The sequence below is a fragment of the Cnephaeus nilssonii genome (genome assembly GCF_951640355.1).
Source record: "Cnephaeus nilssonii genome assembly, chromosome: 11".
NCBI lineage: Eukaryota > Metazoa > Chordata > Mammalia > Chiroptera > Vespertilionidae > Cnephaeus > Cnephaeus nilssonii.
In genome coordinates this window covers 13,269,621-13,413,799 of record NC_137082.1, presented here as the reverse complement: position 1 = coordinate 13,413,799, position 144,179 = coordinate 13,269,621, and positions in this window count along the sequence as shown.

Genomic DNA, 144,179 nt, shown 5'->3' with positions numbered 1-144,179 from the left:
GCTTCTCTGGCATATTGGCATCTCTGGAATGAAGTCAGCTTAGAAAAATTTATTTTGCTTCTCAGGGATGACTAATGGAGATGCCTCACCAGATATTGTGTGACTCAGTATTCCTCCTGCCAAGAGCATAGAAATTCCAATTCCCTCTGAAGCTTAATGCATCTAGATCAGTAAAAAGGAAAATCATTAGGAGTCATGCTCATAAAACTGAAACTACTTAATCAGCAGCCTGATACATTGTGCACACTTAATTACAATGATTACCGAGATTGAGGTTCATTATAATGCATTTTAATGATTCACCTTGATAGCTAATGATGCCTCTGGATGGTTTCAATGTAATGTGGAGTTCCAGCCACTCTTGCTGCTCAGCAAGAAGGCTCCAGATGCTAATGAGACCCCTTCCCAAGAGGTCAGGCATTTCACAAAGATACTCACACAACCCTACTGAGAACAAGGATGGCATCCCCATTTTCAGAGGGAGAAATGAACACTGCAGGTCATAAGGGCTGTCAGATGAAAGACAGATTTCCTGTTTGAGGGTCTGCTACCCTTCTCTGCAGGACGAATTAGCAAGTCTTTTCTTGTATTTGGGGGATATTTTTTTTTCTACCAGGCTTGACCTAAGGCCATCAAAAGCCAGAAGTGTGAATTCGAAGCAAAGATAGTAATCATATGCTGACAACTTTACTCACAGTGAAGGGCAAGACAGGCCCAGGCTTCACAAAGCAAGATTTCCAAAGTCAGGGCAGGAGGCTTCCATCGAGATTCATCCTCCGATTTTGATTAGTGAAAAATCACAAAGACTTGTTCAAGCCTTGTGTTCATCATCAAATCTTCCCTACGCACAATGTGATGTCATTTTCTCCTGGCTTGGAATAGATAGGGTCCAGATGTTTGTTTTATTGCATGAAACCTGCAAGATTTCAAAGAGGGAAGGATCTGTCTCAGATATTAGAAAATCTGTATTTTTTACACAAACTCAGGGACAAATGTATTTATGGATTTTATGTTTTACATTTCAATACATCTCCAGGTGATTTGTAGGCTGGTGTTGGAGGACTGTGCTTCAGTCAGTTGTGTTGCAATGCACCAGACTGCTACACTGGGAGAGAATATTCCCAGAAGCAGACCTGCTCCTATAAACACCTGGCCGCTTCCCCTTGAGGACAGAGGGCAGCACAAGGGCAGCTGCTGCACCAGCCCTCACCAGGCACCTGGGAGCTGTCCTTTGACCTCTTTTCCTCTGTCGAGTGTCAGAAAGGTTCTTGCCCATTTGAGCTCTGCTGGCAGACAGGCTCCTCCAAATTTCCCATTGTCAGTTGCTTCTCTTCCTCCCTGGTGTGGCTTGGTAAGTCTCACCCTTCTTTTCTCTCTACCTTTCCCCACAGTCTGCGGTTTCCAGAAATCACCGTAGGCTGAGCTCAGAAGAAGGTCATAACATGCGTGCTCAGCACACTTTAGAAGAAATTCATTTTTGTTATTCTGTTTTTAGATTTTTGCTGTGTCGATACAGCAGGGACCTTTTGTCTTTGCTCTCCAGATCCTGGAATTGATATATATCGCCACCACATGTGTCCAAAAAATAAATGTCAGATCAACTCAGAGTCCAAACCTTAATGACTGGGCTAAATGGAATTTTGGATCCAAATCAGGGGGAGATGAACAAGATGTTTCTGCTGAACCCACAAGGCTCTGGTTACTTTCTCATTTGAAAATTGGATATGCAGTCCCTAGGTGAGTGCCGCTTCTGGCACCTAAGCCTGCTGGTGCTAAAACCACCTTGATCTGAGTTGAAATACAGATGTTTGCTGTCTTTAAGAGGAATTTGATCTAGCACCAAGTACCCAGCACAGTTATGCGTGGACAATTGCTTCAACAAGACAAAGGGGATCCTTTAGAACAGGCACCTCCAGCATGCCACACTGGTGCCCAGAGGGGAGAGTACTTGGTAGCTCTATGGAGTTCCTTTGAGGCCACACTTTGTCCTGCCTAGGAGACACCTTGATGGCAGGAAGCGGATTACAGATGATTTCTTAGGCAGGGGCCAAACATTCCAAATACACCAATTCATAGACTTTCAAGTCCCAGATGGCACAATAACTACTCTATTGACAACCAAAGATGCCAATGACCTGGTACATCTCTTCCTACTTGACTTATGATGGTTAACTTTATGTCTCAACTTGAGTGGCCACAGGGTGCCCAGATTAAACATTATTCCTGGGCATGTCTGTGGGGGGAGGGGGGGGGGTGTTCCCTGCTGAGATGACCATTTGATTCAGTTGACACAGTAAATCATTGCCTTCCCCTTTGTGGATGGGCATTTGCCAATCTATTGACTCCTGAATAGAACAAAAGGTGGAGAAAGAAGGAATGGGCCCCTTCCCGCACCCCCCGACTCCACCTCTCTGTTGAGCTGGGACATCTTATCTTCCCCATCTCTCAGACTGGGACTTACACCATCAGCTCCCCTGACACTCAGGCCCACAGACTCGAGCTGAATCATACCACTAGCTCTCTGGGTCTCCAGATTGCAGCAGGCAGATTGTAAGGCTGCTCAGCTTCCATAATTGCATGAGCCAACTCCTCATAATAAATCTCCTTCTATCTGCCTCTTACAGAAGATATATACATCTATTTACAGCTACAGCCACAACTATACCTATAACTATATCCATTCTACTGGTTCTGTTACTCTGGAGAACCCTGCCTAATTCAGAATTTTCAGACTGTGAATAGGAAACTATCAAATGTACTGATTCCCACATCACACTATTGAGGAGGGAGCTTGGGAAGCCCACTAAATGCTGCTCAGAGCACCTGCTGCCCACCCAGAAGACGGAGCCTCACATCCTGCTTCTGCTAATACTGACCCTTGTCGTCAACAAGTCTCTTATTTTTTCGTACCCCTATTTCCCTTATCAGTACCACAAAGATAATCCCCTCCTGGTGGCTCGCATAGTCTAATTAAAAGATCCTTAGGTAGGCCTTGCCCTGTTGCAGGCACAATTCTGAGAATTTTACAAATGTTAACTCATTTCAACTTCCTAACAGGAAGTTCTTGTTATCCTCAATGAGCAAATGAGGAAACAGGCACAGAGTTACTATCTGACTTCTGTAAGGGGGAAATGTAATAATTACTGCCAGACACGTGGCAAGCCTGAAGCAATGTGAAGGTAATTACAGCAGTAGCTAGCAAGGATTGAACACTTGAGCATTTCCTTTAGGCTAACCCAGAAATTTTCAAACTTGGTTTTTAAGTGCAAGACACATAGTAAAGAATACTTTTTACTTTGTAACCCAGCATGCATACTGAAATTACATGCTACCCCATAGTGCAGATTTAAAACAGCTACCATTGTGTTATAATCATGAATTCAAGCAGGGTTTAGCTAGGCAGTTATTTTGTTCCTTGTGGCACCAACTGAGGCCACTGAATAGTAATCAGCAGCTCGATAGGTTTATCTAAGGTTGTTTCACTCGTATCTGGGACCTGAACTGGGGTTACTCAGTGCCTAAAACTGGAGTACCTACCTGTGGCCTCTCCACATGGCTTGGGCATCCTCATAGCATTGCAGCCTCAGCATAGTCTGACTTGTAACATGGCAGTGTTGTGCCCCGCGATTGAAGGTTCTAGCCACCAGGACAGATGTGGCATTATTTTTAAAACCCAGCCTTTGAAGTCACAGCATTACTTCCACCACATTTTTCTGCTCAAAGTAATCAGGAGCTTACCCAGATTCAAAAGGTGGAAAATAGACCTCATCTCAAGATGCTGGAGCAGGAAGGTTCCACTCTACAGGAGCACATGGGATGCAAGACATTATTGAGGCTGTTTTTAACAATAGGACATGCTGCAAATACTTAGCTTTACTTATTCAATGTACCCTGATGTCTCCTATTTTATTCTGTCACTTTTTAGAAATATTGGCCCCAATGCACTACAGTAATTTCATGACCCACTCATGGATATGTCCATCGGTTTTGTGTGTTATTTTAAAGGAAGAATGACACAATGTTCTAAGCTCTTTTCATGTAACATCTTTTTAAATTCTTATAACAAGTTTAGGAAGCAAATACTTAGACGTCCCCATTATATGGCAATGCCAGTGTGACTTCAAAAGCTCACATAATGTGATAGATCCAATATTGACTCCACTTCTCCAAGGCAGATGCTCTTAACAACTGTCACTCATATTCTTGACGCAATGCATTATCCTTGTTAATTTCCAGCTGGCACCACAGGCTATACCATGTGGCACTCATCATAGATTGTAGAAGGGGAATGGTAAAATTGCTTGGTGATTTATGCATGGTGTGTGTGTGTGTGTGTGTGTGTGAACAAGAGAGAGAGAGAGAGACAGAGAGACAGAGAGACAGAGAGAGAGAGAGAATGTGCCTGTGCACTTTTGTGGCTCAGTTCCTAGAACACATGAATGCAATCCACCCCACGTGGTCCCTGAGCTTGGACAATATGTGGCTAATCAGATGTCAGGCTTTCTTGGGACAAGGAGGTACCAGCAGCCCTACCCACCATTAGTGTTCATGAAAATGCCAGTGACAGGCTGAGAAAAGCCCTGGATTAAGACCACCATCATAGGCAGAGGTTCAAGTAGCAAATGCATGACTGATTGTTTATCCATCTGGGATGTCTACGAACATTTTAAATGAATAATGATGGAACTCTCTACCCACATAAATTATATCAGAGGCAAATTGACATTTCCTAATTGCCGGGTATAGGCAACTGCCAGCTTTGGGGACACAGATGTGCTTGGAAAAGCAACGGTGATGACCACCAATGACTGGAAAGGAAGTGCCCACTAGTCAGTGACCATCAGGCCCCAGCTGACTCCTCATGTCCATTCCTCTGTCTTCTTGGCAAGGTCACTTACTATGTGTCACCTGGAAAGATTTTAAAACAATGCTAATGGTTAAAGAAATGTTACCATCAGCCTGACAGGTATTCTTTCTTTCTTTCTTTCTTTCTTTCTTTCTTTCTTTCTTTCTTTCTTTCTTTCTTTCTTTCTTTCTTTCTTCCTTCCTTCCTCCCTCCCTCCCTCCCTCCCTCCCTTCCTTCCTTCCTTCCTTCCTCCCTCTCTCCCTTCCTTCCTTCCTTCCTTCCTTCCTTCCTTCCTTTCTTTCTTTCTTTCTTTCTTTCTTTCTTTCTTTCTTTCTTTCTTTCTTTCTTTCTTTCTTTCTTTCTTTCAATAGAATAAGGATTGAGAATGCCCCCTAGTTTCCTCAATCATCTTCCAATCACGTGTGCAGTGCAATGGGTCAAGGACTGCTCTTTAGGCCTGGACGTGCCAGCTTTTGACCAATTTTACCTTTTCTCGGGATGTTGTCACTCTGCAGGTAAACAGGTACCTGATAATCTTCTCTCTTCTTTTCATGCCTCACTCCGTCCTTCCCTTCTCCCTGTTAGACCATGTTTATTGGAGAAAAGAAGCAGTTCCCTTGGCCTGGGACACTAGCACTTGGAGGTAATGTGTTGCTGTGAGAAATGACTTCCTGAAATCTGAACCCTGGCCCAGACAGGCACTGCAGCCCCTGCTTTCTCTCTGCCCCTCTAAATGACCCTTCAGATGCCCAGCCAGCAGCCAGCACCCTGCTGGCAGCCTTTGCTGCCTGTGATACTGGCCACCCCCTCCCACTGCACCAGGAAAACAAATCCTGGGCTGCTGATGTCAGGTGCTGCCCTCCACAGCCAGATGCCAAGGCGCCTGTGCCCCTCCAACTCTAACAAATGAAGCCCAACCCCAGCAGGGATGATAGGAGTCCACCGGCTGCCCAGCACCTGGCCCTTTGTGTCCTTTGACTGCCCTTTTCACAAGAGCCCTCCTGTGGCTCCAACTCAGGGTGAAGTGGTAGGCTGGGTTCTGATCCCAGCTCCATCTGCTGGGCTGTGAAACCCTGCACTGAACTCCAGCCCACCAGGCAAAGCTGCAACTTGTCTGGCCCCTGCTGGGAGCTCAGCCTGCTGCCCACCCCCAGCTCTGCATGGAGAATCACACCTACAAGAAAGCGCACCTGGGAGACCTGTCATCTCCCACCCTGGCCCAGGCAGCCACCCCACCTGACACATTGAAAGCCAAATTCTAGCAAAACACTACTTTTCTTAGGATTCCACAGAAACGGGCCCTGAGACAGGGCTGGAGCACATGACTTATGCATGGGTGCTGCAGGAGATGGGACATGGGGACGGGGAAGTGAGACAGTGAGGGGTTTTCTCCTGAGAGAGGAGCCTGACTTTTGCTCCCTTATTCCCATCAATCCTGGCTGAGGGATGCTCTTGAGAATACTGGCTTCCTGGCCCTTCCAGCCCCTCTCCCGGTAGACCCTTGGGCAAAAAGAAGCAGGGACAGGCATTTGGGGACCAGATTCCAGTGGAAGGGGTGAAAGTAGGGCACTGCCAGTGTTTGCTGGGGCAGGTCCTAGGAGCCGCCAATGCGAGATCAGCCTGGAGTCCCCAGATGCACTCTCTGTCAAGCTGGGGCCTTCCCCTTTCACCCCCTTGTACCTGGGAGCATGCCTGTCCATTCCACCCCTCTTTGGCTCCTGTTTCCCTGGCAGGCTTCCCAGTTACCTCACAGTTCAGTCCTTTGAAAAACTAATGGAAATAATACCTGTGTGGATGACAATTCTAAAGGCTAGGCTTTCTCTGTTTAACTATGATGAATCATCCAGGCCCGTGGTCGGCAAACTGCGGCTCGCGAGCCAGATGCGGCTCTTTGGCCCCTTGAGTGTGGCTCTTCCACAAAATACCATGGCCTGGGCGAGTCTATTTTGAAGAAGTGGCGTTAGAAGAAGTTTAAGTTTAAAAAATTTGGCTCTCAAAAGAAATTTCAATCGTTGTACTGTTGATATTTGGCTCTGTTGACTAATGAGTTTGCCGACCACTGATCCAGGCAAATATTAACCTGAGGATTTACACAGACCCTGAATAGACTTTAAGGAAGTTTTGGAAACCCTTAAATTATACTGGCTAACATTTTTTTAAGTATATGCATTTTTCTGGTGAAAACTTTTCCAACATCCTAAAAAGAAAAGCCTGAGTTAGAAAAAAAAAATTAAAATCAATCTAAGACCCACTGTTCAACTAAACTATATATCAAAACACATTATACAGGTGCCCTAACTGCACGTTGAAGGAACACGTAAAAAATCAACTGTGAACTCCTGAGGGCAAAGAGTGGGTTGATAACAAGCAGCACAGTGACCACAACAAGCAGGCTCCCATGCTGGTTAAATGGATGATCTGAGCCAAATCTCGTATCATGAAGACTTTTATAGTTTCCATTACTTATCTGCATACTTCTCATGTTAGAGAGGCAATACGAAGTAACATGTGCTGCGTCAGAGCAGTTGACAGTACTTCAACTGCCATTGTGTTATACTCATGAATTGAAGCAGGGTTTCTACCTCCAAAGAGTTAACAGCTGAAAGTATTTGCCTGTAGCAATCAGCTTTTGCGGCAAACAAACCACCCAAAATGTAGTGGCTCAAATCTAAAGCCATCTATTTAGCTCATTATTCTGCAAGTTGGCAATTTTGACAGATGGGTTGGATCTCTGCTAGGCTTGTGTCTGCATCTGTGGTCAGCTGGTCAGGTGTCAGGGGATCATGATTTAGGATGACATGGACTGGGATGGCAGAAGCCTTTTTCCAGGAGGCCTCTCATTCTTCGTCAGGCTAGCTTGGCAGGTTATGTGCTGGTAACGTACTAAGAGCACAACGCAGAAGCTGCAAGGCCCTTTAGGCCTACACTTAATAAAATTGGTTCAATGTTCTTTTTCACATTCTGTTGTCAAAGACAAGTCACAAGATGAGCCCAGATTCAAGGGGTAGGTAAACAGATTCCACTTGTTCATGGAAAGAACTGCAAACTGTCTTGGCCATTTTTGTAATTTATAATAACCTACCGGACCAGAAAAACCTGCCAGCTGAGCCCAGCACAAATCACCAAGCTGCAGAATCATGAGTTCAATAAAGGGTAATTGTTCTGAGCTTCTAAGTTTTGGGATAGTTTGATATGCAGCAAAAAAATAACTTATTCTTTGCCTTAGATTGAATTTTCCTGATGTGGATGTTGAGATAAGGTTTCATGTGAAAGTGATTGATTAGAATGTGTTCCCAGAAAAAGCCCAAGGTGGGTAGAGAGAATGGAGACGAGGAAGGGAAGAAGTTCTAGCATGAGTGAGATATCAGTCAAAGCCATAAAGGACAGTAAGTGTGACTTAACCTTGCAGGAAACCTCTGAGGACAGTGTAGGTCACACCCCAGAGCTGTGTCAATCAGGGCAAGGAAACTGCAAGGTTGATGTCTCCACACCTGGCAGTCATTGGTTAAGATCAGCAGTGTGTGTTCTCAGGTACTCTGGCTTTCTGTGGGCACAGCAGAGTGGGTCTCACCCATAGGGTGGTGCTGCCTACTGGTCAAGAGGCAGATGTTAGCTGTTGGGAGGGGTGACAGTGCACCAGAATCTTGCTGCACTAAGTGGCAAATGTTTAAGAGATGATGTGGCTGGAGCATTAATGTTGTCTGCCTCCATGTCCAAGATGGGTTATTTTTCCTCCACAGTTTGGAGCCTATCATTTGGAGCCTATTGAATGATTAAAATGCTTTCATTGTCAAATTCTTTCTTGTCTTTCTAAGTAAATGTTTTTGTTGATGTTGTTAGGATGCCAGTTCATGTCTTCCTGTTTGTAACTCGGGGAGAAAGAAAATCATTGGGAGTATACTCATGATAACTTTCTTGTGCTCAAAGGCCTTTGCTAATCACCTCCTGAATATTTTCAGCTGGAGAAATGGCCTCAACTCCATTAAACTTTTCTGTATTTGCCAGACTTTCTCCTTGTAATCTCTTGATCTGTTCCTCTCTTAATCCTTTCTCCTATACCCACTTCTTTCTTGTACCAATTTCTTTTTTATGGGTAAAAATTCAAATTAGAAACTGACCTCTCATAATTGTTTAGTCAACAATAAGAAATTAGAGCAAATCTGTAATTTGCTCTAAAAAGTAATTACTTACTTTTAGTTTTCATTAAAAATTAAGGCTTCTAATAGTTAAGAATGCTAATTTGGCTGAAAAGAAATTGTGTGGTGTTTGTAATAAAAGGTATAAGGTATGGATACATATCTTACCTTATAATAGATAAATATGCAAATTGACCACACCTTCGCTACGCCAAGCCACGCCCACCAACCAAGCCACGCCCACAAACCACGCCCACCAGGAAACCGTTGCAGGGACATTGGGGTGTGGCGGAGCCCAAGGCCAGGAAAGCCTCGGGGCGGAGGCTTTCCCGGCCTTGGGCACCAGCAGGGAGCCTGCACGGATCGCAGGAAACCACTGGGGGTCGGCTCCTGCGATCAGTAGCAGAGACGCAGGGACGCTGGGTGCGGCCGAGCCCAAGGCTGGGAAAGCCGCCTGAGGCTTTCCCGGCCTTGGGCACCAGCGGGGAGCCTGCACGGATCGCAGGAAACCACTGGGGGTCGGCTCCTGCGACCGGTAGCAGGGACGCTGGGTGCTGCTGAGCCCAAGGCCACTGCCCGGGGCCAAGCCCCGACCCTGAAAAAGGCAGAAGGCGGTGGCCACAGCCAAGGCCTGGGTCCCCAGTGCCGGCAGAAAACTGGTGCAGGCAGCCAGGTGAATGAAGGTCTATTGCACGAATCTTCGTGCAAACGGGCTACTAGTTCTATATAATAAAAGGCCAAGGACCATAAGCGGAACAACCAGAATGACAGCTTCACCAGTCACCATGAGGTGCATTGACCACCTCTTGGTCCCTCTCCCCAAGCCTGTGAGCAGCAGCTCACAGCGGTGGGCAGGATGTCTTGTGGCGAGCGGTGGTGGATGGGCAGGGCAGCAAGGCGAGCGGTGGCAGGCAGGGGGTGAGGCAGCAAGCGGCGGCAAGCAGCAGCAAGCTACATGCACATGATTTTGTGCGCTGGGCCTCTAGTGTGTGTGTGTGTGTGTGTGTGTGTGTGTGTGTGTGTGTGTAATTCAGAGATGAAGGGAGAGGGAGAGAGAGATAGAAACATCAATGATGAGAGAGAATCATTAATCGGCTGCCTCCTCATGCCCCCCACTGGGGATCGAACCTGAAACCTGGGCATGTGCCCTGACTGGAAATTGAACCATGCATGACCTCTTGGTTCATAGGTCAATGCTTAACCACACTGAGTCACTACAGCTGGGCTGGAGATATATTTTTAAGGAAATAGAAAGAAAGTGGGTTATTTTAAATTTGGTCATTTCGAAATGGGTTAAGAAGAGGCAAACTAAAAGGAAATAGGAAAGTTGCAGAATTTCATGAAGAAAAATCTTAAAAGGAAAGTGTATATGGTTAAGCTGAATAATATTGAAATAAATATAAGTAAATAAATTTAAATATTGAAAGTCAGCTAATACAGAATTAGAGTTTGGTTCTTTTTCACTATTATTATGACAATTGTTTTCTATATTTATTGTTCTAATTCAAATGAAATGTAAAATTTTTTACCTAGAAAGTAAAGATTCTGTTTTATTAAAATAGTTATATATCATATTATGTTAATTAGGTACTTGGTTACTTTAAAAAAATCTTCTTAATTCTAAGAACTAAAGTTTTGCTAGGTTGTATTTATGTTTGACACCTTTTATTGTGACTTTGGGTAAATAAGTAATTTAATATTGTTTCATAATGATATATTATATTTTGGTCCAATATGTTTAACAGCCTTCCCATAGTTTACATTTTATGAGACTTTTTCATTTTCCTTAAATCCTCACCTGAGGATATGTTTAGAGAGAGAGAGAGAGTGAACTCATTTTGAGAGCTCATTTGCATCACTGCCTCCTGAAATGAGACTCAACAATTTAACTGAACTGGTTTATTTTTAGGACTGAATAATTGAGAAAATGAAATATGGATCTATCTATCCTCTTTGCTTCTGGAATGTAAAACTTTATTATTTAAAAGATGGGACTGAAGAGACCAAAGTTCTGCCACCTTGAAACTGCTTTTACGGGATATTGATTTTAAACTGTTTATCTAACCTAATAAAAGAGAAACATGCAAATTAACCATCACTCCGCTAAGCCCACAGCCAATCAGAGTGAGTATGCAAATTAACCCAACAAAGATGGAGGTTAATTTTCATATGCAGGCGCAGAGCAGAGTGAAGCCTGCTATGAGGGGAAGGGGGGCGGCGGAGGGAGCTACTGGAGTGGTGCACCAGACAGAAGCGAGGACATGCCAGTTCCGGACAGCCCGGGAGCGGGGACGTGCCGGCTGCTGGCCCCAAACGGCCGGGGAGCGGGGACTTACCGGCTCCCTGGCAGCTGGGAGTGAAGCCAGGGGCCTATTCTTGCACGAATATTGTGCAATGGGCCTCTAGTTAGAAAATAAAAGACTCAAAATGAACCTCTGACCCTTCCTTCCCCTTTCCTACTCAAGAGATTCAGACAGAAAAACCTGCTTCAAGAAAGAGATCTTAGGATGCTCCCTTAGCCTAATTTATACTAAGTATGGTAAACAAGAGGGTTTCAGGCAGGTGCCTGCCAGTGATATACCTGCTGTGTTCCATTGTTTCTGAGTCACCTATCATGAAACTATGCTAAGGGAACTAATAACACAAGTCTCTCAGGGACACCTAAGACTCCCTGGGGGCGATACACACTTCCCTGGCAAATGCAGTGCTTGGCAATAGGCTAGCATTCAATTATGTGCTAGCTAAACAAAGGGGAATCTCTACTGTCATTAATAAAACCTGTCATAGCTATGTTACCACCACTGGACAGATTAAAAAGGACATAAAAAGAAAGATTTATGACCAGACAAGTGGTCATACTTTTTCTCAGGGGACTCCCCACCAACATAATCTGGGACACTATAAATGGGCCCCTCCCTCTATCACCTGGTTCTTTTATCTCCTAGGAGACCTTTGGTTGCTATAAATCTCCTTCTCATTTTGAGGGTATGCTTTTTTTACCTTCTTTTCAAATGTGTCACCTCTAGGATACAATAATTCCATGTCAAAATGATGATTCTTCAATATTTTTGACCCATCCCTGGCTTAGAGGACCTGCAGTATACCATCAACACTCTAGCCCTGACTACCATCCCCTGCCCCTCTCAGAACAGGAGACTCCCATGCCCTCCCCAGGCATGGGCCATCACCCTTGTTAGAAGGAAGCAGTTACTAAAGCCACTACATCATCACCCCTAAAACAACTCAGGGGTAGAAGTCTCTAAGGTGATAAAATGAGACAGGTTAGTAAGAAATTGGGAAAATTCCTTGGCAAGTGAAGTGAGGAAACTGAGACAAATATTGAACAAACGACCAAATGGCTGAGTAATAAACATCCAGGTAATCACAAGACCTTATCCTTCCTAACTAAAAATGCCTGAGAGAAGATGGTTTAAATCACCATAGTCAGGGAGATAAGTAACCAAAAAACAGTTAGATACAGACTAATCCAAGATGGAGAAAATATTGACCAGAGAACAACCTCAAAGCTTATTATACCACCATTATAATGAAAATAGACATAAATAGAAAGTGTCATAGCTCTTCCTGAACGAATCATATTAAGAATAAGAACCCTTTCCAACTGGAAGGCGGAGTCAGAATTTGGCACCACGAAGCTTGGAAACAACCTCCCCTTGGAAACACATAAAATCCCCAAAACTGACCATGTGCACAACTCACTCGTGAATCAGCCTGAGTCCAACTGGGTGTGTACATTTTGCTTATTTCACATCCTGGCTCTTTCTTTTTCTTTACCTGAATAAAACTTGCTCATCCTTGACATTTTTCCTAGGCGAGCCGAGAATCTGGAGGTCACCTGGCATGGGAAAGGTCTGGAACTGTGCCTCGGCAGGACCAGCCCTGGTTCAAAAGTAGTCCAGTAACACTGGCAGGGGAAGGGCTGGAGATGGAATTATTCGCCAGTGGCCAATGATTTAACTAATGGTGCCTTTGTAATGAAACCTCCATATAAACTCAAAAGGGTGGGTGTCAGAGTTCTTCCACAGTGGGGAACCAGGACACACTCGGGTGTCAGACACCAAACTCCCTGTGGACAGGAGCTCACCCCATATATCTGTTCATCATTGATTCATACCCTTTCATCTCTTTTCAGTAAACAAGTAAACTGGTAATCTAGTGAATAAACGGGTTTCCTGAGTTCTGTGAGCCTCTCTAGCAAATTTATAAAACCTAGGAAGGGGGCCATTAGAACACGGTAGGGAGATCTCAGAAACTGTCTCTAAATGTGTGACCATCTTCCATATGTGCCATATGAAAGAGAGATTAGACATGTTCCTTTTGGTCTATGGTTTGACCCAAGTTCAGTTGGTGAGCATTTTTTAAAGAGACAGAGGCAGCTGAATATGTGATCTTGCCTTTAGAGGTGTTCAATGATAGAAAAGGGTCAGTGAATTCAGTCAGAAGGACCTTGATTTCCTGTGGTATTTATTGCAAATACAGGTTCCTGGAAAAATCTCTGACATGCTGTGCATATATCTTTTAGATTAATGGCTTTCAAACTAACCTGCATCTGAATCCAGGAAGGCTTATTAAAACACATTACTGACCCCACCCGCAGAGTATATAAATCTATGGGCCTAGGATAAAGCTTCAGAACTTGCACGTCTAATGTTTTCCCAGATGATGCTGATGCTGCTGGTCCAGGAACAACAGACTGAGAATAATTGTTGGAGATCATGCAGTGAATTTCCTAATGCCCCAGATGTGTTTTATTATTCCCCACATTTCTTAGGATAATACAGTTATATTGGTTAGGACACTCTAAGTTATGCTGCAGGAACAAGCAAATCTTAAACCTCAGTATCTTAGCACAGCCAGAGTGTTTTGCTGCTGTTGTTCACTCAAGGTATGAGGCAAGCAAATGAGTCATTCTCCATTCTATAACCAGGGACCCAAGCTCCCATCAACTTGCATCACAACCACATAGACATATGGCTGGTTTCTCCATTTCCCAAACAGAAGAGATCTGAATAAAGAAAAGGCTCTTGTGTCATTGTTACCCGAGAGGTGAAAGGCAGTCATAGGTTTCTTCCAAAGGCTTCACTTCTCTGGACAATTTTCATGCACAATTCGGCACAGCTGCCCTATCAAGTGAATCACACTTAATTTGCACAGGACATTTATGAGTTATAAGCTGAACAACAAAATATCCAACAGAAAGAAGTCTGTAACTGGGCAGGAGAGAGCTGAAGAGTGCACAGCAGCTCTGAAATGTTTTGGTGCAGAAGTCTCAGGTATCACTTCTGTTCACTGTCCACTAAGCTAGTCAAAAGACACCAACCTAATTGCAAGGGATTCGGGGAAATGCTGGAACAAATGGAGTATTTTAAAACACTCTGTGCTGGAGTCACACACTCAATAAATAACTGTGAGGTGTGGAAGGGAATTCCAGCATCTCTCCTCACAGCCCCTCAATGGGTGTAGCTACTTCCTGTCCAGGCAGCAGTGAGTACAGCAGTGTGGATGTGCAGTCCTCGGTCCTGGACTTGAATCTCTTCATCATTAATTTAACAACCTCAGACTACTCACCACATGTCCAGCCTACAGACTCCTCATCGGTCAAATGGTGGGAGTAGATGCACATTAATTCTTCCATCTCTATGTTCTGCAAGTCAAGGAAGCTATGCAGCTGGTTTCTCCATTTCCCAAATAGAAGAGATCTGAATAAAGAAAAGGCTCTTCTGTCATTGTTACCCGAGAGATGAAAGGCAGTCACAGGTTTTTTCCAAAGGCTTCACTTCTCTGGACAATTTTCATGCACAATTTGGCACAGCTGCCCTATCAAGTGAATCATACTTAATTTACACAGGACATTTATGAGTTATAAGTTGAACAGCAAAATATCCAACAGGAAGAAGTCTGTTCATTCCAATAACTATTATTTTAACTCATATTATTTAACTAAGGGCCCAGTGCATGAATTCGTGCACCTTGAAAGGAACTGTGGTGGGCAAAGGGGCGGGTCTTGGCCCATCCTTCGTATCCCCCGCTCAGCCCCTCCCACTGCAGCCCCTGGTCCTCTCTCTGCCAACAACCCTATTCCTGCCACCTCTGCTTCCATGCGCTGATGGCGCTGGCCCCGGTTACACCCACTTATGGCATGGAGCGATTGGGGCCGGTGCCAGCAGTGGGTGTGAGCAGGGCCAGTGCCCTCAGTGGGTGCAAACAGCAGCTGCTGCCCCGATTGCCCCACAGGAGCAAGGGGAGGTAGAGAAGCCCTCAGGGGCTATTGGGCCTGGCAGCCACCGCTCACACCCACTGACAGCACTGAGCGATCAGGACTGGTGCTAGGCACTGGCAGCAGGTGTGAGCAGCAGCTCCAGCACCAGCTGCGGGTACAAGTGGCGGCTCTAGCACTGGCTGCGGGTGCGAGCGGGGCCGCCATTGGCAACGGGTGCAAGTGGAGGCTGCCAGTCTCAATCGCCCCTCAGGAGCAGGGAGAGGTGGAGAAGCCATGAGGGGTGATCTGGGCCGGCGCTGGGTGCTGGCAGCAGGTGCAAGCACCATGTGGGATGGCGGTGCATGAGAACAGAGAATTTTTAGTAACCACCAGTGGCTCGCCCTGATGACAGCAACCAGCACCCCGCCTTGGTCTGGCACCCCCACTCACCTGCTCCAGCATCCCGCCATGGCCAACACCCACCATGTTCCGTGTGCGCCCCCTGGTGGTCAATGTATGTCATAGCGACCGGTTGTTCAGTTGTTCAGCCATTTGGTCTATTTGCATATTACGGTTTTATATAGAGAGATAATAATACTGATACTCTTGTTTAATAAATAAAGATGTGCTAAGCTACAAACAGCATTTGGTCAGGCTGCGCTGCTTACAAAACAGCACAATTACTTTTGTTAAGGCTGAGAGCCTGTTGTGAGGGCAGTTCTTGTACAGCCTCATCAGAATCATCTCCTTTTCATGGACCAGGAACCAGCTGACTGGTTATTGGAAAAAAACTAGCAAAACCAGAGATTTGTGAAGCAAGTCTGGAGGTCAGTGTGGCATGGAGGAGAGAACAGTGGGCCGAAACCAGGGAACCTGGTGGCAGATCTTTATTAACAACCTGTGTGGCTTCAGGGGAAATCATTTTACACCCTGTGCTTCACTTTTATCCCAATATGGCAACAGCAATAACCTATCTGACGATCTGGGGAGATGGATGGATGCAATTTATTTCTTTCACCTCATCCTCGGGGCCTCGCTGTCCTCAGGAAGATCAAGTTCTTTGTGTCTTTATTTTACAGCACTCCATCTTTCACTGATCTTCATCAAAACGGGGAAACATCATTTTTTTTTTGAAAGTGTTGTGGAGAGTCTCTAATTATGAGTCCATGAATGAGCAGACTTAACTATAGTCTTTGCAATCAAAGCTGATTTGAATTGAAAGCTGTGGGAAAAGGTTTGGAGAAAGTATTGGTCTTGCAGATGTCAGCCCAAGTTTTTCTCCCTTTCCCCATATCAACATTGAATTATGTCTTTGAGAAACAACCTTATGTTGACCCATATTTTTTGGAGAGAAGAAGGTATAAAATGAGTATAACAAAAATCTTCAGTGTTTTCTTATAGACACAATATGGATGCCACCATGCAGCCATTCCTACCTTAATACCATCCCAAAAGATGGAATGTAGACTGTGGATTTAGTTATCAGGGCATGACCCTTTCCTAATGGTCTAAGTACAAGAGTGAGAAAGGTATGGTTTAAGTAGCAGAGTGTGGTGAACACATGAATGAGGAAGTCCCCTTATTCCTCTAAACCAGGGGTAGGGAGCCCTTTTTCTGCCAAGGGCCATTGGATATTTATAACAATATTCCAAGGCCATACACAATTATCAACTTAAAATTAGCCTGCTATATTTGGCCAAACATTTAATTAAATCACCCCTAATGCCTAGGCAGCACCAGAACAACTAATTTCCCAGGCCTTATACAGCCGATGGGCCTGATATACCCCACCCCAGCTAAACCCTCTTCCTACTGGGCATTTGCACCTGAGTCCAGCTCAAGGGAGAATTATAGCTAATCTTTAAGAAATAGGGACCAGCTCTCAGAATACACATATGAGATGAATCTTCTTCAGTCTTGCCCATCACTGAACTTATTAAAAATCAATTGCATGTTGCTGTATTCCTTCTCTTTCCATAAGCTACCTGAGAGGACATCTATACCTACCTCATGGTGGCAGCAGGAATCCAAGCATAGGTCAGATGGGAAACACCAGGATCCTTTGCTTCTGCTGAGGTCACACACAGTAAGAAATACCCCAAGAAGCCCTCTGGGAGGGGAGCAGCATCTTCTCAGCAAACAGCAGTGCATTTATGGTGTCAGACCTCAGAAAAGTCAGTCAGTAGGTCCTGAGCTGTATTCCCTCTCTTATAAGTTCAGGATAGTTTTCTCTCTTCCAGAAACTTAAGTGACAAAGGCCATCTCAGCAGAACATCAAGCCCAACACCAGATTTAATGTTATTTTACTTTGTGTTCCACTCTCTTTACTACAGGACCTCACATCCCTTCCCTCAACAGTTTTCTACTCCATAAAGCAGCTCTCACTAATCACCAAGAAGTTTTTATTGGGGAAATTAGAATATTTTGAAAGTACATATTTGTGTATTTATTGTAGAAAATGCAGAAAAGACCAAATAGGAAAATAAAAGTCCCCCCCAAATCCCATGACCCAGGGAGTCCTGACAGTTTGAGATATGTCATCCTGCACTTTCTTCTTATCAATTCATACCTTTAACACATCATTATTAGCGTTTTTTTGTAACATGTTGTTTTTTTCCCTTAGCATGTGATGTTTGCTTTCCTTTGCCATTAAATGTGCTTACATTATATCATTGTGATATTTGCTTAGTATTGCATGGCTGAATTTAGCATAGTTTATTTATCCAATCACCAAATACATAGCACTTGGGTTGTGACCAATTTTTTTCTGTTATATATTACTAGAGGCCCAGTGCATGAATTCATGCACCAGTGGGGTCCCTTGGCCTGGCCTGCAGGATCGGGCCAAAACCACCTCTCTGACATCCCCTGAGGGGCCCCATATTGCGAGAGGGTGCAGGCCAGTGCGAGGGACCCCACTGGTACACGATCGGGCCAGGGAGGGATGCAGGAAGTTGGCCAGCCAGGAGGGATCCCTGGAGGGCTCCAGGGCCTATCCGGCCCATCTCGCCCAGTCCCAAATGGCTGGACATCAGCAGCAAGCTAACCTACCAGTCAGAGCATCTTTTCCCTGGTGGTCAGTGCACGTCATAGCGAGCAGTTGAGCAGCCTTAGCATATCATTAGCATATTATGCTTTGATTGGTTGAGTGGATGACCAGACACTTGTCATATTAGGCTTTTATTATATAGGATGTTGTAATTAATATTTTTAGCTGGTGCTTTCTGCACATAATAACTATAATCAATAATGGCTTTCATGTCAGGAGTGAACTGCACATATCAATGCATCTGCATCATCTCACTTGTCACTTGGCTGTGAAATGGGCTTTATTTGGTCCACCCCATAGTCTGTCTGGCACTGAGGCTGAGTTCTCTGTGTTATCTCAAACTGGCATATCATTTCACAAAGGAGGAAGGAAATTTAGACAATATTTAAGCCTCTTACATCTATACAGCCTTATGGCTAAGAATTTTGGTTACTGCAAAGACAGTATAAAAACAATGACCTCATTGTCATGTAGATTAAGTGTAGCAATACCTGGAAGGTAGTAATTTCAAGTGTGTGCCATTGTGATTACTATTAGGAGTGTAATTACAATCTATCAGGAGAATGCAGGGCCTGCGTGCCCCACATCCCTGCTCAGTGGCTTTGACTCCCTCTGCCAGTTTCTGATGGACACAAGAATGCCGCACCCCATTACTTCTCTCTCTATAGGCTGTCTGTCTTCACACAGGTTACCCTGGAAGCAAACCTGGGACAAGAACTCAAGTGCTAACAGTTATTCAGGAATCAAAGGAAACATCAATAATAGAAACATAAAGTGCTAAACAGAGACAGGGAGGAGATGAGTGAAAATAAAGTGTGTTGTTACACCAGTGACTACTGTGAATGATAGGACTTCAAATCAGTGTAGAACATGCTCCTGAATAATTCCACCAATAGCTGGGGGCTGGGGTATCCATCACCGGCTGTCATTGCATTGTTGTGGGTTGTTACAGGAGAGGGTTACCAGCACTCCTGAGAATGCTGTCAGGCTGAGGGGTCAGGCACCAGAAATCAGAGGCTAGTCCAGATTCTAGGAAAAGTTACAACCTTGAGGATGTGGTTGGCCCCAATAGTATGGGCTATGTGAGAGTGCCTGCCTCTAGAGCTCTTACAGTTCCCTGGTCAGTGCATCTATGCTATCAGGCCAGAAAGAACATCCAGTGACTATGTGTGGGTGGGAGAGGGGCACGTAGGCACTGAAGGAGCACTCAGCAACATCTCAGAGCCTGTGGATAGTCAGCCACCTTGGAGCTCAGACCATCAGGTGGGCTCAGCTGGTAAGAATCACAGCAGTGCAGGCGTCAGGTCAGTGATGACTTGACAGAGCACTATCCCTGTGCAGATGAGGGGAATTGTGGGGACATATTCCTGCTCCTTGTCTCTGGGTTAGCCAGAGAGATGCTGTAAGGAAATCTTAACTGAGCTCCCTCCCTGTGTCAGGTAGAGAAACAATATATATATAATATCTTCACCACTGTCCTCAGGGATGTCCGGGCTGAGGAGCTGCACCTAACTACTTTCAGGTAGTACCTACATATTAAGCAGAACCATCTGTAAACCAGGCCCGAGTCTTTGCTTCCTCTATCAACCATGAGGTAATAGGTACAGGCTGGGAGAGAGAAGGCAGTGTACCAGGAGTGGAGACCATGATATTCGAGCCACTTATTCACGTAATGAACTTGTACCTTCTGGACCTGCCTGGGCCAAATCTTGTATACTCCACTTCCATCTGAGGATGGAAGGCTGCTCTGCACATCCAACTTTATGACTTGGTGATTCAGGTTACACCCAGTTCACGATGGACTGTTCGGGTCACATAGTAAATCGTGGCCCATGGGTAAGGTAGATCAGCAAGTCATGAGCAGATTCTTAAAAGGAGAGCATGTCAGGGCTTTACTCCCAATTCCTAAAAGTCTTATTTGTGATTCACCCATCGTGGTCTTGCCAAAAGCTCCAAACAGCACCTCTATCTGCTGCTGACACTTCTATCACTACTGGAGCTGCTCGATCATATGGCCCCAGGGCAGAGCAGCTTGCACGGCAGCCTTGATATGATTCCTAGTCTTCTATTGTTCAAAACTGCAGCTTTTTAGGTCACTTAATAAATGGGACAGAGTAACACACCGAATTGAGGAATATGTTGTCTCCTAAATCCAAAGAGGCTCAATAAATGGTTGAATGAGGGGCCAGATGCACTAAGGTATCCTTCACCTTAGAAAGAATATCCTGACATGCCACACACCACTGACCTTAGAAATTTCACAGAGGCAAAAGGACCCTGAATTTTAGTAAATTTATTTTTACCCCCTGGCACTTGAATGTCTTACCCATAAGTGCTGCTTCTTGCTCATTAGGCTCAATGTCATCAATGTTATAGGCCAGTGTGATAGCTTATGGAATCAATTTATGATAAAGGCCTGGGAAATTGACAGGTCCTAGCAGTAGGAAAGCCTTGCCAGATGAAAGTGAACTGCTTTGGGTGGGCCTTTTTGACAGGAATGGAAAATATACCATTTGCCAAATCAGTAGCTGCATACCAGGTACCGGGAGATGTGTTAAACTATTCAAATAATAAAAGCAAATCTGACCAAGCAGCTGCAATTGGAGTCAGCACCTAGTAACGCTTAAAATAATCCACTGTCATTCTCCAATACCCATCTGCCTTCTGCACAGGCCAAAGAGACAAGTTGAATGGGAATGTGAAGAGAACCACCATCCCACATCCCTACATCTTTCATGTCCATGATGGTGGCACTAATCTCTGAAATCCCTCCAAGACTGTGGTCTTTTATTTAGTTTATTATTTTTTTAGAGATAGAGGCAGTTCTAGTGGCTTCTGCTTGGCCCTTCCCTCAATAAAAGCCCTCACTCCATAGGTCAGGGTACACATGTGGGGATTCTTCCAGCCACTGATTGTAGCTATTCTAATTATGCATTCCAGAACTGGGGGAATAACCACAAGATGAATTCAGAGACCCAATGGGCCCATTGTGAAGTGGTACTGAGATAAAACTCATTGGTCACCTGACCTCCATAAATCTCTACTCTGACTGGTGAACCACAGTAACATTTTGAGATTCCTGGAATTAGTGTCAGTTCAGAACCAGTGTCCAGAGGTACCAAAGGACTCTCAGTATTTCATTTTTCCCAATAAGGTACCCTGATAAGAGGCATAGTTCCGCTTGGGGAAGGCTGGGAGAATGATTAACAGTATACATTTCTGACAGTGTAATGGGATCCTTCTTCAATGGGACCTCCCCTCCCCTTCATTCATGGAGTTCTGGGTCTGTAATTGGGTCAGGTCCAGGAACTGATTGAGGAGCCCTGACTCCCTGTTTTTATAATTCAGGCTCAGCTTTTGTTCCCTTGATCTAGAAGTTTTCTGTTTATACAGATCAAGTTAGAATTTAGTAGGCTTTCTATGTATTTTACTTACAGAACACTATCATTAACCAGGAAACACCATAGTCTGGATAAGTCAGAATGCTCTGATTGCTGCCGGTTTGGTAGCCACACCCACCTTGCCTTTGGTGGTTGAATACTGCCCCTTGGCCCCTGGCATCCTGGGGTCCAATTACTCCCACTGTATTTACGGTTCCTAATTCAGTGACTGCAATTCCCACTGTGAAGTCTGGCCTACACAGAAGTGTGATCACAGAGCTTTTCAAGGATGCTGGGACTTCTCACACAAATTTATTTGCCACAGTAGTAGTGGCAGATATTTCTTCTAGATTCTCCCTGTATGAGTGAGTGTTACATGCAAATCCACTCTAACACTCCCTTCGCAAGTCTGCAGTTTAGTGCACTGCTGATTCAAATACTCTCTCATTAGTCAAAAAATGGGTCTTTGGTATGCTCTAATTCCTCAGTTTAAACAACGCTGTCGACTACTATCAATGCATTATATTAAGTTGATCCAATTTTATAAAACTCAAAGTCACAATAGTATACACTTCAAACTTGTGGTTAGGATAACATTCTAAGAATGAAAATGAGCGGAGTAAGTCATTCCTTTTTGTTCACCCATGGGTGAAGGAAGGCGGGAGGAGCATGGTGTGGTAACTGGGTAGTAGTGGTTAATGTTCCCAAGGACAATCACTGCCTATGAGGACTAGAAGGCAGGGGGATTAATGCTCAGTCTCCCATGATTACAGGGATGGGTCCTGGGTGAACTCTCTGAACATCCTTAGTGGGTCTCTAGTGATACATAATCCTCATTGCCCACAATCACAACCAGCTCAATAACGTACCCTTTATTGACTTCCTGTCTGTCCTATCTCCTCTCTCTCACTTACACATCATGGAATCACTTCCCAAATAAAGTACCGGCACCATGAATGGTGTAGCAGGCTTCTGGAAGAGCCAGAGGGAGACACTGGAATGCCTATTCCCTCTGAAAACATGCAAATCTATGTTCTTGGTTTTCTATGTGGTGGAGTGGTAAATGGCAGTAAGATGCTCTCATGTTAGGTGAGGCCAGAAGGTGGGTATTCTAAGGATAAGAGAGGGCACTCTTTACCTGGATAATGAATTGATTTCACTAGGTAACTTTTAATTCTCAATCTTCCTGAATTTACTGCTCACTTACTACATATAAGATGTCATGGAAAGTACAGTGAGAAGCAGAGAGAAGAAGCATAAATGGATCCTCCCTCTGATAATTACTGTCTTTTTTTAGGAGATATGATAAGCACATGGATATGTGACCAGCATGATAACATGGTATTTAAAAAATCCAAGTGTCCAGCACAAACAGCCAACCCCTGAGGTAAGAATTCAGAGGTGGGAAATAATGAAAATGAGGATAGTGAAGAAACACATCACATAGCCCGTGCAACTTGAACTTTGCTCTGAAAAATGAATAGCTTTCCAGCCAACAGTAATAGATACCACTTACATAATTCTGCGTATTGGAAGAGAATAGTGTTTCCCCACCTGACCCAAAATAAATGGCGGTAAACTGACCATTCTATCTGGAAGTCACCTCTCCCAGAATGCACTTTGGGACAGACCAGCCACATAATAGGTAGGGACCAGCACTAACTCTACAAATGGTGGAGTATGAAGCCAAGAGGGAGGACTTGGTGGACCTACAGATAAAGCAACAGGCCCTCTTTATTTCACTAGTTCTATTTCAGCTTACTCTTCTTGAACACTAGTTTTTTCTAAGACCTGCAAACCTGCCTACACTAAGAAGAAAGAGCATGTCCCCTGGTGTGCTCGAGATAACAGGAACCTAAGCATCTGAACAATTTTGTTAAGATCTACAAGACAGACACACTTGAAGCACTAAGGAAACGTGGGATTTGTTTGTGAACAGCAGTGGGCATACCGACATCTGTCTATCATAGATCTAAAAATAGAGCGATCTCACTGCTGGAACACCATGACTCTGTCTAGCCTGGAAAGGAGAAGAAGGCTAAGACATTCAGGAAAAGAAATACTTTCATAATTGGCTAAAAGATGGTTAGGAGTGAACCGGGCAGTCAAGATAATGTTGGGCATTCTTAGCAGGGCTATTTTCTGGTCAGTTGGAGTATGTTTACTAATAATCTGTCACAACCCCATGAAACCTTATACTCTAGCTCCTTTTCCTATTCTTCCATTTAAGACTTTTCTATTCAAAGAGGCTAGGAATCTCACAATGAAATTTAGACTATGACCAAACAAACAAGTTAAAAAAAACCCCACTACATTTAAAATATATGAAATTACCCCATTAAAAAGGGTGAGGGTAAAAAGTGCTGACCTAAGTAATTTCAGAAATGAGTCCAATCTGTGAGACTAAACGCAAAAAGGAAATGCACATAAGCATTATACTCTAGTTGATAAAGTTGTTTCCCATGGGATTACAGGTAAACCATTATCCACGTATATTGTAATTGAACAATTAAACAATAGCAAATCGTGGGAGCCAAGTTTTTTGCTGTTGGAGTGGAAAGTTATAGACAATCAAAGGCTAGAATGATCCATGTCATACTAGATTAGAGGATTAGAGTTGGAAACATCAGGATGAATTTATGTTTAGGTATATAGATACAGATATATACCAGTATACTCACATGTAGGTGTGAATATATTCAATATACACATATATTTTCTTACTCTTTCTTCTGAGAGGGCCTAGAAACAGTGATGCTCCAGTAGTAATGAGCCCACACAGAGCTCAGGTTTTGTTTTTTTGTGGTAGGCAGATTAATGGTCCCCCAAAGACATCCACATCCTAATCCCAAGAACCTTTGTGTATGCTAGATCACATGGCTAGATTGTGGATAGATATAAATTTGCTAATCAGATGATCTTCAGATGAGGAAGTCATCCTGCATGTTCCAGGTGGGCCCAAAGTAATGACAGAGTCCTTCTGAGTAGACGAGGGAGGCAGAAGGAGGAGTCAGTGTCAGAGTGATGCATTGGGAGCTTTGAAGATGGAAAGGGACCACCACAAACAGTCATATAATAAGACAATTCCTCAGTTTATGAAATTAGGAAGGAAGTGTTTTCAGAAAAGAGGGCACCCTATGGGAATTACCATCATTATCCTTGTCACCCCAGTTCGCATTTATTAAGCACTTGTTATGTGGCTGACTTTATTCTGAACATTTTATGCATTTTGTTGGCTCCTCAAACAGTGCTATAAGCTAAGTATTAATAACTGATTAAGGTGGCAGCTTTGTCTATTGAACAGGACCTCCCAGAACCTGCCCCCACTTCTAGCCACCAACATACATATGCTGCAGCTACTGCTCCAAGTGACCTACACTCTCTGGCACTTATCCAGGCCTCTCGCAGGCTTTCTTCAGAGGGAAAAGAATGCATGAAAGAGACTTTATTCATAAGGAAAATCTATTCAGGACAGGTCATTGTTTGGTGTAAATGGAATGTTCTTGAAAATGTTGCCATTCTTAGGAATTATATATGCATTCTGCAAGAATAGAGATAAAACAGACTTGACCTCCAACTTCCTCATAAATGAAAAGTAAAAACCAAATTAAAAAAAAAAAAGTACAAAGCAACAACCACAATAGCATAATACTCTGCCCTGTAGAAATGTTCTGCATTTGTGATTACTCATCTACTTAATGCATTTCTTTTTACATCTGGAACAATCGGTGGTTTCGAAGTTGAACTGGCTAGGTCTGCTGCATTTGGAGGTAAGAGGTTGATTGATATGGGGAGACCACAGAGATGGGAGAGCTTACTGCATACCCCTCAAGTGAGCACACACTCCAATGTAGAAGCCTGTCATTGTACTTCTTAAATCGCTGTCTCATGAACAGGAAACAGAAGGTTTGCGTTTTTGTTTTTGCTTTTTGCCTTTATGAGATTATACCAGTGGTTTCCACACCTACCCCCAGTGCTGTGAATGATTTGTCTTGGGGTTGACCAGGTTTTCAGAATTTTTTTAAATCTCCAGATCACGTTAGTATGTAAAATTTGGGAACGACTGACTTAAATATTTACTCAACAAACCTGAGTTGTACATTTCATACCACGAGATGCTGGGCACTAAACAAAGGAAGTAAATTAAAAACAAAAACAAAGAAACAATCCAGGACCTTGAAGTTGACACATAACTCCAGAATATAAAGAGTTTCAATGCAAATGGTGAGCCCAGGGTGGTAGAGCCAGGTCTCAGGGAAGATGCTCTGATGTGGCCTCACTTGTTCTGGCAGAGACTATCCTACTCCCCCAGAGGGGGCCCCTGTGCCCGGATCCTCTCCAGCACTAGGTGTGGCTCCCCTTTCCAATCTTTGCCTATTTGCTGGGCATCTCAGTTGTCTCAGTGTAGCTCTCTGATTACTGAAAAACTGTATCTTCTCTTCAGATTCATTAAGCCTTTCAGTTAACGTCTGTGAAAATTTTCACTTCATAGCTTTTGCCTATTTTTCTATTGTTATCCCTGTCATCAACTTATTATTTCTATGTTATATTATACATTTTCAATTGGTAATAACTCATGAAGATCAAATTTCAACAGCTAAGGAGGATCTTCTGTAAAATTTCACCTCCACTCCTGACTCTCAACCATCTCATTTCTTATTTATCATTCTTGAGATATGTTGTGCATGTGAAAGCAAATAATTCATATAAGCATTCACACAAATGCACACAAATGATGGATTGTTTAAGCATGCTCCTTACCTTGCTCAAGTTGTTTAACTGTATATCCTGGGAATTGTCACATATCAAGACATAAAGCATTTGCTCATGCCTTTTTGAGATTGTGGTGCACTCCTTTGTGGTGCGCTCCTTTGATAAAATATTTAACCAATTTACTTTTAAGAGACATCTAGTTTGTTTCCAATCATTTTTCTCTGTTCTAGAAGTAGAACAGCTGAATCAAAGGGCCCATGAATTTTTAATTTTGAAATTTATCTTAGAGTCTTTCATAGAGGCTCTACCAGTGAAAACTCCCGTCGGGGATATGTGAGAACAGCTGTGTTCATGTACCACTAACAAGCAGGGTGGGATCACCGTGAAGGGAAACACTGCTCAGAGAAACATGGGCACACAGTACATTCATCTGTGAGGAAGGGCAGGTCCTTGCCTAACACAGCACCCACATGCCCTGCTGTCCTCTGAACTGCTGTGCTGTTTTTCCACCATGTTGTTGACCTTTTGTTTGTGGACGAGTGTTTATTATACTAGAGAAATGAGATGTTTCTGTGATATTGGTGGCATATCCCAATTTCCCTCAACTCATTATTTGGCTTTTGACTTCACTGCATGGTGTACACAATGCCCAAACTTTTTATATATGTAGCTAACTTTATTAATCACCATTTTTCTTTTTCTGGGTTCTTTTTCTTCTGGGCTTAGTCTGAAAACTATATATATCTATATATGGCATATACTAGCTATCAACAGTGTCTATTCTCCTTTGTGCTCTTTCATTTCGCCTTCATTTCAGTGATGGCTTAATATTGGCTTTGCTGCTTCCTTGCTATGCGCCACAGCTCACTTTTCATCTCCCCATGGTCTGCTGTCTTTCCTCACTTCCTGCATTTGTGCTTTGTGCTCTTGCTCCGTAAAGATGAAGGCTTCACTAAGGTTTTTGTTTTGTTTGCTTGCTTTACATATATATATGTAATATATAAATAGAGCGTGGGGCAAAACTAGGTTTTAAGTTGTTCATATGGAAAATAATACAATAATTATTCAATGAGAATATAAAATTAAAGTATGTGTTTCATGTACTTACTACTATAAACCTACTTTTGCCCCACCCTATATACATACTGTCATAGATACAAAACAGCATTTATAAAAAGGACTACAAGAACAAATAATGATTAAAGAAGTTGGAAAAAGCAAGCAGAAAATTTACAGAAAAGGGTTTCTATGGGACAAAAAGTTGTAGCCCATTATATATAACTATATATACAGAGCATCCCACAAAAATATAGACACACTTTAACAGCTGATAGCTCAATTTTGAAAATTAAATCTATTTTAATAAACACTGCCTTTATAATTATTCAAAGAGTATGTATACATTTTGGGTAAAATATATATATATATATGGGGTGAATATCCTACCTAATAATGGAAAAATATGCAAATTGACCATACCTCCGCTACACCCAAGCCACGCCCACCAGCCCAAGCCACTCCCACCAGCCAATCAGGGCGAGTATGCAAATAAACTGAACCAAGATGGCTACAGCCACCGAGAGCAAGGTTTCCCAGGCAACAGAGGGAAACAAGCTTTCCGCCTGCCCTTGACAGGCCTAAGCCTCCACTCAAGCTACAAAGTTTCAATTATAGAAGGTAAACAAATTCAAACAAATGGCGGCAGAATGGAGCTTGAGAGAGCAGGCCAGGGTTGCCGCCGGCAACAGGGGAAGCAAAGCTTTCCGCACACCCTGGCCGGGCTCAGGCCTCTGCTTAAAGCTACAAAGTTTCAATTATAGAAGATGAATTAACTCAAACAGAAATGGCTGCCAGTGGAGCATGCAGGAGGCTTGGCTCCGCTCCAGGCTACAAAGTTTCAATTGTAGAAGGTAAATAAATTTCAGATACCAGTGCCTCCGCTTGGGTTGCCAGGGGGCGTGGCTGGCCTGCAAACCACCACAGGCCCCTTGCTCAGGCTGCCCATGCCCCAAGGGAACCCCACCCTTATCCGGGACACCCTTCAGGGCAAACCAGCTGGCCCCCACTCCTGCACCAGGCCTCTATCCTATCCAATAAAAGAGTAATATGCAGATTGACCACCACTCCAACACACAATATGTCTGCCCCCATGTGGTCAAAGATCCTGCCCCCATGTGGACACAAGATGGCCACCATAAGATGGCCAGCAGGGGAGGGCAGTTGGGAGGCACCCAGCCTGCAAGGGAGGGAAGTTGGAGGTGATCAACCCTGCAGGGTAGGGCAGTTAGGGGTGACCGGGCCGGCAGAGGAGGGAAGTTGGGGGCAAACAGGCTGGCAGGGGAGCAATTAGGCATCAATCAGGCTGGCAGCGGAGTGGTTAGGGGGTGATCAGGCTGGCAGGCAGAAGCGGTTAGGGGCAATCAGGAAGGCAGGCAGGCAGGCAGTTGGGAGCCAGCAGTCCTGGATTGTGAGAGGGATAACCAACTGCCCATTTAGGCCCGATCCCACCGGGAACGGGTCTAAACGGGCAGTCGGACATCCCTCAAGGGGTCCCAGATTGGAGAGGGTACAGACTGGGCTGAGGGACACCACCCCCCTCCGTGCACGAATTTCGTGCACCAGGCCTCTAGTATATATATATATATATATATATATATATATATATATATATATATATATATACACACACACACACACACACACACACATACACATACCATCTATTGGCAAGATATTTTTTAAATATGGAAAGAAGTAGAACTACCTATCATGCTAATTGTAGTTTTTATTCATTTGTTTTTAATTTTTTAAAATTTTTCAATTACATTTGACATACAATATTATATTAGTTTCAAGGGTACACCCCAGTAATTAGATATTATAAAACTTACTAAGTGATCATCTTGATATATCTCATACCCACCTGACACCATACATGGTTATTAGAGTATTATTGACTAAATTCCCAAGGCTGTACATTTTTATTATAACCAAATATTTTGTGTGAGTTTCTTTAATTGGCTTTCCACAAGAGATCATGGTAGGCAGCTGGGTCCCGATATGAAGTCTCTATTCTCTATTCCAGCTGCAGAGAGCTGCCTACAAGTCTGGATTTCCTCACTTAGGCCACATCCACTGCCTCTTGGACTCCAGTCGAGTCCAGAGGAGCTCCTACAATTAGCCATACACTCTGTGCTGGCTGCAACACCAAAGGAATTTGAGTTTATACTTCAAGGTGTGCCTTTCAGCTTTAAGAATTGACTTTTATTGCTGATTTTGAGATCTGCTCCTAAGCTTTCTCCCTCAATGTGCCCTGCGTTATAACCACTGCTCTCAGTGGTCCTTCTAACCACCTGAAATCAAGGAGTAGTAAGGGTCTCCTCATTTTAGTGAAGATGGAGTGTGTGTTTTCACTTGTCATTCTCCTTGCTGCTTTTCAGAAATTTTCCATGAATAAAACAAGGAAATGCAAAATAGATACCCCTATACTAAATACAAGAGCCCCTAATTCCTTAGTGTTTTGGTTTTACAAATGTCTTCTGTTATCCTGTCACCATATGGTAACTATATTTCTGGCATTTTATTTTTAAGCCCTAATCATTAAGTTTAATATTGTCAAATCTCTCAAGTTTTCAACTCAGTTTGTTTGTGGTGTTTTATTTAAAAGCTCTTTCTTTTACTTGTTAGTCACAAAAATAGTCTGCTCAGGTGCCTACTACCCATTTCTTTCAGAACTCTACACATTGATCCCGTCACTGACTTCTGAACATGGTCTAGGAAGACAGGCATTAAATGTTATTGTATATTTGACATAACAGTTTATTATGAATCTTGCACATACATGTATATTCTATTGGTCCTGTTTCTCTGGACAACTTGAATTAAGACAGACATTATTAAAAGGAGGTATATACAGTTAACAAATGTAGGAATTTAAGTCTCATTTCTCTGCAAAAATGAGTGTGGCACTTAGATGTGTGTGTGTGTGTGTGTGTGTGTGTGTGTGTGTGTGTGTGTACTTTAGAGTCACTTCACACTGACTGTTGTGCCAACCAGACCTACCCAACACCACAAGCCTTGATGGTGGCTATTTCTCATTCATGTAAAACAGGACAGAGCTTTAAAAAGAAACAGGAAGCATCAGAGCCAGTCCAGGAAGACAGGAAGAAGGACGAGGAGAGAACTTCATGGTCAATGTCAAGGGCACACTAAAATGGCCTTGAGACTCAGAGCTGGCAATGAAGAAGGAAGGACCTAAATTATATAATAAAGTAACAGTCATCCATCCAACTTGCATATTTTCTTTAAACAGAATAATTTCAGAGGTCAATCTTACCAGTGTCTACAGCGTAAGAGGTCTTCGGGAATCCTGCCTGAAATGAGGCCAGTCTCTGACACCACGTCCTCCCGAGGTGAGAGTCCTGCCCAGCAGCTCTGTGGGTCAGTCTTGTCTGATGCCATTTGAATCTTGATTGTGTGTTCCTCTCCAAGAAACTGATTCTGACAGCCACCTTTCCTGGGCCTCAGATGTCCGCCGTCACAGAGCATCTGTGAGCCATGGAGGAAAGTTCACATTAAGATGCAACAGCTAATCAAAAGGTCTCAGACTTTTGTTAGAACCATAACCACTTGGAGAGGAGAGATAAGAGGATTAGCTTTCTTAGATGCAGGGTTTCTGGATGAAGTCCTCCTCCCCACAGCATCTCAGAGCAGACTGTGCCCTGGGAGAGATCACCAGCATCCTTGCGGTTGTCTTCCCATGAGATGTTCTGGCTTCATGGGTCACTTCTCAACTAAAAGCTAAGTCATGTTGTCCCAATCTGGGGAGTGATCCTTTAAGTCAGAGGTAAACAAATGGCCCACCACACACAGGATCACTCTGAAGACATGCTTGGTTTATCCCTCAGAGAATATAACATGCACAATTGGAAAGTTATGTCAAGTGTCTCTTAAAAACCTACCAGAAATTATTTCATTGGCCAACATTCTCCATAATAACAAATTTAGTGGTGACTAAATTTGTTTAAGTCAGTGCTGTCCACATGTGTCCCATTGATAACCACAATGGTGAGCCGAGGTTCTCCCCCACCCTCACCCCCACCCAGGGGTCGTGTCTCAGGATGCCAAACAATGAACTCCTCAGACCAGAAGATTTATGCAAAAGTGTGGATAATTTATTACAAGCAGATTCAGACTCCCACACAGGGAGGGGGCCCAAATAATGGGTTGCCAGTGAAGCTAGTTGGTCTAGGAGTATATATGTGCTACAAGCCTGCTCTATATCTACCTGTGTTGCCACCTGATTGATTCTCTCATTGTTCTTGCCCAGCAATGGACTTGAACTTTCTCTGTTTCTATGCATCAGAACGCCTTGTTATTGCAGGCTCTCCCTTGATTTCCCATGCCTCCCACTCTGTGTCCAAAAACATTTTATTATTTCAGCCTGGTTGGTTTCTGTGATTAGGCTGCTCAAACTGCCGTGTCTGTCCCTGCCTATGTTGCAACTGCCTTTGATTTCCACTGGACCCCTGCCCTGTCTGCCTGCGTGTCAAGCTGCCTTCTCTCACCATGGTCCTGCACTTGGCCATGTCACTTGTCTTCATACAGGTCTTTGCTTTCTTTGAGGCAGTGGTGTACTCCCTCTTCTGGATCTCCATGCCACCCCACTCTGAGGTGGAGGAACATCCCTGACATTCACAAATAGCTTCCTGGTGACTTTACCTTCCTCCAGGCTACCATATGCTGCAGGTGTTCTCCAGCCATACCTAAAACACATAACCCATTCAATCTTGGAGCCCACGTTAGATACCTGGTCCCCTGAGCCCACTGTGAATGCCTGATACTCCTGCCTTTGGCCATTTATTCTTTCTACACTCTACATGCAGTACTTTGACATGTTGAACTAAATACAAGATATATTTTTAAAAGATTTTTTAATATATTTTTATTGATTTCAGAGAGGAAGGGAGAGAGAGATAGAAACATCAATAATGTGAGAATCATTGATCAGCTGCCTCCTGTGTGCCCCCCACTAAGAATCCAGTACGCAACCCAGACATGTGCTCTTGACTGGAATTGAACCTGGGACCCTTCAGTCCACAGACCAATGCTCTATGCACTGTGTCAAACCAGCTAGGACTTTAAATATATTTTTATTGATTTCAGAGAGAAAGGGAGAGGGAGAGATAGAAATATCAATGATGAGAGAAAATCATTGATCAGCAACCAGGGCTTGTGGACTGGAGAATTGAACCATGACCTTCTGGTTCATAGGTCAGCATTCAACCACTGGGCTACACCGGCCAGGTACAACATATATTTTTTCATACATGGTTTGGGTATTAAAGACAAAGTAAAATATTTCTTAATGAATAAAAACCACTGTCAAATATCACAGTCCCTACAATCCAGGTGGCCACATTGTCCCTGAGGTCCCATCTGCAGCTGTGCTGCCGGGACCCTCCTTGCTCCCCTGTTCTTTCTTGATTGGCTTCACTTCCTTTTACTCTAAGTTCTCCTTCCCTACCAGGGGGAGCAAACCATGAATTAAATTACAATATTGCCCCATGGCCTGATTAGTAGGATGCCCTGCTCTGCTGACCAATGCTCTATCCACTGAGGTCAGACTGCCACATCAGGCCAAGCTCTGGACCTGCCACACAACCCAAGGTTCTTAACATTCTTTCCAGGAAGAAAATAAATTCAGATGTCATTTTTCACCTCAAATTTAATTTTCCATCTTGCCTTTTAATGTAATAAGTTTTTCAGGAAGCTTTGATTGGGGGGCCAGGGTAGGCTGCTCTAAAATATGCCACTTGGGCATATTGATTATTTTGAATTAAAGTTACTTAAAGAACAGCTGGTGCAAGAATGACCTTTGTCTCTCAGAATGCAGTAAATGCATTTCCTCCGTGAAAGGCACCATCCGGGCACCTGGAGATAGAGTCATGCCTATCACCAGGTTAGAGAATACAGGATCCAGAAGCCTGTGTAAACAAAGTTGTTACTGTCTTTGCTCATTTGCTACCCAAGCCAAATCTTTGCTTAGATTCCTCATAATAAACTCCCAAACCTAAGTTTTTCTTTTGTCTTGTTGAATCCTCACAAATTTATTGTTTCTCCATGTAAAAAGACAATAAAAGCTGCCTGATTTTTGGCCACTCTCTGAGCATTAATTTTATGATCTGTGTACAACAGCTTAAGTTGGTTTTCTCCTGTGAATCTCCCTTGTGCCAATTTTATTATCACTCTGGCCACAAGAACTCAAGAGGGAAATTTCCCTCTCCTTGACACTTTTTGAAAGCATGACTTCCTATATTCTGTTGCAGAAAGGAGAGAGGAGAGAGGATGGGAGAGGTAAGGGAGGGAGGATGTTCTTGGCAGCTGGTACAGTTCATATGCCCTCATTTCTCAGGTTCACTATCAATGTGATGACCACTTACAGCTTTTTAGGGGAAAAGCAAAGAAAATGACCCTCCAAAATGGTTAAATCAACTGTAAGACATGTGAGAAAGCTTAAAAATATATGTGTGCTTTTGAATTCTAGCATCATGCTACTTTTTCTGTCTCTAAAAGTGATTTTTTTTATTGCTCTTTCAACAGACGGTGTCAGCTTAATGATTACTTTTGCTGCCATCCATGTTTCTCAGGGAATAACCTATTTCCTTAGGCCAGGAAGTTGACTTTTACTTTATACTTTTGGGTATCGTTCTTTAGGATGTGTTGTTAAAAGAAAGGATGTGGCATTCTGCATACCTGAGAGACAGAACATGTGATAACCCCCTGCTGTCGGCAGCCCTGTTTGGTGGGGCTTCTGAAACTGAAGGATAAGCAAATAGTTTCCATCTCTAGAAATTACTATAAAACTTATTTGTGACAGTTTGGCTAACTCAGTGGTCAGAAAACCACGGCTCGTGAGCCACATGCGGCTCTTTGGCCCCTTGAGTGTGGCTCTTCCACAAAATACCACGGCCTGGGCGAGTCTACTTTGAAGAAGTGGCATTAGAAGAAGTTTAAGTTTAAAAAATGTGGCTCTCAAAAGAAATTTCAATCGTTGTACTGTTGATATTTGGCTCTGTTGACTAATGAGTTTGCCGACCACTGGGCTAACTCAAACAGTAATAATATTTAGGGGGAGCTTGTTTCAGCTTAATTTTGTTTTGTTTTGGCTTCTGGGGTGCCAGAGGCAAGGCATTCCTCCATTTCAGCCTGGCAGCACCGCTCTGCCCCAGGCCACCATGTTCTCCACAGTATGTAGATAATTCAACATTTCTGGGTTAAAAACTCAGGGATCAGAGAAATATTTCCAATGATAAAATAGAGGTTCTACATCATCTTTGGAGTAAGACAAGCCAAGGTTAGAATCTCAGATCCATCCCTTCTGTGAATGACGTTAGATGTTAGGTCAGTTCTCCCTGCCTCCATTTCTTCTTCTGTTCAATAGGACAGAGACGCCTCACCAGTGAATATTATGAAGCAACTGCAATCACTAGTGAGAGGTGAGATGTACTGAGTGTCACACCTGTGCTGAGAGCTCCAGCACCTCTCAGGTGAAGCACAGCCAGGAAGCCAGGAGCAGTGAGCTAAGGGGGGCAGTGCACATGCCTGCTCAGGACCCCTTTTATCTCTTATTTTTAAATCCTCACCCGAGGAGTAAGGATATTTTTTCCATGATTTTTATGAGAGAGTGGGAGGGGGAAGGAGGAGAGAGAAAGAGAGAAACATCATTGTGAGAGACACATCGACTGGCTGCCTCTCGCTCACACCCTGACCAGAGCTGGGGATTGAACCTGCAACCAAGGTATGTGCCCTTGACCCAGAATCAAACCCGCAACTGGCTTTTATTCCTTAGTGTCATTCTCTGGAGATTGACTCAAAATGTCATATGTATCATTATTCATTCCTTTTTTTACGGCTGAGTTGTATTTTGTGATATGGATGCACCAGTTTATTTAACCATCATCTATTAGGAATATTTGGGTTATTTTCAGTTTTTGGCTATTACATGTAAAGCTGCTGTGATTGATTGTGTACAGATTTTTATGCTGACATAAGTTTTCATATCTCTGGAATAAATGCCTCAGAGTGCGATTGATGGGTTACAAAATAAGTTTATTTTAGTTTCTTCTTAAACTGCCAAATATTTCTCAGAGAGTCTGTACTGCTTTACATCACCGCCAGCAATATATAAATGATTCATTTTTAAGACACAGGCAATAGCATTTATTATTGTCAGCTGTTTTTTGGTAAATTTTATTTGTTCTATTAGGTGTGTAGTGATACCTCATAATGATGTTAATTTTCCTCTTTCTATTAGCTAGTGAAGTTGACCATCTTTTCACGTGTTTATTTGACACTGCAGGCCATCTTCTTCACTGAAATGTCTCTTCGCGTCTTTTTCCCACTTTCCAGATGGATTGTTTACATGTGTTTTTAACTGTCAAGTTTTGAAATGGCTTCATATATTCTAAATATGAGACCTTTTTCAGATATATAGGGTTCAAATATTATCTCCAAGTCTTCAGCTTGTCTCTTAATGCTTTAAACCAGTACTTTGGAAGAGCAGCAGGTTTTAATTTTGATGAACACTGTTTTATCTGAATAGTTTTGATGAACACTGTTTTATCTGTATAGTCTATAATTTGGACCTAAGACATATGTCAAGTGTGTGAGTGTGTGTGTGTGTGTGTTTGTGTGTGTGTGTGTGTGTGTGTGTGTGTTTCATTTGGCAAGTTTCTGGCCCAGCATCAGGGCAATCGATCTTTCTGGTAATCTGAAGACATCTCCTTACCCATAGCCCCGTGTTTACCAATTTCCATTTAGTTGAGAAACTCCTGGGGCAAGTGCCCTGCTCTCAGAGCCACATGTGCCGCCACCTGCTTCACAGGCAGACAGATAAATAGATGAGACTGAAGTCACGTCCCAATTGTGGCGCCATCTGATCCCACATTATTATTCTAATTCTCAGTCAATTTTAGTGCATGACCTTTTTAAATTTTTATTATTGTCCTAATTATTTCCTGGAGAGACCAACTCTTTACTGCTTGAGTAAAGAAATTATATTCATCCACAAGCGGTAACGATTGTAAATGAATGCATTTTAACTTCCCATATGTGAGTTACACTAGATACACTCCTCCAAGGAACTTATGTCATATATCTGTTCCGTAGAAACATTATCATGGATAGTTTTCCTAATTTCTGTGTCTTTTTCTTAACCATTTCCTACCCCATGTTCTAACATGCTTTCTACCATCTTCCTCCCCTTCTTTCTATCACTTTCAGGTTTGTAACCTTTTTATCTCTCATAAATCTCTTTGAATTTGGTATCCACTCTCTTATCTCTGCCATTTTCCTCTCAGTCACATTGTCCAGGAACATTCTCCTAAATTTGCGTGTTTCCCTTCTCACTCTCTCCTATCTTTCTTTAAGTGGTATATTCTTAGTATATCTTCTGTCACCTAATCACACATTCTCTCTTGTCATCTTGACCTGAGTTTAACTTCACAATTTACTAGCACTGTGTCCTTGGGGAAGATACTATACTTTTCATTTATTTTGTCCATAAACCTCAGTTTTCTTATGCATAAAATTAAGAGAAAATACCTACCATACATTTTAATTACATAGACTAGAAATAATTCATGTGAATAATAATATAGTAGTCCTTTCTTATTCATGGGGGACACATTCCAAGAACTCTCCAGTGGATACCTGAAACTAAAGATGGAATCAAACCCTGCATATACTGAGTTTTTTCCTGTACATGCGCATACCTGTTCATTTAAAGCAAGCATTTTACAGCTTCTCTTTGGCATATCCAAGTTGCCAGTATCACTACTCTTGTGCTTTTTGCTTGGGGGGGGGTGGGGGTGGGGGGCGGTATTATTAAGTAAAATCAAGGTATTTGAACACAATCATGGTGATTTCACAACAGTTGATCTGATAGCCCAGATGGCTGGCTACTAAGTGACTAATAGGCAGGGAGCATATATGGTGTGGAGATGCTGGACAAAGAGATGACTCATATTTAGGCAGGATGGAGCAAGATGGCACAAGCTTTCATCATGCTCCTCAGAACAGCATGCACTTTAAAAGTGATGAATTACTTATTTCTGGAATTTTCCACTTAATATTTTGGGTAACTTGAACAGTGGAAAGTGAAACTGTGAATAGAGATGGACTACTGCAGCAATTAACATCTATTAAGCAGCCGTGGTATTCTAGAACAATAATTAATCCCCTACGATATTCCAACAAAGCCAGCACTATTATTGTATACACTTTATATATGAGAAAACTGAGGCACAGAGTAGTTAAGACATGAATACCGTGGAGCCAGGGTTGAATCTAGCAGCTGTAATAGAACTCACAACCATAACTGGTCCACTTTGTGGCAGTGAACTGCTTAATGTTTAAGTAATCTGGCCAGTAAGTTCCTGTGCCAGATCCCCTCTGTTCACACAGGGTCTGACACATGAACCCACTTGCAAGATACCTTAAATATTAAGCAGTCAAACAGTCATGAAGCCCTGTCAGTAACTCTTTGAAGGATGTAGTATTATTACTCCATGTTTACTGATGATGAAACACTTTTATGGGAATTGTTTAACTTTCCCCAGGTCTCCAAGGTAAGTGGAAGATCCAGGGGTTGAACTGAGGCATGTCAGGTTCTAAACTCCATAATCCAAAACTCCAGGATGGTACATCAAGCTATCCCCTGCCAGGACATGCATGCTATTCCCCTTTTGAAAGAAAAAAATATATTCTCCCTTCCCTTTAAATCTGGGTTGACCCTCGAGGCTTACTTGACCAATAGAATGAGGTGGGACTTCTTTGTCTAATAAGAATCATTGCAGATCCCACCTGAGCCCCTTGGAACAATAAGTTTTGGAATAAGGCCAACTGCCCTGCTGAAAAGATGGGGGAACCCTGGGACTACACATGGTTGAAGGGGGGCTAGTCAGGTCTGAACTTCCAGCCATTTTCAATAAAGACACTAGATATGTGAATGGTACCATCTTAGAACATTCAGCCCAGCCATCAGCTGAATATCACCAAGTGAGCCCAGAAGACTATGTGGACCAGAATAACACCTGCCCAAGTCCTGCTTGAATTCCTGACCCATAACATCATGAGCTTTAACAAAGTTATTGGTGTTTTAAGCCATTAAATTTGAATGTGCTACAATGCAACAAATAACCAGAACGATGGGTTATGTTGTGATATCTGAAATACCGATTTCCTCTAGAATGGTGACTACCTTTAGGAGTAAAACAGGTAAAATAAAACTATCAGGCAATGGCAATAAAGTCCCTGAGAGATCAAGAGAGGAGACCCGGCAAGGCAGTGTGGTCATGGGATCTTCAGAACCATTAATCCTGAAGAGTATCCCAGTTCCTTCCCTCAGAGCCTGTGGCCCAATTGGCCCTATACCAAGCCAGCACCTGACCACCCCAAAGGGGAGGACCTGGCTGCTCTTCCCTGACGAGACTCCAGGCCTCAAGTCCCTATCTTTTCAGGGACTTGGGCTCCATCACACAAGGCTGTAGGTTCTAACCAACCCAAATCCATTCCAGTTCCTTGGTTCTCTAGGGCATTGGATTCATTGATGCAGTAGCCAAGTTCCTTTATGGTTATCCTTGAAAGTGAGCCAGGGTCAGGGAAGAGTCAAAGGGGTGTGAGAATCATGTAAATGGCAATCCCTGAGCCCCTTCTAAGGGTGACTGGAGGGAACTGTTTTCATTGACAGTGTCTGAACATCTGGGAGAGAGACACTGAGCCATATTGTCCTCTCCTCCAGCTCTGCAGTTACTTCAGTCACCAGCCAACTCCCATGCTGACTGCCCCACCCCCCCCACCACCACCACCACCAAAGTTTTGACCCAAGCATATACCTGATCAAGTGCTTTCAGTCTTCTGGCAACTCTAGATCCAACCACAGTTTGGGGTGCTTGTGCAAGAAACTGTCTTGTATGTTCTCATGTTTCAACCTGATGTGAAATGTACAGAGTATAAAGAGCAACCCAGGCTGCTACATCTCTGAAGCCAGAGAAGCATCAGCAAGACTCAGGTAATTATGGTCCGTCCGTCCCTTCCGTTGCTGTAATAAATTATCACTAGAAGCCCAATGCATAAAGATTCATGCAAGAATGGGCCTTCCTTCCCCTGGCTGACGGCACTGCCTTCGCTCTGGCCAGAGCCTCCTTTCCACCTTCCCACTCTGCCTAGAGGCCCCGCCCCTGGCCGCTCGGGGCCTGTGCATGCAAATTAATCAGCCATCTTTGTTGGGTGAATTTGCATACTCACTTCTGATTGGCTGGTGGGCGTCTCAAAGGTACGGTCAATTTGCATCTTACTCTTTTATTAGTGTAGATTCCTATTTTGCAGCTATGGACCTTGGATTCTCAGAAATGCTGAATGATGAAGCCAGAAATCAAGGTCCAGGTTCTATCATATGCTCCCTGCCCACTCCTGGCCACTCTCATTGCATCTTTGAATGTTTCCTCTGCTTCCCTGAGAGGAATATGGGTATGCTGCCAAGCTGGTGAAGGAAGACAGACTGGATCGGTTCTTTCTAGGCTGCTCAGAATCATAAGTTCCTTTTGGACTACATTTGGGTCTAAGCCTCCTCTTCTGAGGCAAGACAGGAGCCGTGGGATTAGAACTGAGAGCAGATGAAACTGAGTTTTACACTGAGCAAATCTGAAGGGGGAGCTACTGTGAGAGAGGTATGCATACAACTTCTCACATACCCAGATGCAGTGGGAAGCGGATTTCTCTGTAATATCTTGAGGATATTTCAGCAGTTTGCTCACAAATTGTTGAAATTTCCCTCCTTCAGACACTAACTCACTGCCAACAGACTCCCTAGAATCCAAAAAGGAACTCTTATCTCAGACCCAACACAGCTTTCCTGCTTGCTCCTTTCAAATTTCAACGCTCTGTTAAAGAAACCCTGGTTTTGTTTTCCACTCCCATGCTGTCTTCTTAGTCTAACACCCTGTTTTTTCCTGGAAAGAGCCAGTCACTGAACAAACTCTTCACTTTGCCAAGATGCTCATAGACCCATTCTCCAAGGATCCTGCCCTCAGCACTGCTCTGCCCCCTTATCTTAAGTAAGTGGATGAACTAGAAGAGCAGTGGCAGGAGAGAAATGTTTGGCCTGAAAAAAATTTAGAGCTTAATTTCACATGGTTTTTCTTCTCCACTGGATTTCTGACATCGTGTTTCCAAATTCCCATGTCACCTGTTTATCTTTTTCAGATCCACAGCTAATATTGGTGGGCCCTTTTGACACTCTTAGCTACCCGCACAGCCCACGGGAACAAGTTCAGGTCAATTGGGGAGAGCATTTCTGTCCAGGAACTTGGCACGTATTTTTTTGGTAGGAGGAGGCCTCCTGAGGGTGTGTCTCCTTGGCCCTCAGTTTCTGGCCACGTGGTGGAGGGGCAGAGCAGGGTCCTTCTTTAATGCAGGGGACTGCATTCTAGGATTGTCCTGCTCTCATTCTACTCTTCTCTCCTGTGCTAATCTCTCATTCTAGTTATTGTTTCAATACAATTTGATGTTGCACGGGTAATAAAAGTCAGAATTAAACTTTTTTACTTTTGGCTGAAGTGCTTTAGAGGATATTATTATTATTATTATTATTATTATTTTACTAATTTATTTTTTTGGCTAGAACAATTTTGGGTCTATAAATTATTTGCATTATAAAGACTTTCTGGAAATGAATTTCATCATTTCCACTTACCAGAAAGCTGAGAGCTAAGAGAGTCGACCTTAGTAGTTCTCATTACAAGAAAAAAACAAAAAAACTTGTAATTATGTATGATGATGGATGTTAACTAGACTTGTTATGGTGATCATTTCACAGGATATACAAATATGCAATCATTATGTTATATATCTGAAACTCATACTGTTACATGTCAAGAGACATAAAAGCATGGAACAGACTGTTGAATCTCAGAGGGAAGGCGGGGGAGCTTTGGAAGAGATCAACCAAATAGGAATTTGTATGCATATATGCAAAACCCATGGACACTGAAATAGGGTGGTAAAGGCCTGAGATGGGGGGCAGGCATGGGCTAGAAGGGGTCAATGGGAGAAAAAAAGGGGACATATGTAATACTTCCAACAATAAAGATTTTTTTAATGGATAAAAAAAATTGTGCTTTTGCCCTGAAAAAAGAAATTTAGAAAAATACATTTTTTTATAAAAAGCTGAGCTGTGGAGTACAGGAGACGAACCCCAGCTCAGCTGAGCACAAAGACAAGGATTGGAGGTCTTTGTCTCTGTGTGACATGAGTGGTTGTTCAGCATATTTAAGTACAACTACTGTGAATGCAACACATAAAAGACTCCAAATGTCCAACTTTCCTGGAAATACACTGATACCCCGTGAGCAGAATGACATCCCACAAGCCCAATCTAGGATTAGAAACCCTGGAAGATGTCCAGATTCCCCTTGGATTCATCTGCTCTCCTGCTCTATGGAGCACCATTTTGGTTCCATGAATTGGCTTCTTTTCCTGAACTAACCACAGGCACCAAAGATTTTGGCTTAGACTGTGCACCTTGCCTTAGACCTTAGCACCTGCTTCATCACTTTTTTGTTTTCTACCCCGATTCATTCCACAGCTGTCTCGGCTCTGCTTTATATCCCAGGAGGCTGGTACCTGTGGACCAGGAGGCTGTCTGTCACCAGTGGGTTTTTAAATTGAGTTTCCAGTTGAGTCTGACATCAGCAGAAAATGAGAGGTAGGAATAGTGAGAGATGGGGTGTTTCTTCCCTAATACCCCCCTTTTCAGCAACATGTCCTGGTAGTAACTGAGTCATCTGCAACATTTCCCACCAGATAACTCTTCTCTACAGCTTATATGTTACCCAGGCTCAAAGTGCCTTCACCACATGTGGTTTAGTTCCATAGCCCTGCTCCTCACCTCTCAATTATTATTTCATTAAAGTGTCTTCATTTGAACCATCTGGGGCAAACTCTGATATAGTACTGTTTCCCAAACCTTTATAGGTCCCTGACTAAATACCTCATCTCTTTCATAGGAGAAACATCACCCCTGCATCTAGCTGTAGCCCCTGGGATCCACTCAAGTCAGGCCACCTTGGTATCAATCCTGAACCCCTTCCTACCTGTTGGGGGGGGCAGTGGGGAGACACACAGAAAAATATGTTTTCTTCCTAAATTAAAGAATGTGAATTCTTTTTTTTTTTAAAGTGAATTCTTGCAAGCTTTAGATAAGGGGGGCTATCAATCTGCTCTCTCTAACTTAATTTGGATTTTGGATCCCATCCCACTTGTTTGGCAGGAAAGGCACCTAAATTTAATCTCGAAGTTCCACCAAGAAGAATGTGCCATGCTTCTAGGATCTTGCATTACAAAATGGCTGGAAGGAGTCCATGTGTGAGGTGTCCATGTGTGAGTCCATTGCCTACCTGCTCAGTTTTTACTTAAGGTTTCATGCCCTGTCTTTGCCCATTGCCACGGGAGTTAGAGGGACCTTCTGCGCAGTCCTCAGGGTTGTATTCTCCTAGACACATCTCTCTGAGGTCACACATCTCCTCCCAGGATGCCAGGAGGACCCTGCTCTGCTTCCCCCCACCCTCCTGCTCAGAATGAGAAGTCTCCTGCCTATTACACAGCTTTCCCTTCCCTATCAGCCTAGGAAGATTTCTCCTTCATTGGGAAAAGCTTCTCTTTCCTCCCTATTGTTTCCAAGGTATGTTGCTTCCACCACAAAATTTCTCTCCCCTTACCTCCTTCACCAGCACTGATAAATCCCCCACAGGTGCAGAAAATCTCTCAGACTGAAATTTCTCTGCCCCTGCCCCTTCCTCCCCTGAGGCATGCTTGATAGGAGGCGGGGGTGGGGGGGAAGGGGGGAAAGATGACTTTATGCAGGACTAGAAAATCCTTAAAGTAAAGCACCTCAAAAGATTACCAAGCCCCATAGAACATAAACAAAAGAGCCAGTTCCGCCTGGTTCTTGGTACAAAAAGTGGGTCTCCACACACACAAACTAGGAGTCTTGGTTTTGGCTGTCCCAGCATCTGGCTTCCACCAGGGCTGATTGTCTGCTTTAGGGAAACCTAAACCTAGATTTTCTGAGAGTAATCTTGCCAAGACAAGCATCTGGAAGAAGAAAAAATCAACAATACTCTTAGGTTCCTTCTCTTGAAAACATTTTCAGTCACCTACGTACGTATTTTTTAAATACTTGGGCCCACCTTTACTGCTGATCTCACTGTGCTCCACATCAGCCACCCACTCTACCACCACCATGGATAGAATCTGCCAACTTTTTCCTGATGAATAAACCATCCCCAGCTCTGGGTTTCTGCAGCTCCATGGGCTGGGGCTGGGAAGGCAGCCCCCCATCCACTCTGAAAAGCAGTTCCCTGGGTGCTGCCTTGAGCTCCTCAATGATGTAGTGGCTCTGTGGTACTGAGGAAAATTTATATCTGAAAGATTACAACATTGGTATGCCACCTCCAAAAGAGCAATTTATGCTTTTACTTTTAGTTTGGGTACGCTCTGCCCTGCCAGACTTCCTTGTGATTTATAGATTGAAATCTTTTTATTTATTCTTCTTAAGCAAGATTACTTAGCTGCTTTTTTACAGATGTTGTGGCATTGGGGTGGGACTGAGTATTTATGACAGTCTAGTTAGTATACTGGAATGAAGAATCTGCACCCTAAAGGACATAACAAAGTGAGAATTTTTGATTGTAGATTTTTCATAATCGTTCCAGGCTATGGTTTGAGCATCTGTGAGGGGTCTCTTTATTGATCTGTAATTTGAATAAAAGTGGGACTAATTTGCCTTTCCTATCCCATATGCTGCCAAAATGTCTGTCTAATGGCATTTCACTGTGCTTTGTAGCATCAGAAATATGATCCTATCAGCTCTTACAGTGTAAACCTGCCCATAAGGACAGATCCACACTTGCCAAGCTCACAAGATATTCTATATAATAAAAGCCTAATATGCTAAGTGTCTGGTCAGCCATTCAACCAATCAAAACATAATATGCTAATGATATGCTAAGGCCACTCAATCGCTCGCTATGACGTGCACTGACCACCAGGGCCAGATGCTCCAACCTGTAGGTTAGTTTGCTGCTGGGGTCCTGCTAATCAGGGCTGAGCAAGACGGGCTAGACATGCCCTGGAGCCCTCCCATGGTCCCTCCTTGGCTGGCCAACCTCCCCCATCCCTCCCTGGCCCCGATTGTGCACTGGTGGGGTCCCTCGGCCTGGCCTGTGCCCTCTTGCAATCCAGGCTGAGGAACAACCCCCCCCCCCCCCAAAGTGTACGAATTTCATGCACCAGGCCTCTAGTAGATTTATAAACAAGAATTCTACTCAGAAAACTATAATGAAAAATGCACTTCTCAGATTGATCAGATAGCTCTCCCTGGCATCCCTAGTTCATTCTATTCTCATAGGTGAGAAAGAAACAGAATCATCATGTGAAGGCTACTCAATATATAGGAACTCAGAAAAAAGGGTTATTTGGATCATTCAAGAAGAATGAATATCCAGAGTCCTCTTATGCAGACCTGCTACAGTTAATAAATGGACACTTCAACATTTGTTTCTGTAATTACTCATTTTGTTTCATAATGTTTACATATTTTCTGCTGACCAATCCATCCCTTACTTTACTGGTTAACATATTTTATTTAAATCTGTATTGATATTCTGAGTCAAATGTTGCACTGACATGGGGCCAATATCTTGCTACCTTTTTATAAAGAGCGCACAAGTGCTGGAAGCCAATTACAGCATGTCATGATTGCAAGAGTTTCATCGAAAGCTTGATGGAACTTGGGGACTCAACAAGGGCTGAGTCACATATGTTATCACCTGTTGGAGATGGCTGAGGGCATTTCCCCCAACCTGGATGCTTGTTGAAAGCAGCTCTGGGGTGCAGAGGCCACCCCAAGCACTTCCTTTCTTATAAGACCCAGGGGAAAACTTGGGTCCCCTCCCCCTTCTTTCTATTTCCCAAGCTCATTGCATTTTATGGCAATGAACATGAGACTGCACTTGCTCTTGATTGGGTTGTTGAAATTGTTTTCGGTTCAATTGTGAGCAAACATGATTCTTTGAACAGCTCAGAGGATGCATTCATTTTGGTTTAACTCAAAATGAATCTCATTGTGAGATCTAATCAATTTTGGTAAGCTTCAGTGAAGATTTAGCTTGCAAATATTCTCTAAGCCAGTAGTTTTAAAAATGGAACGTTCAAGGGGAAAAAAAGGAGGTGACTGCTTATGGGAAATATAGATTCCTGAGCCCAGAGTACTGAATATGAAGCCAGGGTAATCTGCTTGCTTACAAAATAGCCATAGCAGGTGGCTTTGCTGTATGCCCAAGAGCCACAGTGAGAAATTAAAAAAAAAAACAAAACTGCTCTGGGTCCTTAGGTCATTTATACTGCCTTATGTTAAGCACTGGTGTGTAGTAGAGGTCTGGAAGCCAGAGAAGCCTGAGTAACCTGGGTGTAAATGTGGCCTCAGGAACTTATTATACTGATCTTATGAGCCTCAGTTTTTTGTGTTGTTTTGTCCTGTTGCAATTAAATGGAGATAACTCTACCTAACTCACAGCAGAAGTGAAATTAAGACCTAGATGCTGCTTAGCAAAGAGCAGGTCATCAGAAATGTTGGTCTCTCTCTTCAGATTGTTCACATGAAAACATTCAATCCTGTAAAGAATTTTTGTGAGTTTATTTGAACCTAACTGTCACAATTGCCAAGAAGCAGAATCTCAACGGATTGGGATAATGCTCCTGAGAATGGCAGTTCTTCACCTTGTTTTATACATTACAATCAAAGAAGGAGATGAAGTGGGTTACAGGAAATCCATTGGTGATAGATTACAGAGGCGGGAGAAAGCAAAAGGGAGGGGGGGGATCCTCTGGAATTGGATAAAAGTAAAATGATGACACATACTTCTTTTACTTAGGTGGGTGCAGGATAGTTAACAGTCAACAATTGACATGATAACTATGACAATAAAGGAATTTATGGTCTCTGTCCTGGCACCCAGGTGCACTTGGTTGTGCCCTGAGTGGTCCACAAAATGGGAAGTTACAAGCTACCCTGAATTTCCCAAGGATGTTATCTTAGATGCAAAAAGACAATAGGCTCTGTTAAGGTAAAGATTGACCTATATCAGGGAAGATGCTGTCTAGGACATGACTACCCACTATAAACTGCTTTTAGTTAAAGTCTTAATTATAGACCATCCTTTGTGGTTACTTTAGGTCTTTGAATTTGCAAAACTGCCGTGCAGGCCTTCCCTGAGCTTGTCAAGTTATCATGTGGCCTTTTTTTTCCATCCACAAGATCCTCTGAGAAGTGTCCCTGGGGAAAAGCTATATAGATTCTGACCAGGGTGCCTGAAACTTCCCTATCTCTAACCTGGATTTTAAACAGATCTAAAGGGCTCAGCAACTGTGAAGAAGGAAAATATTGCCACACTATAACTGAGGGAAGAGCAGTTAGTTAATACAATAAGTAGAACAGAAGAAGACAAATGATTATTACTCAGAGTCAAAGCTGCTCAATTATAAACATCTTGGGCAACCCCCCCATTTCTGTCATGTCAGCTTCCCAGGAAAATGGATAGCACCCCCTCCTTTCTGCTCCAACTCTTACCCCTTCAAACTGACCAGGCTTCACTGAGCAGGGTTTGCACACAATAGGTAGTGACAGCTGACCAAACAGTGACTTACCTGGAGATGCTATCGGCTGGATGCTTTAGTGTGCACCAAGGGTCGAAGTGTGGGCTTGAGCATCAAGTGCAGAGAAGTCAGTGTGACTAACCTTCATCTCAGCCAGAAGAGAGGCAGGACTTTCCCACATTCCTGGAGCCTTATCAGGTGACATTTACTCCCAAGTCTTCGGCACAGTAGACCCCATAGGCTGGAGTCAGGTGTGAGATGTAGGGAAATCCATAGGGCAGGAAGGAGGTCTCCACAGAGAGCTCCTGAGCTGGTGTCCCTTACTCCTGGGACCTCCTGAGTCAGTGAGGGTGATGGCTGGACTCAGATAACCACTACTTCACTCATTCAGCAAATGCAGCTCATTTTTAAATAAATTTTGCATACAATGCGACCCACTTTTAAATAAATTTTGCATACAATGTGACTCATTTTTAAATAAATTTTTAGTGTCATTTTTAATTCATTACTGAAACCCTTGGGGGCAAATGATTCAGGCATTTATAATCTGACAGAGAAGATGATGAAATGGAATTTTTGGATTGGAACCCGGATTCTTTGTCCGCCAGAGTCGAAGAATGAATCCATGGATGCACAGAGTGTAGTATAGCAGAGGTGGAGATTTATTGAAGAACAATACAGACTCTCGCGTGGGGAGAGGGAAAGAGTCCCAGAGAATGGACTCCAAAGTGGAAAGTGGGGGGGGGGAGGGGAGGAAAGGTTCCCACCGACTTCCTGTTTCCATGGTTTATAAAGGCTGTAGTTCCTGTGTCCTGATATCCCCTCTGATTGGCCACTATCCCCCTTTTTTATTTGGTCACTATAGCAACTCCTGAACTCAAAGGTCAACCACATGGGACTTGTGATGCCCTCCTCCCTCATTATTCTTTTCTTTCTGGGCTTTATTCCTTCTTCATTTTGTAAATATGGACCTTTTTGGCTACTTCCAGCTCCCTTGTCTTATGTAAATGCCACTGTTGCTGTTCCCTGCACCTGGCTTTCTTGTGTTATGGAGATGTACCTGTTGCTGCTTCCTTGTCTTATGGAAATGTAACTGCACCTGGCTTCCTTGTGTTATAGAGATGTACTAGTACCTTCTCCCAATCTGTAGCCCTATGATTTTTTCCATGGACCCCAATTCTAAAAATTCCCTAAACCTGCCTATACCCCGCTAAAATTCCCGTTTCAATGAGACCCGTGCATAACCAACTACAAAAGAAAGAAAACATGAGCAACAGAGGTGACAGGCATTTACTGTGGCATTGGCTCTCGCTTAACCCTGACCACAGCATCACCTGGGAAGTGGTGGAAATATTCAAACTCAGGCCCTGGCCGGTTTGGCTCAGTGGATAGAGCACTGTCCTGCGGACTGACGGGTCCAGGGTTCGATTCCAGTCAATAGTACATGCCAAGGATGCAGGCTCGATCCCCAGTAGGAGGCATGCAGGAGTCAGCCAATCAATGATTCTCTCTCATCATTGATGTTTCTATCTCTCCCTCTCCCTTCCTCTCTGAAATCAATTTAAAAAAAAAAAAAAAGAAGAAGAAAAGAAAGAAATAAATATTCAAACTCGGAACTCTGAGGCCAGTAAATCATAATCTCTGGGAGTGTGGAGTGGGATTGGAATGTCTTAAACTCCCAGAGATGTTAACATGCAGCAGCTGAGACTCATATGGCAGAGATTCTCACCATAGCTACACGCTGGAACCACCTGGGAGCTTTGTAAAACCTCGCTGCCAGGCCACACCCCATGGGAATTAAATCACGAGGGGTGTGTGCCAAGCAGTGGTGTGTGGAAGTCTGGTGAGAGTCAACTGTTCATTTTTCAGGAATTCTGTGAAACCACTGTTACACTGTTGGCAACTTGAAATTGGCCAGGGTGAGAGAAATTGCCAAACAGCAATTCCACTCCCCAGCTGGAGAGCTAGTTGTCAGACATTTGGCAACTTGACACCACTGGTTCCAGACAATAGTCCTTCTGGTGAATGAAAAATAAAGAATTTCAGCTGGGAAATTTCAGGAGGCTGTGTCAACAGGATGTAAACTTGGGAATGGGAGGAGAAGCATTCCAGAGGGAAGTAGCTGATGGACAAGGCTTGGAGGTGAGTGAATGTACAAAGTACAGGGAAAGCAGTGTGTTGTGGACTAAGAGGCGTGATGGACACTCATGCTGGGAAGGCAGGCTGGTAGCCAACCTGGAGGGGCTTAAAGCCAGTTCATCTCACTTTAGTCTCTGAGTAATTGGGGCAAATGGGGGTCTTTAACCAAGACAGACACAGAGACTAAAATAAACTCTAAGAAGTCCTGGCCCCCTCCAATGAGAGTTCTGATGTCTATCCAGACCAGGCGTCCTCAAACTACGGCCCACGGGCCACATGCAGGTCTTTTTGCCGTTTTGTTTTTTTTACTTCAAAATAAGATATGTGCAGTGTGCATAGGAATTTGCTCATAGTTTTTTTTAAACAATAGTCCGGCCCTCCAACGGTCTGAGAGACAGTAACTGGCCCCCTGTTTAAAAAGTTTGAGGACCCCTGATCCAGACTCTCAGAAGGGTTTCCTTGGAATCTGGTTGTGGCAAGGTAGTTTATGCAAAGTAACTTAAAACACACACACACACACACACACACACACACACACACACACTAGGGGCCCAGTGCACAAAATTCGTGCACTGGGGGTGGGGAGTCCCTCAGCCCAACCTTCCCCCTCTCACATACTGGGAGCCCTCAGGGGATGTCCTACTGACAGCTTAGGCCCGCTCCCCATGGGGAGTGGGCCTAAGCTGCAGTCTGGCCTCCCTTTGTGGGAGGCAACTGGGCTGATCAGGGGAAGGCACCAGCCCCATCACCCCGCTGCTGCAGCCACTGCCAGTCACCACAGCCACCAAGGTGTTTTCATCAACATGGACTCCAGTCCCTTCACCATGAAAAAAATGACAACTTTCTTTAGGCATTTTCAAGATGTGTTTTTCATAGGCTATGACCTTTCTTTCTTTTTTTTTTAATCCTCACCTGAGGATATGTTTCCATTGACTTTTAGAGAATGTGGAAGAGAAAGGGAAAGACAGAGAGCAACATCAAAGTGAGAGGAACACTTTGATTGGTTGCCTCCTGCATGAGCCCTGACCTGGGCCCCGGCCAGGGAGGAGCCTGCAACCTAGGTACATGCCCTTGATCAGAATTGAACCCAGACCCTGCAGTAGGCAGGCCGAGGCATTATCCACTGAGCCAAACCGGCTAGGGCAGGATATGACATTTCTTAGCCCTCCAGCAGCGGACCTTCGTTTTTTTCTCCAGAAGTGTGGTGGAAAAACCCTAGATCACCTTTTTGGATTCTTATTACCCAAGTTACTAAGAATATTACCAGTGGCATACAGGAAACTTAGCCAATGAGCAGTCAGAAAAGGTGTTTCCTCTGTAGTTCCTAAAGAGTTGGCCAGAGGCTTTAGGCCTGAGCAGGGGACCCCCAGCTCCCTCCGCTCGCTGGCTCCGCCCCTGCCCAGGCCTAAAGCCTCTGGCCAACTCTTTAGGCTTGGGCAGGGGCCCCCCAGCTCCCTCTGATCGCCGGCTCTGCCCCTGCCCCCTCGGCTCTGATCGTAGGCTTGGCCCTGCCCAGGAACCCCCTGGCTCAGGCCCTTCCCAGGATGCTCAGAGCTCACGCAGGGCTTACCTCAGAGTGACCTGGGTGCCAGGATATGTTCCTGGGACCCAGGTGCTAGGGCCTGTGTATGCAAATTAACTGCCATCTTTGTTGGGTTAATTTGCATACTCACTCTGATTGGCTATGGGTGTAGTGGAGGTACAGTCAATTTACATGTTTGTCTATTATTAGGTAAGAATATATATATATATATATATATATATATATATATATATATATATATATGTCTTTATTGTTGGAAGTATTACAGATGTCTTCCTTTTTTCTTCCCATTCACCCCCTCCACCCAGCTCACACCCACCCCCCACCCCCAGGCCTTCACAGAACTATTGTTTGCATCTTCTCCATCTATTCATCCTGGGATGCCAACCTGTACATTTTTTGTCCCCTGGCTGCCCTCTGGGTTTGGCCAATGGGATTCTTTTCTACTGGGATCTTGACCAAAACATTTCCCACCTTCTCTCTGACCCAACTTTTATCTTCTTCCAATAAATCTTTATGTTGTAACTAGAGGGGTCTTGTACAACTGAAATCTGTTATGCTTAAGTTATAATGTCCAGCATACATCAGCTAGAGATCCCAGTTATTGGGAAGGATTGAGACTGACTCTCTCACTTCCCAGCCTCTTTATATTGTTTTTAAAAATTAAAGTTTTATTTTTTTAAGTTGTAAATTTATTTTAAGTTTCTCAACACATATCATTGAATGTTTATCCAGCTTAAGTGAGCACAAATGATAGGCAAAATTTTAAAATAAGCAAACTTTGAAGTTTTATTATAATTTTAAAGTATAGGATAAAGTATATCAGCTTATCATCAAAAGAAACAATTATTGCACCTGAAAAGGATGATAGTACTTGCATTATTTAACAAAGGAACAAATGTCTAGTTTAATGATAGATAATTTGACTCAAAGGTCAAATCCCAAATCTAATCATGACTCTTTAATGTTATTAAATTAGAAGTCATTTCTGGGTAATTAAAAATGCCTGGTTATGGATCTTTCGGTAAAAATATGGGCCAGAAATTTGGAACGATTCTGTACTAAATCTACTTGAACTCAGCTGGACTCAGATAAAAAGCATTTCACATTTAAAGCTAGACATGAGTGTTTTACTTTGGAAGAGAAAAGCAAATGGGTTCTAATCTGTTCTTTGATCATATTTAGTTTGGAGAGTTCTTTCTTTATGTTATCTTTTAATGTTTTTATGCATCAACTTATTTCTCCATTAAATGAATAAATTTTCTGATGTTGGGAAATAATTAAAACTTTTGGTGATACAGTTATGCATTCTTCTTTAAAAATCATTATCTTTAATCCTAAAACTACATACGTCTTAAAGCATGGTCTCCAACTACTCAATTGTGCTCAGCCATGTAGTGCCTGAATGCCCGGATGGAGGGCATGACAGCCATTGGATGTGCTCGGTATCTACACCCAGGAACAAAAAGGCCCTCACCCCAGGGGACCTTTCACTTGTGGAAGCACCGAACTGTTCCACAGGCAGACTGAATTCCGGCTGGCTGGCAGGCTCCTCCCAGGTCCAGGAAATCCCACCAGTGGCGAGGGCTGGACTGCTTCCTGCCTGTGACCCTGGCCCTCATTAGAGAACTGTTATACAGATTCTCTCCCAGTAAAATAATGACCTTGTCTCTGCCTCTTCCTGGCAGGTGTGAGGCTGGTGGGGAAATCACGGGCCCAGTATGCATTCTCCTCCCATTTCCTCCTCCAGGACCCTGTTTCAGGGTATCCCACTCTGATTGGAGAAATACTGGACCGACTAGTATCATTGAGGCCACTGTTCCATACCGGTTATTTTTGTTTTTACATTGTTGTCCCTCAGAGCCTGTCTTGGAACCGTCATAAGGAGTGTCCTGTTTTCTCCCAGAGAACGCTTATGGAATTGGAGAATCTTTCATTCACAAGAGGCATTTTTTGTTCTACCCATGGATTCCTGATCAGAGGTGAAGTAGCTAAAGCCCCACAGTAGGAGGCAGCATATTAGGACAAACCTGTGCCACCAGGGAACTCTGGCCCAGGCAGGTCCCCCTCTGCCTCTTACATGTTGGGTGACTCCAATGACCTGTAACTTCTCTGAGCTATCTTGGGCTCATTGTAAACTAGACTTAACTACCCACCTGGATAAAATGCCTCTCATGATGCTTATCACCACCAGGAGCAAACATCTCCCATCCAGATGCTCTCCATCGGTACCACAGCCATGCCAGGCCTCTCCTAGTTCAAAAGGAGCCCATTTTTATTCTCAAAGCCAAGTGGGAGAGCTCTGTTAAGAACCAAGGATGAGCATGGGGCCTCCCCACCCAAGAGGGGATGAACCACTGGCTGTGACAACATTCTGCCTGGGTGTGCGGTGCCAGGTCAGGTCCAGAGAGAGGACGGTGAGAAGTCCTATCTGCTGCTGACACCAGGCACCGGGTCTGTATAGTTAGTACCTCCTCCTTTTGAAACTTTGAATGAATCGACAAGGATAACAGCTGAGCCATACAAGCACAATTCTGCTTGATGAGTTGTTTTTCTTTGTGTTTTATTTCTTAAAAATTTATCTTTATTGTTGAAAGTATTATAGATGCCCCTCCCTTTATTCCCCATGGACCCCCTCCACCCCTCACCTAACCCGCCCAGGCCTTCACCATATTATTGTCTGTGTCCATGAGCTCACATCTGTCAAAATGGCTATCATCAACAAATCAACAAACAACCAGTGCTGGCGTGGTTGTGGAGAAAAGGGAACCCTAGTGCACTGCTGGTGGAACTGCAGACTGGTGCAGCCACTGTGGAAACCATTATGGAGTTTCCTCAAAAAATTGAAAATGGAACTGCCATTTGACTCAGTGATCCTACTTCTAGGAATATATTCTAAGAAACCCGAAACACCAATGAGAAAGAATGTATGCACCCCTATGTTCATAGCAACACAATTTACAATAGCTAAGATCTGGAAACAGCCCAAGTGCCCATCAGCATATGAGTGGATAAAAAAGCTGTGGTGCATTTGCACCATGGAATACTATGCAACTATAAGAAAGGATCTCTTACCCTTTGAGACAGCTTGGAGGGACCTGGAAAGTATTATGCTAAGAGAAATAAGCCAGTCAGAGAAAGACAAGAATCACATGATCTCACTCATATGTGAAATCTAATGTACAAAATAAACTGATGAACAAAATAGATCCAGAGACATGGGACAGACTGACAAATCTCCTAGGGCAGCTGGGGGTGGGGACGGGGGGATAGGTGGGGAAAGAGCAGAGCTTGAGACAGGACTTGGGTGCAGATAATCCATCGGGAAGATGATTGCCGAAAGCAGGAGTGAGGTGGAGAATGGTGCCAAAGATGCCCACGTGGTTTCAGGGTCACTGAGAGGTTGCAGAGGGGACATGAGCAGTTCCTGGTGGCCCTGCCATAGCACGTCTCATCCCCAGGTGCAGGTCTGGACTCGATATCTGGCTGCCTGGCAACTTTGGGGGCTGTATAGCACAGGGAAAGTACCCCGATTACTTTCTCCTCTTCCTTAGATCCCAGTGCTTCCTCCCAATCACCCAAAAGGAGGGAGCAAACGACAGTTTCAGTGCAAAGGAAGGGGCCCTGGGGTAATAATGAAACCACAGACGCTGGGGGTCAGTCCTGATGTGTTGCTTCCACAGTCTGTGACTTTGGACAAATCTGCACAGGTTTGGAGATTGTCGTTTCTTTCTCTAAAGCTTTTCACCTCTCAAGGACATTTTAGAAATCAAAAGCAAGGTTGTACGACAGTGCATGGTAAATTCTGCTGTGCTCTGTGAAGCCTTATGGTTAGCGCCCTAAGTCTAAGACTGTCTCTACTCCTTTGTTTTAGTTGATAGGAAATGACTAGAAAGAAAATTCAATATCCCACACTCATAAAGTACATACTTCATTGAAATCTAGAAGAATGTCTTTATTCAACTTGGGCCAAAGTGCATGCTTATGCATTATTTAGTAACTTAGGCAAGGGCCTGGTAATGGCTTTATTCCTGCTATCGGAGGAAATGTTTTGTGTGTTGTGAGACAGTGAGTTAAATTGTATTTGTTGTTTATATTCTCATGGGTCTGGGAATAGTGGGGAAAAATGATTCTCTTTTATGTTCTCTCCACATGAAGCCTGAGAACATACCCCATCCCTGTGAAGAGGAAGTCCTATGAACTCCTTGTAAACAAGATGAGCTGAAAATGAGAGCAAAGAGCCTGTGGGACTGCCGGGCAGGTGAGCACTGTAGCAGGCTCACTCCCAGCGAGCAAATGCAGCAACCAGGGTATGAACTGGCCAGTGTGGTAGGCATGGGAACTGCCTTCTCAGCTTCCTTCCCTCATGAGGACAAAATGTGGTACTTGCCTGGATGTACCAGGAAAACAGAAGCAGGTGGCTGACAGCCATGCCTGCTCATCACATTCAGGAGCTTAAAAGAGCAATATTTGTAAGCTTGTAAAATTATAAAAGAAAAAACTAGAAATGTATTACTCTAACCAATTTATTGAGTGGTCTTCTAGACATTTTTTCTATACATTACACATATTCTTTTTGATAAATATGAGGTTCACTCATTTGGGGTTTCTGGTTTGGATAATTGGTACCATAACCAACTTGCTGTTTTCCATTTAACTATTTACCTTAGAAATATTGTCCATATCAATAAATAAATATGTACAACATTCTTTTAAACAATGGTCTATTCCTTCTTGAATAACTATACATCAATCTATATGGGAACTCTCAGTTGATAGATTTATTCGTTTCCTATTTTCTTTCCTCTGAATTGTTTGTTTTGTTCTCTATTAAATTGTTTGTTTTTTCATATGAATTATTAGGATTTCATACAGTGTTCTGAACATTAATATTTGTGATATATGTCCCAAGGACTTTTTTGTCTCTTATCTTTTAGGATTATAGAAAAAACATTAATTTTGATACAGGTAAACATAAATTTTTCTTTTCTAACAATTGTATTACATATATATTAAGGAAGCTTACTCTATTCACAATAAAATTCTCTTACTTTGTATTTACTGATTTATTTTCTTTAGTTTAGAGATAGGGTTATATATGTTTCATTTGTTTTTATATTTAGCTGTATAGTACAATTTGAATTTGTTTTTATGTGTGTTATAAGTAGGACTCTAGAAAAGAAACTCTACTTATACCACCTTTTTTTTCTGAACGCTAGTAGGTCAAGTTCAAGTCCTAATTAATCATCAGGTGTAATAGGTTAGGTCCACTTTCAATATAAAGTTTAGTGGGTCAAGTCTACATTCATTAAGTAGTTTAGTAGGATAACTCCACCTTCATTATGCTGACTACTAGGTCAAGTCTATGCTCATTATGTTGTTTATTAGGTCAACTCCACATTGCTTACCCAGTTTAGTAGGTAAAGCTCACTTTTTTTTTAGAGAGAGAGAGAGAGAGAGAGAGAGAGAGATCAATTTGTTACTCAACTCATTCATGCATCCATTGACTGACTCTTGTATGCGCCCTAATGGGAGGATTGAACCACAACCTTGGTATATCACGATGACACTCTAACCAACTGAGCCCACATTTGTAATGAAGTTTAGTAGTTCGAATCTACATTATTCTGTAGTTTAATTAGTGAAGTTTACATTGATTATGAAGTTTAATACATCAAGTTCATGTTCATTATTAAGTTTAGTAGGTCAAGTACACATTCATTATAAAGATTAGTAGGTTAAGTCCGGCTCTATTATTAGTAGGTCAACTCCAGATTCATTATGTAGTTTAGTACGGAAGGCCACATTTATTATGTATTTTAGTAGGTCAATCCCACAGTTACTGTGCACTTTAGTAGGCCAAATCTACATTCATTATGAATTTTAGTAGGTCAAGCCAACATTTATTATAAAATTTAGTAAGGCAAATCCACATTCATTATGAATTTCAGTATGTTAATTCCATACTCATTATGTACTTTAGTAGTTCAAATCCACATTTATTATGAATTTTTGTATGTCAATTCCACATTCATTATAAAGTTTAGTAGGTCAGCTCAACATTGGTTGTGCAGTATAGTAGGTAAAATTCACATTTATACTGAAAGGTTAGTAGGTCAAGTTCACATTCATTACATAGTTTAGTAGGTCAACTCCACATTGATTATGCAGGTTCATAGGTAAAGTCCACATTTACAATGAGGTTTGGTAGGTCAAGTCCATATAATTTTGTAGTTTAGTAGGTAAAGTTTACATTTATTATGAAATTCAGTACGTCAAGTTTACATTATTATTAAACTTAGTAGGTCAAGTCCACTTTCATTATGAAGGTTAGTAGGTCAAATCCACATTCATTATAAAGTTTAATAGATTAAGTTTACATTTATTATGTAGTTTAGTAGGTCAGTTCCACACTCATTATGTACTTTTAGTAGGTCAAGGCCACATTTATTATGAGGTTTAGCAGATCAAGTTTATATTCATTTAGAATTTTTGTGGGTCAATTCCACATATATTATGAAGTTTAGCAGATAAAGTTTAGGTTCCATATAAATTTTAGTAGATCATGTCCACACTAACTATTAAGTTTAGTTGGTCAATTCCACATTTATTGTGAAGTTTAGTACGCCAAGTCTACATTCATTGAGTGCTTTAGGATATTAAATCCACATTCATTACATCATTGTATAGGTCATGTTCACATTCATTATGAAGTTTAGTAGGACAGGTTCACATTTATTATAAAGCTTAGTCAAATCCACCTTTATTATGAAGTTCAGTATGTCAAACCACATTATTATGTAGTTTAGTGTTCAAGTTCACATTTATTGTGTAGTTTAGAAAGTCAAGTCCACATTCAATATGTAGTTTAATATTCATGTCTATTATGAAGTTTAGTAGGTCAACTACTTTATTATGTAGTTTTGTAGGTCAAGTTCACATTCCTTCTGTAATTTAGTATGGTCAAGGCCACATTCATTGTGTAGCTTAGCAATTCTAGTTCCCAATTAGTATGTAGATTACTAGGTCAAGTCCACATTTACTATGCATATTCTTGTGCATTTTTTTTCCATTTATGTTCTAGAATTAGCTTGCAAAGGTCAGGATAATTTCCTTTGCAATTTTAATTAGAATTGTAATGAATTTATAAATTAATTTTGGGAGAAATGACCTTGTGAAAATATTGAGTATTTTTATCCAAGTACATAGTAAATAACTTAATTTTTCAGGCCCTCTTGATATTCTTCATTAAAATTTAGTAGTTCTATTGATGTAATATTTGTATGTTGTTTATAACTTATTATTGACATTTTATAATTTTGTTACTCTTATAAATGCAATCTTTTTTATATTGTCTTTAATTTATTTTATTAGCTTATTTTAATAATAAAGTAATTCACTGTGGTGAAGAAAATAAAACAGTGTGGTTCCTGTAAGAAGTAGAATAATACAAATACAAAAAATACATTTGTCTTAGGGCCCCTTAGATAATTCCTAAGGAGGCCACTGTGGACAGTGTGCTTCTTGCATGAGCAGCTCAACTTATATATGAGGTACTCTTTAAAAAATATATTTTTACTAGAGGCCCGTTGCACGAAATTCGTGCACAGTGGTGTGTGTCCCTCAGCCCAGCCTGCACCCTCTCCAATCTGGGACCCCTCGAGGGATGTCCGACTGCCCGTTTAAGCCCAATCCCAGTAGGATCGGGTCTAAATGGGCAGTCGGACATCCCTCTCACAATCCAGGACTGCTGGCTCCCAACTGCTCGCCTGCCTGCCTTCCTGATTGCCCCTAACTGCTTCTGCCTGCCAGCCTGATCACCCCCTAACCACTCCCCTGATAGCCTGATTGATGCCTAACTGCTCCCCTGCCAGCCTGTTTGCCCCTAACTGCCCTCCCCTGCAGGCCTGGTCACCCCTAACTGCCCTCCCTGGCAGGCTTGATCATCCCCAACTGCCCTCCCTTGCAGGCCTGGTCCCTTCCAACTGCCCTCCCCTGCTGGCCATCTTGTGGTGGCCATCTTGTGTCCACATGGGGGCAGGATCTTTGACCACATGGGGGCAGCCATCTTGTGTGTTGGAGTGATGGTCAATTTGCATATTACTCTTTTATTAGATAGGCTAGAGGTCTGGTGCATGAGTGGGGCCAGCTGGTTTGCCCTGAAGGGTGTCTCGGATCATGGTGGGGGTTCCCTTGGGGTGTGGGGTAGCCTGGGCAAGGGGCATGTGGTGGTTTGCAGGCCAGCCATGCCCCCCAGTGACCCAAGCAGAGGCCCTGGTATCTGGGATTTATTTATCTTCTATAATTGAAACTTTGTAGCCTTGAGCGGATCCACGCCTCCTGCTTGCTCTGTGGCCGCAGCCATTTCTGTTGGGATTTATTTGTCTTCTATAATTGAAACTTTGTAGCCTTGAGCGAGGCCAAGGTAGGCCAGGGTTGTGGAAGCTTGGCTTCCTCCATCACCGGGGGCAACTCAAGCCTCCTGCTCTCTCCAGCTCCGTGGCTGCCGCCATTTTTGTTGGGATTTATTTGTCTTCTCTAATTGAAACTTTGTAGCCTTGAGTGGATGCCTGGGCCTGCCAGGGTGTGTGGAAAGCTTGGCTTCCTCCATTGCCGGGGAAACCCAAGCCTCCTGCTCACACTTTGGCCATAGCCATCTTGGTTGGGTTGATTTGCATACTCGCTCCTGATTGGCTGGTGGGTGTGGCTTGTTGGTGTAGCAGAGTGATGGTTAATTTGCATATTACTCTTTTATTAGATAGGATTTATTTCAGAGAGGAAGGAAGAGGGAGAGAGAGATAGAAACATCAATGATGAGATAAAATCATTGAACGGCTGCCTCCTGCAGGCCCCACAATGGGGTCCACAACACAGGCATCTGCTGTGACCGGGAATCGAACCGTGACTTCCTGGTTCATAGGTCAACGCTCAACCACAGTGAGTCAACTAACCAGCTGTTAGGGTCACAGAAGGAGGAATGCACAAAGCCAAAAGGGGTGAAGAATTATGAATTTATTAGATCATCTGGATACCAGATGGGCTGAGCCCCAAAATGGCACCAGCCCCCAGGGACTGTTCGTCAGAGATCTTAAAGGACTCTAGGCGAGTTTTTTTCTGGACAGAGAATTCTCTGAGTGGGTCCTGAGGGGAACGATAATGTTCTTAGCAAGTGGAATGTGGTCTTAGCAAGTGAAATGTACATCGTGAAGTGGCCTATAGGTCAGTTCTCAGGGGAGGTGGTATCGATTCAATTATTTGATCAGACCTAACACCAGCAACATTATATTTGTATCTATCTACTTGGCCCTTTTTTCAACTCTAGTGCAGAATGAGTCCTGTTTTAGCATCTGTTACTAAAGTATAATCACAATGTTGCCAATAATCTGCATGCTTGGGTTCTGGCACATAGTCTTAGCAATTTTGCTTTTGGCCTAGAAACAGGCCATCCATGGGGCAGATGCTCAGTGCTCCCCTCTGTTGGAATGCTGTGACAAGGAAGGACACCCCGGGAAGACCGTGTATCAATCTTCTGCTGCCTGCTTCCATCTGAAATGCCCACCATCTATCTTTAGACGTTTGTGTTTTGTGTGTGTGCACGTGTGCATGTAAACTTAAGTACAGTCTCATTGGCAAAAGCACCTAATTCTCAGAATTACTTGCTAACATAAATTCTCATTACTCTTTTTCTTTTTTAGTAATCTCATGACACCTCATTGCTGCTATCATTTTTTATTATTGTGAAGTGGAGGATGTTTCCATATGTTTCTCAGCAACTTGGATTTATTCTCATATGTTTGACCTATTGATCCCCTTTGGACATTTTTTCATTGCATTCAGTCTTTCACCATTAAACTACAGGCTTCTCGTAGGTGTCCTCTATCAAATTGAGAAAACTCCCTTCTGTGTTTTGCTTGTTGAGTTTAATTACAGAATTATTATTTGCTTTTCTTTTTTATAATAAAAAATTATTTCAATTGTACCAAAAAATGAGGTTTCTATGTTCTTTATTATCATCTCTTGTGCCCCCTTTTAAGTGTTGAATTTAATTGTCCTCCTTCTGGAGTATATGATGTACTAATTTTAAAGAAAAAATATTTTTAAGGAGTATTATTTTAAAGAAGTGGTAAATTATCTGAAATTTAAAAAATATTTATTTAACTCCCCCATTAGAATGATACTTTATCTGGCTGTAAATTTTATATACATGGTATTTTCATACTCTTTTTTTCCACCTTAGAGATTGTTGAATGTATTTCTTCATTATTTTCTTATCAATGAGAAGTATCCTGATGTCAAATAGATTCACATTTGTCTGTCTTTCTTATTACTACCACCACCCAGAGCCTTTAAGATATCTTCATTCTTAATTTCCTAAAATCCTCCACACTATATCTTATTTCATGTTCCATGCATGGAACATTTTGATCTAAGGAGTCATAACTTGCTCAGCCATGAAAATTTTCATTTTATTTGTGAACACTCTCTCTTTTCCACTCTCTCTGTCCTCTTTTGTGGATTTCCTATGTTATCATTTCATCTCAATTTACTGCAAGATGACATGGAAAAACTCTGTGCCCCAAGAATGGACAACTGGACAAAATACTCAGAATCTCTGTCAATTCAATCCAGTAAGCCTCAACTAATATCCAGAGAAGTGTAGCCCAAAATAAATTTCCAATTATAAATTGACTTTTGAAGATTTAACTTCAGGGACAGCATGAGATTAGTAAGTTATGGTTCATGGGAAACATAATAATTTGTTTCTTTCAAACTTTTGTTAAACCAACCACTCTTTCCTAAGGTTCATGTGCAGAGAGATGAGCTAGCCATAGGGGGCATATTTGTCAAAATTCTTCAGATTATTCCAAAATTCCTTTGATTAATTCCTCTTTCTTAGTTTGCAGACCTCTTTCGATTTGTGATGAGTTTGCTTTCTTTTCCTTTGTAGAATATGCCCATTGACATATAGGAATATATTTTTGAACATAATTGAAAAACCAAGCTTTGGTGGTAAAAACCATTCATTCATTTTCTGGGACAGTTGAATTTTCACACAAGAGGCAGCTGGGGATTTATTAAGCACATTGATTCTTAATCCATCACACTTATTAGCCTGGTTTTCTTATTTTCCATATTGTTTCTGTCTAGTAGTTGGACTGATTGGTTAGTTATTGAATTGGTGTTAACTGTGATAATAAAATGTAATAATATAAATCCCATTCTTCCCTATCCCTTTTCCTTCAGTTTAGCTGAGGACCAGAGATTGAGTGGAGGGAAAAAGAGACAGAGACTATAGAGAGAAAAAGACTGAGACCTTTGCATTGCTCACAGGTAAATTAGGAATCTGTGTAATGGGATAAGAGCATGCCATAACCTATCCCTGGACTGAGGCTCATCCCTGCTATTCACCAAGATTTATGACACCCAGGATTTAGGGCTCCCTGCCTCTCCAACCTGCTGAACCATGCCGACTGCTTGTACTTCTCCATGCAATCGCTGCCTGTTGCATCTGGCTTGATCTCTCTGACCATCTGACTTGACTTTTCTTTTAAGATGTACCTGAACCCCTCTTGGTCAGCAAGTCTTCTCTGAAGCTTATTTCTCTAAAATTTATCTTATCTAAACTTGTAAAACATTTACAGGATGAAACAACAACAAACAATTTCACAAGAAAATATACCCTCCCTGTTCATAGACAGTAAATATAGAGATTTTTGCAACTAGATATGTCATTCATCATGTCCTATACATAAAACATTTTGGACACTTTTCACTTATTCTCTCATTTATTCTCTCTCATTTGATCAATAGTTTGTTTTCTGTTCCTTTTATTGGAAAGAAGGCTAAACTTCTACATGAAAGACATGAGTCTCAAGCCCACCCCACCGCTACTATCTGGGGATTTTTTTAACTTTAGTTTTCTCAGCAGTTCGATAAAATAACAATAAAATCTCATAGGACTATTAAGATCCAAGAAGATGATGCTCATAAAAGAACTTTATGAGTTGCAATATATAACAAATAGTATCTTCATTAATTCTTCTGATTACAATGTAAAGAAAGGGTCAATTGAGTAATGTGACTTTATTAAACATCTCTATAATATTGCTTGATATCATTTGTAGTAAGATAGTTGTGTGATAAATTTATGTTTTTCTCCACGCAGCAATGGGAAACTGAGAGAAGGAGAAATGGCTAGGGTAAAAAGCATATGGTATGCACCATGACAAAGGGCTCAGGTTTGGGGGTCAAATAGAAATGTTCAAATCTTAAATCTGCTACTTTTCCTTTGATCCTTAACAACTTTTTTTTTTTTTTTTACTTATCTGATCCTCAATTTACTTATCTATAAAATGGATCTGGTATTGACAAGGCTATAATTTACCAAACGTAGGCTCACGATAAAGCTGCATTTCCCACCACCACCACTGCCACTTGCAGTTATGTTTGGGCCATGAGACTGGGTTCTGGAAAGTGTGATTTATGCTGCTTCCAGCTATGGCCATAAACTCCCCTTCAAAATCTCTTTCCTGCTCATAACAACTGTATTCATCAGCTTTTACTCAATAAGAAACTACCCCCTCCCTCCTCCAAACTCAGTGGCATAAAATAACAGCCATTCATTGTTGCTCATGCATCCATGGACCCACTGGGAAGCTTTGCTGATCTGGACCAGACTCAGACATTGGCTGGGCTTGCTCAGGCTTCAGGGGTCAGGCAGTAGCTCAGCCAATGGTGGGATCATCAAGAATGGTCTCACTTGCATGATTCATGGTTGTTTTGTTGTCAGTTGAGGGGCAGAGATTGAGCCATACATCTATCTGTCTTCATCCAGCAGGGGAGCCTATGTCTGTTCACGTGGAAATGGCGGAGTTTGAAGGATGAGAATAGAAACTTCCAGTCTCCTAAGTCTCAGGCTCAGAAACCCAACAACATTTTTTCCACACTATGTGTTGGCCAAAGCAAGTCCCAAGGGAAACCCAGATTCAACTTATGGGACAAGTTGCAGAAAAACATGTCCATTATTGCAATCTACCACAATTTGGGGGGCCATGAATTGAAGAGGACAGTGTCATGAGATTGCAGCACCACAGGCCTCCCTTCTGATTGCATTTGAGTGTGAGATGTGCAAGCAGTAAACCTTCATTGCACGATGCCCTGAGAATGGGGCTATTTGTTACAGCTGTCTATTTATCTTGACTAATACAATGTAGATAAGAACTTTCTGCTCACAGAGCTCTCATAAGGATTGAATAAGGCAAGCTATGGAAAGTTCTTAGCACAGTATCTTACATGTGCTTAAATTCATGGTTGCTATTTTGATAATTTATTATTATTATTAACATTGCTGTTAAAAATTTATGACACAGTCCCCTAACAGAGCCACATTATGTGTCTTGATGGTCTTGTGGTGCTAGAGTCCCACACCCAGCAGAAGGTATAGGAAGTACTTGATAAAGGCTCCCTGACAACCTGTGGGCTCTGCCATTGGAGGAACAAGAGGGAGCATGCAAAGTGACCCTTCTCCAGACTTGCAGTCATTATAAGTAGAAGCCAAGACTCTCACCAGTGCCCCCCTTCATATTACTGCTGACACTAAAAGAAGGTCCAGAGTTAACTTCCCATCACCCTTGTGATGCCAGGTTATGGAGGGGAGAAGTTAGAGAACACTTAGTAAGAATCAGTAGGATTTAGGGGCAAGTAAATATATTTTCTAAACCAAAAATAATTAAATGTTCAGCAAAACGTTAAATTAAAACAAACACACATTGTAAGACTCCAAAATACATGCTGTATGCTTCCATTTATAAAGGACTTGGAGAGTAGTATTATGCTAGTCGAGGAAAGATAAGTATCACATGATCTCACTCATATGTGGAATCTAATGAATGAAATAGACTGAAGAACAAAATAGACCCAGAGACATAGAAGCATGGAACAGACTGTCGAACCTCAGAGGGAAGGCAGAGGAGGGAAAGGTGGTGAAGGGGGGGGAGGGGTAAGGTGGGGGGTTGGGAAGAGATCAACCAAAGAACCTGTATGCACATATGCATAACCTATGGACACAAGCAATAGGATGGTGAAGGCCTGGGGTGGGCTAGAGGAGGTAAACTGGGGGGAAAGGGGGACATAGGTAATACTTTCAACAATAAATTTAAAAAAAAAGAAAAACCAGCACACAGCATAATGCAAAACAAAATAATAATAATAATAATAATGGCAATAATAATTTAAGCTTTTAAAAACAAGATAGTGGCTCATTTTCAGGAAGCAGGAAAGTGACTAGGAGAGGACATAAATGTTCTATTTATTGATTCAGATACTGGTTACATAGCTGTGTTCTGTTGTGTTGTGAATATTCATGAAGCCATTCATCTATGATCTGTGCACTTTCTGTATACATTATATGTCAATAAAATGTTTTTAAAATGCTCTGATTACTTTTAGTTAGTAAAGATATTTGCTCATTAGTAATGAATTGAATGCATTTGTTAGCAAAATATTTGTGAAATTATATTAATTAAATCACATTTAACAATGAATTTAACATATTTTTAAGATAAAAGAACTGTCTTAGAAAATCCAGAGGTGTGATTTTATTTGCCAGAAGACGTCTTCTTGAGGTCGGCACCACCTCCCCTCCCCAAACACAAACCGGCCCTGCCCTTTGGCACGGGTACACATGAGTGCCTCCTTTTACAAAATTTTAAATGTAATTATTTTGACTTTATAAATCATGGTGAGTTTAAAGATCTCAATTTCTTTAAAACACCAGCTTCTGCTTTCACCTTTATATCTCAGTTTGTCCTGTTTTTATCTTTATATGAATTTGATCGACTTGTTCTTTTGTTTGGCCTTAGGAACATAGTCCTTTCTTTCCTTGGTCCATTTCATGATGTTGGAAAAGTCATCGAAAAGGCCATTTTATAGTGAATTACTCAGCCCCCAACAGTGTCTGAGGTGTAACAGCTCCCATGTTCAATACCAAATGAGTGCATGAAGTAGTAAGGCTGCCTCCTGGGTGGGAGGTTCTTGAAGGTCTAATGCATTAAATACATCCAAGCCCATGGAGCCAGCAGACCAGCACACTCATTGTCAGGGTTAGAAATCAATTACCAACAACTATTATCATGTTAAACCTGCAGACTTTTATTTTTTAGCAACAAATGGGCATCCTCCAGCTCTTTTTCAAAGATATTATGTGAATGAGCACATTAATTAGAAGTTGGATGTTGTTAAACCCGGTCTTTCTGAACCACATAATTTCTCACCTTTGTCTGGACAGCCCAGCTGGATTGAGTCTTTCATGCAAACTGAAAGCCCCCTGTGTATTCTTTAGTCCCGAGGAGAGAACAGTTTTTACTTCCTTTCTCTTGCCTCTTTGCTAGAAGTAAGTAGGATTTAACCAGTTTTCTCCAGCTTCAACAAAAATATCAATTAATTATAAATTATGCTCTGGATTTTCGCCTTGAGCTTTCCAATTGGTCCTAACACAACAGGTTAATAAGACTTCCCTTTCTTCTCAGTTCCAGATTAAGCTTTATCTTAGTTTAGGTTCCCCTCAAAAGGCAAACCCTGGGAGAACATAATCAGGGTACAATTGTTTATTTGGGAGGTGGTCCCAGGAAGCCTAAAAAGGAAGAAGAATGAGGGAGAAGGAAGGTTTGGAAATTAAAAGGGAGTTAATAAGAGTTACAGTAAGAGAAACTGAAGATCTGTCTGCTAGGACCCTCTATGAAGCCCTCAGAATTTACTTTCTGAGGGACAGGGAACCTGGGGTCATTATCCTTAATTGGTTGATACCCTTGAGGGTATTAAATCCTTGACACTCCCAGGATTCCCTGAAAGTGCCTAAGCAAGTTGCCATAATGGTGCAGAAAGCCTCAGGCAGGGACACAGACTCATGCAGGTGCATGGGGTGAGGTGCTATCAGGACACATGGAATTAACTATCACAGCTGCCGGAGAAGTCAGACCTGAGCCAATGAGATACAGGTAGACCTCAATATGTCTGCCACAGCTTCTCACCTGAGCACTGCCAGTGCTAACATCCATGAACACATTCACATGGGACTTACTTACAGAGTTTGGAATAGAAAAATGCCATTGAAGATGCTGAAAATATGACAAGGAAAATGTGTCCATACTCACACACCCATCTGAATTAATCAAATTATTCAGTAACAAATGAAGAAAGCTGGAATACCATTTCCTAAGCCTTTACTCATTGCATATTTATTTGTTCAGAAAGCATTTGGATCACCAGATAGCACCCAAGCCAATTTTTTCTTTCAGATACCAACATTAAACATCACACCCAGGAAGAAGAGAATCTTTCAAGTCTGTACCAGGAAAAAAAGAACCTGGTAAGTAAAAATTCTAAAAATAATAAAGAACCTTGCCCACGTTTATATGTGACATATAACAGAAAGAATTCTGCCCTAAAATGCACTCTTCAGATATGAAAAAAGAAGTTTAATAATTAATTTGTGCAGCATGAGATTTTTCTATCAGTCTTAGAACTAGATTATTTGTGCTTTTTGTCAGGTTTACTTGGCTGTTTTTAAAATTGAAACATAACTATCTATTTTTGGGAATAAATGCAAAAGGAGCCTAAGGTCATTCTGTTGAAATCTACTTCTTCAGACATGACTGACCAAAAGTGACCTTTAAGTCGGAATTGATCAGCAAACTCAAAATTGTATTTGGTGATAAAGGAATAAACAGAAGCCAGAGACATGAAGGTCCCTGGCCAAGAACACAGCTATTAGGATACCTATGGAGAAACCAGTGGGAGGACTGGATATGAGTTCAGTTCCAGAATTGCCCTTAGGTGAGCATCTCTATCCAAAGGGGCGGTAGCCAGAGAGGCTGGACAGACCTGAGCTACACTGAAAGCAGTTCATTGTTCACTGCCCCTGTCAAGAAATTGCTCTTGGTGTGTCCAGACTCCAGGCTATGACCCTGAACTGGTATACAACTGCCTTGTCCCAAACGTGCTGACTTGGATCTGCATTGGCCTGTGTGTGCACATCTCACACAACAGCCATTAGACTCGCTTTTATTCAACAATGTTATTGTGTCATCTTCTGGTCTTCTTGGCCAAACCCTACCTGCCATTTTAGCTGGGATGACAATTTCATGCCTTGCCATTGCCTGGCCAGGATAAGAACAGGATAAGAAGACCATGAAGAGTCAGCAAAAGCACCAAAGTGATGTCCACCCCAAACCACATTAGCATCACTTCATGGGGATGAAATGGAAAGACAAATTCTCTGAAGCTTGGTGATTTCAACCTGAAGGCCTATAGAAATCAACTGGAGAACTTTTTCCTGACACCTGTGTCTTATCACCAGAGATTCTGGTTTCATAGATCTAGAGAATGCTCTGGCTTTGGGATTTTAATATTGTATCAAAATTAAGAACCACTGCCCAAGACAAGTGTCAGGGTCAAGAATTTGGGGGCATCTTCCCCCCACCCCCACCCTCCATTTCCCACTTAGTAATGCACCATGTTGAAATTCTAGAATGATGTGCAATTACCTTACATTACTTTCCAGAGCATTCTTACTAATAGACCCACTGGGACTAGGGCTGAGCTCTGGAATTGTCTCTTTCACCTCCTTCCTTGAGGGACTATTTGGCGTCCTGGGAGACAGTGAGAAGACCGAATTCAAGACCAGCTCTGCCACTGGTCAGCACAAAGTCTTAAACATTTCCTAAACTCTGTGCCTCTTTCAACTCATCTTTAAAATACAAAGATTGGACAAGATCTTCACAGAAGTCCCTTCTGTTTCTACTATTGGCCACTATGTAGTCATGAGCTACGTATGGAATGCTGGGAATGGGGAGAATGTAGACCTGTCTGTGGCTGGAATGGGGGCTTCTGAGTGAACCCCTAACACAAACTGAGCACTCCACCAGTGTTGCTGGTGGTGATAAATTCTCAAATTGTCTGGTTTTCACCATAATTAACAATTTCCTTGAGAGTTTTGGAGGGCTCTGCACAGCCCAACTGAGGCTGGATGCCAAGTTCACTCCTGTGGTCATTGCTAGTCAAGATCTACCTGCATCCCAGCTCAGAGGAGACCCCATTCCTTTTGACTGCTTAGTGTTGATCCAGGGCATGAGAGAGGCTCTATCTGAGGCTCCTTTACTGTCTGCTTTCAGCCAGTGCAAGTCTTTGGAATTTTCCCAACCCATTCTGTATCCATAGCCCTCTATCAGCCCCTGAAATGCCTATTTGAAAATATAGGACTTTGGCAACATCCAGATCTGAAACAGCCCATATGGGAGATGGCTAAGAGTCTGGGCTTTTGACTGACTCTTGAGTTGGCCCTAAATTTGAATAATGAGTCTGCATACATCAGCTGTACAACCCCCGGGAAGTGACCTATTCTCTCTCAGCTGCAGTATTCTCTCATTGGGAAGTGGAGAGGACAATAGATTTACCTCAGCCATCCCCCAAGGCATCCTGGATTGCAAGAGGGCACAGGTGCACAGTCAGGGTGGGGAGGGATGCAGGAGGTTGGCCAGCGGGGGAGGGACCATGGGAGGGCTCCAGGGTATGTCCAGCCTATCTTGCTCAGTTCCAGTCAGCTGGAACTCAGCAGCAAGCTAACCTACCAGTTGGAGCGCCTGCCCCCTGGTGGTCAGTGCACGTCATAGCGAGCAGTTGAGCGGTCTTAGCATATCATTAGCGTATTACACTTTGATTGGTTGACCGGACGACTGGACACTTAGCATATTTAGGCTTTTATTATATAGGATATACTGTATATGAGGCTCCCACAACCATAAGAAATGCAAAAAATTCACTGTTAATAACTCATTCTTGAATTGCCACTCTTAAAAATCAAATTGCCCCTCTGTGGGGCCTGTGCCCCACATTGGGAGCCACTGATCTGGAGGGATCCCTGGATTTCTTCACTGTATCTCTGGATAGTGCTTATCTTCTCAGCTGGGAAGCAGGGCCCAGAAAGGCCTCTTCCCTTGGAAAATGCAGCAACAGTTTACTCAAAACATAACAAAACAAAACAAAAAACAGGCAAGGCCGAGTGTCAGAGGTCAGGTAGAGCTGTGCATGAAGCTCTGAGGAAATTCAGGAAAGAGGGTGGCCAAACCCGTCCAGGAGAGTGGGGAAGAAGTTACTGGTGAGGGGATGAGGGTCAGGGCTTGGTGGATGGGGAGATTCTGCAGAGGAAGATGTCAGGAAGAGGAAACAGCCATTCTCACCCATTCATCTGTCCGCTGTGTTCTATCCCATGGCCTACCCTGGGTTCATGGGTTTACCCTTTCTGGGGAGAAAAAAGACACACTGTGCTTTGCTTTTATATAAATGAGGTACGAAAAAGCGCTTCATAAACTTGAAAGCATAATATAAATGCAAAGTAGAGCTACTTTTATTTACCTACATGTAACCCAAACTATTTGTATTCATCAGCAGGTCACTCCGATTGAAACACATTTGGGAAGATTTGCACTTACTCTTGCTAATATAGTTAATTTGTTATGTCTTTAGCTGCACTCCAGCCCCTTCCTAAGCAAGGCTGACTCAGGAAGTTATCTCGGCATCTTAGAGCGAATAATTCTTTCGTTGCTGTTCTCATTATCACACGAACAGTCATTAAGGACTTGCTTTGTGCCACTGACTGTTAGCAGATGCTGTCTGTGACTTTTCCCTGGGCTTGGGAATGTGAACTAATCTGTGGAATTGCCTCTGGTTCATGCAAATACACATTTTTATTGGAGACGAAGCAATTTTCTCCACTTTCTACAATTGGCAAGTATCAGAGCCAGGGCTTGAATTTAGCTCAGCACTTGACATATTGCCTCTCGGTTTTCACCATTAGGTCCTTTGGAGGAAGCAGGTTAGATATCGAAATGGGCCATATTTTAAAATACCCATCACTCATAACCTCTTCTTATATTTACAGAAATATAAAAATGATACTGCCACACATTAAATACTAGAACAGCTGAATCCTCACCAAAAATAGTCAAGAATGCTGGCTTCAGAGAGAAGGGCTGAGCCTTTCACCACCCCCTGGAAATCAGCTTTACCAAGAAGGTGAATGCAGTAAACAAGAGAGCAAGCACGAACTTGAAAAGCCTGTGTACGGGCTTTTGCACCCATAAAATGTTAATGCCGTATAGATGTATGCTGAGGGTTGGTTATCAGAATCTAGAGTTCTAAGGGCTTCAGTCATTTATTCTCTGTATTAGAGCCAAAGCACATTCATCTTCGGACCCAGGCATGTCAAGTGTTTCTGGAGTTGGGCTCTGTTCTGAGTTGTGGCCCAGAGACCACAATGGGGCCGTGTTCTTGCAGTTCCCATTCGTCATAAATACCCTGCCTGCATGGGGGCCCTCCCACAGCCAGGTTTCCGGAACGGGACCTGGGAAAATGCGTTTCTGCCAGGCTGTGCTGGTGTTACTCCTACATCCTGAGCGAAAGCATCACTGCTCTAGTGCAGAGTGTTGACATTTAATATAGGATTGAAAAGGCACCTGTCACAGAGACAGGAATATTGAATTTTAAATTGAAAATATATGCTGCCTCCTCCCCTTCAGCATGCAGCATGGAGCATTGACTGAAAGTTGTCCAACAGACCAAAATACCATGGGCAGAGAGGCCGGGCCATGGCTTCTGCTCACTCCTCTCTGACTAAGTTACTATACAAAATTCTAGAACCTTCTTAGCCTTCTTTTGGCCCTTGATCACATGAGTATCATAATGCCCGTTTGGGGGAAATAGAACCAGGTAAAATGCCTTCTTTCAAGTCACTGATGCCCCAGGCTTTAGGCTTCTCAAGTAAACACAATGTATCTGCATCCATCAGGGAAACAGAATTCTGAGGTCTCCATTTAAGTACATTTTAATGGAATCACTATTTGCTTTTCTTTAGGCTCCTACACTAGACATGCATTCCAGGATTTAGAGGGAGTTTTCTTGCTTTTTTCCTAAATTTCCAGACCAAGTCTGCAAGCTTTGCTCCTAATTCTACTGACTTCACTTATCACCAATTGTCCCCAAATACTCCAAAAGTGATTTTTGGCTACTGGATGGCGTCCCCACTTGGTCAGAGGGATTCAGCAACTGGAATTGGGTCTGAAGGACCCCAAGGCCAATACCTTGTGCTCTTGGGAATGCTCCATTGCTTCCTCCCTCCCCCACTTGAGGAAGCCCTGGCTTGATGTACTGAGCCCTTAATCCAAACAGGTGTTTTGATAGTTTAATGTTGTCATCCAGGCACAGAGCCCAGATCTGGCCTTGAAGTTGGTTTCTGCTGGTGACGGTTCCACAGGAGAACTGCTGCAAGTGGCAGTGGTGCCCATGGTGAGGACTCCACCCTAAAAGGAAATGAAGGCTGAGTACTACATACTCACTTCACAGTTAATCCACTGAATCAGAGAGGGACATTTCCTCTTTTCTTATTTAATGTAGGTTTATTCAAACTTCTCTATGGGCCATGAATCTGTAGGGTACTAAGGTGAGAGGATGAAGACAAATTTGACCATGTCTTCAAGGAGTGTCCAATCCAGTGGGAGAACTGGACACTAACCAGGAAGCCAAACAATAAAAACTCTATGACAAGTGCAGAAAAGTGTGCAAGCACAGAGCACAGCACCCTGACTTGGCTTGGGAAAGTTGGGGGTAGGAATAAAGAGGCCTAGAGGTTAAATCTGAGACAAGTGAGATTGTGTGGTATCTGTCTTTCTCTAACTGGCTTATTTAGCTTAGCATAATAATCTCCAGGTCTATTCATGATATTGCAAAGGGTAAGAGCTCCTTCTATTTTTTTTTTTTTTTTACAGATGCATAGCATTCCATTATGTAAATGTACCAGAGCATTCTTATCCACTCATCTACTGATGGGCACTTGGGCTATCTCTTTTAATTCTCAGAACAACTTACAAGATAGTTATATTAGGCAGCAAAGGCTAGGTTTTATTGCACTAAAAATGAACTCCAATATTTCAATGGTTTTCGTCATGTCATACTCTGATGCAGGCTGAGTAATTGACCTCTATCTTACAGCTACATGGTCCAGAGCATTTGTCTCCAAGGAGAATGCAGAATACTACATACTAACATACAGTATATGCCACTCTGGAAGGCCTCACATTGCTTCCGCTCCCATTCCATTAGCCAGAAGTCAATCAAATCACCCCAACCCAACTGAGGGAAGCAGGAAAGCAGAGCCTTCCTTTCAGTCCAGAAATAGAAGGCTGTGGAGGCTCTGAGTGAAAGGGGGCTTTGTAAGACATCTAGCCAAGTAACCTCACAGGGTTATTTGGTCATAAATTTCTGACTGGGCAGATCATGGCGTGTTGTCATGCCCCAGGCCTATAACTTCTCTATAAAAGGTTATCGTAGCCTTAAGCAAGCCTTGTCTTCGTGCATCTAGGTTAACACACCTTTGAAATGCCTTTTTCAGACCCTTCAGAAGAGTAACTACCCTCACTAGAGCACATAATCTTGTTAATTATCTTGTAATTCAATCCCCTTCGTGCTTTCTCCTACCTTTAGGTAATCTCCCTTATGTTCCCTTTCTAATTCCAAATAAATAAAAGAAACTGCACACTGTCACTCTGAGAAGCAATTTTCTCAGTCTGTTGAGATCTTGCTTCTGGCCTATCCTCTGTTTGGCTCAAATGAACTCTAATAAACTCTTACAATTTTTTTTCCTACAGGTTTGGACATTCTTATGTCAACAAAGCTATATAACATTGACTAGATCTCAATCATTATGTATCAGCAGAATTTTATTCAATATTGACTATATTCCAGGCAATGTGATGGATCTTAAGTGTGCTATTCCCTTTAAACATTTAGAAAAATGAGGCTCAAAACTGCTAATGACTTCCTCGGAACTGCACTGTGAATAAATTGGAGACTGATTTGCATCTCTAATTAATTTTTTTTTCCAGTTAACCATCTTGTTCCAGTCTGATATCCAGGCATGAGTAAAAAGATTTTCTCAAAAAGTTATTCTGTTTGAGGAGAGAGAAACCAAGATGGCTGCATAGCTAAACAACTAAACTGCTGCCTCGCACAACAATTTCAAAACTACAACTAAAAGACAAAACGGACATCATCCAGAACCACAGGAAGGCTGGCTGAATAGAAATTCTACAACTAGAAGGAAAGAGAAAAGCACACTGAGACTCAGAGGAGCTGCAGAAGGCAGAGGTACTGAGATGCGAGTGCAGAGAGGACTGGCAACTGAGTATGCAGCTGGCTTTCTCAAGCAGGAGTGAGACAAAAGCTCCCGATGGCTCTGAACTCCAGTTCCGGGTGAGACTCTGGGGACCCAGACTCATTCGGGGAGAAACTGGACTGTTTGGCAGCGGGCAAAACTTGAGGGCGGCTTTCTCTCAGAGGTGTTTGCAGCAATTACCGTGGGACACTGAGACCCAGGGGCCTATTAGGCCAGGGCTGATGGGAAACCAATGCTGTCTGCTTCGTCCTGAGACTCCGCCCCATCCAAGCTGAGCACAGAGGCTTTTGCAAGTCTTCTCATAAGGGTGTCTCCAGCACAGTTCTCCCAGCGTAGACACAGCTGATCCTCACAACCAATTGTCCTGAAGGTCAATTCCTCCCAGTGAAACCAACAACAATCAAGGCTTAACTACAACAAGACTGTGCACACAGCCCACAAAGGGGTGCACCAAGAGTGTCCACCTCAGGTAACTGGAGTGGCTGAGCCACTGGGCCCTATAGGAAACCTAGCACACAAAGCCACTCTATCAACTCAGGGAAGCAGCCAAAATGCGGAGACAAAGAAACAGATCACAAATGAAAGAAATGGAGGAAAGCAAATGACTGGATATAGAGTTCAAAACCATGGTTATAAGGTTTTTCAATAATTTTCTAGAAAAGGCCGATAAATTTAGCGAGACCCTCAAGGATATGAAAAAGAACCAACTAGAAATTAATCATACACTGACTGAAATAAAAAATATTATACAGAGATCTAACAGCAGACTAGAGGATTGCAAGAATCAAGTCAAAGATTTGAAATACAAAGAAGCAAAAAACACTCAACCAGAAAAGAAAAAAGAAAAAAGAATCCAAAAATATGAAGATAGTGTAAGGAGCCTCTGGGACAACTTCAAGCATACCAGCATCAGAATTATGGGGTGCCAGAAGAAGAAAGAGAACGAGATACTGAAAATGTATTTGAAGAAATAATGACAGAAAACTTCTCCCACCTGGTGAAAGAAATAGACTTACAAGTCCAGGAAGCGCACAGAACCCCAAACAAAAGGAATCCAAAGAGGACCACACCAAGAGGACCACATCATAATTAAAATGCCAAGAGCAAAAGACAAAGAGAGAATATTAAAAGCAGCAAGAGAAAAACAGTTAGTTACCTACAAGGGAGCACCCATATGATTGTCAGCTGATTTCTCAACAGAAACTATGCAGGCCAGATGGGAGTGGCAAGAAATATTCAAAGTGATGAATAGCAAGAACCTACAACCAAGATTACTCTTCCCAGCAAAGCTATCATTCAGAATTGAAGGTCAGATAAAGAGTTTCACAGATAAGAAAAAGCTAAAGGAGTTCATCACCACCAAACCAGTATTATATGAAATGCTGAAAGGTATTCTTTAAAAAGAGGAAGAAGAAGAAAAAGGTAAAGATAAAAATTATGAACAACAAATACATATATATCAACAAGTGAATCTAAAAATCAAGTGAATAAAAAAATCTGATGAACAGAATAAACTGGTGAATATAATAGAATCAGGGGCATAGAAAGAGAGTGGACTGACAATTCTCGGGAGGAAAAGGGTGTGGGGGTGCGGGAAGAGACTGGACAAAACTCATACACCTATGGATTAGGGCAGTGGAAGGGGGGTAAGGGCAGAGGGTGGGATGTGAGGGGAGCTATGGGGGGAAAAGAGGAACAATTGTAATAATCTGAACAATAAAGATTTATTAAATTTAAAAAAATGTTATTCTGTTTTAACAATTTTTGATCTTATGATGAAAAATGTTCATGATAAATAGTTGTGCTTGTTGTAAGCCACTTCTATGTACAGCAAAGAGACTGACTGTTGAATGTTGTGTCGGCAAAGGGACTTCTAAATGTGGTGTTGGCATTGTGGTGGGAAGAGGAGAGGAGAAACTTTCCTCCACCCTCAAATTGCTTTCAGCTGGTCAGATAATCAAATAGACATGAGCCAGATCAACAAGAGAAAATGGTCAAATTGAATTACACACATATGTATGGGAACCCCTCATAGAAGAGAGAGACACCACATGCACAAGAGATTCAAAGAAGACAGACAGGAAAAATGGGTATACTGTACATATGGCATTCTGAGCTAGAGGTGAAGCCTTCAGAAGGTCATTGTAGGGAGATCATGTCTGTAGTAATCAGTTTTTTGCCTTGCCCTATAGATAGGTCAAAAGAGGTTATCTCTGATAATCTTTTCTTATGGGCAAGGTCACTAATTTAGACTCTTCTGCATAGTTAAGAAAGGGGAAGAAGTTTCTCTTGAGCCCAAAGCTAAAGATTCCCCTTGGCCACCAAGATTCCCCTTTAACATGGAAAAAAGGGTTCTGCTGAGTGTGAGATATTACTCCTTCCAGTACATTGATGGCATTTGCAGATGTAATTTTCTGCTGTTTGTGTTGCTTTCTCTTTTGTTATTATTGTTCCAAGATATGATGAAAAAGTATAAACAAATATATTTCATGCATCACTATTTGCCTGGGACTACTTTTTGCATGCAGGACTTCTTTGTCCTGTATTTTACAAAAAAAAAAAAAAAATGCTTCAAAATACTCCTGCCCTTCATTCCTTCTTTGGAGAATATTTCACTGTATTTCTCTATAATGTATAAGAGTTGAATTGAACTTGTAGGAACAGATAAAAGTGTCATTGAAACAAGTCATTTCAAATTTCAAGGTCATATGTTTTCCCTGGTACGGTGAATATGATCATATTTATGCTAAGTTCTGACTTGTAATTCCCTTTTATGTCCTAGAGTTCATTGCTATGCAAAAAAAAAAAACAGAAAAAAAAACAGGTCTTTTGAACTTGTCTATAAATTCTCTATAAAGAAGAATGAAAGATGAATTTTCATCCATGAAAATTATTCAAACATTTTATATTCTTGAACCAAAACTATTTATGTCCTTTGTACTGGAACCTATTGCTGCACTGTGGGTGTGAAACAGATTCCCATATCCAATTCCAATGTGTGTGTGGAGGTTTCCCCACACCAACAAACAATTCTCCGATGCCAGCAGAGTGTCTTAGAATTTAACTCAATTATGATACTGTCTACCTGGAGGTAAAACCAGATTCCACAGGTAGAGGGCTGAGTCCCACAAGAGCCAACCTTCCCCTCAGAGGCAAGTTGCAACATGTGCTTCTGACCGATGGACTTGAAGACCTCTATGACGCCCTCCTCAGGCTCAATTAATTTGCTAAAACTGCTCAAAGAATTCAAGATAACTCGCTTACTCACTAGACAACCTATTTATTATGAAGGAAATCAGTGGATACAAATCAACAGCCAGATGAAGAGTTTCATGGAGTGAGGTCCCGAAAGAAGGCAATTCTGTTCTCATGAAGCTTGGGGCCAAGCAAGGTGGCATGTGGAAGCTTTCTGGTTCTCCAAAAAAGGACTAACCAACACAGGTCCTTTTGGGTTTTTATGGAGGCTTCACTATCTAGTCATGATTGGCTAAGTCTGTGGTCGGCACACTGCGGCTCCCAAGCCACATGCGGCTCTTTGGCCCCTTGAGTGTGGCTCTTCCACAAAATACCATGGCCTGGGCGAGTCTATTTTGAAGAAGTGACGTTAGAAGAAGTTTAAGTTTAAAAAATTTGGCTCTCTTGCCCTAACCGGTTTGGCTCAGTGGATAGAGCGTTGGCCTGCGGACTGAAAGGTCCCAGGTTCGATTCCGGTCAAGGGCATGTACCTTGGTTGCAGGCACATCCCCAGTAGGAGGTGTGCAGGAGGCAGCTGATCGATGTTTCTCTCTCATCGATGTTTCTAACTCTCTATCCCTCTCTCTTCCTCTCTGTAAAAAATCAATAAAAATATTAAAAAAAAATTTGGCTCTCAAAAGAAATATCATTGCTGTTATGTAGACATAAAGAACTGTTGGACATAGAAATTGGGACTCAAAAGAACTGTTGGCCCAGAAAGAAACTCACTATAGACTGATTCATTTACCTGTCAGCATAACTATTATTGCTTGTCTCATTTTTGGTTCCTATAAGTGTATTCCTAGTATCACATGAGCTCACTCATCTAGGGGAAATGATGAACAACATAGACTGAAGAACAAGAACAGCATCGATGAGTGTCAGACCTCAGAGGGAAGGTAGGGGAGGGTGGGGATAAGGGAGAAAGATCAACCAAAGGACTTGTGTGCTTGCATATGAGCCTAACCAGTGATCACGGACAACAGGGGGGTGGGGACATGCATGTGGAGGGGTTTGGGATGGGAATGGGGGGTGGGGTTGAGGACAAATATGTGATACCTTAATCAATAAAGTAATTTTTTAAAAAAAGAAATTTCAATCGTTGTACTGTTGATATTTGGCTCTGTTGACTAATGAGTTTGCCGACCACTGGGCTAAGTCATTGGCCATTGGTGATTAATTCATCACCAAGCCCCTTTCCCATCCCTGGAAATCAGGGGTTGGGATTGAAATTTCCAATCCTCTAACCACATGATGGTTGGCTCCTATCAGCAAACAGCGCCTATCCTTGAGTGGAGTCCAAAAGTCACATCACTAACATAGCAAAAGACCCCTTTGCAGCTCTCCTCACTTAGGAAATCCCAGGATATTTGGGAGCTGTGAACCAGAAACCACAGATAAAGACCAAATGTTTATCTCTATATCTATATCTATGTCTATATCTATATCTATATTTCTTATAAATCAGAATATCACAGGGTACACTTTGCAATAAGTACAGAGATCACATAATAGCCCCAACCAGACACCACTGCACGTGAAGAGGTACCTTCAGTAATTATGCCAATAGTAGATATAAACTCAGACTATTTGGACAACCCAGGACATACTAGTAAATCACCCTGAATATAAAGCATGTGGAATATAAAGCAAGGTGATTTGTTTGCTTAAATTCCTATATTGCCTTATCTGAAGTGTTTTGTTGAAGGGGTAATCTTGAGGCATAAACTAAAAAATTACATTTATTCAATTTTGAAACTTACCTGTATATGCCACCATATTTGATCTCACTCATATTTGGCCATGCATACATGAGTACACAAATGCACACACACACATATGCACACAGGAAGCCAATCCATAGGACAGGCTATAGTTTTATTGTAGCAGAACCAGGCCTGAGGCAGGTCTCTACCCCTAAGTTCTTGTGCCATCCCACCACACTAGACTTCTAGATGGAGGGCTTTCTAGACCCCAGAAAAATTTATATAGAGGGATTGTTTCAAGAATATGTTCTATAGCATAAATATTTATTTTAAATGTAGGTTTCAATGTGTCCATCTGACTTTAAATACAGATTCACTATTTTTATTAACTGACTGTCAACAAATATGATAATTATGGTGCTTTATTTGAAGAACTTAAGGCAAGTATATTGACTTGATTAATTTATTATAGTTTGTTAGGCACTGAGCTCCTTGGAATTTTGCTAAATAAATAAATAAATATTTTCCGGTATTTAAAGAAAAAGCAAATAGAGAGCAAGGAGACATGATCATCCCATTTCCAAAAGCAGATAACAACACTAGAAAGAAAAATATTATAGGTCAATATCCCTGATGAATATAGATGCTAAAATCCGCAACAAAATATTAGCAAACTGGATCCAGAAATACATTAAAAAGATCATACACCTTGCCGAAACCTGTTTGGCTCAGTGGATAGAGCGTCGGTCTGCGGACTGAAGGGTCCCAGGTTCGGTTCCGGTCAAGGGCATGTACATTGGTTGCGGGCACATCCCCGGTGGGGGGTGTGCAGGAGGCAGCTTGTCGATGTTTCTCTCTCATCGATGTTTCTAGCTCTCTATCCCTCTCCCTTCCTCTCTGTAAAAAAATCAATAAAACATATTAAAAAAAAAAAGATCATACACCATGAACAAGTGGAATTTATTTCAGGAATGCAAGTTTGATACAATATTTGCACAACAATAAATGTGATGCATCATATAAACAAAATGAATGATAAAAATCACATGATCATATCAATAGATGCAGAAAAAGCATTTGATAAAATCCATCATTGATTTATTATAAAAACTCTCACCAAAGTGAGAATAGAGGGATCATACCACAACATAATAAAGGCCAGATGTGACAAACCCAGAGCCAACATCGTACTTATGGGGCAAAAACTAAAAGTGTTTCCTTTAAGATCAAGAACAAGACAGGGAGTTCATTTTCACCATTTTTGTTCAACATAATACTGGAAGTCTAGCCACAGCAATCAGACAAGAAGAAGAAATCAAAGGCGTTCAAAATGGAAAGGAGGAAGTAAAACTGTCATTATTTGCAGATGACATGATATTGTATATAGAAAACCCTAAAGACACCAAAAAACTATCAGATTTAATAAATGAATTCAGCCCAGTAGCAGAATACAAAGTTAACCTCTAGAGAAATTGATGGCATTTTTATACACCAATAATGAACTATCAGAAAGGGAAATTAAGTAAACAATCCCACTTACTAGTGCAAAAATATTTTTTTAAAAAGATACCTAGGGATAAATTTAACCAAGGAGGTAAAAGACGTGTCCTCAGAAAAGTATATGTTATGAAGAAAGAAACTAAGGAAGATGCAAATAAGTGGAAGCATATACAGTGTCCATGGAACCATCATTAAAATGTCCATACTACCCAAAGCCATCCATAGATCTAATGCAATTCCTATTAAAACAGCAACAGTATATTTCATAGATCAGAAAAAATATTTTAAAAATGTATATGGAACCAAAATAAAGACACTGAATAGCCTAAGCAATGTTGAGAAAGAACAGAGTTGGAGGGTTCACAATGCCAGATATCAAATTTTACTACAAGGTCATTGTAATCAAAACAGCCTGGAACTGGCATAAGAACAGGCATGGAGATCAATGGAACAGAACAGAGAGCTCAGAAATAAACCCGCACCTTTATGGTCAATTAATATTTGACAAAGGAGGCAAGAGCATACAGTGGAGTAAAGACAGTTTCTTCAAAAAATGATGTTGTGAAAATTGGACAGCAACATGCAAAAAAAGAAACTAGACCACCAACATACAACATACACAAAAATAGACTAGAAACAAATAAAAGACTTACATAAAAGCTGAGAAACCTTAAAAATTCTAGAAGAAAACATAGGCAGTAAAATTGGAAACATCTTTCATAGCAACATTTTTGCTGATATATTTCCTCAGGCAAGGGAAACAAAAGAAAAAATAAACAAATGAGCCTATATCAACTTTTGTACAGCAACAGAAACCATCAACAAAATAAAAGGCTACCCCCTGAATGGGAGAACATATTTGCCAATGATACATCTGATAAGGGGTTAATTTCCAAAATATATAAATATGTACAACTCAAAACCAGGAAGACAAAGAATCCTATTAGAAAATGATCAAAACACCTTTCCCGGCCAGAGTGGCTAAGTTGGTTGAGCATTGTCCTATGCACAGATAGGTTACTGGTTAGATCCCTGGTCCAGGCACATACAAAAGGTAACTGATTGATGTTTCTCTCTCAAATCAATGTCTCTCTCACACGCTCTCTCTCTTTCTCTCTCTCAGCATCTATTCATGTGAAGATTAAAAAAAAATAAATTAATGGGAAAAGGACCTGAAAAGACACCTCTCCAAAGAGAACATATAAATCGACAATAGAGATATGAAAAAATGCTCACCATCACTCATTATCAGAATGATGAAAATTAAAAGCACAATGAGATGTCACCTCACACTTGCCAGAATGGCTTTCCTATTAATTAAAGCCTATGTGGTCGTGAAGCCCTCACACCCTAAGGAGCGATCACCAGGAGCTGCGAGCGCAGCTCAGCCAGGGTCCCGTGGCTCTGCGCAGCACAGAGGTGCGTCCCGCAGCTCCGGCCTACCTCTTTGGGGCTATTGATCGCGGGGCTCCGGCACTGTGAGAGGGCACAGGCCAGGCTGGGAGACCGCCCCCCCATGCACGAATTTTGTGCACTGAGCCTCTAGTTATCAATAAATCAACAAACAACAGATTATGCAAGGATGCAGAGAAAAGGGAACTCTCATGCACTGTTGATGGGAATGCAGACTTGTGCTGCTCTGTGGAAAACTGTAAGGAGATTTTTTCAAAAAATTAAAAATGGAACTGCCTTCTGTCCCAGCGATCCCACTTCTGAGAATATATCCTAAGAAACCTGAAACACTAATTTGAAAGAATATATACATTCTTATGTTCTTTGCAGCATCATTTACAAGATCCCAAGGGCCCATCAATAGATGAGTGGATAAAAAAAGATGGTATATTTACATAATGGAATACTACTTGGTCATAAAAAAGAGGGAAATCTTATGTTTTGTGACAGCATGGATGGACCTAGAGATTATTATGCTAAGTGAATTAAGCCATTCAGAGAAAGACAAATACCATATGATCTTACTTATATGTGAAATCTAATGAGCAATGTAAACTGACAAACAAAATAGAAACAGAGGCATGGATGCATGGGATAGACTGACAGCTGTTAGAGGTGAGGGGGGTTGGGGACTGGATTAAAGAAGGTGAAGGGATTAACCAAAAAACATATATACATAACATAGGCATGGACAACAGTGTGGTGATAGCCAGAGGGAAAGGGGGGAGGTTCTGTGGAAGTAGGTAAAGTGGGGGAAAGACAGAAAGAAAGAGACTTTGCTTGGGGCAATGAGCACATGATACAGTGTGCAGACAATATTTTATTAAGATGTGCACTTGAAGTATGTAAGGTTTTGTGAACCAATGTCACCCCAATAAATTCAATAAAAAATAAAATATAATATAATAACAATGATGGGCTATACATATTCACAATAATATATAATAAAAGGTATGAATTATGTAAGGTAAATGGAATTATTCTCTTGTAATATTGAAATATTTCCTATAAAGTGATACCATGTTAATTATATGTAGAATGTGCAAATAAAATGTATAATGAAATTCCTAGAACAACCACTAAAAATTAAATTTTAGCACATCAATATAATAAAATACTAATAATTTGATTACCTCAAAAGAAGCTGCCTAGGAAAGAAAAGATAAATATAAAATGTAGAAACCAATCCTGGCCAGTGTGGTTCAGGGGTTGAGCGTTGACCTATAAACCAGGAAGTCATGGTTCAATTCCAGATTAGGGCACCTGCCAGAGTTGCAGCCTTGATACTCAGTAGGGAGCGTGCAGGAAGCAGCCAATCAGTAATTCTCTCTCATCATTGATGTTTCTACCCCTTTCTCCCTTCCTATTTCTGAAATTAATTTAAAATATTTTTTAAATGTAAAAACCAAGAGTAAAATAAACCAATTAGTAAAATTGGTTATGGTAGATAAGTCTACTGTGTAAGTATAGTATACTTATCCTCTCTAATAAAATGGTAATATGCAAATTAACCATCACTCCGCTACATAAGCCACACCCACCAGCCAAGCCATGCCCACCAGCCAATCAGGGTGAGTATGCAAATTAACCCAAACCAAGATGGCTACAGCCACAGAGAGCAAGGTTTCCCAGGTAACAGAGCAAGACAAGCTTTCCATAGCCGTTGCAGGCCTAAGCCTCCACTCAAGCTAAAAAGTTTCAATTATAGAAGGTAAACAAATTCAAACAAATGGCTGCAGAATGAAGTTTGAGAGAGCAGGCCAGGGTTGCCGGCGGCAACAGGGGAAGCAAAGCTTTCTGCACACCCTGGCCGGGCTCACCCGCTTAAGGCTACAAAGTTTCAATTGTAGAAGGTGAATTAACTGCCACAGAAATGGCTGCCGCCGCCCCGGAGGGAGCAGCAGGCTTGGCTCCACTCCAGGCTACAAAGTTTCAATTGTAGAAGGAAAATAAATTCCAGATACCAGGGCCTCTGCTTGGGTTGCCAGGGGGCGTGGCCGGCCTGCAAACCACCACAGGCCCCTAGCTCAGGCCGCCCCACGCCCCAAGGGAACCCCACCCTGATCAGGGACACCCTTCAGGGCAAACCAGCTGGCCCCCACCCGTGCACCAGGCCTCTATCTTATCTAATAAGAGTAATATACAGATTGATCATCACTGCAACACACAATATAGCTGCCCCCATGTGGTCAAAGATCCTGCCCCCATGTGGACACAAGATGGCCACTACAAGATGGCCAGCAGGAGAGGGCAGTTGGGAGGCACCCGGCCTGCAAGGGAGGGCAGTTGAGAGGGACCAGGCTTGCAAGGGAGGGCAGTTGGAGGTGATCAACCCTGCAGGAGAGGGCAGTTAGGGGTGACCAGGCCGGCAGAGGAGGGAAGTTGGAGGTGATCAACCCTGCAGGAGAGGGCAGTTACGGGTGACCAGGCTGGCAGAGGAGGGAAGCTGGGGGCAAACAGGCTGGCAGGAGAGCAGTTAAGCATCAACCAGGCTGGCAGCGGAGTGGTTAGGGGGTGATCAGGCTGGCAGGCAGAAGCAGTTAGGGGCAATCAGGAAGGCAGGCAGGCAAGCAGTTGGGAGCCAGCAGTCCTGGATTGTGAGAGGGATGTCCGACTGCCCGTTTAGGCCAGATCCCACCAGGATCGGGCCTAAAGGGGCAGTCGGACATCCCTCCAGGAGTCCCAGATTGGAGAGAGTACAGGCTGGGCTGAGGGACAACCCCCCGCCGTGCACGAATTTCATGCACCGGGCTTCTAGTATATTAATAGTTATAAATATATTATACTATATTTATATAAATATAATAGCACATATCATAGTTATATATACAGATTTATTTATATAAATATAATATATCATGCATAAGATAATTTGTGAAGCATAATATCTAGACCCTCAGAGAGAGGAATCAAATTTAATCAAATGGACCCACTGAAACTATGTTAAATGTAGGAGGAAATCAACCTAAAAACACTTGTCATCAGAGATCAGCTGTGAGAACAATAAAGATGTTGCATCGATAATACAAGGACAGGCTGGTATGAAAAGGGAGAGAGAGAGAGAGAGAGAGAGAGAGAGAGAGAGAGAGAGAGAGAGAACAAGAGAAAAGATAGGAAAATTTGAAATGTTATTGCTAATAATTTACATATACATGCATATTCATGTATGCATGTACAAAATAGCAGAACAAACAATAATGAACAGAGTCTCACAAACACCACCAGGAAGCGCTCTTCTAAAATTGTCTGTTTTCCACAGTCAATAGAGGACACAGACCTCTCTCTCCCCTTACATCCAGCAACCTCCTAAGAAACATGTCTTACTCCTTCCCATCAAGACCATGTGGCTCTTTTCCTTTTTGCAGGTTTGCTGAAAGCAAAGGCAACATATTCAGCCAGCAGGCTCCAAAGCCACTGAATAGAAACCTAGTTTACATGGTATTGAGGTATAGGGAGGCCATTAGGTGTGAAAACACCAAGGAACTGACAATACATGGATATTATAACTGTGTAAAGTAATGCTGTTTTCTAATTATATCCAGCACCTGTGAGGAGAGTACAAAGATGTACAGAAGACAGTGAAAATAGAGACTCCCAGGTCCTTTTTTTTCCCCCATTCTTTTCTCTGAAGTAAATTGAGAGTGGGTGAATACAAATTCTTTTAAAGAAATTATTTAACTATGACTTTTTTCCTGACTGTGAAAAAGCCTTAAGGCAAAACTTAATGAAAAGAAAATGATTAACAACCTTAATTTGTGTGTTTCTGAAACTCTAACTCCAAATATTTATCTACTTTAAAACTCCAATAAAATAAACTGACCCACTGCTGGAACTAATTAGGGACTTGGACAAGGAAGCTTAATAACAACTCACTGGCAATAATCAGGAAAGAAAAAAAAAAAAAGGAGAGAGGTTGCATTCAAAGGAATAAAAACAGGATAAAATGCCCAGAAATAAACAAATTTAAAAATGCATAGATTGTAGGCTAACAAATCCATACCCACACATATCCACATATATTTTTACTGACTGACAGGAACTAAATAGCTGTAGGATGTGCAGTGTTCCTTTAAGGGAAGTCCCAGTACTACACAAAAGCAAATACTCTTGAATTACTCAGTAAATTTAAACAATCCCTATCATAATCTTGTGATAAATTTTAATGAAACTTGACAAAGTATCTGTTAGGGTGAACTACCCTTAACCTCTCCTGCTTGGACATATTTTCTGAAATATATCCTATATAATAAAGAGGTAATATGCAAATTGACCATCACTCCAACACACAAGATGGCCACCCCCATGTGGTCAAAGATGGCCACCGCCATGTGGACACAAGATGGCTGCCACAAGATGACCAGCAGGGGAGGGCAGTTGAGGGCGAACAGGCCTGCAGGGGAGGACAGTTGGGAGTGACCAGGCCTGCAGGGGAGGGCAGTTGGGGGCAACCAGGCTGGCAGGGGAGCAGTTAGGCGTTGATCAGGCTGGCAGGGGAGTGGTTAAGGGATGATCAGACTGGCAGGCAGAAGTGGTTAGGGGCAATCAGGCAGGCAAGCAGGTGAGCGGTTGGGAGCCAGCACTTCTGGATTGTGAGAGAGATGCCCGACTGCCTGTTTAGGCCCGATCCCAACATGCAGTCAGACATCCCTCAAGGGGTCCCAGATTGGAGACAGTGCAGGCTGGGCTGAGGGACACACACCCCCTTCCCCGTGCACGAATTTCATGCACCGGGCCTCTAGTATGGTTATAAGCCTTTTACCATAGCTTGGGGCTGATGGCCTACACCTGCAGAAGCAAGATAAGAACCTCTGCCTGACCAACCTGTGCACTCTCCTCCCTTGACTGACTTGTGCACCCACATCCTGACCCTATATTGCATACTCTACCCTATATGCAATAAGAGAACCTAACCACCCCCTAGGGACTGACACTGACACACAGGTCTCAGCCCACTGTGAGAAAATGCAATAAAACTTCTTAAACACTCACAGTGTCTCTTGGCCTGGCTCCTTTCAGTGCGGACCTAACAGTATCTATGAAGTTAATGTGGAAAAGAAAAAATAAAATAATAGTAAAAATTGTTAATATTGTTAATGTTAAAATAATGTGACACTTGCTCTACCATATGTGAAAGCTGATTATAAACTTACAGTCAGTAAATCCGCATGGTATTGACATGGTTTAAAGAGTGGGAGAAAATAGATAGTTCAGGAACAGATTTGTATGTGATGCACACAAGATATTTAGAAACAGTGGGAAAGGACAGATTGCTCAATACATTGTAGTTTGGGAATTTCACTCCATTTTGTGGGAAGAAGAATAATAGCCCCCAAAGATGTCCACACCCTACACCCTAGGGTCTATGACCTTACGTGTAGAAAGGCCCTCACAGACATAGTTGAGTTTATGGACCCTGAAACAGAGAGATGATCTGGGACTATCCTGGTGGGTGATCACATGAGTCTTTAAAAGCTGAGCTTTCCTGGCTGTAGTCAGTGATGGAAAGATTGAAGGAAGTTGAGGGTGAAGAGATTTGCTGGCTTCCAAAGGAAGAGGACCTCAAGACAAGGAAGGAGGATGCCTCCAAACTCTGATAAAGGCAGAAAAACTTATGCTTCACTAGAGCTACAGCAAGGAGAGTCACCTGCCAACGTCCTGATTTCGGTCCGGTGAAATAGACCATGCTGGACTTCTGGTCTACAGAATTATAATAACTTTAAGTAATATTACATCCTATCTAATAAAAGAGTAATATGCAAATTAACCACCACTCCCCTATATCCACAAGCCATGCCCACCAGCCAATCAGGAGCAAGTATACAAATTAACCCAAACAAGATGGCTGCGGCAATGGAGTGAGCAGGAGGCTTGTGTTTCCCCGGCAATGGAGGAAGCCAAGCTTTCCACACACCCTGGCAGGCCCAGGCCTCCACTAAAGGCTACAAAGTTTCAATAATAGAAGATAAATAAATCCCAACAAAAATGGCGGCAGCCACAGAGCTGGAGAGAGCAGGAGGCTTGAGTTGACCCCGGTGATGGAGGAAGCCAGAACTCTAGAATAAACAATTTAAATGGATAGTAAGCATATGGAAAAAAATGTCAATCCACTTCCAGTCTTTTTCTTATCTTCTTGGCCAATTTTTTTTTTAGTCCTCACCTGAGGCTATGTTTTTATTGACTTTTAGAGAGAGAAAGAGAGAGAGAGAGAGAGAGAGAGAGAGAGAGAGAGAGAGAGAGAGAGGAAACATCAATAGATTGCTTCCTGCTGTGTGCCATGACTGGGAATCAAATCTGTGACCTTTTGGTATTTGGGATGATGTTCCAACCAACTGAGCCACCTGGCCAGGGGCTGGCCACTTGTTTTTTACGTGCATCATATGCATATATCCTGCATATGTACTTTGTACCCTTACTTTTTTCACTCAGCATTTGAATCAAAGCATGTTTCCATGATGTGTAATAAGAGTTCAACTCAAACTACTGTAGAGGTCATTTGGTTTTGCAGGTAGTGATGAACCAGTTCCCAAATCTCTTCTTTGTTTGGGGTTGAGGCCACTGACTTTGAGCATACTTAGAAGAGAGTTTCCTTCGATATGAACCCAGCTCCTCTATTTTGTCAGTTGAGTCTTATATTCTGAGCTAGGTTTTACAAACCATACCTTAAGAAAGCACCATCCTAGATTATCCAATTGGCCATTTTCCTGTTTATATTTTACTTTCAAAACTATTATTTATTTTGGATAATCAATGTTTAATGATTTGTTGATAAAATGATGCCAGCAGAACATAGTAACATAAGATGCTCTTTAGAAAACCCAGGTTGGACAGGAAGAAAATAAGATAGAGCTTATGAATAAGTATTTCCCACATACAGGAAGAAAAATATTTGGGAGCCAATTACTGGAGTGAAAAATTCTGAGCCATGCCACATTTTTAATGAAATTAAGATTAAAAATTAGAGTCTTGCTTTACCCCATGGTCCAAAAGAAGTTGTTTCGCCCTAATTGGTTTGGCTCAGTGGATAGAGCAGCGGCCTGCAGACTGAAAGGTCCCAGGTTCTATTCCGGTCAAGGGCATGTACCTTGGTTGTGGGTGCATCCCCAGTAGGGGGTGTGCCGGAGGCAGCTGATCGATGTTTCTATCTTATCGATGTTTCTAACTCTCTATCCCTCTCCCTTCCTCTCTGTAAAAAAAAAAAATCAATAATAAAAAAAAAGAAGTTGCTTCTACTCAAGAGCAAAAAGTCTCAGGTTTTCCTTGGGCAATTGTATCATAACAGAGCTGCTGGCGCAAAATGCTTTCTGCCCACGGCACCATCAAGATGACTGAGCTATGGGAAGTTTTTACTGCAACCACCTACAGTTCAAAAAATAATAATATTTACCATTTACTGAGAATTTACCTTATGCCAGGCAATGCTTAACCCTTCATGCACATTTGTCTGTGTTTTATGGAGGGGTGATTGGGGATAAGATGTGATGTACCTGACCACCAGCTTGTGGGTGATTAAGCTCAGATTTTACGCCTTCTCTAGTTACTTCCAAATCCCACATTCTCTCCCTAACCTGCAAAGTAGGTCTTCAAATAGCATCACAGTGACGGCTTGGAAGGGGCCACATTTTTTTGGTTAAATAATAATGTTAGGTAGTAGTCAGGGATGACTCTTTGTCCTATAAGGCATCTTGGGGTAGGTACTTACCTCCACCTCATCTGTCCTTTAGATATTATTGCTGCATATGGGGAGACCGGGAGACAGAGTGTTACAACTGTCCCTTTTGGTAAGACTATACTAGCAGTTGTATTTCATTCATTGAACAAATGGTAACTGAGCATCTCCTTCATGCCTGGCATTGTCTTACAAAGATCTGAGAAAGCCTGTACCCCTCAGCGGCTTATATTTTGCTATAATTCATCAGGGGCAGGTGTCCCAGACACCAACTGCTTCCGAGCAGCGATTTTCAGCCTTTCTCTTCTCGTGGCACACATAAACTAATTACTAAAATTCTGTGGCCCACCAAACAATATATTATATTTTTTGCCAATCTGACCAAAAAATAGGTATAATTTTTATTCATTCATACCAGATAGATATTGTTGTGTTGAGTGTTGTCATTTTTTTAAATTTAACAATCTAAGAGAAAAGAGGTCAGTGTTCCTGACTAAATAGTCAGATATTGCCCGTTTTAAAAATTCTTGCAGCACACCCGTCAGAAAGCGCTGATTTAGAGCATACCTCCTCAAAACTTAGCAGCGTAACAAAATGACACTTTTCTGATTGTTTGTGAGTCTGAAGTTTTCACACCGAGTCAGCTGGGAGAGCCTGTAGGCTAGATGGAACCACCTGCCAGCTGGCCCCTCACCTCTCTGGTGGTGAGAGTGAGGCAAAGGCTGCATCACGTCTGATGCTTTTGTCTCGGAAGTTCTTCAGCACTTCTTGCCCATTGTCACAGTCTGTGCTGTGGAAGTACAGGGACGGGTGATTGGGCAGGGGTGGGGAGGTTAACCAGAAGAGAGCTAAGGTGTGGCAGAGAATTCTCTGAGGCAAAAAATAATGCTGGTGTTGACTAACAGCAAGGACAGCTGTCCCTCAGGCTGGTGTGTGTGTGGGGGGGGGAGGGTTGGAAGCAGGGAGTTTCTCTCCTTTTCCCCTAAGTCGTTACATGGTGCAGTGGGAGACTAGGAACCCAGACTCCAGAGGACGGCCAGTCCACTTGTGTGAGAGGGAGTCCATGATCTCAGCCCAGAAGACATCTACAGAGATTGAGCCTAAGTCCACATAGCCCTTGGACACAACACCATTTATAATTAAGGTCGATTAATGGGTATTTTTGTTTCTCTACCCACCTATCCAAGAGGGAGAGTTTAGTGTGGCCACAGAGTCTAGAAATAGAGATATTATTATTGTATATTTTGCTGTAATATAGTATCAATAAGCCAAGTCCTGAGTATTTACATGTGGTTGCCAGCTTGGTAGCCATCCTGATTATTCTCATAACAGCACTCAAGTACCATAGTTATATTCCTGGTGTAGGGTCACCTGTACCCAGCCACCTACCATGTGGCCGTGAACTGACTGGGCATAGAACCCCAGACTCTACCTCGGTGCTGTTGGGTCTGAAACTTGTGGTGTTTCCCATGAGCTGGGCTGAAGAGCATAGAGAACAACATAGGAAAGAAAAGGCCATATTCCCCCATCAAGAAAGGCTCCTGGCTGCTAATCTGGGAAGCCCATGTGCACAGCGTGGTGTTTAAACATCTCTGTCCCCACACTTCCCTGGGGAGGGATCAAAAAGGCTTCTCTTTTACTCCCAACGTGCAGGATCCCCAGGAATGAACTGACTGTGAACCCTCACCCCAGGACAGTCTGGTAAGTGTCCCTAATTAAAAACCCATGGGCCTCTTTACCTACAGGAAGAACCACTAGCCCACCCACCTCTGCCCACCTGGCATCTTAATAACTAGGCAAGGTGCTGCCTTGCAAGCTCACAGGTATTAGTACTGTGAAGCCACTGAAGTGCATTCTATGATGGTTTAGAGACATGCTAAATAGCATTCATGAAGACAAGGACGAAATAGTTGACAATTCCTACCTGGGTGCAGACACCTAATCCTGAGTGATGTGGAGCTGGAGCCTCATACACATCCACAAAGGAAGGCTGTACAGAAAACAGCTAAGTTCCAAAGTGTCGTATTCTTCCTGTTTTTAGGCACCACTAATCGCCTGTACCCTGCCACCTACCATGTGGTTTAGGTCAAAGAGTTGCATCTATGAATCAGAACAGTATCTTCCCACTCTCTCTTCTTCTAGTGCAGCAGGCAGCTGTTTCCCACCACAGCAGGCTCCCAGGGGGCTGCGATCCGAGGCTGACTGCGCAGAGAGCCTGTCGTGGGTAAACATATGGTGGCTGCCTCTCCATAAACAGGGCCCACATCAGAGTGCATCTGGGCGGTTGCGTGGGAGGGCAGTGGGCCTCTTCCGTCTGTTAGGAGCTGAAGCAATGGGCACCCTGGCAGCACTGTGCCCCCTCTCCTCCCACATGCTGTCCGCTCATGTCATGTTAATGAAGAAATAGTCTGTCCTTTCTGGGCATGGGGCATGGACAGCAATAAAGAAGCTCCCAGCCGTGCTTTGGCCCCGTCCTCAGACCTGCTGACGGAGTTCTACTCAGAAGGTGCTACCTGGAGAGGAGAGAGCATGAGGATCCAATGCCAGGATTCCCAGACTCTAGGCACTTTTCCGTCACAGCAGCTATGCAACCTCAGATGAGTGATCTGACCTCTCTGAGCCTCAGTTCCTCAACCACAAATGTGACTTCAACAGCTACTTCTTCGTGGGGAATTTAGGTGAATGGAATCACATGCGCAGAGGATGCTTTGGGAATTCGTTGTGATTATAGATGTGATATAAACACAATGTCAATAGTTTTACTATTACCATCCAGACACATTTTGTAAGCCATCTTAACTGCTGTGGGGCAGGTGAGCTGCCTTTTTCACTTAGAGGCTCAAAGGTGTACTTGCTCGATGCAGAACGATTCACCTGGAGCAAGACCTAGAAGTGACATAACTTCCTGGAAAGTATAATCCACTTCCTTCCTTACACACTGGGTGAGACCTCCACACATGGAAGCCTGCACGCCAAGGACCCCACATAGCACATTATCACTGAACGGGATGCCTGGCCCCACAAAGCAGCTGTACCATTTTATGTTACCAGAAGAAGTGCACAGGACTTCAATTTCAATTTCTCCACATCCTTTCTCATATTTGTGTGTGTGTGTGTGTGTGTGTGTGTGTGTGTGTGTGTGTGTGTTTAAAAGTCATCCTAATGGGTATAAAGTAATAGTTCATTGTGGTTTTAGTTTGCACTTCCTTAATGATAAATGATGTTGAACACGTTCTTATTGGCCATTTGTTTATCTTTAGAGAAATGTCTTTCTGTGCCCATGCTTAATCAATTTATTTGTTTTCTTGTTGAGTTGTAAGAGCTCTTTATATATTCTGGATATTAACCTCTTACAAGATATGTGATTTGCAAATATTTTCTCCAGTTCTGTGGATTGGTTGCCTTTTCACTCTATTCACATTATCATTTGGTACACAAAAGTATTTAATTTTGATAATGTTCAATTTTTTTTTTCATTTTTTTACTATGCTTTTGGTGTCATATCCCCTTTCATTTTAGAACCTTGGAATCTAGTACATGTCTATATCTGTCAAAGACATTGGGCAAGCTCTACTCCACTCGCTATCTCTGCAGCACATACGTTTAGGACTTTCTTAGCCATCTAGCTTAGTTTTTATTTTTAACCTTTCTTAGTTAATAACTTTTATTATATGTCCCATTTGCCCACCCTCAACAGTGGGGAGTCTGTGATAGAACTACCAAATCTTAAAATTTCTCTATGATGTTTTTTGGGAGAGATATCAAGTATAATTTTTAAGTTACTTGAAAAAATAATAATTTTTTTTAAATTATAATTTTAAGTTAATTGAAAAATATATAATTTATATTGTGGTTTGTAATACTTTTAATGGCATCACATAGACAGAAATATTATTTGAAGTATTATGATGCTTACATTCCTAGTCAGCAGCTGAAAAATGTTATCCTTGAGCTCCAGGTGATATACGAAGGCTATGTAGCTACCGCTGTGGCCAAAGTAATGAAACTCTTGCTTGAAATTTCTTATAAAGAACACTGTTTATAAGTATTAAGCACTTTAAGAGATATGTGTCCAAAAATAAGAGTATAATAGATAAAGTATGCAATCAGATAACACAATATGATGTAGCCTGGGAATAATGTATGCAAGGAATTGTAAATGGCATAATTTGATAATATAATGTTTTGTACAGAAAAACAAAACTACAGAGTATGAATCCAATTCAGTTTAAAAAATGCAAAGACAAAAAATATTATAAAGATGTTAAATGTGTCTATCTAGTCAATGGAATTTGGGGTAAATTTTATTTTCTCATGATTTTCTACATTTCTAGAGAAAAATTAAGTGGATATGCATTGCTTTTTATATTTAAAACAGGGCTAATAAGTGTCTGTCATTAAAAACACAGCCCACTCCTCCCTTTCTCTTTCCCCCTCCTTGTCCTACCCTGTAGGCTGAGACACCTACAAGGTGGCCACCAGGTGAGGAGCCGACTGAAGACTCATCATGTAGCCCTGGAAGCAGGTGTTATCACGTGGCAGAGACACATGAAATGAAGGGATCTCGCTTGATTTTATCAATAAGTTGTTTTAAAAAACAATTTCTATAACTGCCATAAAATGTGTGTTTGTACATGTGTATGTATGTGTGCCAGCACGTGCACATAACTACAGTATGAAAATCTCAGTTGTGAGGATATCATATGTGGAAACCACGCCAGAGTCCCCGCATAGTCAAGGCTAGAGTGTGGAGGCCTTGCTGATAGTATGCCGAATGTCCAAGGCCACTCTGGGCCTAGGCTAAGATACCATAAGCAGCTGCAAGGTCACAGCGATCTCACTGTACGCTGTGCCTTGCTGTAGCCAATATGATTGATGTAACTATTGGCATGAAGCCTTCTTTGTCTCTGGAACAATATACAAGTTACTGACCAGCTAGTCTGCTGAAGTGTGTGAAGAAGTGTACAGAAGAGACAGAGCTGAGAGAGAAGCTCGGAGGTAGTTACTATGTGAGTCTGCAGAGACCAGTCAGTGTGCTGGACAGGGGAGACAGGAGAAGCTGGGGAGCCAGAAAGCTTAGGTACTGCTACGAGGTGAAGCCGTGAGTCTAGGGGGCAGCGTGAGGCTGCTCAGATAATAACTGTGGGTACAGAACTGCTACTTCTGTGTAGGAAAGGTATGTATCTACCAGCTGGTGTACGGCTGCCAGTATAGGACTGTTGTAAAGAACTGTTTTGTCTGATGGCTATATGGCCACTGGCTTCGGCAATACACCCACAACTTCTCATGGCTTCTCCGTCTAAGACCAGGCATCCAAGGAGGTCCAACCCCAGGCAGAGGGGCTAGGACCCAACACCTGTTACTAGTGAGCAGAAGGTAAAGGAGGAATTTGGACTAAGTTCCCAACAGTTAGTACAGTGGGCAGGGTTAGAGAAGGAACCTGCTCTGGCATAGTAGGGAAGAATTTAGAAGAATATATGGACTCAGAGCAGCAATGCTGAGCAGGGCTCTTGTGCTCTGACAGCTGTTTCCTCAGGGATCTACCAGAAAACTTAACTTAAATGATTTTTTCTGCCACCTATCAAAGGATATGATACCCAAGGTCTCTTTAACTAGTGGAAACTGAATAAGAGACAAGAGATACATTTTCCTGTCCCTATGATTCTCATGCTTATCCCAGGTCATCTCACAGGGATTCATGTAGGCACTACCCATGACACGGGGAATTCTGTTTTCACTTCCCTTGCACACAAGCCCAGCACATTCACAGGGGAAGTTGGAGGAGTGGGGAGGAGGGCCCACTGCCTCACTTTCTCCATGCTGACAGTCCACAAACCTCCCAACTGTTATCCTCACTTTAATGAAGGTGGGAACCTTCATTCTCTTAGAACGTACAAAAAAATAACCCTGTAATTACGTTTTTTAAAAAATATTTTTATTGATTTCAGAGAGGAAGGGAGAGGGAGAGAGAGATAGAGACATCAATGATGAGAGAGAATCATCGATTGGCTGCCTCCTACACACTCCACACTGGGAATCGAGCCCACAACCCGGGCATGTGCCCTGACTGCGAGTCGAACCGTGACCTCCTGGTTCATAGGTTGACACTCAACCTCTGAGCCACACCGGCAGGGCTGTTATTACTTTTCACAACAACTGACTGGTTTTACTTTTAGTTTCCACCACATCAGTGGTCTTTCAAATCCCTACCATATATGTTCATACCCTGAGACCTATGTATTAAAACACATATGGGATGACATAACTTATTTTTACCTCTCCTTCATATTATAATTAAGATATTAAATTTAGTTGAAATTTGGAAGTATTTGATATTACATGTGCATGCAAGTAATATTATCTTTTAGTTTAATTTCAGAAGAGCAGATGGGTGTTAGCTATTTCTTATGAAAGTGAGCTGAGGGCCAGGGCTCCAGCTGGTTTTCCCTGATTGGGCAGAAAATTTCCCTTCAGTGGGCAAGATCTAGGAAGCCCTGTTTTGGCCTCAGCTCCAAGCCATGTTCTCTGAGTCAGCTTTTACCAGCCTCAAACTGAAATGTTGTTTCCCACCTGACCCCTTTTCGGTATCTGTCAAATGTCCAGGAGCCAGAAGACTGGGTCTTTCTCAACAATGTTGGTCGTCCCGCCAACAGTATGAAGCAGGGTGGTCAGACAGCCTGGAAGTCCATCAAGGAACTTTAACTGCCAACGGAGAAACCTGGTCAGGCCCTGTCACCCCCTTTCCTTTGTTCACTGTTGTGCTTGGAATGGAACTGAGATCCCCATCTCTACTTTTCAGGGGTTGAGGGTGCCTGACATTTACCAAACCTTCTCTTCTTCCCTTCAGCAAGTGTCCTCTTACCCATCAATTGTCCCCTGCAATCACTCTCCCAGGTGTTGGCAATCATTAGCCACATTCTACAGAGAGATTAAGCAGTAGGAGCCACCTCCACTACAAGGGTATGTTCACATGCCATTTACAGAATTCTGGCATTCTCACTGTATTTGGGCAACAGAAGATCTTTGAGTTCAAAGGGCCTGAGTTCGCTCAGTCACTCACTCACCAAGGGACCCCCTCTCAAGGGGGTGGCACTTTCAGAACCAGATGTGCTGGATGGAACACAGCGCATCTCAGGAGCAGCTGGTGCTGTTGTTAAGTTCTTCCTTACAGTCATGAGAGCTTCTAATTCAGCGGGAGGCAAAATTGGTCTAGTTTCTGAGACAAGGACGCATGGGAACCAGTTATGTTCTGCTCTCTTTTTTATCTTCCCCTTCGGGTTAAACACCCATGGTGTCAAGTTCCTCTTTCCTGCAATGCACATTTATGTAGCCTTCTGACTTGTGACTACCCTCTGTTGCACGGTGTAATTTATCACTGTTCCTTTCAAAACGGGGTGGCCAAGGCTATCCTGTTAAATTTGTTCTTAATTTGGTGCCAATTTCGGGCTTTTCAAGGCTACTTTGAATCCTGCAAGTTCATAGAGAAAATCAGCAATGCATTCCTGTCCCTCCATGCCCAGAATTTATTTGTGCTTAAAATACTATAGATAAATTTGCCTCACAGCAGTTTTTGGTGAATAATGAGGACTGGACACATCAGTGGCCTCCATCTTCTGAGGACTGAACCCATGGTATGAGGCCAAAGACCTCCTTCCTGTCACCTGGGCCAATACCCACTGCCACTGACACATGTGAACACACACTCATATATATGCTCATACGTACATGCACGTACACATATACATCCATACTCACATGCACTCACACGCACATACACACATACTTACACACACTAACTCACTTACACACATCCCTTCCTCCCAGTGCCTCACCCTCAGTACTGTCTCCTTTTCCCCTCCTTAATGTGCTCACTCCTTAATTCTCTGCCATTTCTGCTTTGTCTGCTGCTCCAGATCCTCTGCCAACCTCACTCTATATTTATCTTGAAAAAAGTCCAACACGTAACCCAATTTCCAAAGGCAGATCTAGGTGGGACAATTGCTATTATATAGGACAGGCATCTGGCTGAGTTCAGGAGATGCCCTCATTTCAGGGAGAGGCCATTTCCTGCTCATTCCATCTAAATGGTGTGCCGGCCCCACCTCTGCCCTGAACCCACTCTCTGGGCGGCCCTGTAGCCTCTCATGTCCAGGGAACATCATGAACATCACACTCTGGAGTGTGACCCTGAGTATAATGGTGCCCCAAGGAGTTGGGCAAGGCAGAGGGACTAGCTGCATTCTGTCTAGTCCAGGGGTGTCTTTAATGCCTTAGCTGTTTGACACTACCTGTGTGTGGAAACCCTCTGTCCTCTTGGTTGTGAGGATGGCACACCCCTGGCCCTCCTCCGCTGTGGTCTCTCCTTCGCTATCCATCAGGGTCATCTCTATATGTTCTAGTACTGGGTCCCAGGGCCTCTTCTGTGCTCTACCTTCATTTTCAACCGAGGTGATGTCATCATCAATGTAGTTGTCAATGCATCTAAATGCTCATGGTAACTCGTATACGTGCCAAATTCCAATTTCTGGTTGTGAACTCTACCTGCATTCTCCTGTGTGTACCTGCTTCCCTGACATTCCACCTGGATGTGGAACAGGCAGGAAGAACTCAGCTTTGGTTTGTGCTCACACTTCTCTCTGCTCCTCCTCATTGTGATGTTCAACATCAGACTAAGATATCACTCCTGATTAATCTCTCTCCCTCGAGCCCTTTTTCACTCATTAGCAGTTCTCTTGGCTCTGCTTCCATACAAAGTCGGCCATGTCCAGTTCTTCCCATCACCTCCCCTGCCCCATCCTGGTTAGTGTTGTCATATCCATTCTTGGACTCAGCAGTAGCCTCATGACTATTTTACCAGCTTCCGCTCCTCCTCCCTACAATCTGTTTTCTGAGCAGCAGCCCATGTATTCTTGTTAGAGAAGTCATGTCAGGGGACTGCACACGTGAGATCCCTCCCTGACCCTGCACATCGGCCAAGGCCTCCACTGAACTTAGAGTAACATGCAAAACCCTTATCACATGGCCACCTGTTCACCTTCCAGCTGCATCTGGGGCCACTCTCCTCCTGGCTCAATACAGTCCAGTTGCACTGACCAGCTTTCTTTTCTTCAATAATCCAAGCTCACACTTGAGTTAGAGTCCGCATACATGCCTTTTCTTCTACCTGCATGCCGTCCCTCAGAGGCTCACATGGCTGCTCCTTCTCATGAGAGGGCCCAGCTGCAGATCACCTCCTCAGAGAGGTCTCCTCCGACCATGCATTGTAGAGTGAGACACTCTCCCCATCACCTCCTTGCACACCACCCAGTCTGTATTGCCTTCATAAGCACTTACCTTAATCATGGGATTACTTTATTTCTTCTCCCAATCCTATCTAATAAAAAAGTAATATTCAAATTAACCATCACTCCGACACAAAGATGGCGGCACCCATAGCCACAAGATGGCAGCGCCCAGTCCTCTCAACCCCGCTGGAGTCCTCCAGTCCTGGGGGGGCGGTCCCTGAGAGCAGGGCCTGATTGGCCATCGCCCACGGAGACCCAGGAGCGGCCAAGCAGGCCCCGCAGACAGCAGAGAACCATGGGGAGTGGGCCTAAGCCGTCAGTAGGACATCCCCTTAGGGCTCCTGGATTGGAGAGGGTGCAGGTCGGACTGAGGGGACCCCTCACCACCTCACCCCCCGTGCACAAATTTCATGCACCGGGCCTTGTTTATATTTTATTTCCAGTGCCCAGTGACCTGGCATGTATAAGGCAGTCAATAAATATGTACGAAGTGAATTATTAAATAACTGACTGACAAATGCCGACCTTCTGTATCAGGGGTTTTCAACTCGAGGCACAAAATAATCAAATGTTGGCTTTAAAAAATATGAACACCCAGGGCTCCATAGCCAGAATTTCTGATTTAATTGTTCTGGAGAAGAGCCCAGGCTTCGTATTTGTTGAAACTACTGATGTGAATCAAATCCGCATCCAAGGTTCAGAGTCACCTTGAATGCAGGTTTCAGCCCTCAGTCTCTTGATACGAGCAATCTGCAACTTCTCCATTGGACTCCAGGAAAGGATCTAACACAGGAAGGGAGGCCCGCCTGGCTAGCGTGGCCAGTGCTAAGAAGGGCCCTGACCTCAGGGGTTGTTGGGCAGGTCTTGGAAAGTGAGGAAAACTTCGAATTGGGCAGAGTTTACAACAATAGCCTTGGATTGGTGGGCACAGCAACAGGAGGATGTTACGGTGAGTCCTGATGGGCAGCATCTTTGCTGAATCTTACCTTCCAGGAGTAGGGGTTTCCTGCAGCATGCAGACTAGTTGCCATTGTGTGTGCTAAGTTCTTTTTTTGTTTTGTTTTTGTGGGTTGTTTTTTTTTTGGTGTTTTTGTTTTGTTTTGTTTTTGCTCAATTTTCCTTTAGTCTCTGCACTATTTAGCACAGGGACAAGAAATCATGTTGGTTTCAGTTCTTAGTATTAACCAGAAGGAAGGCTTAAACACACGTTTGAATCCACACAGAAAGAAGTCTACTCAGATAAGGGTAAGTGAAATCCATGTGTTCATGAGGAAAGAAAAGGCCAGAAGAAAATAAATGTAGGCATCTCTGCAGTCACCAGGGGGAGCAGAAACAGAAAGCTGTCTTGCCCCTCTGAGGTAATTTTTATTTTAACTGCATGTTTAGTAATATAATTCAATCTATTAAGCACAGTTTAATGAATCAACTTAATATTTTTTCAATTAAGTGAAACATCCTATGAATATAAACATGCTAGTGTATCAAATGATGTGTTCTAAATAATGCAACACAATGGGGCTACATCCAATTAGAAATTAAAATCGGGAATTTTATTAGAGACAATAATAAAGTATATTAATTGTGTTAAATATGTCGAAGGTGGCGGGGCTAGGAGAAGACACGGTAACTTGTTTGGTGCTTTGCCAAGGGAGACTATGAGAAGAAGTGAGCCTGAGGAAGCAAGCATCACTAGCAGCCTGTGCTATATCCAGAACGATCAGCGTGTGATGTCACAGCTTGAAGGCTGATTGGGAAAATTCTATTACATGCTTTCTCCAAATCCTCCTGCAACAACAGCCAATTAACTACCTCACTAAGTCTGAACACCAAATCCAGTCGCCTTGATTCAGATCCTTGCTTTTTATATTCATGATGTGTTAAAATAGGATCTCCCTGGGAAGGATGTTTATATCACAAATGTATTTAAATTGATCACAAAGCTAAATGAATGTAAAATTAAACACAATATCTGCATGCATGCATGGTTTTAAAGTATTTTAGACCAACTGTTTAATGAAAAAGTTCTTGTGGAGAGACAGGCAGTGGGACCCCAGGGGCTCCTTCCAGGTGCCTTGGCAATCAGCGGGCTGAGTCAGAGGCTATCCACCACCATGGGGTGGGGGACTGTGCACACCCCCAACCCTTAGCTTCAGACATAATTTCCCTTTCTTTGACCACCTAGACTCTTACTTTGCAATTCCTTTACTGTACTTTCTCCCTTTGCTTTGGATGTTCTTAGTTTTGTCTCTTCCTTACTCGTAGATTACAAGCCTGGCCAGGGAGAGGCTGTGTTATAATCATCCGCATATCCTCTGTAGCATCTAAGAAGATAGCTTATGCTTATTAAGTACTGAGTCTCTTTTTTTATTAAATAATATGTTTTTATTAATTTGAGAGAGAGAGAGGAAGAGAAAGGGGGAGAAAAATAGAAGAGAGAGAGAGAGAGAGAAGTATCAATGTATGAGAGAGAAACATACAGGCCTGGGGATTGAACCCACGACACTCAACCAACTGAGCCACACCAACCAGGGTCGAACTGAATCTCTTGACTATCTATTGATCCGAGGGGTGGAATATTTTCTGTGGATTCAGAATCTACCTTCTCTAAGCAGGATTTCATGACTGCTCAAAAGTCCTTGCTAATGACTCAGCCATGCCAACAGAAGTGTGGCCTGACTGGGAGCAAAGAAAGTAGACGGGAAAATATATTAGAGAAATAACCGTTGTCCTCGGCTGATTGAAATTCAATAGACTCCCTGGGGATTTATTTTCTAAATGGCTTCTAATTTCCCTAAGTGTTTTGTCCTTTTCTCTTATATGTGAGCATCCAATGAACAGGCACTGGTGCCATAAATTTCTGACATTCCTTTCTTGGCAAAATACTTTAATTATAAATTATTGCTTGCTTGCAAGCCAAAGGGAAGAGTAAATTGGTTCACTTTTGCTTTTAACGTTGACTTCAGAGATGAATGGCTTCTCGTCCCTTGTGGAGCTGAAACCATCCCTGACCCTTTGCAAAGGCGGGTGCCAAATGCTTATGCTCACCCCACAGCCAAGGAGATGGGTATCTGTCTCCTTCACCTCAGGAACAGGCTGTGCATCTCCTGGCTCCTGGCGTCTCTTTGCAGAATGTCAAGGACTTTATCTTCTTGATGTGTCTCTTCACCTGCTCCCAGCCCCAGGCAATAGAAGAGAGCTTCTTAGATAAGCGATCTAAAAGACAATTCTAAAAATATTCCAAGATGTCCTCTGGACTGTGACTTCAGGGGAAAAGTGTAAAGGACTAGTGTTGAATGCACAATGAATGCTAGCAAGAGGCTCTAGATATCAAGCACATTGCATGATGCCATTGAACTGTCTCAACGTGAAGAAGGGATATTACCATTGCCTCCAATTCACAGTTTAGACCTGAGGCCCAGAGGAATTAAATAGCTCACCCAGGGTTGATCTTGCTCTCTCTCATGTGTACACAGAGCAGCCTATTGACCCAGAGATCTACCTCCTACACATGATGCTAGGATGCCTCCTAAAAGCAACCTTCTTTTATGGATCTAAAGTGTAGAGGCTCATGAAGTTACAGCAGGCAGAAACTCCAGTTCAAGTGAGAAATTCCAATATAAGTGCAGGTGAACACTGTACTCGAGGTCACACAGATGAGGTTAACCAAAGAGCTTTTGGAACCTTGAGGAAGTATTGAAACCCAAGTGTCTTTGGCAGGTTCTCCCAGAATCAGATCCCAAGATGAAGATCCCTGGGCAAGTGACTGGTTATGGAAGAAGTTCCAGGAGAGGTAATCAGGGAGCCAGAGAAGAGGATGGGAAGAGGAGGAAGTCATATGGGGCAGGATATCAGGAAGTCCTGTAGAGAGCAGCTGCAGCCTAATCCAAAAGAGGGCTCTGGAGGGTAAGTGACACCTCTCTGAGTTTGCCCTGCCTTGGAGCAAGGGAGCTAAACTTTCATATGTGTACCTGTTCATAACTGGTTACTGGATACCAGGGAGGATAAACCCATAGGCACTACCAGTACTCTAAGCTTCAAGGGTAAGACAGTCCTTTGAAGAAAGCATAAGTGCTGAAATTAGGAGAACAGCATGCTGTCGGGTGACCCTTTGCAAAGGCGGGTGCCAAATGCTTGTGCTCACCCCACAGCCTAGGAGATGGATGTCACAGGTCAGATAAAGGAACCAGGGGGTGTCTGGGTCAAGATCACCAGGATCCATGTCACAGGGCCACCATTGTTATTACAATGCTAAACATGGAGCCACAACCATGCTCCTTACCTCACAACCCCAAGACCTCATCAGGGACTGTGGGGAACTGGGAAGCCATCCAAGTATAAACAGTGAAATAGATTAAGGAGATTAAAAAAACAGATTTGGAAAAAAAGGTTGAATTAGAATAGAATTAGAATATTTAGCCTTAAGAGAAGATGAAATAGTTACCCAGTAAATGTGCAAGAAAATAGACTCAGTGAAAAGAGAACAATGGCTGACTCAGTGACTATAGATCCAGGATTTATAACTTAGTGTAACTTAGTATAACTTAGAGGGATTGGTGTCAGACCTAAGGAAAAAAACAAGCCTTATAAAGAATGGCAGCCCTTAGGGGTCCAGTCAAGATGGCGACATAGGTAAACAGGGACTCGCCATCTCCCACAACCACATCAAAATTTACAACTAAAATACAGAACAACCATCATGCAGAACCACCTGAAATTGTGCTGGACAGAAATCCTACAACTAGGGAATTAAAGAAGAAGCCCATCATGATTGGTAGGCATGACTGAGATGCAGGGTGGAATCTCAGAACCAGCTGGTCCCACACCCATGTGTGGTGGTTTAAAATTGGGAGGAATATCTTGGCTGTGGAGGTTTCCATGAAGAGCAAGAGGTCCCTTGCCCAGGCCCCCAGTGCAGGCTTCTGGTGCTGGGAAGAGAAATCCCCACGACTTATGGTTGTAAAAACCAACAGAGACACGGAGGCGGTGGGAGTCCCAGGCAGTTACTCTTAAAGGGCCCACACATGGACTTACTTGGCCTCACTCTCTCTGAGCTCCAGCGCTGGGGTAGCAACTTGAAAGGAAACTGGGACATTCAGGGAGGAACTAACTTGTCTAAAATTGGTGAGACCTGGAAGAGCAACTTTCTGCCAGACAAAAGTGCTGGCAGACGCCAGTGTTCCTTTGCTGACCCCTCCCCAACATAGAGCAGAATAAATATTCAGAAAAATAACTAAATGAAAAGGAAGCAAGAAAACTACCAGATACAGAGTTCAAAACAATGGTTATAAGTATGCTCAAGGAACTTAGTGAGAATTTAAATGAACTTAGTGATCACTTCAAGGAACTTAGTGAGAACATCAGCAACATAAAAAAGGACCAGTCAGAAATAAAGGATATACTAACTGAAATAAGAATAATTTACAAGGGATCAACAGTAGAGTAGAGGACACTGAGAATCAAATCAAGAATTTGGAATATAAGGAAGTAAAAACTATCCAATCAGAATAACTAAAAGGAAAAAATAATCTAAAAATATGAAGATAGTATAAGGAGCCTCTGGGACAACTCCAAGTGTACCAACATTTTCATCATGGGGGTGCTGGAAGGAGAAGAGAGGGAACAAGAAATTGAAAACCTACTTGAAAAAATAATGACAGAAAATTTCCCTTACCTGCTTAAAGAAAGCACAAAGAGTTCCAAACAAGATGAATCCAAAGAGGCCCACACCAAAAACACATCATAATTAAAATGCCAGAATTTAAAGACAAAGAGAGAATCTTAAAAGCAGCCAGAGAAAGGCAGTTAGTTACCTACAAGGGAGCACCCATATGACTGTCAGCTTAATTCTCATCAGGAACTTTGCAGGCCAGAAGGGAGTGGCAAGAAATATTCAAAATAATGAAAAGCAAGGCTCTACAACCAAGATTAGTCTACCCAGAAAAGCTATCATTGAGATTGAAAGTCAGATAAAGAGCTTCCCAGACAAGGAAAAGCTAAAGAGCTCATCACCACAAAAACAGGTATTAAATGAAATATTAAAGGGTCTTCTTTAAGAAGAAAAAGAAAAATATATAAAAAATATGAACAATAAAATGGCAATAAATACATATCTACAAACAATTGAATATAAAAATCAAAGTAAATGAACAAACAGAACAGAAACAGACTCATAGATACAGAGAACATTTTGAAGTTTCCTAGATGGGATGGGTTTTGGAAGGGTGGGTAAAAAAAGGTGAAGGGATTTAGAATTACAAATTAGTAGTTGTAGTGTGTTCATGGGGGTATAAAGTTAAAGTATAGCACAGGGAATATAGTCAATAATATTCTAATAACTATGTATGGTGTCCAATGGCTATGATATTTTTCAGAATAATCACTTAAGTTTTATAAGTTTAATCACTGGGGTATACACCTGAAACTAATATACTCTATATGTCAACTGTACTTGAAAAAAAAATAGTGATTAAGAAAAAAGAAAAAAGGAAGAAGGCAATGAAGGGCATAAACTCCACATGCCTGGATCTGCTGCACAGCATTATTTAGGGTGCCTCCTGAATTGACCTGTCATGAACATAGAATCATGACACAGAGAACACTTCTGAGAATCTCTGAGGATGCAATTTGGGGGCAGAAGTACATGGAGATGAATGAGACAAACCCAGGATGAGTAGCTCTTCCCTAGCCCACTTGGCCCTGTTTGAGGAGAGTGGAAGTAGTTTAATCTTTCTAAGCGTGGGCCTGGAGTCAGGTTGCTCCACATCATGGTCCTTTCCAGTTGTGTGATGTCAGGATATCACTTGACCTCTTTGGGACTTGTGTGGACAGTGGCAGAGGCACCAGTCCCTGCATCATGTGGCTACTGTGGGCAGTCTGTGGGTACAGACACACTCAGAGCTGGGAACGGAGAATGAAATATTAACTAGAATAGCTCTTTAAAGTTAAAATACAGGCCTATGCCTGGTGGAAGGTGGCATTCACTGCTGTTTACAGGGATTTAAAACACTCATTTGCTGGAACAGAATTTATTTGAGCCAATGCAGCAGGATCAGGGACACCAAAAGCATTCTGAATATCTGGAATGGAAGCTCATTCATCCTCCCAATGCCCCTGGGTGTGAGGTGAAATCCACAAACTAGCATCTCCATTTTGCAGATACAAAAACTGAAAAATGAATCAAGTGGCTGCTTCCTGAATCTGGAGGAAAAGCAGGTCTCACTGCATGTCTCCTCCCTTACAATCCTTTTTAAAAAATATTTTTATTGATTTCAGCGAGGAAGGGAGAGGGAAAGAGAGATAGAAACATCAATGATGAGAGAGAATCATTGATAGGCTACTGCTGCACGTCCCCTTCTGGGGATTGAGCCCACAACCCGGGCATGCGCCCTAACCAGGAATTAAACCCTGACCTCCTAGTTCATAGGTCAACACTCAACCACTGAGCCACTTCAGTCGGGCCTCCCTTACAATCTCAAGATTGCAGTGAGAGTGCAGCAAAGCAGCAACAACCGAGAGGAGAACACAGGTTACAACACTCTGTCTAAGCACATACTACTGTCAGTTTTGGAGAGAGCAGGGAGGCCCGGCACAGAAGCTTTCTCTCTCCATGATGCCACCCTGGCCTCTGGCCACCCCTTACTGTGTTGTGGTTTCTGTGCCATGAGACTGTGCTAGGAGCCAACCTGTAGCCTCCACCAGGCATGTCTCCTCCACCAACACACTGTCCTGAGAGGTCTAAAGGAGAGGGCAGCCAAGGTGATCCCCCATGAAGCTATGGCATCTTGGTTGCGTCTCCAGAATTTGCCTTTGTTTCGACAGTTAGAGCACAGTCAGGTGGTTGCAGGAAAAAGACATGCTTCTGTTAAAAATTGTGTTTTCAGGGAAGCAACAAATGTATTTTCCTGTTAACTATTTTGGTGCCTAAACAGAGTTTCTTCACAAGGCAAAATGCACTACTGTGGGTGCAGCTAGTCAGCGCCTGGGTGGAAGGTGGCAGGCCTCAGACTCCAGCGCTGTGTCTCCAGTCATGAGCTGTTTGGTACCTGGTTAGTGGGAGACCCAGCTCCCACAGCTGAAAGCCCACAGCAATGAAAATCATGACAAATGAAATACACACACACACACACACACACATACACACACATATGTATATGCAGTAATTACAGTTCATCTAAATTTTAAGTATCAAATATATTTGTATGGTAAGGAAAAAAGCCACATCTATAATAATAAAAGTGTAATATGCTAATTAGACTGGACAGCTGAACGACCTTCCGGACATCCTTCCAGACGACCTTCTGGACGAAGCTGGGGCTGCGAGGGCCAAGGCAAGCCGCTGCAGCTGGGAGGGCCGAGCACCTTGCACGAATTTCATGCATCAGGCCTCTAGTAATATATATAAATACTAGGAAATAAGTCGTTTTGTTGCAGCAAGTATGTCCCACAGTACTCTAATGATGTGCACTCAGTTCTCTAAGGCTTTTTAGCTCTTACCACGTGAACAGGATTTGGAGCAGCTGCAGTGGGGAATGACATCCCCTGGCACACCTTCCTAAGTACACATGCACATGCACACCTGCATACATGTGCACACACGTGCAGTCTACCAGCAAAGAGCTTCCAGTTCAGTAAGTTTAACAAGTCAAATGAATAAAGGACAGTGCACAAGACAGGAAGTGGTCTGGCTGACAGAGACATAAGGAGGGTGGTTATCTTTTTAAAAGAAGGACAAGATCCCTATGTAGTGTTCCGGACATGGGGATGTTGGAGACAAGCCTGCCGGTGGGTGGGAGGGCCACTGTGCAGCCAGTGGTGAGGAAGACAAGGGGGCAAGTGGGGAAGGTTGCCCGGCCAAGAATCATGGGAATTCCAGGCACTGCCCTGAACAAGGGAGTCATGGCACTTGCCTTCAGATGTTTTTGTGAAAGAAACACATTGCAAAAAGTATGAGACAATCAGTGTGGCTAATGATATGTGATGATTTCAAAGTTACCTGAAGAATCTTCGAAACTCATCGTCTTTCTTTGTGTCTGTGGAAGGTTTCCTCAGGGCTTACATATATAAATCGTATTCTGCCATTCTTCTAGTCGAAGGTTACTTCTGGCCCAAGGATGAGGCCCAACCTCCTTCACCCTGGGTGGAGGCTTTTAGTGATCTGGCTACTGCCTACCTCCCCAGCCTGACCTGACCTCACATGACCTTCACTTTGGGGCTTTCTGCTTCTTCTGCCTTAAATACCTGTAAGAGCCACTCAGCCCCCAGGAAAACTATCTCCCCAGCCCTCAGTGTGCACGAGCACCCACATACAGACCTGTAACTCATGCTGGGTACTCAGGGCTCAGCTGTCCTGATGGCTCCCAGCCTCTATGGGCTGCACTCCTGCCCTGCTCCACTGGCTCCCGTGTTCCCTGTCAGAGGAACCATGGATCTGCAGAGCCACTGCCTGTCCCCCATCTGCGCGGGCAAGGCCATCATGGCCCCCAGCATCACTGCTCACCCGTGCCCCACAGTAGACACCAGCAAAGGTCCATGAACTGGTGTCAAATACACAGGCTGGGAGGGGCACATCCATTCACTTGGCATTCCAAAGCAGTCTGCCACTGCGGATACTGCCGCTTTCCATCATTTGTTAGATCATCTTATTTTGTTCTTCTGCCCATGACTGTGGGGACAAGACGTCAATATTTGACAAGCTACCCCTGAGCTGGTAGAAACCCCTTCTGTACATTCTGGACTGTCAGGTGGTCCATGGACCAGAGAGAACTCGTGCCTGTGTACTCCCACACCCCAAACTGGATAGATTCTGTGTGGCAGGCTCAGTGCCTGCTGTGTAAGGAGATTCTCGTGGCACTCTGTTGCACTGATATCAAGAACACCATGTTTAAGGGACCACAGGAAGGAGAAGCTGCCAGAACAGTGGGGCAAGGCCAAGCCCTGGTTCTCCGTGGGCCCTGCTCATGTGCATGACAAGTGCCCCCAGGAACACAGCTCGAGTGCAGGAGGGCCCTGCACTATCTGGTTCTGGTACTTGCATAAGTTCCTTTGTTAAAGAGGAATCCTTTTCTTAAAATATGAGTGAAAACCTGAGAATCACAAACATGAAATTGCTTACCTTTATGTGTGTGTTTTCTGTCCAGTTCCATATCCTGCAAAATTACAGAAATGGTTGATTTTGTAATAGAACTCTTTATTTATGGCAGGTTGAAAAGTACATGCAGCAAAGATATATATAGTATATACCATCTTGAGCCAAAAATGAGTTCTTACGCCTTTTAGAAAAATACCAAAAATCATGCTAATGATTAATGACATGTTTACATGCTTAGTTCTGCACCGGCAATGTCAATGTTTTTAATAATCCCAAACTCTTAGTTTTTTCATGTTAGAGCTATACTAATACATTTAGTTCAGGTATCCAAGTGGTTACCTGAATCCAAATTTTGAGGCTAGTGTTTTTGAGCACATGCTGCAAATCCTGGCCTCACTGTCCATCCTGAAAGCAAGGTTTTGTAAAGCCAAGCTTTCTCTCATGTTTTTTCTCCAACAGTTCTGGAAACAATCCTGTTTTCCAACTTTTGGCAAATACGTTTTCTGAAAGAGACTGATTATTCTGATCCTGTGCTCTGTCATAATAGATATAGGTTATGAATCACTAACAGAATCACAGGAGTTAGTAAAGTGATAAAAGTCAAATGGAAATTGTCGCGGCAGGACGGGTAAGAGAGGGGTCGGTGGCCATGTGGCAGCAGCCATACTGGTGACACAGGGAGCTGGTGCTAGAGGCTCAAGTGTGCACAGGTTGGGTTGCCACCTGACAGCTGCAAATGTCCAAGAGAACGCGAAACCAAATCTGTGTGAAGGTCAAGTGACAGTCTAAGAAGAAGACACAGATGATCAAAGTGAGGAGAGGGAGTAGATGCAGGGTGGGAGACAAGCAGGAGAGCAGAGGGAAGAAAATTCACAATATGTGCATCGAGCACAGCCGGGGCAGGGGAACTTGATCTCACTTTCCTGACTGATCTCTGGCTGCACGGAATGTATGGGCTGCTCACTGGGAACGGCATAGGATCTATTCCAACCAGGCAATTTAATTAAAACTACCTTTGTGTGTTTCTGCTGTAATGCACAATAATGAGCAGCCTTGTGGCCCCGTCTCAAAACAGAGTCACAGTCAAAGAAAGAGCAATTTGACACCTAACATCTTTTTTAAAAATATGTTTTATTGATTTCAGAAAGGAAGGGAGAGGGAGAGAGAGATAGGAACATCAATGAGAGAGAACCATTGATCGGCTACCCTCAGCATGCCCCACACTGGGGATCACACCCCACTCTGGGGATCGAGCCCACAACCTGGGCATGTGCCCTGACCTGGAATCAAACCATGACCTCCTGGTTCATAGGTCGATGCTCAACCACTGAGCCATGCTGGCCAGGCGACAGCTAACATCTTGAAGTAAAGCGAAGATCTTTAATGCAGATTTGAGTGACTCAGAAATTGTACCCATTGAATCACACAGCAAAATGTCTCAGGATGCTACTTAGAAGCCTCTCTTGTGCCAGAGGGAGCGTGTTTGACACATGTTCAGGCACTGCCCATAAATTCGGTTGCTGAAGCCTCCAGGCTCTGCACACTCACTTCTTTTTTATCTCTTCCCTGGGTGGTTCTGAGAAACACTCTCTTCATTCATCAGACAGCCCGGGGATCAAGAACTGATTGTCGCCCACAGTAGTGATCACCATGGGGATTCCTCCTGCTGACCACCTTGGTGACCCTTCACTCCTGTCCCAGGGATTATTTCCCAAATAAACTGCCTGACTGCACTTGCAGGCTCTGATTTCAGGAAAGGAAGGAAGCTCGGGCCAAGACACCTGCTTTCTGGATCTTGCAGCACCTGTGTTTTACTGAGGCCGACAGAACTTGTTTGATGCAGGGGTGTGAAACTGTGAGCTCCACTGAGAAAACTATGCCAACAGAGGATGGGCACAGAGACACCAAGAGAAAAGGTAGCGAAACCTGCTGTTTCAGCTTTGGTTGGGTCTCAAGAGGGGAAGAAACTCGGAAGTGTTCCTTGCCAGCATGCCTGACCATGCCCACAGTAACCACAGCTCCTCTTTGGTGTGCCCCACACAGAGGTGCCCTGACTAGCCCTCCATGGCAAATGCCTTTATGCCCATTATTTCAAGAGGTTGGGAGGTTAGGAGCTGGTTGAATGTCAACCAGGTAAAAACATGAGCTGGATTCAACCTCACCTACCAGACTCTGACCTGTCCTCTTCCATTACACCGTGGAGGGTCCCATGCTTCTAGACACGCTCAGGTGTCTCTCTAGGCTCTGGCTTTAAAGGGCTGGGGCCAGGCAGCCCAGGGTTTTACACTCTTATAAGAGAAATTAGGGCTCTCCCAGAATGAGAGTGACGCTAAAGGAAAGTACAGGTGAAAGTCATTAACAGCAAGGTCCACAGAAGCCAGGGAACAAGCAGATGGAATGGCCCAAAGGATCTGGGGGGATCTGAGGGAACACAGCTGCCTCTGCCCCCTTGAAAGGAGAAGTACTTGCATGAAAGAGATCGTATCAGCCACCCTTCTTCCATAGCACTCAAAGGCCTTCCAGCACCAGCAGCAGTGTTATGCTAAGAATCTAGAGTTTGCCATTCCCCTCAGCGTCCTTGGGAAGAGTACCCAGCAAGCCCTGACAGTCTTGCCACCTGTCTTTAAGAACAATAACTAGCAGTAGCCGGTTTTGCTCAGTGGATAGAGCGTCAACTGAAGGACTGAAGGGTCCGGGGTTCGATTTCAGTCGAGGGCACGTGTCTCGGTTGCAGGATCAACCCCAGGCCGTGGTCAGAACTCATGTGGGAGACAACCAATCGATGTGTCTTTCTCACATCTAGGCTTCTCTCTGCCTCTCTCCCTCCCTTCCACGCTCTCCAAAAATCAATGGAAAATACCCTCGGGTGAGGATTAACAACAACAACAAAAGAACAATAACCAGTAGTCTCTGCCCAGGAAAACATGCTGAGTGTGTTGAACACTTTCTTGCCTCATAAAATGCCAGGTCTCAAGTATTCTAATTATGCTCATTTTACACATGAGGAAGCCCAGGCTCTATAAGTGAGGACAGAGAGTGATGAGAGGTGGGACACACTCACTTGGAGGTTTCCCTGGCTCTTGGTCCTGAGGTCTCCACCTGATGGTAAACATTCAGCGACTGGTGACCGACACCCTCTGTTAATGTTTCCACTTGCAGAGCTGAAGACAGGTGATACCCTGGGACTAAAGAGGTTGCCTAAAATATATTAACTTTCTTTCTTCCTTGATTTTTTTTTTCCAAAGTGATGTAATGAATGCAGAAGAAAGACTGCTGATTTGGAAGTCAGTAACCCAGACCGGAGCTTGACTGCCCTCCACTTGGCCGCTCTGGAACTGTTTCCTCACCTGTAGAATCAGAGGGTGATGCTAGGTGATTGAGAAGGACTCCTCCAACTCTAACATTCCGACATTCTGTTGCATCTTTTTTCCTGTTCTAAATTCTCACTTCAACATTGCCTCAGAAGTTGTTCTAGTCTCTCTTTTTATTTCTGATAGCAATTTCATGTTTTTCTTAGAGCCTTGCCAATCATGTTTACATTGAACATCTGAATGGTCATCTTTCTGTCCTTCTAAGTCAACAAGATCCTACTTTAATAAGACATTACAGCTTTTCAATTCCTGAATGTCATCAATTTAACTCAAACAATAACAGATTTGGGGGGGAGAAAAGAAAAAACTGGATTAATTACATTGCTCTAAAATTGGGTATACTGTTCTTCATTTTTAGTATTGCAATCAATGTTTGAGGCCATGCATGTTACATATTTGATCTAAAGATGGTTTCTGAATGAGCACTGATGACCCCTTAGACACAAAACAAAGTAGCACCTGGGCATTTTGTAACCTTTTCCCATTGTCTAAAGTTCAAGACATATTGAGAAATATTTCCTGTTTGAAAATCTCAAATCTGTGTTTCCCCTCATCAAGTCACCTCTCTGTAGGCACATAATAGCTTCTCCTGAAAGTCATCCTAAGCCTGGCAGCTGGATGGGTGCTCGAGTGTCAGTTCTTCACAACATGTGAACTGGCCCCACCTCTCTTAGCTCTGAAAGTTCTGTGATCTCTTCTAAGACACAAGCATTATTAAGAAGGTAACCCAATACCCAGGAGATATGGCAATTTCTACTGTGTCACATTGCCCAATACATGATAGCCCCTCATATGCTTTGTAATTTCAATGCTAAATCCTAGCATAATAACTATGGTAACATTAGAGGCCCGGTGCATGAAATTTGTGCACAGGGTGGGGTAGGTGGGAGGGTCCCCTTAGCCCAGCCTGCACCCTCTCCAATCCGGGATCCCTCTCACAATCCTGGACAGCTGGCTCCTAATTGCTCACTTGCCTGTCTGCCTGGTCACCCCTAACTGGCCCCCCCTGCTGGCCTGATCACCCCTCACTGCCTCTGCATGCCAGCATGATTGCCCCTAACTGCCCCCCCGCCCACCATCCTGGTTGCCCCTAACTGCCCCTCCCTGCCGGCCGGGTCGCTCCTAACTGCCCCTCCCCCTGCTGACCTGGTCACCCCTCACGGTCCCCCCACCAGCCTGGTCACCCCACAGCCTGCTTGTTCAGTTGTTTGGTCATCCCTTGGCCAGCCTTGGGGGGGTAGGGGGCCAAGGGGACTGGGCACTGCCATCTTGTGGCTGTGGGCACCATCATCTTTGAGGGCGTGACAGTCAATTAGCATATCCCCTCCTTATTTGGCTGTGGGTGCCGCCATCTTTGTGAGGGTGTGATGGTCAATTAGCATATTTCCTCTTTATTAGATAGGATTCCAAGCAACAACTACGGATCCACACCTAAGAAAACCACCCTATGTTCAGCAACCATTCCAGATCAACTGAGGTGTCCACCAGGAACCGCAAACCCCTCCCCTTAGCTGCCACATATGCTGGGAGGAGGTGACATCTTCTCTTCATTTGAGATTCCTGACGCTGGCAAGTTTCTTTTGCAGTAAAGTGTAAGGCCCATTAGGATTACAGAACACTAAAAGATAAGTGTGCTTATGGAGGGGAGAAATAAAGAGAAACAACATTCATCTGGGCATCTTGAAGCTATGCAAGTGGCATGAAAGAAAGTAATCACAATAACAATAGTAATAATAAAACCCACCACATCATGAATTTTTTCCTTTTCTTTCAAATTACTCTTTCATCAGAAATCTATATTTTTGACCCCACAATCAAATGTTGTTTTTTTCAACAACTATCAATCACTGAGTTCAGGACCCAGGGTGTGCCCAAGCAAAGAGCTGTATAAGTATAAACACAGTGACCTGAGGGTGCTTACCTATAATAACTGGGAGAGAGAAGTTGCACATTCATTCCGCAATAGAAGAAAATGTGTCCGTTTAAATGTTAAATTGAGTGAAGCATGTTATGAAAACTAGGCCTTTGAAAATTTTAGGAAATACAAGACAACTCCCCCCTCCAAGCACATGCGTGCATACACACACACACACACACACACACACACAAGTATCCATGCTCAACACTCAACACCTCACCTGTAAGAGCCAGGGTACCGAGCTCCAAAGCATCAGCCTGAAAGTTTCAAAGTAGCTAGGTCATGGGGATAGTCCACAGAACTCAATACAGGGGGGCGACTGCAAAGGCATTTTCTTCCTCTGACTTCTGCAACCCTCCCTTTTGGAGGGAGCACTCCACTGGCAGCCAGAGGTGACCAGTGATCACATCTTACACGGAACCCAGGAAGGGTCCTGCCTGCTATATTAGAAAAGTCCAATTTAAAATTCAAACAGTACCTGAAAAGGCTGGTCACAGCTGCCATGCAGGCTGGTGTTCTCTTGGCAAAACAAACTGGCCCTCAAAGTCATCCCAAAGCCTAAACAGCAAAACGTACACCAACAGAGAGGCAGGGAACAGGGCCAGGTCCCTCCGGTATACTGGATACCTATGGAAAGCTCAGTTAACCTTTTTTTTAAAAACCTCAACTTCTTCATCTGATAAATAGAAATAATGATTCTTTACCTCACATGAGTCTAACAATATCTATCTGCTCAGCCAGGTGGTCCAGATGAGAGAATGTTCTGTTCAGGGAAAGATCCAGGAACACTAAGCAACTTTCCTAAGGTAAGGAGGCATTTGATTCTTCTAGATGGAGAATGGGCAATGCCCTCTTCTGAGCATTCTACACGGCAGCCTTGCAGCTCTGGGATCCAGGAGGCACCCTCAGTTGTGCTTTACCACGTGCAGAGATGGAGAGGGATGTGATGCAAGTCCATAAAGACAACCCACAGGTGGTGCTGGTTCCGCTAACCCTCTCCTCCACCCAACGCATCCTTATGGGAGCACTCAGGGGTTAGCATTCTCTTTGGGCTGCCGGGGTTCGACAGGAAGCCAAGTCCTCCTGTGAAGGGACCACAGAGTGGGGCCTGCTGTTCTGGCACCGTCTTCAACTCCTACCCCGTGGAAACTCTGCCAGAGGAGGCCTGTCAGAGGAAGCAAGACCTTCTGAGGCCAATGGTTGGTTACCAGGCAGGAGGGAGGGCTGGGTCCCTAGGAAGGTTTCATGGGGCATAACCAGCCTTGACAACCTGGGCTAAGCCTGGGCTCCCAAGGCTGGGGCAAGAGTAACAGGTCTGAGCCTGGGGTAAAAACGGGTTCACAGATGTTTTCCTAAATCACTTTAACCCCCTTTATGGTATATCTTTCTATCATAGTTCATGAAATCCAAATCCACAACTTCCCCCCGACGTTTGAAATGCAGACTCTAGGTAGTTTGCCCTCCCTGGGCTCTGGCTCCCCTCTCCCCTTCCCGCCCGCGCCCTCCCCCCCCCCCCCCCCCCCCATGATTGTGCCTGCTCTGCCATTCCAGTCCTGCAGCCACTCTAGGTTTGTAACCGGACAATCAATGGTTCCGGGCGGCCTGTCACTACTTGAGCCAATTCAGCAGAGACAGGGTTGAATCATATATAAGCATTTACTCCAATAATGCCAGCAGTATGGGAGAGCAGCAGGTCATCCACAAAAATCTGCTCTGTCCCAACCCCCCACCCCCCCAAGCCACCTGCTTATATTGGGTAGAAGGAGGAAGATTACAAGGAGAAGTCAGAGAAGTCATCAAAAAGGATAAGAATGGGTATGCAAAATGGGCAGTTTACAGATAAAGCTGGCTGGGGGGTTGCAAAGGCCTGCAGGCATGCAAAGGGCTGGCGGGTTTCAAAGGGCTGGCCTCAAGGTTTCTGCCACAAGGTGGTTCATCTTTCCATGATAATAGGCAGCTCTATGTGGAGGATGGGCCGCATTTCAGAAAGGTGAGCTCCCAGGTCCCCCATGCAACTCCCAGCCAGGTTAGAATGTGCTTTCTTTAATCAGAACAAAACAATCACGGTTAACAGAGCATGATTAATATATCTTATAATTATAGCTGGTCCCCAATATTCTATTTCTGCCTCTAACAGTTTATTTTCAATTCCAATTGTGTAGTGCCAGCAACTCCAGGACTACAGACCTCTTAGGGGTTGGGCGGGCGTAGCCTGGTTTCCCCTGGAGGGTTGGCGGGTTAGGACTCAAGCAGATACCAGACCTATAGAGCGGGCTTTTGCGGACCTCAAAACCTAACCTGAGACTGGGGAACCCTTTAGGACCCAGGGGAGCCAGGCGGTAATTCCCTGTCCTCCAAGTCCCCAGTGGCGGTCCCCTCCCCCAGCCTTTGTCGCCCTCACATTCCCAGACACCAGCCAAGGGCCTGGGGCAAAGTTGGCGGCCACCTTTGCGCGGGGAAGTTCCCGCCTCCCCATCCTCCTCCTCCTCGCTGCCATCCTCCCCTGGAGTTCCTGGCTGCTGTCTCCCGCTAGCGTGTCGCCGGGGTTAGCAACTCTAGCGACATGCCACAGGGCGCCCCTTGCCCACCCCGCCCGCAGGGCGCGCCCCGCGCGAGTCTTCCCGCACCCTTCCCTTCTGCGGGGGGCCAGAGGGCCGGGCTTCGCCCCGTGGTGCGGCCCGGGAGCTCCCCGCCTGCCGGGCCGCGGCGGCTCTAGTACTCGCGGGGCAGCTGGGGGCGCGGGCGGCGAGCGCAGGGCTGGGAGCGGCGGGGTGGGGGGAGAGGGAGGAGAGACGCAGAGGGAAGCGGGGTGGGGTGGGGGAGGAGGAAAGAGCAGGGGAGCAGAGGATCAAAGGCGGGCGCCGCACCGCCCGGCTCCCGCCCGCTGGCTCTTTGGGGAGACGTACCGGGGGCCGCCTGGACGCCTCAGCCGGGTCACCTTGCCCCGGAGGTAAGTCCCACCGCCCGGGCAGCGCCGGCGGCGGAGGGGCTGGAGGGAGCAGGGCGGGGGCTGTGGGCGGGCGGGCGGCGGGCTCCGGAGGCAGGCCCCGCGAGGGAGGACGTCCTGGCTCCGCCTCGGAGCGCGCAGAGCCGGCGGCGCAGCGCCCGCGGTGAGTCGGGGTGGTCGCGGTGGCGGGACCTGTGAGGCGCGGGGTCGCCAGACAGGCTGAGAGCAGAGCAGGCTAGCAAGATGCGGAGGAAGGGGCCGGTGCTGTCGGCTCCGGCTGCAGCTTGGCGCCTCGCCACCCCGGGCGCCCAGGATGTGGAGGGCTGCCGTGCGAAGTCGGTGGGAGCTAGTGAGCAGACCTGGGAGCGCAGCGGAGCGGGGCTGCCCGGGCTGTGAAGGCGCGCGCGGGCGTGGGCTCGGTGGGTTCAGGCGACCCCCTGGAGCGACCCAAAGAAGACCGGCTGGGGCTGGTGAGTGGGAAGCGGCGGGGCTGGGGACCGAGGTGTATTTGGGACCGGAGAGCGGGCTTCGATTCGCAGAGCGGAGGGGGAGAGGAAGGCGAAGGTTCGAGCGCTGTGGCTGGGATCTCCCAACAGGCGACCAGGACGGGGACTCCCGGAGCCCCTCGCTGCCGGGAAGAGCAGGACGGGCATCCGTGAGCTGCCTGCTCCCTGGCAGCCGTGGCCGCCCGCAGCCCCGCTAACCACCAGCCCAGAGGCGGAAAGGAAAGCGAGTGGATTTTTTTTGTTGTTCCAAGTTCGTCTCGGATTTTCCTAAGTCTGATTTTTGCCTCTTCGTGTGCGCTCTCCAAGCCACAGCGGGAGGAATGGATTGCCGGCAGAGTTGGGCACTTTCTTTAGGGCAGGGACTTGGAGCTCTGTGTTTTTACAAGATCCCAGGAGAATGGGCGATGGCTTTTCTGATGGACAGAGGAAGGGGTCCTCTGGTCGCATTTTATTTCCTTCGGGGTCCGCTTGCCCACAGAGGCTCGGACTCCTGGCACCCACATTTCAGGTGCGCGCAGCCCTGCTGAGACGTCAGATGCGCTGGCGCCGCCTGGCCACTGGCCCGCGCTCACTGCCTGCGCTTCGGGCCACGTTCCGGGGTTTATGGCTGCAGACACTGGCCGAGGGCTTGGCCGATTTGGGGGTCGGGCTACGTTTTCTAATTAGAATCAGAGTCAGGCCATAGGACGTGCACCCATGTTTGCGTTCCTGTTCGCCCCTCTCCTACTCGCCTGCGGAGTCCAGAGGGAGAGGCGTGCTGCGCAACCTGCAGCCTGTAGTGTTGAGCAGCCTGGTAGCAAACTGGGAGGAAGGAGCCAACTTTTCCTTGCTGAGGTGCCATTGCCTGGGCCAAGTCGTGTTGGCGCAGGAATGCGGTCTTCCAAGCGGAGTCTGACTCCCGAAATTCTCACCGCAGCTCAAGTGAAAAGGAGCCTCCAGGAGGTCAGGGGGGCGGTCTGCTGTCCGTTCTGGCTAGGACAGGAAGTAGCTGGAGCTGAATTTTCGAAGGAATTGTTGCATGCTGTGTGCCTTGCAATTGCGTGGAATGCCTTTCTGGAGATCAGACCACAGGTGCGGGGCCTGTGGGATGTGCGAGGAGGAGTCCTCCCTTCTTCCCTCTCTCCCTCCCTCCCTCCCTCTCTGCCACACTCTTAGGCTCCGTTGCAAGGAACAAATGTTGATTTCTGGCTGATCTGGTGCTCTCTCCCATCAGGTCCCCACCGACTGCATGCAAATGAAATAGTCACAATCAACAGGAACTTGTTAAATAAAGGGAAAATTTGGGAAATCTACGTTTCAAGTTTTTTATTATGGAAGATTTCAGTGGTACCCAAAGGTAGAGGGAATAGTACACTGAACCTCCAGTGTACCCCTCATCCCACCACCTTTTGTCCCCCCCCCCCCCCCCCCCCCCGCCCTCCCCTGTTCACAGACCCTCCTCAGAGTTCTGGAGGCCATGTTTGCTGGATTAAAAACCCCGTGACAAGCTTATTTCACCTCCAAATGCGTCCTCAGCTATCTCCAGCTGATGACGTTACATTTTCATCTAACGGAAATGACTGCATGACTGCTTTAAAGTACTCCATTAGAACATAGGTGATGTGAAAATAAAAATGAAGGCACGCCCCCCATTTCCATTTTGGACTAGAAAAAGGAAACCTGCTAATATTCTTTGAGGCATGATGGAGGGGGGGAGGGGGGAATTAAAAGAAGGGGAAATCCAGATCCTGAGAAAAAGAGACATTTGAAACAATATAGATTTACATAACATTTGATGTGCAGTGGATACATAAGAATCTAGTTGAATCATGATAGGCAAAATAACTTTTTTTTTTTGGTGGAAACTTTAAAAATTCAGCAATAACAAGCCATTAATTTCATCCACATTTAGCATGACATAATAGTGCTACACTGGACTTGATGCAATTTTTCTCATGTAGCTCATTTTTTTTCCTGGGAATTATTACTATTATATGAGAATAAAAAGATATTTTCTTATGTAAGTTTCCTATCAAAGACACTTGTCAGTGCTATTCTGAGGTTTTGAAGAGTAATCAATATTTCACCTCTCAATTAGAAAACATTTGGTCCTCACACCGGTCACATCATCTCTGGAGAGACCCTCTACTCACTCAAATTTGATTTCTGTGGTTCTGTTGTTGGAAAACGGCATGGAGAAGGCCTTCCGGGACAGTGGGAGGGTGACCCCTACCCTCACACACCTACACGGCCCCCTTCCACCCTGCACACCTCTGCACCTTCATTTATATAAAAGCTGTTTCTAAAAATTGCCAGTGACATTCTTGGAGGATTCAGCCAGACTACTGAATACCTTTATAAGGTGCACTATTTAAAGGCATCCTTAGCTAACCTTTTGTAATATGAATAACCATCCTGTAAGTGAGCACTTTTGTAAGTCTTTCTCCTCCTAAACAAAACCACATCTTCCCATGACACCAGCATGACCCTGACCCCTCACTCCGTCCTTTGCAGGCTCCCCGTGCACATTGGACATTCTCGTGTCCAACACGGACTGATTACAACCTATAGTTTAAACAGACTTCAATTTGCCAGCAAAATTCTTGAATGAGTGGGCGAAGGTGGCAAGAATTGAAGAATGGAGTGTTCATTTGTCAGCAGCAGCAAAACCAGAGGGACTGGGTAGCAAACCAGTCCGTTGTTCTTTCAAAGGAAAGTCATTAGGGCTGTTTTGTGGAAACACGATGATATGAGGTGATACTGGAGCACAGCTTTTGACCCAGCATCATTACACGGCAGTCATTGGGTCAACATATCCGAAAAGCAAAACAATAAAGGCATTCAAACATTAAATATTCAAAGCATTAACGATAGGCTGACCCAAGTTCCTGCCCATGTCACCAGAACTGGAATGCAGTAGTGGTTTTAACAAATGTGAGTGTTCAACATTCTCTGGGCAAGATCCTTAGACATTTCACGTTATTCCTGAGAGTTCATAAGCATGTGTTTTAAAGAGGAGCTGAAGTAACTCAGGCATCAGACAATAATCCAGTGCCCTCATTGTCCCCTCAGGCAGTATACTAGATTTCAGCGGGGAGTGGGGGGAGGAGGAGTGAGGGAGACACATTTGCCATTTTCTCAAGTCCATGACTGCCCTTCCTCCCCACGGTATTTTCTCACTGTGCCTGTGAGAAGACTTAGGTTTCAAACTCTCAGCTCTGCTGCTTGCTTGCTGAATGATCTTAGATCCCTTAGCTTTTCTGAGATTGTTTCTTTCCATCCATGTTCTTTTCAGGATTTTGAAAATGAAATATATGTGGTTGTCACAATTTTTTATATGGGGAGGACGATTGAGAACATTTTAGTGTGTCTTAACGGAATGTTTCCTTTGTATTCCCCATGGCTCTCTGAGAACAGAAAAAGAGCTCAGGCCCTTCATTGTACCTGTGTCCTACAACTCCTTGTCAGCAAGAGTCAGGGTAAGGACAGTGTGTGTACACGTCCCTGTAGGTATGCATTCTCACGCAGGAATGGTGTAGACATTCGTGTCTGCTAGGGCTTAAAGGGAATGTATAGGAAAGGCTTATGAACAATATCTTTGACACAACTAAATTTAACACAACAAAACTTAGACTCATCTGTATATATAAAACCCTAATATGCAAATAGACCGAACGATGGGACAACTGAACATCCGGTTGCTATGGTGTGCACTGACCACTGGGGGCATGCGCGGAACATGGCGAGCATTGGCAGCAGGGGGCAGAGCATGGAAGATAGTGGGTGTCGGATGCGGCAGGATGGTGGAACAGGTGAGCAGGGACAGCCAGTTGCTGTCATCAGGGCGAGCCTCTGGTGGTTATTGAAAATTCTTTGCTCCCATGCACTGTGGTCTCACCCGGTGCTCACACCCACTGCCGACGCCCGGCACTGGCCCCAATCGCTCGGCTGCTGGCCCTGATAGCCCCTCAGGGCTTCTCCACCTCTCCCTGCTCCTGAGGGACGATCAGGGCAGCAGCTGCCACTCAAATCTGCTGCTGGCACTGGCCCCAATTGCTTTGTGCCATCAGCAGGTGCAAATGGGGCTGATGCCATCAGCACGTGGGAATGGAGGCAGCAGGAGCAGGGCTGCCAGCAGACAGGGGACCAGGGGCCACAGCAGGAGGGGCAGGGTGGGGGTGTGGAGGATGGGCCAAGACCCATCGCAGCCTCACAACCCACAGTTCCTTTCAAGGTGCATGAATTTGTGCACTGGGCCCCTAGTCACATTATAAAATTACACGATGCATGTTCTCTAGAATATAATAGTATAAAGCAGAAAACCAACCAACTACAAAGAACCATTATTTATAATACCATTATAACCATTATTTATAATGATGATTTAAGTTACAAACTTAGATCAAAAGTTCTAATCATCTTAAACCATTAACCTGTTTAGTTACATAAAAGAACAAAAACAACAACAAATAAGTATTGAGACCCAATATAACTGTTAAATAATACAACCAAGAAACAACATACATTTGTGGGAAATAATAAAAATAAAAGCTGCAACCAAAAGCATGCTTCAGATCAACCCAGGGGACACTTTTACTTGCATAAAAGTAATTTATCTAGGAGTTCAGTTAATGTTACTCGAGAGACACGGGGGATGGTGCTCTTGGGGTTCAAATCAATGTTCATTGTGAAACATTGTGAGTTTTTAGTTTGCCAATCGATTCGTGTATCGATCACAGGCATTTTTAAACCCAGGTCCTGATAATGCTGTAAGGAGAGAGCAGGTATTTCCTGATTGCAAGTTGGGTCTTTCATCAAGGGCCCAATTAGTTTATGTTCATAAAAAACGATTGCTTCTCAAACATTTGGCCTCATTGGGTGACTGCTTTCAGAAGTGCTTCCACCTGTTACTTCCTTAATCTTTCTCGCCATTGGGAAATATCAGTAACCAAAAGAAGCAAACAGACATTTCAGGCAACTGGAACCATAAATGTTTTATTTCACTGCCTCAACTTTAAACTGAAGATACTTTGGAAAGAGAAAAATATCTTAACCTCAAATATATTGGGGCTTCACAACCCTGCTTAGGGAAGCAAAGACAAAAATGTTACATGATCTTACTTTTCTGCCATGTGTACAAGATGCCATGTTAAACTTCTTTTTTATGATTTTGGTCCTCACACCTTAGTGCCACAGGCTCGCAGTTGGTGCAGGTGTTGGGGATACGGTTTGCTTCTGAGGGTTCTAATGGGATTAAGTCCTGGGACAGGGTTGGGAAATGCAGTGGCTCTGCCAAGGGTGGACTCAGGATCTGTTTAGCATGCGAGGGGACCCTGAGAATGCTCAGCTCTTCGTACCAGATTGCTACCAATTCTTCTCTTATTTGCAGTGAGTATGTTGCCTTTAAATAGAGTATGTATTTCTGTCGCCAACCTTAATATCTGAAGTCTCAGACTCGGCCTCTTCCCTCAGGTGTTTCCTTTAGAAGGGACCTTATCCTTACCATTTGGGATAATGGTGCTGCGGTGAGGAAAGTTGTGATGTCACAGGTTAACAGTGTGCACTGGGCCTGAGATGCATCTAAGCACAGGGTCTGGCCAGTGCTAGTAGCTCAACCCTTCATCTTTTTTACTTAAGAGCCATTCGTCTACTCCAGATATCCCATGGAGCCTCTTCACCCTGCGTGCACGTGATCATGGTTATGACACAGCACTCGGCAATCATACCACACTCCCCGCCTAGACTAGACGTGCTTACACATGTCTCTTGCCTGTAAAGAGCCTATCTTCATTTTTTTCCTCCCAATTCCTTTCTTTCCCATAGTGCCCTTTGGTACAAGCAGTTCAGCAACAAAGACCTATGAGCTGATTAATTAATGTGCATACTATTTAACAGTTATTCTTTTATACACTAAACCCAGAGACACAGCACATTCATATCAGTACTCTGACACAGCACAGTGCTCTCAACCCCCTCACAAAGATGGATTTCTGTTCAAAGCCAATTTAAATAAAGGGAAATAATCTGTTTTTGTTATTTCTAAATTTTCTGCCTTTAACTCTCCTGATTTCTTTTTAAGCTATGGATGTAAGGGTTCCACCTTTACACGTGGGGCAACCACTTTGTTGTTCTCCATGATAACGTTAGATCATCAAGTAAAGCAAGCTGAGAGGGGGCACCTGGGCATGGTCATGAGTCTCCAGACTCGGGGACTGGCGAAGGTGGAGCCCAGAGCAGCAGGGAGAGCCTGGGATGTGAGTCTCTGTGATGACCCTCCTCTCTGAGCTCCATGTGTCTTAGGTGCCAAGGAAGTGGGGGAGGGGAGCCATGGGCTGTTAAGGCTTTAGCTTCGGTGGAAACTGAGGTGTGGTGCGGGGGTCGGTGAGTAATGCAGAGACTCATGCAGACGTTAGTGCCGGTGGAGGACTAGACAATGAATGGCCTCACTCCTGCACAGCTGTGGGTATTCCAGATGCCAGGGGTCTGGCCTCAACACCTACCAATGGATGCGTGCTTCTGGCCTTCCTGACCTCAGGATTTGGCCCTTGATGCTGGGCATGGAGCCACTCCATGTGTGGTGGACCCCCACTCAACATCCTCTCTGGGGTGGAGCTGTTGTACCGCCTTAAGTCTCACAACAAAGCCAGCCTGGCTGCTTTCAAAGGGTGGCCCCACCCTTCTGGTATCTGGGTAAAATGGAGGTGAGTTAATGAATTTAGAGAAGTAGAGTGATCCATGTTTGAAGGGCCAAAGTAAAGCTTTTCATGGCTTGTTTGTAGCTTGTCACAAGGGTTATTCAGGAAAACCAACAGAAGCTTCTACTGTTGGTGATTTATTGCATTATCAGTGTCTCTCTCCCAGACCAGAAGGGAAAAAGAAGAACAAGGAAAGGGAAGGGAAAGGTCCAAATGTGTGTATTATTCCATTTGATTCCCTCAGCCATCTCTTGAGAATGTCCCCATGTTACACTTGATGGGACAAGACCCAGCAGGGTTTCCGAACTTGTTCTGTGATCTTTTACCAGAGGAAGGGCCTTGGTGCGTGGACCCAAGTCTTTAGGGTTTATTTGTTGTTGTGTTTGTCTCTAAAGCTCGTGTTTGTCTCTAAAGCTCGTGTTTGCTCACCCACGGCACTCAGTTTTCTTGGCGTTGCTAGCACATGGCAGAATGCTGCGGACAATGACCTATGCTGTGCAATAATAGACAGACAGACAGTTGCAGACAATTCTATTTTGCAATAAAGTCCAAGTAGGACAAAATGTAATTAGGTAATTTCTTCATCTGTGTTCTTTGGTGCTTTCCTTAGAGGACAGCATCCACAGCAAGTCAGCGAACTGTGACCCCTAAGTCTGGGTGAGGGGAAAGCGAGGTTGTAGGCCAAGCCAGAAAATTATGCATCTAGAGAAGTCCAGGGTAACAGAAATCTCCTGGAGGACATATAGCAATCAGAGGGGAAAACGCTTTTCCTCTAACGTTTATTTCCAGACATCTATCGAGAACACCAAAGTAAGGCAACCAGGAAAGCCTCGTGACAGTGTGTTCCCATCTTGTTGTTAGCTTAAAACTTTTCCAGATGATGGAAATGTCCTTTGTCCTTGGACACCACCCAGAAATGCTGGTCTTCCTGGAATTTGAATTCAGAACTTTTTATATTTCAAAAATATATTTTGGTGAATTGGATTCTGCCCATTGCTGACATCTCTCCTTAATACTAAGTTGGTGCATTTCTTAGAAAAGAAAGATGCACTCAGTTTCTTGGGAACATAAATCAAAGCGACGTAGTTTCTACCAGAGTAAGGTTTGGCCCCGGAGAATGTCTTGAGAGCATAGCCCTGACCATGTACTTCCGCTTCTCTGAAGCCTTCTTCCCAAACCTGACCCTCTTTGGATTCTTTCTTCCCTGTCAGAGTGGGGGGAACCTCGTAAGCCCACTCTTTTCACACTCCTCATACTCTGACTAACTGAACTATCTTATGGCCTCACTTTAGGTTGTGACTTACTAGGTGTACCGGTTAATAATGCGGATTTTTTTTTCAATAGATAGAGTTACACATATGTTGATATATATACGATTTGATATATATGTTATTTTGTTGTATTGACAACAAGCTTCAAAACTTCATATGTCAAATTTGCTGAAGGTGTTAACATCAAAGATATTTTTACACTTAAAAATGTCGAATTCCGTGCCAAAAAAAGAGCATTCGTGGGAATTTTTAATTCATTACTTTATTTTGAAGAAAAGTGCTGCTGAATACTTCGCAAAGCTTATGGTGAACATGCTCCATCTCGATATACTTGTGAACACTGGTTTAAATGCTTTAAAAGTGATGATTTCAATGTGAAAGACAAAGACATCCAGGTCAACCGAAAAAGTTTGAAGACCAACAATTACAAGCATTATTGGATGAAGATGCGTGTCAAACTGAAAAACAACTTGCAGAAAGATTAAACATTGATCAGCAAACAATTTCTGATCATTTACAAGCAATGGGAAAGATTTTAAAGGAAGGAAAATGGGTGCCATATCAACTGAACGAAAGCAAATGGAAAACTGAAAAGTCATCAAAATGTTGCTTCAACAGCACCAAAGTCTTTTTTTGCATCAAATTGTGACTGGAGATGAAAAGTGGATTTATTTTGAGAATCCAAAATGCACAAAATCATGGGTTGATCCAGGTCAACCATCAACATCTACTGCAAGGCCAAATTGCTTCAGAAAGAAGACAATGCTCTGCATTTTGTGAGATCAGGAAGGTGTGGTATATTATGACCTTCTAAAACCAGGTGAAACCATTAATACTGATTGCTGCTGACAACAAATAATCAATTTGAACCATGCTTTGATCATGAAATGACCAGAATGTGCCAGAAAACACGGCAAAGTAATTTTGCTTCATGATAACGCACCATCACACACTTCAAAACCAGTTAAAGACACGTTAAAAGATCTTGCCTGGGAAGTATAAAGCCACCCACTGTATTCACCAGACTTTGCTCCTTCAGATTACCACTTGTTCTGATCAATGGCACATGCACTTTCTGAGCAGCACTTCAAAACATATGAAGAAGTGGAAAATTGGGCCTCTGAATGGTTTGCCTCAAAACAAAAAAAGTTCTATTGGGACGGTATCCACAAATTACCTGAAAGATGGGGGAAATGTGTAGCTAGCGATGGCCATTACTTTGAATAAAGCACTTTTGACGTTTCTCTTGAAATTATCGTGTTGTCTTTGATTACAAAATCCGCTATTATTTACCTGTACACCTAGTATATGCAGCTAGCTCCCAGATTTCTTTTCCTATACCTAAGTCCTCCTAAGACTCAGCCTTGTCTATCCACATGCCCCCAGCATCTTGTTGGGTGTTCCCTGGGGCATCAACCTCAGAGAACTTACTCTCTGTCTGCCTCCCCAGATCCTCTCACCTCCTGACCATACACCCCTTTGTCTGGTGAGGACACACAGTAACCCCGATATCCACACCTGAAAACTGCTCACCTCTTACTTAGACTCTTACCTAATTTCTTCCCTAAATATTTTTACTCTCCCCTCCATCGTTTCTATCATTAGCCCCATGTAGACACCCATCTCTTGTCAGAGTCTCTCAGTAGCATGCTGCAAGGTCTCCTTACCTTCCTTCTTGTGCTTCTCACCTCTGTTCTCTAGGACTGTTGGAAGAGTGAGCTTTCCAAAATGCAGATCTGCTTCAGTGACTCTTCTCCCAAACCTCTCTATTGGCTTCCCATCTCCCATGACATAGGACAGGCTACCTGTGGAGGATAACAGGCTGTTCATGATAGTCCTGCCTATACTCCAGCCTCATCCCTGCCTTTTTAGGTTCCCAGAATACTGGGAAGGTCCTGCCCACAAACATGCACAAATACTATGTGCGGACACATCACTGCTTTCATGCCTCTCCCTGTATTTGGTTGCTAACTCTTGTTAATCTACTTAAAGGTTTAGCTTGGCAATCCCCTCTTCCTGGTGTCCTTTCCTCAATGCTCAGTGTCCCCAATCTGGGTGTCCTTCGTATCTGGACCCACCCAATGTGCTGGTGTTAGCCAAACAACCAAAGTATGAAATATCCAGAAATAACTTTGGGAATAAATGTGAGATCTGCACAAAGTAAACTGCACATTTTTACTCATGGAATAAGAACACTTGAATAAATGGAGAGAAATACCATGCTTCAGGATAGGAACACGCAAGAGTAACAAGATATCATTATTTTCACCAAGTTACTTTGTAAGTTAAATGCTTTTTCAATCAGAATCCCAACATGATATTGCCTTTTGAACTTAACAAAATAATTCAAAAGTTTATATAAGAATAATCAAACTATGATGCTATTTTTTAAGTGAAGAGGAATGAAGGAGGATTTGCCCTACCAGATAAAAAAAAAGTCAAGCATTAAAACTACATTAATCAACCTCAAACCAATCAGGACACCTACAATCAAAAAAGGAAATAAGAAGTTGGGAACATGTTGAGAAATTGGAGCTCTTATGCACTGTTGATGGAATTGCAAAATGATGTAAATGTTATGGAAAACAATTTGGAGATTTCACACACCAAAAAACGCCCCCCCCCCAAACAAACAAACAAACAGAATTACTAGATGATTCAGCAATCCCCTTTCTAGGTATAGATCCAAAAGAATTGAAAGCAGAGTCTTGAAGAGATATTTGCACACCCATGTTAATAGCAGCATTATGCACAATAGCCAAGAGGTGAAGGCAGCCTGTATGTCCATTAATGGATAAACAACATGTAATATGTACATACAAGAATATTATTTAGCCTTAAAAAGGAAGTAAACTCTGACACATGCTGCAACATGAATGAACCTTGAGGACATTGTGCTGAATCAAATAGTCCAGTCATAAAAAGGCAAGTACTGTGTGATTCTACTTATATGAGGTTTCTACACAGGTAAATTCATAGAGACAAAAATAGAATGATGGTTAATTGGAATTGGGGAGAAGGAGGAAAGGGGAATTGTTTAATGCATTCAGAGTTTTACAAAATGAAAAAGTTCTGAAATTTCCCAACAAACAAAATTGTAGGACCAGGTGACTTCACTTGTGAATTCTACCAAATATTTAAAGAATAATTAATACCAATTCTTCCCAAACTCTTCCAAAAAATAGAAGAAGAGACCTAAACTCATTTTGCAAGACCAGCATTGCCCTAATATCAAAACCAGACAAGGACACAATAATTAATAAAATTACAGGCCAATATCCCTGATGAACATAGATGTAAAAATACTCAACAAACAAACAAACAAAATAAAATAAAATACTCAACAAAATATTAGCAAACCGAATTCAACAATACATTAAAAGGATCATACACCATGATCAAGTGGAATTTATTCCAGAAATGTAAGGATTGTTCAACATCAGTAAATCAATCATTGTGATTAAAACACAATAACAAAATGAAGGCTAAAAATTATATGCGCCTCTCAATAGATGGAGAAAAGCATTTGACAAAATTGAAAATTCATTTATGAGAAAAACTCAACGAAGTGGGTACAGAGGGACTGTACTTTAACATAATAAAGACCATATATGACTGCCACAGCTAACATACTGCAAGGTGAAAAGCTTAAAGCTTTTTCTTTGGGATCAGGAACAAGACAAGATGCCCACTCTCACCAATTTTATTTAACATAATATTGAAAGTCATAGAGTAATTAGGCAAGAAAAAGAAATAAAAGGCATCCCAATCAGAAAGGGAGAAGTAAAATTGTTACTACTTGCAGATGACATGATGCTATATGTAGACAAACCTGAAGACTCCACCAAAAAACTGAGAACTAATAAATTCAGTAATGTTTCAGGGTACCAAAATTAATATTTAAAAAATGTGTTGTTTTCTGATAGTTTTAATAAACTATCAGTTTCATCAAAAAGAATGCTGCCTAGAAATAAATTTAACCAAGGAGGTTAAAGACATATTATGAAAATTATAAGACAATAATGAAAGAAATTGAAGATGGCACATAAAATTGAAGGATATAGTGTGCTCATGGGTTGAGAGAATTAATATTGTTAAAAAGTCCATACTACTTGAAGCAATCTACAGATTCTATGCAATTCCTATAAAAAAGCTAATGGCATTTTTGTACAGAAATAGAAAAAAAATCCTAAAATTTGCATGGTACCACAAAGACCCCAAATAGCCAGAGCAATCCTGAGCAAGATGAATAAAGGTGGAGACAACATGCCTCCTGATTTCAAACTCTATTACAAAGTTACAGTAACCACAACAGTATGATATTCGTATAAACCCTACACATAGATATATGGAACAGGCTAGAGAGCCCAGAAATAAACCCAAACATATATGGCCAACTAACTTACGACATAGGAGCCAGAAATGTATCATAGGAAAGGACAGTTTTTTCAATAAATGGGGTTGAGAAAACTAAAGAGCCACATGTACTAGTAAAAGGATGATACTTTACCCCTATGTTATTGCCATATGCAAAAAGTAACTCAAGATGAATCAAAGATTTGAACATAAGGCCTGGAACCATAAGATTCCTGTAAGTGCCCTAACTGGTTGGCTCAGTGGATAGAGTGTCAGTCAGTCTGTGAACTGAAGGGTCCTGGGTTCGATTCTGATCAAGGACACATGCCCAGGTTGCGGGCTTGATCCCCAGTAGGGGCTTTGCAGGAAGCAGTGAATCAATGATTCTCTGTAATCATTGATGTTTCTGTGTCTCTCTCCTTCACCCTTCCTCTCTGAAATCAGTAAAAATATATTTTAAAAATAACATAAAATAAGATTCCTGTAAGAAAACATAAGCAGTAACCTCCTTGACATTGTTCTTGGCAGTAATTTTGTTTTTTAATTTGACACCAAAAGCAAAAATAAGCCAGGGGTACTACATCAAACTTAAAAGCTTTATCACAGCAAAGGAAACCATCAACAAAATGACAAGACAACCTACCAAATGGGAGAAAATATTTGCAAATCATATATGCACTAAGGGGTTAATATCCCAAATATGTAAAGAACTCATAAACTCATTAACACAAGTTGTGCCAGGCTGGCGTGACTCAGTGGTTGAGCATCAGCCTAGGAACCAGGAGGTTATGGTTTGATTCTCAGTCAGGGCACATGCCTGAGTTGTAGGCTCGATCCCTAGTGTGGGATGTGCAGGAGGCAACTGATAGATGATTCTCTCTCTCATCATTGATGTTCCCATCTCTCTATCCCTCTCCCTTCCTCTTTGAAATCAATAAAAATATGTTTAAAAAAACAAACAAAAAGCACAAATTGCAACTAAAAATGGCAAGAGGATATGAATAGAATTATTCCAAAGAAGACATACAGGTGGCCAACAGGTGATCGCCATCACTAATCAGGGAAATGAAAATCAAAACCACCATGAGCTATCACCTCACACCTGTTAGAATGGCTAGTATAAAAAGACAAGAAATAGCAAGTGTTGGTGAAGAAGTGGGCTGTTGGTGGGAATGTAAATTGGTGCAGCCACTTTGGAAAATAGTAGGGAGTTTTCTCAAAAAATCAAAAATAGGACTGCCTTAAGATCCAGCAACTCCACTTCTGGGCATTTATCTGAAGAAATAAAAAACGCTAACGTCACACAGCTGGTGGGGCTCAGTGGTTGAGTATCGACCCATACACCAGAAGGTCACCAGTTCAATTCCTAGTTAGGGCACATGCCTGGGTTGTGGGGGCATATAGGAGGCACCCAATCCATCTTATGCTTCTCCCTCTTCCCTTCCCCTTTCTCTCAAAAATAAAAAATCAATGAAAACATTTAAAACAAAAACAACAGCAAAAAGCACACTAAGGTCTTCCAGACAGAGGGGACAGGATAAGGATCAGAAGTCAGAGGTCTGGATACTAGGATGTGACATTTTGGTGTGGCCTCAGAATCTGGTCTGGTCCAATGGTGGTAACTCACATCTGAGGAACTAGACAATCAGATCATTTCTTGGATGGCTGTAGTTCTCTATTGCTGCATACAGATCCCAAAACTTGCCAGCATGGAATGCTCACAGTTTTTGAGGGTTGGGGAGTCTGGGAGGAGCCAGCTGGGTGCTTCCAGCTCTAGTTTATCATTAGAGTACAGAAAGGGGGTAGCCAGAGCTGGAAGATCAGGGAACTTGGGAAGCTGGGGGCCAACAGGGGGCCAGCAGGGCAGCTCTTTGAAACCCCAGGAACTGTCCATTAGTCTCCACCTGGAATCCATTGGATTTCCACAGCATGGTGGCCTCCAGGTACTGGATTCCCTAAATGGCTGCTCAAGGCTTCAGTGCTAGTCTTCTAGCAAAAGGTGCAAGCTGCATGGATTTTCCTGACATAGCCTCAGAATCACATGTCAACACTACTGCCACATTCCATCAATTACATGCAAGGCACAAGCCCACTGAGATGCATGAGAGAGGGCAGAGACCCCACCTCAATGAGGGTAATGCCAAGGCCACTTGTGGCATAGCTGTGGGATGGAAAATACGATATGACACAAATACTAAAAAAAAAAAAAAAAAAAAGACTCAAATTACATGCTTTACAAGGTACCAAATACATGAAAGGTAAAATCTTTTCTCAACAGAAAATGATCTACATCCATATTTTTGGTATATGGGTTGTCCCATTGTTTCTTATTTTCTCATGTCAATATAAATTCTTAGTGTGTCAGATTGTTTCTCAAAAGTGCATTAGCTAGCCCTGGCCAATGTCCTTCAGTGGTTAGAGTGTTGGCCCACACACCAAAGGGTTGAGGGTTTGATTCCTAGTCATCATCCCTAGCCTTGGTCAGGGTGCGAGTGGGAGGCAACCAATCCATGTGTGTCTCACATCTCTCTTTCTCTCCCCCCCTCCCCCTCTCTTCCACTCTCTAAAAATCAGTGGGAAAAATATCTTCAGGTGAGGATTAACAAAAAAAAAACCCCAAAGTGGATTCCAGAGTGTGATGCTATGTTAGGTCCACAGTCAGAAAGTGGGGCAGATTAATAGCACCAATTTTTGCACATTATATGGGTGCATTAGTTACTACTACAAGTGAATTTTAGATCTTAGGAATTTTGTTCAATTCCATCCTCCTCCAGTGTTTTCACTGAAGAAATAGAAGAGAAAGGTGAGGCAAAATTGGAAGTTTTATGTCCTTGCATGTCTAATAACTTCTCCAGATTTATACAGAAATCAGTGGCAACGTTGATTTGGATCTAGCTTTATAGATTTTTAGTGTGTTTTTTTTCTTCCTTATTCATGTGCAAATTAGAAAGACTGGTTTAAGCAACTGTGTGAGTACATGAAACAGCAACAAATAATGTCAAAGCAGCGTATAGAAGCTGAACCATGGAGTTTTTTCCCCCAAGGTGATATAAGCCGTGAGCTGGGAGGTGCTGACTCAGGAGCTCAGTGGAGTCGAGTCGGCATCTCTACCACCTTCCTGGTTCCCAGATGCTGCTACAGCCTCAGACATCACATCTGAGATCAAGGCAAAAGTGGGAGAGATGAACAGAGCCCCCGGAAGGCATTTGCCCACAGCTCTCTTTGGCCAGAGCTGTGTCTGTAGACACTCTTGGTTATAAGAAAGGCTCAGGTGAGGATGAGGAGTTAACTTTTAGCCTCCAGGTGAAGATGGGCAAAGGTGGGAGCCTGTGGTGGGATCTCGACTCAGCCAGTGCTTGTCATCCACCTCGCAGTGAGACGAGCACCAAGGCACATTATGAGATAGATGTGGGATGGGAAGACCACACTGTGTGTATTTGTGAACACAGAAGTGGTTTGCTGGTAACTCTGAAAGTGTGTATGGTGTGTGTGGGAGGGATGGCAAGTATGTGGGTACAGAGAGGTGGCACGCCTTGGGGTTGGGCCTGGGCCGCCAGGCAGAGGCCCTGGACTGAGGCTGAACAGAGGTGTTTGGCTGGAGTGAGCACACTCATCTCCTGGGAGCTGGTAAAATGCAGGTTCTGATGCAGTGGTCCAGGGAGGGGGGTCCTGAATTTCCACCAAGCATCTTGCTGATGTTGTTGCGTCCCTTTGAGGAGTCCAGGTTCAGGAGGTTCTCAAACTTGTTTGCAGAGTAGATTCATTTGGGGATATTGAAAAGTTGGTTCACATACAAATAACGTAAAGAATATAAATTGACTTGGGTCAATGATATTAAAGAAGCATCTGAGTCAGTGGTGCTTACTGAAGCATCTGTTAAAGCTGCACTCGTCAAACTAATGCGCACACTAAACACCTGGGGTTTGCAGATGCAGATTCTAGCTCAGCTGGTGTGGGTGGGCGCTTGAGATCCTGCATTTCTAACCAGGGCCAGGGGATGACAATGCTGCTGGTCCCACCAGGCCACACTTTGAGCAGCCAGGTAGTAAAGGGCTGAGATGGTGGGGAGGGTAGGGGGAGGCATGGAAGAAGAGGACTACATCTATTCACCCTGGTTTGAGGCAAAGAAGGGCAACAGCTGTGGCTGAAGATGCCAACAGTGCAAGCTTGCTGACCACTCCAGTACATGGTTTTATTCACCTTACGTAAACTTACATAACCTGAAGTTGGGGTCAGGAATATAATATACTTAGAGTTTGTCTTATGTAAGGTATATAAAAAACACATTCTACTGTCCCTTTTATTTAAACACTTAGAGGTAAAAAAAAAAATGCTAGAGCTGGCAACTGCTGCGCCTCTGGGTTTATTGAGGTGAGTGTTGCAAGGACATGTGGATGGAGCCTAGGCTCAGAAGGCAGCAGGCCATGGCCACCCTGAGCTCCCGCACCCTTATCCTATTTACTTCTTGGCATGCAGTTGGTCTAAATAAATACACTAATACATATTACATACACATATAAACACACACACAATATGTGTATTTGTGTGCATATGCATGCTTAATCTCCCTGCCCTGCCTCCTTCCTCCATAATAGTTTGCCCATGTGAAGTATGGTAGATTATTTGTAACCATGGGCTTCAGCAGTTCAATTCCCCACACACCCGCCTTTGCACTGTGACATTCCCACATGTCCCAGCAAGAAGAGGAGTCCAGTTTACCCTGCCCCCCCTTGTGTTTGGACTGGATGTCGTCCTCTTCTCCCATGCCTCCAAATGACTCTGACTAACATAGTGAAGTGGGCATGAAAATGTGCTGGTTCTGAACCCAGGCTTCATGAAGCCTTGTGCACTTGAACTTGCTCTTTTGGACCTTGTCCACCAACTTGTGAAAGAGCCCAGGCTATGATGCGTTTCTGCCAACAGCTACCAATGCCAGTGGGACTGTCTTGTGCGCTTCAGACACAATGGAACCCCTCGTGCCTGGAGTCTCGTAAGTGACTCCAGGAGAGATCTTCTGAGAACAGAGCAGCCCAATTCAGCTCCACCTGCTGACCCAGAGAATTGTGAACAAATGAAGTAGCTGTTCTTTTAACCCACTAACTTTTGGGGTGGTTTGTCACACAATAGGTAATAAGTGATACATATGGCTAGAAAAGGATTGAAAAAATAACTGCATAATTATATATATTCTAATGCTCTTGCAGAGAGGAAACTTGGGAAGTGTCTCAGCAAGGATCATTGAGTCCCTGTGAGTAAGCTGAACCCCAGGTAAGCTGCTGGTTCACACTGAACCAGACCTGGAGAGCCAGACAGACATGTTTCATTCTTTAAACATACAAAGTGCTTAAAACAGCGCCTTATGAAGTAGCCTCCCTCATTAGCGTTAGATGTCTATTTGCGACCTCACTATGGCTCACACTGCCTGGGAATGCTAGACCAGATGGAGAAGCACTAAGCGGGATGGTGCTTCTACCTCCGGCCTTTCTTTAGTCTGCGGACCAGAGACTGCAGTGACAAGCTGAAGAGGGGCAGGCTCTTCGTCCTGAGACCCATAGATGTGAGCGCTAGGAGTCCGCACACTGGTTCCTGCCTAGAACAGATGAATCTCCATTTTTTCGGCCTTTGCTGAGAACTCTCTTTCTCAGGCAGGCCCAGGTGTCTTTATCGATGAGCTAAGTGGGACCAAGGGGTGGGAGTTTCACTGAATAGGAGTTAAGTGTGGTGGAATCCTCCACCAGGATTCTCAGCTAGAAACTGCTCCTGGACCTGCACTGCCCTTGACACCAGGCCTGGGCCAGGGCGTTGCTGGGCTCCGGGGTGAAAGGTAAGGCATGGCTCCGCTGTTCTAGATTGGAGCATTGATCCTTGAGTTGGGATTTTCCCGTGTAATAGGTAAAAACCTTTTCCATGTTAGTCTTCATTTCTTCTGTAGTGACTCAGCCCTGCTCATGGTCTTGGCAGGTATAAGCTCCCTGCGGAGGCTGAGATTCCTGCAGGTGTCCTGACCTAGAACTGAACATCCAGCTTCTTTAAGAAGACAATATTCTAGACATATGAATATGAAGGTCACCTTCCCATCCCCATTTCTTCACATACACACACACCTAAACACACTCACATAGATACTGACACATATGGGTATATCCACTCAACTCATTCACAATCACATGGGCCTACACAGACACACTCACTCACACACATACACCGTGAATAGTAAACCCTCGCCTGTGAACTTCACCACTGTAGGGAGCGCTCCTGGGAGCCTGAAGGGAAGTGAGCCACAGGCCAGCACCTTGGGACACAGACAGCCATGTGTACCAAGCTGAGGATGAGACCTTCTGGCCACAGCTCCTGGACTGTATTCAGAAGCCTCATGGGATGTTTTGTGCCTTCACCAAGCAGCTCTCCCCACAGTGTGTCTGAGCCTGTTTCTTCTAGCTGGTGGGATCTGGACGCAGTCTCCAGAATTGGGTTCACTGCCCCTGTGCCCATAAATACCAGCAGAGGGAAGTTGTGGAGGGAGGGAGGCAGACCCGAGCCCGAGAGCACGAGCTGTCAGGAGAGGGCCATGGGGAGAATTTGGAGCCCTAGGCTTTTATAGAAGTAGATTCTTTCTGTGCTGCTCCAGGTATTGACTAGAGTGGTGGGGGGAAGGCAAGTGGGAACTTTCCTGTTGTATTTGGTTCTTTGGGGAGGGTCAGTTTGTCTCCATGCCTGAATGAAGAGTACACAGATCCCAGTTCCCTGAGTACTTTATGTAAAGCTTGTCTTTGTGACTTCTTGATTTTTATTTATAAAGAGTTATTTCGGACAAAATAGCAGTTATTGTTTTGCCTATGAGCCCGCAAGGATGAGATTTGCTTATGGCATTTGGGAAACAGAGGCTGAGAGGAGGGGAAAACAAGCCATAGTAACTTGGGGAGGGATTGGCTGGGCTGGAGAGGGAGTGGTATTGGAGTATAAATGGAGACTCGGGAATGTACCTGGGGACTCTGGCTTACCCCTTACCCTTTGGGAAATTATTCAAGTAATTATTCAATTATTCTGTGTGCCTCAGTTTCCCTGTGAATGAAGAGGTGCCTCTCCATGGTGTTGTCAAGGCAATTACATGAGATGACAGATAGGCAGCTTTCCGTAGTGTCAGCCAAAGTGGGGTCCATCATGCAACAACTGATGCTAGTGTTTCCTTACCTGCATCCTTAACTGAGGTGAGCCCCTGGGAAATGGGCTTGTCAGAATCCTTTGTCTAGGCCAGTGGTCGGCAAACCGCGGCTCGCGAGCCACATGCGGCTCTTTGGCCCCTTGAGTGTGGCTCTTCCACAAAATACCACGGCCTGGGCGAGTCTATTTTGAAGAAGTGGCGTTAGGAGAAGTTTAAGTTTAAAAAATTTGGCTCTCAAAAGAAATTTCAATCGTTGTACTGTTGATAATTGGCTCTGTTGACTAATGAGTTTGCCGACCACTGTTCTAGGGGATGAGGCTATGCTGGGAAGCTGGGAGGCCAGAGAAGGGGGTGACAAATGCCAAGTCATCAAACCATGTCCAACATTCTGTAGGCTTGGACCATCTGAGTGTGGCAAAGCCAGGGATGAAGCGAATCCCAGAGGACCTGGCCTAGACCAACCTTTCTGAGCCCATAGTGAGGTGCCACAGGGTCACTGCCCATCACTTCTTTGTGGGTCTGACGCTGGTGGCAGGTGGGGGTTGGCCATTGAGGACTGGTACCAAGAGAGGGCAGGTGGAACTATTAACGGGACCAAGGTCCTAAAACTCACAGAAAAGAAATTTTCAAGCCAAATGTGCTTCATTCACGGGCCCTGTGGATTTGGTGCTTAAGACACCAGCTAATTAGCTGAACTAATGTGAGTTCAGTTTCAATCAGTTGTGTGAATTCTTTAAACGTACAAGTCGTGACCAGTGGAATACCAAATGAAGCAAAGGAAAGGATGCCCCTTGAGATTCAAGATCTGGGCAGGCTGGGAGAATACCATTTGCAGCCAGCCTGGAAAGAGCAGTATACTCATGGAGCCTTTGTGCAGAGCAAATCATGTCAGATCAGTGTAAACCCACGCCCCACAGGTAGGCAGGTGCGGCATATTAAAAGGGTGAGCCTAAGATGCTATCACCTGGACGTTGTTAGCAGCTGATTTTGACAGAAGCTGGCCCACAGCAGAGCCAAGTACAGGGCTAGCAGTGAGGGACTACTGCATGAGGGAGGTGCTTTTGACATCTTTCCATGGTAGACCCAGGAATATTCCATCAACGATTCCTGAGGCCTGGGGTGAAGACAGACATCTCAGGAGTGGCTCCCAAGTGGGGATCCCACATTAACCTTTACACTGATCGAATGATGAAATAGGAAACCTAGTCATAATGACAAATGACATCAACTTGACAGCACTTTGAAGTATTTGGAAAAAAAATAGGGATATGTCATGACTGAAGACAGTTCAGTTCATTAACTCACTGTGTCACAAGCCATTGGGCACCTATTGTATGCCTGTGCTTTTTGGAAACACAATAAAATAGGAATTGTCATACCTTTCTTCAGGAAGCTGATAGTTCCCTTTGATTCAGGTACATCTTGGAAGCAAAAAACAAAAAGGTATAAAAATACAAGAAGAATAAGAAATACTGAGGATAGGTGAAGAGAGTAAAAATATGGCTAAATATACTATATCATGAACATGTTATGAGTTACTGTTAACTGCCGTTTAGTAGATGGAGTATCTGGCAGGGTACAGGGGACCCAGCTGGGACCCTGCCCAGCTCTGTCTTACTAGAGAGTTGTGCTTCCAAACACTGTACTTTTCTGCCTGCTGTGCCTGTGGTGGACCTCGGGACATTCACACAGGCACTGAGTAGAGACTTCTCTGTCCCTGGCCCTCTGGGGGTGCCCACCCCTTTTTGCTGGTTCCTGGTAGGCATCACAGTTTCCTCTTGGGGTTGGCGCTTTGCCAACACTGAACAGAGGAAGCAGCCCCCATAGCTCTGCCTTGAATGGAGATCAGAGATGGGCATTCACTAGACAGAGAGCCGGGCCAGGCAGGGGAGGGAGGACTAGGGTGTGCACAACACCGCTCTGTCGTCTGGTCCGAGAGATCTGCTGCTGACTACCATCTTCCTGCTTGGGAGATTTTGGTAAACCTCCAACTTCCAAAGAAGAAACAAACAACAAACCTAACAGTCACCCCCTTGCAGGATAAAGGACATGAGTGCCTTGCGTTTTCTGCAGAGAATGGGTTGAGTGAGGTTTTGCACACTCTTCCATTCCACACCACTGAGCTGGGAAGAGTATAAAAACAGGTAGTGTGTGCCAGGTAGAATTACTAAATATTGGACCTCCTCTCTTTCCTGGAGAATGAAGATCCTCCAGGGCCACATTGCTGCATGGGGAAGGACTCACTGGCCAGTTAGCTCTCCACCTATAAGTCCCCTCAAGCAGCCCTTTATGTGTCAGAGCCTGTTCCTGGCACCCAGCAGAAACTTCCTGCTGCCAGCTAGATCCTCCAGGCAAAGAGAAACTGCACATCTTGCACAGTGGCAGGAATTTAAGGTGTTGATGCAGGTGATGCTGGGGAATGGTTTCATGTGGGATCAAAACAGATTATGACAGTTCTGACATACTAACGCCTTTATAATGGAAGAGAAAATCTATGATGCTTTGGACAAGTAAGGAGGTTTGTAATACAAGACTATTAAAGTATTGAGGTGTCCTCACAAATGTTAGGGAAGCCATGAATCCTCGTGCAAAAATCTAACAGGTGCTGTCAAAATCAATTTCATTGGGAGAATTAACACCAACAAACCTAAACAACACTCCATCATTCTTTTCTCTGAGAATTAATACATGTATGCAGTTGTAATCAAAATCTTGTTAAAAGAGTAAATGAATTCACTTCTGTAGTTTTGGGTTTCTACTTTGAGCATCAAGTCCACATGTGAAGTTTGGCTCCTGGTTTAACTGGATTTATTGTAACTGGGTTTCCCCCCAATATCAAATATCTTTGCAAGCAATAACCTCTCATATTAAAATAAGCTCCTGGAGATTTTCAAACCATCTTTTATAAAAGTCTCATGTACAGGGCTACTTTGATAGCTCTGATTTTTGGGGTGCCTTTACCAATAAGGGCCCTTGAGCTCACCCTCAGTCCTGGTGACATGCTAAGTCTGGGGGAGTCCTAAAACAAAAGCCAGGGTCTCTGCCCGCTTAGGCAAGGTGAACACTTATGACTAAACCAGTTAAGAAAAAGTCTAATCACATGACCACAAAACAGTGACATAATGGTGGAGGGTGAAGAGACAGTGGGCTGGTGCGTGATTCATATTGAAGGTGTCCTTGAGGTTGAGCCTCACAGGTTGGAAAAAGGAAGGCCCAACTCGGAGAGGTTGCAGGGGGCAAGAGAGGGGTGGCCAGGAAAGGGGCTGCCAGGACTACCCCCAGAGTTGGATTTGGGACCCTGAGGAACCAATCTGGTCACCCGTGCTCCTTGGCCATGAGGAAGGCTTAAGTGACTGCCCAGGGAAGCCCCTGTTGTGCTGGCTGTCAGGAACTTGGATGTGGCGGGTACCATGGAGTTCTGGTTTTCATGATGTCCTCTCCTTCCATCATGGCGACCAACCTACAGATGCCCTCTATCCCACTGTCAGTGTGAGGTCACCTCATGGAGGTCCTGCCCAGCTCTCTAAGTTACTATGTCTGTATAGGTTCAGCCTGAATTGCACTGTTTAGTTCAAGGTCCTAGAGATGCCAGTTCTCATTTGTTATGTAAAACTCACTCTTCATAAAAGTTTCTGGTTATAAGAATACTCACTAATGCATCTATTACAATTGCGGTCATTAACAGTGTATTTATTATGCTTACCACTTTATGTACTCTTTAACCTAAGACCAGAATATATCCTGGGGCAAAGAACATATGTATACTTGCTCCTCTACTAGGATGGGATTTGCCAGTTAAATTTTGTGATCTGGAGTTTTACAACATGGAGAGGTAGGGTGAGTTCCTTGTAGGTTTCAGACAATAGATTTATCCTTACTACTCAGTAAACTAATTTCAGACCAACCCTCCACACTCTCCTTAGCTTGCTGAAGGTCAGCCACTTGACCGTCTTTAGAAGATCCCCTACCCATCACTGCCCTTTTAGGAGGGGCACAAAACTCTCATCCTTTATTGCCACACTGGTTCCCTTACCCTTCTTGTAGTTTAGGCATAATCCTGATTTATAATGTGAGCTGATGTCTTCATTCCCCGCGTTCCCAAGCTGACTGATTCTCTGTAGGATATTGGCATTCAGGCCAGGAATGTTGCGTGGGGGTTGGAGGTGGGGATGAGGAGGGCAACTTGGATACTCTGCTTTTCTCTGAGACACATCAAACTGACAATCCAAATCTTAGACAATATTGGTCATGGTTGAAATAAGCATGGTAGAGACATCCTTTGTAACAATGCCAGTGAGAGTTTATTTGAACAGAATTAGGATCAGATTCTAGGACTTGGACCTCACTTTTTTTCATACAAAAAATGAGAATAATAGAATACTAAGGTTATGGGGGATTCTAACAAAATCATATTGGTTAGCATGCTTAACCCCTAGGGCAGTGGTGGGCAAATTCATTAGTCAACAGAGCGGCAAACCGTGGCTCTCGAAGTGCATGTGGCTCGCGAGCCGCAGTTTGCCGACCACTGCCCTAGGTCAACAGCAACTGCCTGATAAATGGGGATTGCTTCTATTTTTATATTCAAAACTGTTAGATTGACTGCATGTTGCAAGAACAACAAGAGAGAAAACCTGTCTCTTGCACTTTTATGTGAATTTTAGGTTAAGCTTATCAATTTCTGCCAGAAGCCAGCTGGAATGTTGCTAGGGATTGCATTGAGTCTGTAGATCAATTTGAGAAGTATTCCCATCTTAACAACATTAAGTTTTCCAGTTCATAAGCTTGGAGTACCTTTCCATTTGTTTAGTTCTATAATTCCTTTCATTGGTGTCTTATACTTTTTGGTGTACAAGTCTTACACAACTTTTGTTAAATACATTCCTAAGTATATTATTATTCTTGATTCTAAAAGTTGGCATTTTATATACTAGGCTGAGTGTGAGCATCCAACAAATGTGGGTGTAAATTCTGATTCTGTTACTAACCAGGTTGTAAACCTGGGCAAGATACTGGCTTCCCTGAACATGTGTTTTCTCATCTATATGGTGGGCATAATAATTTATTCCTGCTTGGGTTGGGAGGTTATTACCCAGGGAAATATATGTGACAATACACAGCACAGTGAAAGTAAATATTAGTGTTATTCCTTCCTTTACTAACTCTGCAGTAAAATCTATTATTTTTTCACATATAATATCTTGTTCTCATATGCAGTATTAGAGTTGGGGGGAAAAAGATCTGACTACTTTTGTACTTTAGATATTTTAAAACATTTTTTCACTCATATTCTTCAGAGATAACATTTTTTATCTATTTCTAATTCTCAGCTTCTCCCTCCCGCACCCCAAAAAATCCCTTTGAGTTTTTAGAATTTTATATCTTCAAAGTAGCAGTCATATAATTTTCTTCATTTAATATCTCATTGCTAGCTTTATTATCTTAGCAGCAAGGGATTTTATCAGAATCTCATTCATATATATATATATATATATATATATATATATATATATGTGTGTGTGTGTGTGTGTGTGTGTGTGTGTGTGTGTGTGTGTATATATACATATATATATACATATATATATATATATATATATATATATATATATATATATATATTTAACTATATTTCACCATATTTAAGAATGTAATGAAATATTTGGGGTTATTGATGCCCAACCCATTTAAATCAAGCAAGTTTATTTCCCTTCTTTGAGTTCAGTGCTTTTTTTATCATGCATAGGGACTGTTTAAAAAAAAAAAAAAAAGATTTCAGAAGGATAATGAGGGACTGACCACCAGACCTTGAAAGGACAGGCACCGTTGTCCTATATTTGCCACACTATACACACCATGGTGAGGTGATGGTGAGCGTGAATGCCCCACCAGGATTCAGTTGGATGAACTAGTAAAAGCAGAACTTCAGGAACGTTGGGTCTTCTCCCCAAGTTAGAGAGACACAGGGGCTTTAAAAAAAACAAACACACTGGAGCCCTAGCCGGTTTGGCTCAATGGATAGAGCATCAGCCTTCGTACTGAAGGGTCTTGGGTTCAATTCCGGTCAAGGCCACATGCCCAGGTTGTGGGCTCGATTCCCAGTAGGGGGCGTTCAGGAGGCAGCCAATCAATGATTCCCTCTCATCATTGATGTTTCTATCTCTCCCTCTCCCTTCCTCTCTGAAATTAATAAAAATATATTTTAAAAAAACAACACTGGAGACTATCACTGTTAAAAAGAAGAATCGTGAGCTGGTGAAGAGTATCAGCAGCAGGAGCCGAAAAGTTGAGTTTAGCTAATGACTCCTGTGAGCATTTGAAGATCACACTCTATTCTGGTTTTGTATGTGACACATGGGTTCACTTCTGCTCGAGCTCGATGGAAAGAACGGCTAAATACTAACAGTGACGGCTTTCCCAACCTGAACTGTCAAAATCTATGATTTTACACTGGAAATAGTTCACACTTTCATACAGTTTGTCTTCAGCCCGATGCACTGACACACCCCAAACCCTCACAGCCCTCACTCCCAGGTGGCTTCCCCACATGGTGACATCACAGCCTAGACTGTGAAGGAGCAGCCTGATGGGCATGGATGTCACCCTGGTGAGGAGAGAGAAGTCCTTCCTGATCACAGGCGTGACTGGTGAGGAGACCGAGACTGTTTCATGCTCTCTCGTTCCCACACTTAGTGGCACACAGCTCATTGCAGGTGGCAGTGGTTTCATATTCACCAGCGCACACGCGGTGGCACCAGGCAAGGCTGCAGTACCAGGCAAGGCTGCAGTACCAGGCAAGACTGCAGTACATGGCCATTATGCTGTTTACCCACGAGCACATGAAAACTGCCCAAGTACAGTGAAACTGCAATGCTGACCTGCCATGGCATAAACATTTCTGTCACTTCATGATGTTGATGACTAGAAATAACATGTAAAGGCTGGGTCAGTTCCAGCCCAGATTTACCAGCTTTGCCAAGAGCTTTAATGGCCAAACAGCATCCTCTTATGCCGTGTGCAGGCAGAGGTTGCTGGTTGGGACAGAAGCAAGGAAAGGAAGCATTCTGGATAAGCAGGAAGTGGCCA